General features: G+C 39.0%; 3 protein-coding genes and 1 pseudogene across 4 annotated transcripts; 2 read left to right on the top strand and 2 right to left on the bottom strand.

The window, feature by feature from the left end:
* Positions 1 to 15,390: 15,390 nt before the first annotated feature.
* On the bottom strand, positions 15,391 to 17,206 carry LOC308233602 (putative tripartite motif-containing protein 64B; annotated as a pseudogene). The gene is made up of 3 exons: positions 17,193 to 17,206; positions 17,005 to 17,102; positions 15,391 to 15,889 (listed from the first exon to the last, which is right to left on the bottom strand). The product of its transcript is annotated as a putative tripartite motif-containing protein 64B (transcript).
* A 7,325-nt stretch (positions 17,207 to 24,531) lies between these two features.
* LOC308233865 (upstream-binding factor 1-like protein 1) lies at positions 24,532 to 25,746 on the top strand (the record flags this gene model as incomplete). The annotated part of the gene is made up of 1 exon (XM_080640837.1): positions 24,532 to 25,746. The coding sequence occupies one exon, from the start codon at positions 24,532 to 24,534 to the stop codon at positions 25,744 to 25,746; it is 1,215 nt and encodes a 404-aa protein (XP_080496963.1).
* Positions 25,747 to 57,369: 31,623 nt separating this feature from the next.
* NAALAD2 (N-acetylated alpha-linked acidic dipeptidase 2) lies at positions 57,370 to 108,078 on the top strand. The gene is made up of 19 exons (XM_080642695.1): positions 57,370 to 57,767; positions 58,496 to 58,607; positions 69,066 to 69,252; positions 71,965 to 72,066; positions 72,736 to 72,861; positions 77,040 to 77,226; positions 84,495 to 84,588; positions 85,557 to 85,655; positions 91,289 to 91,374; positions 91,646 to 91,765; positions 91,866 to 91,948; positions 94,093 to 94,156; positions 94,764 to 94,831; positions 96,390 to 96,481; positions 97,597 to 97,687; positions 99,109 to 99,373; positions 101,554 to 101,635; positions 101,810 to 101,902; positions 107,753 to 108,078. Exons 1-19 carry the CDS (start codon positions 57,686 to 57,688, stop codon positions 107,940 to 107,942), a joined length of 2,223 nt encoding a protein of 740 aa, XP_080498821.1. The 5' UTR covers positions 57,370 to 57,685; the 3' UTR covers positions 107,943 to 108,078.
* Positions 108,079 to 112,137: 4,059 nt separating this feature from the next.
* Positions 112,138 to 137,470, bottom strand: CHORDC1 (cysteine and histidine rich domain containing 1). Its single transcript, XM_080642692.1, has 11 exons — positions 137,243 to 137,470; positions 132,826 to 132,875; positions 130,288 to 130,344; positions 127,806 to 127,963; positions 125,569 to 125,669; positions 124,866 to 124,924; positions 120,963 to 121,033; positions 119,763 to 119,868; positions 116,686 to 116,805; positions 116,169 to 116,231; positions 112,138 to 115,726 (listed from the first exon to the last, which is right to left on the bottom strand). Exons 1-11 carry the CDS (start codon positions 137,304 to 137,306, stop codon positions 115,580 to 115,582), a joined length of 996 nt encoding a protein of 331 aa, XP_080498818.1. The 5' UTR covers positions 137,307 to 137,470; the 3' UTR covers positions 112,138 to 115,579.
* Positions 137,471 to 144,179: the final 6,709 nt, after the last annotated feature.

Raw genomic sequence — 144,179 nt, 5'->3', positions numbered from 1 at the left:
CTATATGGTTTGGTTGCTTAGGCTTTTATATATATAGATTCAAAATTAATTTATTGGGGGTAATTTCAGGGTTTCCCTAGATTGGGGACACTGTTCTTTCTTCCTGAAATTTTTCATCTGTTTTCAAATACTACTTTTCCAACAACATTCACATTAATGTTTATACTGGCTCAGATCCTTCACCTGAATTTTCAATGGCTGCCAAATGTTTCCTATGCCCCATATTTACCCTCACCCTCTCCCTCCACATATGGCACTCTGTGAAATGGCCCAGTCTGTTGTGGTTCTTGGTGTAGAATTGATAAATATTGTTAATCCTGGGAACAAACCAGCATGCTTTGTGTGGCAGCTGTCATTTTGTTAGAAGCCCTGACTAAGAGCCCAACTATCTATCTATGGAGGGAAAATGCCCTTTTCCTGTTGATCACCCTTCCCATATTGAATCCCAAAGAACATTATAGTGTCAAAGGAAGTTACTATTTTAAAATCACTCATCCAACCACCCCATGTTCATGCTGCAGGTTGGAGAAATTCAAATACCAACCTCCCAAGAAGAGATTGTGACAGTTTCCACATTCAGGTTTCTGTCATTTTCACAGTATTTCTCCCATAAAGAGCACATTGTCTTGAGGAGTTTCTCCTGCAAAAGAACCACAAGAGTCAATTAGAGCCGATAAAGAGGAGAATGTAACATTTAGCCCTCATAGAGGGAGGGCCCCCAGAATGAGTGATAAATCAGAGCCATGGAAAACAGGAAATCATCGAGTTGCCTTGTTTACATCACATATTTGTCAAATCGGGGAGGCTTCACCCTAAGGAATTCCAGGGCAGAGATTCTGAAAGGAACACCGGGATGGAGTAATCCCACCCCCAAGGAAACAGACCCACAGGAATTTCATATACACTTTATAGAAGTGGGTCCAAAAGGGCATCACTTACCCTGTGTTGCTCAGCCGCCTCTTCTACTGAACCATGTCTGTGAGCCTCATGCTCCTGGGAGGTAGAGCAGTGCAAACAGAGCAGGCTCCTCTGGTCCTCACAGAAGATCTGCTTTGCCTCCATGTGTATCCTACACCTATTGTCCTTAGAGCGCAGGAAATGCCACAGACTGCCTTGTCTGACAGTGAGAACCATTTGCTTGAGACAGACATTTGTGTGAAAGTCTCTCTGCTGGATTGCTTTCTGGCATTCAGAGCAGTGAGCAAGAACTGACCTGTTTGGCAAGCTGAGGTAGAAACAGGGCCTGCAAAAGCTGTGCCCACAGTCTATGGTGATGGGGTCTACAAAGCAGTTCCTGCAGATGGAGCAGGTGAGTTCATTCTGGAAGACTTGCAAGATGCCATCCATTTTTCTGGGAAGAATTAGCAACAGGTAATTTCTGGGCCTGGGTTGGTGAGAGGCTTCTGAACAGTTATATGAGGGTAGTGATGTCCATATTTTTTTCGCTTTGCAATACTCACTAAAGCAAGACAAACTATTTATGCCATGACACAGATGAAAATCTGGAGCCCAGAAAGAGTCCCTGGGCTTCACAGCAGACATAATTCTGACTAGATGGCTCACATAATCCTACACATTCAGTGCCTAGTCCTTATCCAAATACATATGTGTGCAAGTATCCATTTCCAGGAAGTGGGATATAGCATTTTATTACTGGTCTTAATTGTTCTAAATCAATCAGAATTGTCCCCATTCTTCTTTTCAATAACTTGTTAGTGAGTATGGAAGTGTGAGATTTACCCCATAAATCTATTTAGCTAGTAAATCTGAGAGGAAGATGGCCAGAATGATTCTACAAAATGACTTCAGAGAGACGGTCAAGGAAATCTAGCTCTCTCCTTTAAAACAAACAAATAAGGAAACAAACATATACAAATTGAACCAATGGAGATACATTAGAAAAGAAATTATGAAAGAAATTGGCCTTTTTTGAATTTTTGAGGATTAAATTAACTTCTGTTTATACAAACTCTGAACTGACATATTTTTTAAATATACACATATTATCACTACAACAGTAAAGTGAATGTTCTATAAGTATTTTTCTCTATAATGCTCCTTAATCCATATTTCTGGTATAAAAATATAGGCTAAAAGTATAAGATTTTTCTTGTTTTTTTTTTTGTTTTTTTTTTTTTAATATATTTTATTGAATTTTTACAGAGAGGAAGGGAGAGGGATAGAGAGCTAGAAACATCGATGAGAGAGAAACATCGATCAGCTGCCTCCTGCACACCTCCCACTGGGGATGTGCCCGCAACCAAGGCACATGCCCCTGACCGGAATCGAACCCGGGACCCCTCAGTCCACAGGCCGATGCTCTATCCACTGAGCCAAACCGGTTTCGGCTTCTTGTGTTTTTTTTAATATGAAAAGTAGATTAATTTTAAACTAAAATATATTTAGTCATTTGAATCTACTAACTTTACTTTCCCAGTACTAGGAGTTGACTTTTCATTAACTTTTTTTTTTTTTCTCTTGGAAGCATCTTTTATTTTGTTTTGTTTCCTTAATCCTCACCCCAGGATATTTTTCCATTGATTTTCAGAGACAGAGGAAGGGAGGGGGTAAGACACACAGAGAGGAAAATGGATGTGAGAGAGACCCATTGATTGGTTGCCTCATGCACATGCCCAGAACAGGCCCAAGGATCTGAGCCTGCATCTGAGGTACATGCCTTTGACCAGAATCAAACCCATGACGCTTCACTTCAGGGGCAAACACTCTATCCACAAAGCCAAACTGGCTAGTGTGCTTTTCATTTCTGAATAAGGTAAAAAGTAAAAAGATCAGAATTGACAATTAAGTTCAGAGTCAAGTCAGAGTATACAGGAACTTTTTCATACTTTAAGGAGATGTAAGCCTAAAGTGAAATGACACCAGCATCATATGGAAAATTATATCTTGAAATACATTTAATTGGTCAAACAATTGGGGTCTGATGTCTAAAATAAGTATTTCAGTGAGCTTTCTCATTTTCCTTAGGTCTGTATCCCTAGTCATTTTCTTAATAACTTAAAATCAGGTATAAAAGTTAAAAGTTATAAAGGACAGCACTTACAGTATTCAACAATAAATATTTCAAATACTCTCATTACCTATATGTATATGTGTAAATGTATATTAATATGAAGTCCATATATTCACTACTCAGCAATACCTATAGCAGGAAACACTGGATCTTTTAGATACTTTGCTATAAAATTACATGATATTTGACAACTACCTTCTGAGGCATAAAAATACATCAAACAACCACAAAATATACAAAATAGTAGCAGATTATACCTTGATGATTCATAAAAGTGCTTAGTAAGAATATGAGTTATAAATAATATAACTTAATAGGCTAAAGATAAAATATGTTCGGCACCTAAATAGAAGGTATTTCCTTGACTTAACTTGCACTCACCCCTGGGTTCTGTGAATGGTTTCCATAAGGATTTCTCTGAAACTAATTCTGTGAAACACACCTCAAGCTGAGGAGCTCACTGGCTGCAGTGTTCTGCACAGGGCAGCCACCTTTAAGTCTAGTTTGTCTTCTCTAAAGAATTATGAACTTGTGTCATGTAGGTCCTTTTACTAGAATCTTTGAAGATCACATCTTTTTATTATTATTATTATTATTATTATTATTATTATTATTATTATTTTGTTAATCCTCACCAGAGGATATTTTTTCCATTCACTTTTAGAGATAGTAGAAGGGAGGGGGAGAAACACAGAGAGAGATACACTGATGTGAGAAGAGACACATTAATTGATTGCCTCCTGCATGCACCCAAACTAGGAACAGACTGCTACTGAGGTAAGCCCCTTGACCTTAATAGAACACGAGACCCTTCAGTCCAAGGGTCATTGCTCTAACCACTGAGAAAACCTGCTAGGTCCACACCCACCTCTTTAGATTGTAACTCTCAGGTATTTAGCAAGATGACAATAGGAGTTCATGATCTATTAACAACTCAATTTTGACCCATTGATTAAGTTACTATCCAGGTTTGTTTCTAAAACAACTCTCTGAAGGATGCATCTAAAACATAAATGCTATCATAGTAGACAGATGCTCAACAATTACCTAAGTTTCCTTTAATAATATTTGAGTTTTTGTGTGAGTGGCAGGCATTTCTTAAAGGGATCCTCTAATCCACAGATGGGGAGATTGCTGCCCAAGGTCCATATAAGGCCCCAAAAGCATTCTGTCTGATCCTGCCAAGCCAGTAGGGGTGAGTAATTTAAATGTTTAACCAAGTACAGCAGGATAATTTTTAAGTTGATAATTTTGTATGGCCCTCAAATGATGTTATAAATATGCAAATGGCCCTTGGCAGAAAAAGGTCCTCTCCCCTCTGCAATCTAATCTATGGACATCACAGGATATTCCCTGGAATAGACCAATAGGGAACACTTTCTAAAAATCCCAATACTTTCCCTTTCCAACACCTAAGAGAAATCACTAATTATCGAATACTTGGGAACTATTATCAAATTTACAAAAATTTTGTCAATCTCATGCATAAAACATAATTCTTTTGATTTGATTTTCTTTCTCCCTATTGTTAATTAGAGTCAGCACCTTTTTCTATTTATTTGCTCATTTTCCTCTCTATAAATAAGCTCTTTAAAAAATTGTTCATTTTTCTGTTTGGTAATTGATTACTTTTATTATCTATAAGTGTAGATTCTTCATTGCATTCTAAAAACAAGTTACTTCCTTTTTAAAGTAAAAGATATTACACACATAGTAAATCCCATTCATGTTCTACTAAGTGGCACAACACTTTACTAGCAAGTACTGAAGCATTATTCCCTGTGGAAATGCAGAGTTAGTCTCCTTCCAGCCTCTGGTCATAGCATGCTCATCCATCTGTTGGTACATAACCTCAGTTTATCTGTGTTTCTATTTAAAGACATCTTAGTTAATATACATTGAGTAGCCAGATTATTATGACCACCTGACATTTGTAGGCAAATTAGCGGTACACTGCATCGTATGGGATATGGAAGCCAAAGGCCTGTTCGAACACCTTTGCTGTCTGCAGTTACCAAGATAAAACGTCTCCAATTCGCACAGGAACACAAGGATTGGACAGTCGAGCATTGGAAAAAAGTCATGTGGTCCGATGAATCACGTTTCCAGTTGCATCATGCAGATGGCAGAGTGAGGATTTGATAGAAAGAGCATGAAAGCATGAACCCCACATGCATGAGTACAGCCCTTCAAGCTGGTGGGGGCAGTGTTATGGTTTGGGGCATGTTTCCTGGCATGATTTGGGCCCTTTAATTTGTGTGGAACAATGTCTGAATAGCACAACATACCTAAGTATCATTGCTGATCAAGTTCATCCTATAATGTTGATGGTGTATCCCAATGGAGATGGCTTCTTCCAACAAGACAATGTGCCATGCCTTTATGCTCATATTGTGCAGGAGTGGTTTCAAGAACATGAGGGAGACTTTACCTTGCTTAGGTGGCCCCCACAATCACCAGATCTCAATTCAATTGAGCATTTATGGGACGAAGTTAAAAGAGCCATCAGGTAGCTGGTTCCACAACCATCAAATCTCACAGAACTGGACAGTGCTATTCATCAGGCATGGTGTCAGATTCCTCGCATCACCTTTCAACATCTCGTGGAGTCAATGCCAAGAAGAATTGCCACAGTATTGAAGGCAAAAGGTGGCCCAATGAAGTACTGATGGGGTGGTCATAATAATCTGGCCACTCAGTGTATGTTATATACATACATATATATATATATATATATATATATATATATATATATATATATATATATATATAAATATAAATATTTAATTCATGGCCAACAGTGCAAGAGCTCATTCTTTAAGGAAGCTTATCTAACAAACAGATACATTATCTCCATAAAGTATAGCCGAGTGCTTTGGCACTAAGGCTGGTGGCCATTTTAAACAGCAATGGCCCAAACAAACAGCACCAAAATGCCAAAAACCTGGCATAATATACCATGGAAAAGACACTTACTTGCTATTTGAGCTTCCCCTTATTCAAACTCTGCTTGGAACATTCAACTGGCAGGACTCAAATTTCTCCTTCTCAGTGCAAGTCCAAGAATGGCTAGGAAAACATAATGAGTATTAGTTTTAGGATTACAAATAAGTTTTAGTGAATAAGCAAATTTGCAACTACAGAACCTGCAAATTAAGAGGAAGAACTGACTGTATTTTTCTTGATATGCGATATCTATGTGTTTTTATATGAAAATGAAATAAAGGAAGGAAATTTGGGAGAGGGTATCTAATATTTTCTTTTTTTAATATGTTTTTTATTGATTTTCAGAAAGAGAGGAAGAGAGAAACATTTCTTGGCTGGCTCCTGCACACCCCCTGCCTGGTATTGACCCAGAATCCTGGGCACATCTGTGAATCAAATCAGAAACCTTTTGGTGCATGGAATGATGCCCAACCAACTGAGCCACACTGGGCAGGGCCTAATATTTCCCAGATAAGAATTATTTGCCGGTGGACCACAAGATTTATGGTCAAGACTGTCATAGCAGTGAAGAAGGATCTATTAGTGCTGTCAATGAAGGCTCAACCACAGAAGCAGAACCAGTAATATGGACGCACATATGAAGAGATCCATATACAGATTTATTAGAAAGAACTGGCTTACACGATCATAGGGTCTAGGTAATCAAGTGTGAGATCTGTGGTAGAGTAAGTCGGGAAGAGAAATCCCCAGCAAGGCTGGAACCCAATGGTCGTGGGACAAAGCATTTGTCACTGTCAGTGAGGCGCTTCTGCAGCAATACAAACCCATTTGATGTTTGGAGTGTTGTTCAAGGATTGTCTATGCCTTTCCTTAAAGTACTTCTGATGAAGTCAGGACTTGAGAATTTCTTTAGCTCACAATCAAAATAAGGGACTTCAGTTACACCTGCTATCTCGTCACAGCATCAAGTAGTTTAGCCTTTGATTGAATAACTAGGCAAGAGGTATGTGTGTTAAAAAAAAATTGCTCCCTCTTTTCCATTCCTGTAGTTCTGCCTAACTGTGTCAGCACATAAAAAAACTATCATAAATTGATATGACTGTAAATTTGAGAAATATAAGAATAGGTCTCCTTGTTCCGTTGTAGGTTTACCATGTCGGACCATCCAGAGTAAATGCCCTGGGTGTATCTTCTCTAACTCAATGCATTGATAATGTTAATATTTCTGATTTCATTAGCAATAAATTGAAATTTTAGCCTCCAAGGTCACTCACTGTGATCTTGATTAATATCAAGTGAAGTTTTTTTTCTTTCATATTATTCAGTACTGTGGTTTTTCTATGCATGTGGAAGAAAGCATTTGTTTTAGAATGTTAATAAAAACCCATTAGTTAAAAACTTACAAAATAACATAGACTATATGAGTGATTATAGTATATTGTCTGTTGAATAACAGACTACTAATATGTTAACCAATATTTCAGAAATTTACTTCCTATTCATTTATTTATTGAGCTACTGAAAATCCTACAAAATACATCCTTTGTGCATATTCTTGTTTGTGGGAAATTCTATTGGAAAGATTGCTAAAGGTGATATAGCTGGGTTAAAGGGTATGTGGGAAGACCACTGGAGTGTTCTAAATTTTCAATTTAAGTCAGAAAACTCGTGTTTCTTAAGAAATATTTACTTCACTTCAAAGTGCAATATTGAAACATATAACTATTTTTTCAAATCATTGAATGCTTATCTTACTAAATATTATAGAATAGCATCTCCCTTGCGTACATAGACATTCATCATGTGTTGAGTATAATGTGTAATGTATACTAGATATAGAATTAAATACTCCTAAAAAATTTCTAGAATCTACAACCATGTACAAAACCACAAGATATCTGGCCACTACTTTCTGAGTTCTAGGAACTACTAAGGATTAATAAAACAAGGGAACTAAAATTAGTCATTATATTAATTCCAAAACACAGACCAAACAAAACAGTAATGGGATCATTTTCACTAAGTTGAAAAACAATGTGATTTTATAGAAACAACTTCAGTTTGCTGATAAATTAAACTCACCAATGCTTGCTGGAGAAGTATTAATACAAAGAGGTCAGCTCAGGGATCAAGCCTTCCAAGCATGGTGGCAGTAGCTCTCAGAAGTCTCCCTGACCAGGTAAGCTCCAAGCATACTCCCTGTGTTCTGGAAACAGTGAGTTTGGCTCCTTATATGGAGTCCCTGAAGACCACACCCATTTTTTCCAGGTGATTGAATTTGAGAGGTCTTCATAAAACTAGTCTCTTCTAAGTGGAAGGAAGATTAGCAACATCTTTTCTGATCTCCCTAAATATACCTCTACTAACATAATCTCATCAAGTCACCCATTTCCCAACAAACCAACCCTCACACACTGTCTTTATATGTACATTTATGGACATCAAGAGCTTTTATTTTTAATTTACAAACAGATAGAATGGATTATTTTACTAATTAGTGACTTTAGTAAATGTCCAAAAGCTTGGAAATATTTTACTGTATTTATTTGGAAATATGTTAACTATGTTCTGTTATGTAGAAAATGCTTTATTTGTAGCTATAATTTTACTATTATTATTTTGTTTTAAATCTATTATTTTATTATTTTTTCAATAGATTTTTATTGAGAGTGGAGCATAGGGTGGAGTGGAAGAGAGACCTAGGGAGAGAGAGAGCGAGAGAGGGAAAGAGAGAGAGAGACATCGACCTGAGGGAGACACATAGATTGGTAACCTCCCTTACATACTTGACCAGGGCCAGGGATAAATCCTGCAACCCAGATGTATGACCTTCCTTGGGAATGGAACCATGGGCTGACTCTAAATTCTAAGCCAAACCAGCCAAGGGTGTTTATATATTTTAATGTAAGATTTTAATGTAAGAACACCTTGGCCACTGCTCTTTTATTTTAATTTTTACCCAAGAATATGTTTATTGATTCTAGAGAGAGAAGAATGGAGAGAAAAGAGATAGAGAAAGAAAATTTCAATGTGAGAAACATTGATGGGTTGCCCCCCCCCATGCAGAATATAACTTCCTGTTTCTTTTCATCAGAAGTTAGTATTTTCCCTTCTGTGGCTGAGGGATGTGTGTATTGTCATGCTTAATACAGACCTTTATGAAAGAATGGTCATTTATAGTTTAATATTTCATAATCAATAAGAACTTAAATGGCAAAGACTAGATTTTCCCAGAATTGGGTAATAGAGACAAGTACCTCTGAGAAATGGGGCTGGTAGCAGGCAAAGAAGAAAAGTAAGAGAAATTCCCTAAGAATGGCCCAATTTTATACCATCATTGACAACAAAAAGATTTTGAGGGAGAATGTTCAGCTGAATGATGATGCCACCAGCAGAATTAATTGCCTCTTTCTCCTGACAGGAGTGAGCAGGTGCAGCTGCACATGCCTCAGCCTCTGCAGCCACAACTCCCTGCACATGCCATCACTGGACTGATGGGCAGGCTCAACTGCTTCTGAGGTGAGTGTCACCCCAATGGGGGGCCATCTGGCGAGGTCCTTCAGTTAGGATATGTTGTGGGTGACCTTTTCCTCTTTCTTAAGCTTTATCTTGCAGAGGAGAAAAGCCTGTAAATGGCATGTATGGTCCTACTTAGTCATGGGGTCACTATAATGTAGGAAAATGATAAATGTAATTCAGGCTGTATCATAAACTTATATATTTGATAAGTGACTTATATAATAAGAATATATATATATATATATATATATATATCCCCAAAAGGGGCTTACTGACTTCTAGAGATATCATTACATAAAATTTCAGTTGTTCACTGAGCCACAGAAAACTGGATATCAGTTCAAGATATTGCAATTTCTATTAACTATAGTGAATTGATTTTTATAATATTTTGCTTTAAAAATTTTTAGTAATTGGATTTATAATGTGTGTTTCAATGGATATAGTCAGAAATAATCATAAATGTGAAAAAAGCTAAATGCAGAAACAAAGAATTTATGAATAATAACAATAAAGTAATTTGGTGGTGGATGAGGCCATACATAAGGCTCCATGGTAAACCTAAACCTGGAGGGTTAACCTATCCAGTTGCTTCTCCTCAAGGAACCTCCATTGCCTAATCCTGTTGGCCCTCAGCACTCAAAAGTGGTTCTGTTTCTCTACCCAGATGGTCCAGATTCAAGAAGGGGTGGAGACGAAGAAAGAAAGAGGCTGCCCTTCCCATCTGTGCTGAGTTTCCCTTCTGAGAAGGGATCTTTTCAGAGATGAACATCCACACTGACTTCGCCTAGCAGGTGCATCAGAATCACCTGCAGGTCTTGTTAGAACACAGGTGGCTGAGCCTCAACCACAGAGATTCTTGACTCAGTGCATCTGGGGCTGGAGAGCGGGCATAGCTAGCAAATTATAAGCTGCTGCTAGTGCTGGTTCTGGGACCATAGTTTGAAAATCTCAGATTTAACTCAATGTTCATTAAAGATGATACTTTAGGTTGTACAGGAATGGACAATTAAAAAAATACAACATTCGATAGCACAAGGATGGAAATCCAGGCCGTGGACTTGCTGCTGTAGCTTCTTGCAGTCTGTAGTGGGGAGAAGGGAGTATAGCTTTGCAGCCCTTAGGCCCATCCAGCTATGTCCGGGGGAGGACAGCAGGATGGCTGCTATGCAGCGCCCTTGGTTTTCAGAGCTCAGGACATCAAGCAACAGGGTACAGGCTTGATTTCTGGGGGTCCAGGCAGCCCCACGTTTGGATCCTTCCCTTCCCTGTGCCATCCCCACAGCCAGTAGATGATAAGAAAATGTATCCTCACAGCAAGGATTCTCAAAGTGTGGTTCTGAGAACCCTAGGGGGTCTGTGAAGTCAAAATTATTTTTACATTATTTGCCCATTGGATTTCTAGGTGGTTTTATAAATGTTATTTCAAATTGTTTTTAAAATATATATTTTTAAATTGTCAGTTTATTTTCTAACGTGGCATAGCATGACATAACCCCATAAACAAAAATGTTTTGAAGTCCCATAATCATTTTTCCAGTTTAACTGAGATAAAATGTACACATTATAAAATTCACCCCCTTAATATGTACAGTACTGACTTAAAGTTGTGACAATTAAAATGTTTCCAGACCTCAATAAATACCATTGGGAAGGGGGAAATAATCAGCCAGTTGAAACTACTGCACTACTTACATGAAAAAAAATTAAAATGAGAGATGGATAAGATCCTTAAAATAATTTAGATATTTAACTGGTTTTTAAAGTCTTATAATCTAGAATATATAAGGTAATAAATAAGATAGTAGAAAACTTGCTTATGCAGTTACTTAAAAAAATTAAAAATGAAAATGCCTTATGACCCAGAGATTACACTTCTGGGAATATATCTGAAGAGGCCTAAAACACTAATTGGAAAGAATATATGCACCCCTATGTTCATTGAAATGTTATTTACAATAGCCAAGATTTGGAAGAAGCCCAGCCCAAGTGCCCATCAGTAGATGAGTGGATAAAAAAAGGGTGGCACAGCCCTGGTGGGTGTGACTCAGTTAGTTAAGCATTGTCCTGGGCACCAAGGGGTTACAGGTTCAATTCCCAGTCAGGGCACATGCCTAAGTTTCTAGCTGGATCCCCAGTAATGGGAATGTAGGATTTATAGGTCACTCTCACACTGATGTTTCTCTCTCCCTCTCCTTTCCTCTCTCTTTAAAAATCAATTTAAAAATCTAAAATATTTTTTTAAAAAAGCTGTGTTACATTTACACAATGGAATACCACTAAGCTTGTAAAACAAGTAAATCCTACCTTTTGAGACAGCATGGATGGACCTGAAGATTATTCTGCAGGAAATAAAGCCACTAAGAGAAAAACAAGTACCATGTAATTTCGCTTATATATGGACTCTAATGAACAAAATAAACTAACAAAGTGGAGACAGACGCATGGATGCAAAGAACAGATTGACAGCTGTCAGAGGGAAGGGGGGTGAGTGAGAAGGGTGAAGGGATTAAGCAAAGAAGAAAAGAAAGACTCATGAGCGAAGACAAAAGTATGGTGATTGCCAGAGTAAAGTGGTGGGGGAGGTAGAAGAAGGTAAAGGGGGGATACATAGTGATGGAAGGAGATTTGATTTGGGGGGGTGAACACATTACAATATACTAGTACATACAATGTATTATAGAATTGTGTACCTAAAACCTACATAATTTTATTAATCAACATCACCCCAATGAATTCAGTTAAAAAAATATGTAATTCTAACATTGAATAAGTAATAATATATACAAAAAACACAAGCAAATCAGTCCTGCCACTCATTTCCTAGAGAAAAATACACATTTTGATATATACAGAATTACCGAAAGGTGTTTGAAGAGGATGTTAGAGCCCAGCCAGTGTGGTTCAGTGGTTGAGCCTTGACCTATAAACCAGGAAGTCAGGATTCCAATCCCAGTCTGGGCACAAGCCTAGGTTGCAGGCGGGATCCCCAGTAGGGGGCGTCCAGGAGGAAGCCGATCAATGATTCTCTCTCATCATTGATGATTCTCTCTCTCTCTCCCTCCCTCTCCCTTACTCTCTGAATTCAATAAAAATAATTTTTTAAAAAAGAGGATGTTAGGGGAAAATAATAGCTTCTACAGTTTGTTCTCACCTGGTGTTTGAAGAATGATGTTATTACAGACTTATTGAGAAAGGGTGGTCAGATTCTTCAGGTCCTTCCTTTGCTGAAGCGATGTTTCCTTCTCCGCTGTAGCTCTCTAGGAACTGTGTTAATATTCCAACCACATGACTACAAAATTTTCATGATCACCCTTTTTTGATTCTTGAAGGCTGCTTCCTTTTCCTAAATGTGATTTCTCTTCTTCAGAGGATTAGGCTAAGGCACTCAGTGTTAGTGGTGTGTGTTTCCCAGACTTCTTTGGAGATGAGGTGAGGTGAAACAGAATTCCAAGTGGTAGGGGATAAAGAGAGTGGCCCTAGCTTGTTTGGCTCAGTGAATAGAGCATCAGCTTAGGACTAAAGGATCCCAGCCAAGGTTGGGGTGTGTGCAGGAGCCAACCAATCAATGTGTCTCTACCACATGGATGTCTCTCTCTCTCTGTCTCTCCCTCTCCCTTCTACTCTCTCTAAAAATCAATAGAAAACTATCCTCAGGTGAGGATTAACAAGGGGGAAAAAGAAACACAGAGTGAATAATTTTTTTCTGAATACTGGATTGAACGAAACAATTGTTACTGATTTCCTTTCCTCATCATAATCATGTCTTTCCTCTCCAGCTTTCTCTAGACTTTCTGCTTATCTTGTCTAAAGATATTTCCTGATTCTCTTGACTATAAAAATTATGAATTTAAGATACCGCTTTAGAACAAGGGAATGCTCAAGCATTGCTGGTCAGATTTCACAGCCCCCCAAAATTTGCAAGGTTTAGAAATCTCAAAGACCAATCTGTATCAGGTGACAGGAGTGATGGGACAAATAAGTCTTAAAGTATTGCCTTCAAAATGACAAAAGCTGCCCTTGCCTGTGTGTCTCAGTGATTAGAACATGGGCCCTCAAAGGATCTCAGGTTCAATTCCTGGTCAAGGGCACATACCTGGGTTGCAGGGTCAATCCCAGTCCATTCAGTATGGGAAGGCGCAGGAGACAACCGATCCATGACTGTCTGTCTCTCTCTCATTCCTTCCCTTCCTTCTTCTCTCCCTCTCCTCCACCTTCCACTCTCTCTAAAAGTCAATGGAAAAAATATCCTCAAGTGAGGATTAACAACAAAAAAAGACAAATCTATCAAAGAAAGCATTCCTCCATGACATTAGATTTAAAGAAACCTCAAGGAACATATTTCCAAGTTTTTAAAGACATTTGCTAAAATCAATATTGGATAAAATAATCCTTTCTTTAGTTTTGTAAGTTAAAAATAAAAGTCGTGCCCAGCTGGTGTTGCTCAGTGGTTGAACATCATCCCATTCACAAAGAGGTCACTGGTTCCATTACTGGTCAGGGCAGACTCCCTACCCAGCTGGAGGCGTTCAGGAGGCAGACATATGATGTTTCTCTCTCATCAATGTTTCTATCTCTCCCTCTCCCTTCCTCTCTCTGAAATCAATAAAAATATATTTAAATCAAAACCAGTCTATATATATAAAAGCTTAACATGCAAAGTGTCCTCTCTGGAGTTCCACTGACCAGGAGTTCGATCACTTGCTATGATGTGTGCTGACCACCAGGAGGCAGCATGGAATAAAGGGATGCCCCTGGCCAGCAGCTGGCAGCCAGGGAATGGAGGCCCCAGCCAGCAGCTGGAAGCTGACAGCCTCTAGGAGCCCTATCTGTGCACAAATTTCAATTACTGGGCCTCTAGTAATAAAATAAAAGTCCTGATGTATAAAAATTTAGATAGAAAGTCAGCATGTGAGGGCTGGTTTGTCATAAAATCAGTAATTTATTGATGGGATTATGCTTATAGAGGTATATTTCGGGAGATTAGCTAAGGTGTGAAATTAATCCTATCTAAACACCTCTGAAATGTAATCCTTAGGAGAAATGGGTGTGGTCTTTAGAGACTCAATATAAGGACATCAGGGAGCACAACTCCATCTTCTCCAGGAGAGAGTGTCCTGGGAAGTCACCCAGCTGAGGACACTTCTGGAAGAGGCTATGACCACACTTAGAGGCTTGATTCCTGAGCTGACCTCTTCTTATTTTTCCTGCTACTGGAGATGCTAAGAATATGCTCCTTGGGAGAATGCTCAATTGCCCCATTGGGGTTTCTGCAACTTTCTGTCTTCTCAGCTTGATAAGAGTTTAATGTCAGGCAAAGCATGAAAAAAGTATAATTATCCAAGATTATTTTCTAAAAACCTAGTAAAGTTTGGCAGGCCCTATGACACTCCTCAAGGAGCTCACATTTTCAGTTGTTTGGTGAGAGGAGAGATCAGGTTCACTTTCCAGGAGGAGGTAAGGGAGAGTGCTACTGAATGGAGAATGGAAAGGATTCAGTGTGGTCATTGCTAAGAAGAAGTATGCTTAAATAAGGAGCAGGTTTTGGAAGAGAAATGAATTATACATATTTTAACAATTTTAGATTGGTATTCAGCAGGAAGTTGTGATGTTATGTATAACATTCACCTTAATACAACTGTTAATAAACAAAAACAAAAGCCATTGATTATTTCTAGGAAGTACGTGAACCATTATAAACATTTATTAAAAGAGAATTTATAGACACATGTATATATTTAATGTGACTATGCCATTTATAAAGATACAAAAATCATCTTCCCTTACATTACAATGTCCTCAAAGACAGTCAGGTATCATCCTGCTGTCATTCAGGATATTTCATAAATTCCAAAGACCTGGAAGCTCATCAAGTAATTGGTCCAAACAACTTTTCATGAAGCTTCAAAGCAAAGGAAGGGCTTCAGAGGAGAAGAGAAGCAGGGAGGAACTAAACTGCATATGAGGGAACCATTGGCAGCATCATGGAAGCTCACAGTTCTTTTGTCATAATCCAGAAACACTCCAATGATACCCGGCCCAGAGGCCTTTTCACATAAAGAATTAAGGATTAGCAGTTAGTGGGGAGATAATACTGGTCATTCATCTTCAATGAAAATAGGAGAAATGCCTCTTCAAAATCCATAATGATATCAGAGTCACTTATGAGGGAATCTTTACAGACTCCCAGAACACAAATCCAGGAGTGTGGCACATCCACCTCCCAGTAATGTCTACCAGAGGTGAAGGTCTGAGTTCCCCAAGTTGCAAAACTCCACACTCTCTGGGGCTCCCTGGACATGCTGTGATGGCCAGCTTTAAACAGCACACTCCTCACATCCTCAGAAAGGCTCATGCAGGGAATGATTGCTTTCTGACTCAGAACATTATCCACTTCAGAGAGAGGCAAAAATCAGGTCAATGAGTGGAATTTGCATGGTCTAAGGGGCAGAGTCTCTTCATTTGCCCCGCCTCCAAGGAAATACAAAATAAAGACAGCAAAGAGAGTGCAGACTGGCCCCCCTAAGAAAAGAAAAAGTCATCACTACCTCTATAGCAAACAGAAGTCCTTCAAATTATACAGAAAAAGAAAACAGAACCTCTATGTATATCATGAACAGTGTGACTGTGTGAAGGGAAGATTTAGTGTCAACCTCAGGTAGTTTGTTTCAGGTCACACCTAAAACTTTCCTTGCCTTTAGAAATCTCTTCTTGTGTTGATTGTCCTTGGTACTATTTAACAAATAGACAGCACTTTGCTATTATGTGGGTAGTTATTGCAATATAAGCTGCACCTGTTACATTTTTAGGAATCAAAATATTTGATGGGAATATACATTATGCATAAACTAGAAGTTTCTGAAGTTAATGCTTTGGCTTTACATTATCTAATCAGACCCTGCACTCAATCTAAAATCATCCGTATCAACACTCGGGACCTAGCCCCTCTGCCTAGGATGAGCCTAACATGTTTGGACCATGGTCACAGATCCTTCTCTTGTCAGCGATTTTAACATTGATCTAACAGCATTAAAATTATTCTGTTGATGACATTTTCAGTTCTTTGTTGCACTTCCTGATTTTATAAATAATGAATATTGTTAATGCAATGCACAATAAATGCACTTGCAATATGCAACAGATTTAAAGCCATCCATGTCAGAGTTAAACATTCAAGAGTGGGGTAACTGAATAAACATATAATATTGATGGCTACTCTGAGAACTAAATATTCTATCTCCCCGTGACCACATGGTCAACCTCATTGCTCTTCTCTTCCTCTATGTATACCAAATGTGATTAAAAATAGGTATCTTGCTTGGTATTTTCAATAATAAGTTGCAAAGTTCAGTCTTGATCATTGTGATATGAGTACACAGGGGGAGAAGATACTAAATTTGGGAAGTCATGGACTGCATTCATGCCAGAAAAAAATAAAATTAAAATAGAAGAAGAACCTAAAAACCACCAAAGAAATTGAGACCTGATGCCAAAGGGCTGGCTCTCACCTCTGAACCTGTTAAGCAGGTCTAGGAGTCCAGTGAAGCACCATGAGGTGAGCTCTGGATTCACTGGCTGAGGCTTTTGCATCTGCACCAATTCAGTCCTGTGAGCAATGACATCAGTGGTATTTGAGGCCAGAGGTTAGTCACACAACCATTACAAAAATTGGAGTTTTTAATTCAAGATATTTCACCATAATACTCCCATTCTGACATAATGGAGCATACATTGTAGTCTACCTTCTTGAGGATATAAAAATTGGTGCCTCTGCACAGATGGGCCTTTTATATGATTGCACTCACCTAAGGCCACACCCACGTGCTGAGATTGGCTTCAAATTTTCAAAAGAAAGTGACCAGCCTGAGTAGATTACACAGATGGTACTAAGATGGCTAATTAGGTTTACAAAGGATAGAAAACAACACTCGGTGGCTGACACCCTAACACAGTGGTCAGCAAACTGAGGCTCGTGAGCCACATGTGGCTCTTTGGCCCCTTGAGTGTGGCTCTTCCACAAAATACCATGGCCTGGGCACGTCTATTTTGAAGAAGTGGCATTAGAAGAAGTTTAAGTTTAAAAAATTTAGCTCTCAAAAGAAATTTCAATCGTTGTACTGTTGATATTTCGCTCTGTTGACTAATTAGTTTGCCAACCACTGCCCTAACAGAATATAAATGTGTTTTGTAGTAAGATGCATGAAACCTTCCAATATGCAATACCTTTTCATTAATTACAGTTGCCACCTTATAGATGCTGTAGAAAATCATTCTTAACAGAGGTGCCATGCTACCTGTATTTTATTGAAACCTATCACAACTTAACAAATCATGTGATAGGTTTCATGTCTTCAGAAGGCAGGTGGGAAGATATTAAAGAACTTGTATGTATATATGCATAACCCATGAACACAGAATATAGGGTGCTAAAGGCCTGAGGAGGGTAGAGGGTTAGGCTAGGAAGAGTCAGTGGGAGGAAAATGGGGGATATCAATGTAAGCAAATAGAGAAAAAGTTTCATTTTTCAGCCAAAAACAAATAATTCTGTGAGAGTCTGACCCCTATAATTGAACAAAAAATAGTTCAATCTCTTTTCAGGCCTTAAAAAAAAAAAAAAGGTAGTAGCAATGTGGTACTAAAATAAAAATAAAAAATAAAATATCTTATTATAACAAATATAAATATATTACAAGTGCTCTAATCACAGCTAATTTAAATATAGATGTCATTTCAATTAAATAGGAAATCTACTTGTCTACTTAGAGAAGATCCCAGCACTCCCATAGGTAAATTGAAAGCATTTGTGGGCATGAAGATATTTACTCTAAATCCATATGCAACAGAGTCTACTAGGAGTGATCTTGCCTCTGTGAGTTCTGGCAGCTCCAAATGTGGTCAGTCTACCCTGGAGAAGTGGCTTCTGGAGAGATGTGGCTTTTATATGATCCCATCCAGGTAAGGCCATACCCACTTGCTGAGATTGGCTTATGTCTTCAGAAGGCAGGGGAGGGAGGGTGGGGGTGGGTGGGTGGTAAGAGATTAAAGAACTTGTTTGCATATTTTCATAATCCAAGGGCATGGACAATAGGATGTTGAGAGTCTGAGGAGGGGAGTGGGGACACACTAGAAGGGGTCAATGGGAGAAAAAGGAGACATGAAATACTTTCAACAATAAAGAATTATTTTTAAAAATAATGACAAATGCTGGAGAAGATGTGGTGAACAAGGAACCCTTTGCACTGCTGGTGGGAATGCAGACTGGTGCAGCCACTGTGGAAAATAGTATGGTGTTTCCTCAAAAAATTAAAAATGGAACTTCCATTTGACCCAGTAATCCCACTGCTAGGAATATATCCCAAGAAATCAGAAACACCAATCAGAAAGGATATATGCACCCCTATGTTCATAGCAGCACAATTTACAATAGCTAAGATTTGGAAACAACCTAAGTGCCCATCAGCAGACGAGTGGATTAATAAACTGTGGTACATCTACACAATGGAATATATACTGCTCTAAAAAAGAAAGAACTCTTACCATTCCCAACAGCATGGATGGACCTGGAAAGCATTATGCTAAGCAAAATAAGCCAGTCAGAGAAAGATAAATATCACATTAACTCACTCATTTGTGGAATATAATGAACAACATACACTGATGAACAAAAATAGATACAGAGTCACAGAAGCATCAAGCAGACTGTCAAACTTCAGTGGGAAGTCGGGGGGTGGGGGGGAAGAGATCAGCCAAAGGACTTGTATGCATGCATATAAGTGTAACCAATGGACACAGAATCTAGGGGCGGAGGACATGTTCGAAGTGGGGGAGCAAGGAGTAGGATGGGGGTTGGTGGGGATGGCTGTGGGGAGGTCAATGAAGAAAAAAGTAAACATTTGTAATACTACATGTAACACTTGAAACAATAAACAAAATAATAATAATAAAATAATAAATAAAATAAGGAAGTGACACAGCTAATTAGGTTACACACATAATAGTAGGATGGCTGAGTAGGTTAACAATGTATAGAAAGCAACATTTGGGGCCCTAGCTGGTTTGGCTCAGAGGATAGAGTGTTGAACAGAGGATTGAAGGATCCATCCCACGTTAGATTCAAGGGCATCTGCCAGGATTGTGAGCTTTATCTCCAGTAAGGGGCATTCTAGAGACAGCCAATTGATGATTCTCTCCCATCATTGGTGGAAGGAAGGAAGGAAGGAAGGAAGGAAGGAAGGAAGGAAGGAAGGAAGGGAGGGAGGGAGGGAGGGAGGGAGGGAGGGAGGGAGGGAGGGAGGGAGGGAGGGAGAGAGAGAGAGAGAGAGAGAGGGAGAGAGAGAGAGAAAGAAAGAAAACAACACTTGTGTGCAACACCCTAACTAAATGTAAATGTGTTTTGCAGTAAGATGCTTGAATCTTTCAAATATGTAATACAGTATTAATAACTATAATCACCATCTTATAGATGCTGTAGAACATTATTTTTTAAATATGTTTTCAGAGAGGAATGGAGAGGGAGAGAGAGATAGAAACATCAATGATGAGAGAGTAATTGATGGGTGGCGTCCTGCAAGACCCACACTGGGGATCCAGCCCACAACCCAGCATGTGCCTGACCAAGAATTGAATCCTGACATTCTGCTTCATAGGTCAATACTCAACCACTGAGTCATGCTGGCAGGGCAAAATCAATCTCACTTTTTAAAAATTACTGAAAACAAATGATAAATCCATCAAAGCCCACATATCCTAGTAAGATGTGAAGTACCTGCCCTCCTACTCAATGTGTAGGATTATAAATTAATGTAAGAGTCATTGACCAGCAATGATGGCAAAATTAATTCTGGGAAAATTATCTCAAACATTTCTCAACATGTTGCATGTCATCTATGGAAGCATATAGAGGAAGAAGTTTCATTTTTCAGCAAAAATCAAATAATTCTGTGAGATGCTGCACTGCTGTAGTGCTGTTACATGGTGCTGTCCCTTACAGGGACTTGTCCAACAATCACTTGCACTACTGTTTCCTGGATTTGTGATTATGTCACACAGAATTTTAAAATTCTATAACCTTGCAATCTCATTATTACCTCAAATAATAAATATAGTAACTAGCTTGGGTGGTGTGACTCAGTGGTGGAGCATCAACCCATGAAACAGGAGGTCAAGGTTTGATTCCAGGACAGGGCACATCCTGGCATTCAGGCTCCACCTCCAATAGAATGCTTATAAGAAGCAGCTGATCAATGATTCTCTCTCATTATTGATGTGTCTATCTCTCTCTCTCTCTTTCTTCCTCTCTTTTAAATCAATAAGAAAACATATTTACAAAAATCAATCAGTAAATCAATATAGTAAGTAAGCCATCATGGGATATCAAATAAGAAAGGAATCTCAGGTTCAGTCATCTGCTCTTTGTTTCCTTCTTCAGTAGTACACAGCAGATTCCTCTTCCTTATTTGATATGTTATGATTTTTTTAATTTTTTCTGTGCATATATTCATCTTTTTTACTAACCTATAATCCCCAGATTTTAGGATATTTGTCTTACTATTGAAGACTGGATTTCAGGAAGGAGAATCAAGAAGTTACTATGATACCTAGCAAAACTTATTTATGATGGTTTAGTTATTTATTGATTTATTATTTATTTTTATAAATTTATTTTTTATTGATTTCAGAGACAGGAAAAAGAGAGAGAAAGAGATAGAAACATCAACGAAGGGACAGAATCATGGATGGGCTGTGTCCTAAAAACCCCCTACAAGCCAGCATGTCAGGTCTGTGGCCTGACCAGGATTCCAACTGTGACCATGGGCAGCCTGCCCACAGAATTATTTGATTCTTGCTGAAAAATGAAACTTCTTCCTCTATATGCTTACGTAGAGGACTGGCAACATGTTGAGGAATGTCTGAGATAATTTTTCCAGAATGAATTTTGGGATCATTGCTGGTCAATGACCCTTACCTTCATTTACAATCCTATTCATTGAGTAAGAGGGCAGGTACTTCACCTCTTTCTAGGAAATGTGGGCTTTGGTGGATTTGTCATTTGTTTTTCAATAAATTTTAAAAGGTGAGTTTCATTTAGATTTTCACTTTTCAACTTTCCAGGAAAGTTAGATTATTTTCATTCCATATATTTATAAAAATCAGATCTAAATTCCCAAACATTTTATAGTTTAGGGAAACAACTTACCTGGCAGGGGTATCAGTGATTTGTTAAATTGTGATAGGTGCCAACAAAATACAGGTAACATGGCACCTCTGTTAAAAATAATTTTCTACAGCATATATAAAGATGGTGACTATATTTAATAATATTGTACTTGAAAGTTTCATGCCTCTTACTGTGAAATACATTTACATTCTGTTAGGATGAAAGCTCCCAAATGTTGTTTTCTGCGTGTTGTAAACCAATCAGCCATCCTACTACTATCTGTAATCTATTCAGGTTCAGGCTGGTTACTTCCTTTTGAAGACATAATCCAATCTCAGCAAGTGGGTGTGGCCTTACCTGGGTGGAATCATATAAAAGGCACATCTGTGCAGACGCCACTTCACTTCTTCTCCAGGGTAGACTGACTGAAGTTGGAGCTGCCAGTTGAGAACAGAGATTTCCTATGGGTCCTGATAGCGACAGAACTTCCACAGGTGGGGACATTCTTAGGACACACTGCTGAGTATGGAATTTAGAGTAAATATATTCATGCCTACTTTCTCTTATTACAAATATTTTCAATTTACCTGTTGGAGTGCTTGCATCTTCTCTAAGTAGACAAGCAGATTTCCTAGTTAATTAAATTGACATCAATATCTGTGATTGGAGCAATTGTAATATATGGGTATTTATTGTAATAAATTAACTGATAATATTTTATTTTAGAACCATATCACTACTAGGGTTTTTAGTTTTTAAAAGATATTTCTCTAGTTTTTGAGCAATTATGAAAATCATAAACCACCTAAAATATTCAACATAATATGTGTATGGTAGTGTCTTCATACATCTTAACCTAAAAAGTAAATGTGTTCAATTAGTTAGAAAATCCTTGTAAAGGTCCTATTTGCTATTTCCTTCTTTTTTTTTTTAAGGCTAATGTGACCGGTCTCTGATTTCTTTTTCTTAACAGGCACATTTTTATTTTTTATTTTTAAGTATATTTTTATTGATTTCAGAGAGGGGGAGAGAGAGATAGAAAAAAATCAATGATGAGAGAGAAACTTTGGTTGGTTGCCTCCTGCATGCCCCCCACTGGGGATCAAGCCCACAACCTAGGCATGTGCCCTAACCTCCTGGTTCATAGGTTGATGCTCAACCACTGAGCCATGCTGGCCGGCCCATTTCTTTTTCAAAAGGAAAGGGGGAAATAATTCCAGTGGGGACACAAACAAATAAACCAAAACAACCAGCAAGCAAAACCCAAACCAAATCTCTTAGGCCCTTTTGGTCCTGAATTTATTCGTGTTGGCTTCCTGAGCAGGACCGAAACAATTTAAACAGCCATCCTAGAGATGAGAGGATTTCAAGTTCTAGACCAGAGGGAAAGACTAAATTAGCACTGAAGGGAAGGACCTATATTCAAATACAGTACCATTCAAAATAGTCAGATGTAGGAGCAGGAATGGAAATATTTGCCATATGGATGTTTAAAATCAATGCCAAGGATGAATTACAAAGAGGGAGAGGGGTAAATAGATTATTCCTGGAAATTCCAAAGGAAATTAATCAATTTCTGAACTGACTGCCTTCCACACTAGAGAAACCTAATTAGGGTGGAGCTTCAGGGATCCCTGTATACTAGTAAATGTGTCTCAAAAGCCAGATTCATTGTGTTTGGAAGCATTTGAAGTTGGCTGAAAACTCAGAAGGTTAAGGCTGCCTTTGGATACAAGAGCCCAGAGAACACAGAACTCCTGACCCGACTGGGTTGGGGTTCCTATAAGCATTGATGTGATCAATTATACAATCATAAGATTTGTACACACTTGTAAGTAAATGAGTTCTTACTTCTTTGATTAGAATGAATAAATAAATAAGTATATATATAGTTAATTTAACTATCAGTAGGCCTAAGGCTGTATTAAGAAAATGTAATCACACAATGAAAATTATGTAATTACTTTTAGTTTAACCTTGAGCTAGAGAATTTTAATCTGTTATTGTTTGTTTAGACATTTACATAATTATTTTTTAAGTTATGTTCCTTGTGCATACAAATTGTGATATCTAGAGGAAAAGTTCAATATTTCAGGTACTTTTATCATTGGCATGAAACCTAAAGTTTAATTGTAAAACAGTAAAAGTGACAGATGCTTAAGGATGAAGAAAAGTTAACCAAATAAAATTGTAAATATTTCATAATTCTTATTCACTCCTTGACTTTTGAGGAGAGAACCAATATGATTCATTAGAAAGCATTCATTCCCCTGAACTCCAGATAATCTACAAATTCGCCATTTACTCCAAGTTCAAGATTCACTCATAGAAAAAGACCTCAGTGGAATGCGAGTCTCCTTAGCTTGTTTCATTTCATCACAGACACCTGAGCTGCACTTAGAAGGTGACCACACTCAAGGTAGTAGAGAAAAACAGTCCTTTGCTTTTTTGACATTTCTCTTTTCATTTTAAAATTTTTCTTCTTCCAAGGGCTTTTCTCTTACACTGAGCCTTGAGTAGCCAGTTGTTCTATTTAACAAAGAACCTGGTGAGATCTGGTAAAAGGCAGGCTAGAATGAAAAGTGATGTGACTATTTTGAAAAGTGCAAATGCAGCATATGGGAGGTAAACATAAATTTAGCTTCAGAGGTAGGCACTTTTTAATTATTTTGTTAAGGCAATTTAATTGTCTGAGGGACATATCATAAGTGAGTGGCGATTTTCTCATTCATTCTTCTATTTCTCCTCAGAAATATAAAACACCCACTGCAAAACTTCCAAAATAGCTCACCTGCTAACTCTTCAGCGTGAATAATTTTAAGTTTTTGCTGTGGTGTTTGCATAACCCACACCTTGTAAGTGGCCCAAAGTCCTCAAAATGCCATTGACTAACAGTCAAAACCAATGGCCTAAAGAAGATATTGTGATGTTACTGGACCTCATGAAGAATAATCTGCCATCCAATGACAACCACACATTCAAAACAACCCAGTCACATATGGACTGGGGAAAAGTAGCTTTTAAAGCTTATTCTGGAGAAATGTGCAAACTCAAGTGGTTAGAGATTTCTAGGAAGATAAGAAAGTATCGGACTTTGACAGAATTAGTCCTGGAAGCTAAGGAACATGTTAAAAATTCTTACAAAAGCAAAAAATTCAAGAAACATCCAGACATGCCCAAGCAGCCCCTCACTGCTTACCTTCGCTTTTTCAAGGAAAATCGGCTTGAGTATTCCCAAATGCACCCCAAACTCAAGAATCAGGAACTGACCAAGGTCATGTCTGAGAAATACAAGGAGCTCCCAGAGGAGATGAAATTGAAATATATTGAAGATTTCCAGAAGGAGAAACAGAAGTTTCAGGAGAAACTGGCTCAGTTCAGGAAAGACCACCCTGAGCCTGTGCAGAACTCCAAGACCTCTGTTGTCCACAAAAGGAGCCCAAGCAGAGCCCCCAAGAAGTTTCAGAGAAGTGGGAAAAAAGTGAAGTCTTCCCCAGAAAACTATGTTTCTGAGTTTAAATTCCATGGAGAGCCCAAGAAGCCCCCCATGAATGAATTCCAGAAGTTCCACCAGGATTTGTGGTCGAGTAGGGAGCTGCAAGGCCTGCCCCTGAGGGAGCGCATGGTGGAGATCAGCAGATGCTGGCAGCATGTCCCAAGGAGCCAGAGGGAGCATTATAAGCAGCAGGCTGAGGAGCTGCAGAAACAGTACAAGGTGGACCTGGAGCACTGGCTCAAGAGTCTGTCTCCTGAAGAGTATGCTGCCTACAGAGAGAGAGCCTCTGGGAAGCGTAAGATCATAAACATGCATGGAGGCCCAGACCCCAAGATCATCAGGACAGATGTGCAGTCTCCATCAGCAAAGACTCTGGAAGAAGGGCTTGCACAGGAGCAGTGGCTGCAGACTCCCAGGATGGCATCTTCAGAGACATATGGGAACAATTCTCATGCCTCACGGGGACCTGAAGGAAAGAAGGAGCATGAGGAAAAGGCAGAAAGCAGCAGCTCCTCGGACTCCAGCAGTAGTGATGAAGATGACAGCAGCTCCAGCTCATCTTCCTCAGGGGACTCCTCTGACTCAGATTCCAACTGACCTTTGTTCATTCCTAGATGATGGGACAGAGAACTTCCCAACAGAAGTCTTTGGCATCTGTGTAAATTGAAGGGCTCCTCTCCCTGTCCCTTTTAATTGCTTTGCTTCTCACTTCCTTTCCCCTCTCCTGCTCAATCCAGAGTAGCACAGGTTGGGAAGCAGGGAATTGGGGCAGTACTCTCAATATCAGGTCCACACACCTGGGAAGAGAGGTTCCTGCTGGGAGAAGAAATATAAATGTGAACCTGTATTGGGTTCCCCTATACCGTCAGTACCACTCCCCCTAGGATCTCCATGCAAGGAAGAATCTTGACACAGACAGTGAGGTGACTGGGCAGTTCTGAGGGGCACACTGCACTAGACTGTGTATTCTGAAGAAAGACGTTTTGCTGTATTCATTTTATGTCTGCCAGGGGTTGTCTGGGGCCACCATGAGCCTGTGACTCCTACATTCTCTGAGAGAACTGTACCTCTGGACTCTTACACTCATCTGGTGTGAGAAAGGAGTTGGCCATTCTTAATGTCAGAGTGGGCAGCATCACGTAGCAGGCAATATTTATACATGGATATTTAATGCTGACATTTCTATGAGACTTTCTTACTAATTTTAAATAAAATTATATTTCCTAAGGTTAGCTTTTTCATTTGAATGAGGGCCTGCATGCAATAAATGTTTTATAATTTGGGACATTGCTTCTCCAAGTAGTGTCTGTATTTGTTCTTGGCAAAACCTAAATTCCTTCCTGTTGCTCCAGGTTCAAGTGAATCTCCTATTTAGCTTTCAGGGTTGATGGATGTGTGAGTGGATGTATGAATGAAGGGATAGATAGATAGATGATAGATAGATGATAGATAGATAGATAGATAGATAGATAGATAGATAGATAGATAGACAAATATACGTGGGTAGCCCTGGCTGCTGTCCTCAGTGGTTAGAGCATTGGCCTGCACTCCAAAGGGTCTGGAGTTCAATTCCTGATCAAGAGCACCTACCTGGGTTGTAGGTTTGATCCCTGCTCCAGGATGATTGGGAGGTTTGTTTGGGAGGCAATCAACTGATTTGTCTCTCACATGGTTTCTCTCTCTCTAAAAATCAATGGAAAAAAATATCCTCTGGTGAGAATTAAAAGCAAAAAATAACATATATAGATAGATACATAGAAAGATATAAATGTGTAAATATACACTATTCTATTCTACTGGTCTGCCTGTGAATTGTTGTCGCAGTACCACTTCCTTTGATTATTTGGTTTACTGATATGTTTGAAAATCTATTTAATGTGAGATTAAATTAGGTTCTTTCCCCCTGTATTAGTATATTCCTGACTATTTCCATTTTGTGTTCTCATGAATATAAGCATGATAAAAGTAATTGTGTCATTTTCATATGAAAACCATTAAGGTTTGAGCATTTAGATAATCACATATCTTAGTGAATCATTATTAAGTGTTTTTCTAGATAAAGAATACATTTTAGAAAATAATGGCAGCTTTAACGTATTTATACCTCTAATTCTTTCTCTTTCTAAAAGTGTTGGTTGGAATATTCAGAACAATGTTAAGTAATAGCAGTCATATGTGCCGGTCTTGCTTCTGACTTTCAAACTCATGTTTAAAGGATTTGCAATTTTTGAAATTATGCTGATTAATATTACATTTAAAGTAAACTATATAACCTGTTCAGAAAATGCCTATGTATGTATATTATAGTTTTCACTGAATAATGTGTATTACTATTTAACACATCACTTCTATCATGGATCAATAATATTTTCCTTATGTATATTTGTATCAGGAATAGGGTTATTGTATGACCTAATGTTAAACACTCATCATATTCCAGAAATAAACCTGCTTTTTTATTCCATATTGAAAAAGTGACTAGAGGTTAGGCAGATTTTCCAGCCATTCCTATGCTGGGAATGTGACATTTACACAAAGCTTCTGGGTATATTCACTACATTCACTAACTCTTTTTCATAAACTAGGTTTGAAGTGTTTTCCCCACAGTAATGAAACCTGCCTGGGGGCAGCAGGCCGAGGGAAACAGGACACATTATTACAATAAAGCTGGTTAATAAAGATGAAGGATTCCCCCTCTCTCTTTCCTAGAAATTGAAAAAAAACAGCAACATGTATTTATGGGAGAGGATCCAGGGAGGGAAATCTCTCAGAACAGTTCCAGATACCTAGCCTAGGCTCCTTAGCACCTAGTCCCTTTCACTTTGCATAAAATTGGAGAGAAAGTGAATGGTAAGAATCAGGGAATAATCTGAGTGCCATGATGTGCATGGTGTCTGACAGTCCAGAGGAAGGTGGCTATTCCTGTGCCTGTGATGCTTGAACTGAGTCTCAAGGAGCTAGCAAGTTCAGGAGGGAAAATGAGGTTGCAGAGTGATTTGGCTCATGCACTTACCCACTTACTGATTGGCTCTCATTCATCAGACATTCCTTTTCTTCAAGGACCATGAACTCCTGGTTTCCTGACGGGCATCTCATTCTGTTCTACTGCTTTCCCTGTTGGGATCTGCATATTCTCATTTTAGTCTACATACTTTTCTGGCATGACCTCATTTTACATCTATATCTCCACAGAAATTCAGTTCACAACGTAAAGATCTCATGGGCATCTCCAGTACAATTTTCCTCTGAAACAGCATTCTCTAAGTGTCAGAACCAGAAATCATCCCAAATCCAAACCTGCTCCTTCCTTGAGCATCCTCTCCTCATTGATCCCACCCTTCACCACTTCCTCCAAAGCTTTTCATTGTACGTTCAGTGATGTTCCCTCCTCATCTCCACAAGCACAGTGAAGGCGACCCACCCTCTCCACACACGAGCAGAAATGGAAATGTGAGTCTCAGGAGGGGTTTCATAGGGGCTGCCAAGCTCTAAGAGAATTTTCCTAAATTATCCTGGCTAGTTAAATTTTCTTCAGGCTTTGCTTGTTGCTAAACACAGAATGAGTTATAAAGAGTGAAGGAAAAGGTGTAATTCTACAGTTGATGATTATGAATTTGTAGACAATTGAAAGAAAGAAAATATATTTAATTAACCTTATTTTGGGGGTCAGTTGTGGGTTAATAGCAAATTGAATGGCAAGTACAGAGTTTTCCCATATACCTCCTCTCCCTACACATGCATAACCTCCCCTATTGTCAACATCCCCCACCAACATAATATGTATGTCTGTTTCAGCCAATGAACACACCTTGACATAACATTATCACCCAAAGTCCATAGTTTTCACTATTGGTGTAGAAAAATATTTTTTTTTGCCCTGGCCAGTTTGGCTCTGTGGATAGAGTATCAATCTGCAGCCTCAAGGGTTTGGGTTTGATTCCAGTCAAGGGCATATGCCCTAGTTGCGGGCTTGGTCCCCAGTGGGGGGCATGCAGGAGGTAGCTGATCAATGATTCTCTCTCATCATTGATGTTTCTATCTCTCTCTTCCTTTCCCTTCCTCTCTGAAATCAATAAAAATATATTTTAATAAATATTTTTTCAATGTAACTTACATTTTTATTCCAACTCACCATGTTGATCCCTTCATTTTTTTTTCTTTTTGTTCAGTTTGTTGGGGTGATACTAGTTAATAAAATTATACAGGTTTCAGGTGCACAATTCGACAACACATCATCTGTATACAGCATTGTATGTTCACTATCCTGTAGGAAATTTTTTTGTAGGAAAATATTTTTAATTTAGCACGTCAAGACTTTGAATGTTGTGTCTTATCTATATACATAGAGCAGACCTAAAAACATTTTTGTTTCCTCTTATTAAAACAAATATTAAAGCCTATTTAGAGATTTTTATTGAAACAACAAAAGTAATGCATGTGACATCTACCATTCAAAGAAAGACTAATACTCTTATTGTCTGTAGATTTCTTTCTTTTCAGTTTCAGTGGGATGCTAAGTATAAACACATGCATTTATTCTCAAAGTTCCTGGAGACCTTTCAATTTCCTATGAATGACATGGTATGCTTATTTGGAAAATTCTTTAGCAGAATGTGTCACTTGTCTTCCCTCTTGACATTAAATTTGCAAAATTAGGTTTAAGACATGTTTCTTTCTACTTCAAATCAGCAGATTGCAGAAGTCATTTTTTGCCACTAGGTGGTGGTACAGTTTGTAACCTAGGCTAGATAGATCCATAGAGTCAATTAGGGCTCTGCTTGTGAATTGAAAGCATGCATTTTCTAATTCATTCAGCACCTCCTGTTTTTGGAAGCCATGTCTCATGGGATTCAGAGATGAACTTTATCGTTCTGACTTCATTACACTCACAGTCTAGCAGCAAAGACTGACCAATGTAATCAGTAAGATGAAGCATTATTTGGTCACAAAAAGCACAAACACTGGAACTGAACAAATACACATTAAAATTCTGAAGTTGCTATTATAATAAGAATACACTGGTTAAAATAATTACCTCTTTATCATCTGTTTCCCCATCTATACATTCATAAGCTGGTAACAAAATTACAGTTAGGTATGATAACAGTAGAGATTAAGCTTAATGTTTATAGAATCCTTGGCTCACAGTAGATTTATAGAAAATGTTAGGTTGATTCTACTGGGGCTGCTATAGCAAAATATCATAGACTGGGTATCCTATAAACAACAGAAATTTAGCTTTCACTCTTCTATGGGCTGGAAGTCTCAGATCAGGGTGCCTACATGGCTGGCTGATGGCTCTGTTTCCAGGTGGCAGACTTCTTGTATCCTCACTTGGCAAGGGATCTCTCTGAAGCTTGTATAAGGCACTAATCCCATTTCTGAAGGCTCCACTCCCATGACTTATGCACTTTTCAAAGACCCCACCTCCAATGCCATCACATCGGGAATTATGGTTCAATACATGAAGTTTGGGGCCACACAACCGTTAAGATCATAGTACTTAGCTTCTTTTATTCCTTGATTTCATCCATCTTCCAAATTTCTCATTTACCGAGTTCCAACAAGAAACCATTAAGTAATACATATCATATAACAAGATAATTTATGTAAAAACACATTTAATGAAATTATAATATACAGGCTATGATAACCTACAGTCTTGCTGGAATTTGGTTTCAACTCTGTCCAAATCATCATTCCAGAAATTTAGAAAAGTAGTTCCATTGCTATATAGACAGATTTCTATAAAATAATAGTATGAGATCCATGGTGCAATGGAAAATGATAGCAGTACAGCACACTTTTTGAAATATAAAAATTTTACTGAAAGAAAATAATTCCTGAGTTTGTTCTTAAACAAATAGGGATTTTTTTTTTTTTGCCAGGGGGGAGAAGGGGAGGTAGTGGAAGTAGCGTTCAGATAGAGGTAACATCATGGCCAAAAATTCAGAGTGAAGGTGGGTATGATGTCTTGGAGAACCTTCCACAATTCCTTCATCCTGGTTCTCGCTCACACACAACTCCTACAAACTACTAAAAACCCTGGTATTCATGCTGGAGGCATTCTTCATTTATTCATATATTTCTAAAAATTATACTTAGGGCTCTGGCCTCTGTGTGTTGGCTCATGCACCACAGCTCCTGCATTATTCAAAATGCAAGAGACACAGAATGACTCTCAGAATCTAACAGCTCACACGCGTTATTAGACCCCACCCCCTTTGCAGGCCTGCCCATCACTGAACTCTCTCCCCCATGCAGCCAGTGCCAGTGGCCAATTCCCTGGCATAAACACCACCGGAAGTGAGTGTTTATGGGGAATGAACGCAGGCCTTGAGCGCAAATAGCCCACAGCATGAACAACAGTGAAGAGGGGTGACATCTGAGGGGTAAGCGTCCCTGCATCCCTCACTTCCTTGTGTACATAACCCACGCTTGAGGCAGAGGCAGCTATGCCAAGCCTCATGCAGGCCAGGACCACAGTTGGGGCCCCTCCCTCCTCCAGCGCATGCATGCCCACCAGAGCCAACCTTACAACAGACACAACCCATGCTGGGGGTCCTTGCAGGATGGAGCCCCTCCCCCACCTTCTGCACCAGAACACATTAGTGTGCATCATGGCGCAAGGTACCCCCTCTTTCCCACCCCCACCCCCATCTTCTGCACCAGAACAGGACAAGGCTGAGGAACAGGAGAGGAAAGAACTGGAGGAGGTAGAGGACTTCCTGCAAAGCTTCTCCAGCAAGGCCTTATCAGGAACCTCCATGGCTGTCCGTGGTTCAGACCAGGGCGAGTGCAATAAGCCCTTAGGATCTTAAAATTGCAACCATGCAATCCATGCTATGGATACAGCCCTCCCTCAGGAAGGAATTTGGAGAGGTCTACCTGAGCACATGTCCTCAAAATGGGGCAAGTGCCTTCGTGTCCTCCGCAGGGCATTTCCGTGATTTCTAAAAGCAGTCGTCCTTTCTCCTAGCAAGTCTGAATGTTTCATTAAACAATTCTGGCCATGAAATGTAGACCTGGTAAACACAAGATACTTTCCCCTGACTCCATCCCGCAAGTTTTTCCAAACACATTTACTGTATTAGAATACTTTTTTCTTTAGTCCATGGAGGTTTTTCAATAAATGTTGATTTGCAGATATTTCTATTGTAAGGTTGCTGTTATAACATGGATCAAGACTTGAGTGGACTAATTTCTGTTCATGTAGCAGGTAGTATGGGAAGAATTTCACCCTCTCCTCCCTTCTTTTTTTCTATCATGTGCAGAATTAGTATTAAATTGGAGTCTTTTTCAGTGAATGTTCACAGTCCTTTACCGTACCGACCGTAGGCAGTCTGCTGCTACAGCAGGGAGTGAAGCTTGTCTCCCCAGAGATTTGGTTGCAATCCTCGAAGTCGTCACCCCTCATCTCCCTTGACCACTTTCCTAAAAATCCTCTCCTCTCACAGCACAAAACACAATTGCTCTTTCATATCATTTTGACGGTGATTACCAGACGGTGCTTACCAGACATTTATGCACAATATGAAAATAAGTATCGAACAAGTTTGTTAAGGGGTGCTAGCTACTATGATTCACGCGCAGATGGAACCAAGGGCAATGATGAGCTGATCTTTCAAAGAGTGAGGGTGTACGTCACAGACAGGAAATTTGGAAGCCTCTGAGCAGGGCTTCCAGGCTCAGACTGGCAAGCTGGGCTTTAGGTGGATGCAGGTTTCTGAGAAAGAGGGTTGGGCATGGTGGCTAGAGACTTGGCTTTGTCTCAGAGTGCATGTGCGTCTCGTCTCATGGGTAGTGGAATTTTAACAACTTGGGGCAAACCAGGACCTTGCGATGTTAAGCCCTGTTAACACGTGGAATCATGAGGTTTTCTGCCTTCCTGGCCCTTACGTCTATCTTTTCCCCATGGAGCCTAGACATTCAGTGCTGTATAACGATGGCTCTCACAAATTCCATATCTACCAAAGAACGTGCATATGTCACTTGTGTGTGCAATTGTGTTTAGTGGTGGAGCCAAGATGCACACCGGAGTCTTTTTACTTAAAGTTCTCCTTCTTATAGGGGGAGTAGCTAATAGGAGCCTAATAAGTTACTTGTCCTGTAGATAAAACAGAGGATGCCAGTGAAATGTCAATTTTAGAAAACAGCAAACAAATTTACAGTAAAGGTATGTTCCAAGTACAGTGTGGACCCAATTACCCTAAAAACCAATTCGTTGTGTATCTGAAATCCAAATTTCATTGGGTGTCTATTATTTACTAAATCGGGCCACCTATTCTTTCATTAAAATCATTCAAAAGGTACTTTGAATTTTAAGGAACTGTAGAACTTCATGTTGTAAGAATCTAGCCTCCAGAAATAAAGAGGAGTCACGTTACCAGTACAGAGACAATCATTATGGTATACCCTAAGTAAAATTACATGTAAAGTAAGTATATTGAGACATATATTATTTTTAACCAGAGAAAGAAGCCGAGATCATTTTTTTAAAAAAATAGTTTGCATTTGCTTTCAGTTGCATAATACATCTCTGAAAAGATTTAAAGGAAACAGATAACAGTGGCATTCCGTGGGTAAGAAGACTGTGCTGCCAGGGCAAAGAGGCAGGAGCAAGATGCGTCACCATATTTTCCATTTTGTGCAATTACACTTTAAACTATGCAAGGCATTGCTTGTTTAATATATTATATTAAAATCATTCAAAGGTCAAAAAGTAAACATTGAACAATGGAATACTCTGAGAAACAAAGAGTAGTGATTTCTGGTCTTGGCCGTGTAGACTACGGGGCCTTCCCCTGATGGATTGGAACAAAGGGGATCATTTGTAAGGCTGGGCCGGCTGCATTCTGCAGAGCTCCCAGCACTGGGCTACACTTGGTACCACAGGACTGCTCCCCAAAGAATGATGTGCACACAGCACCCCAACAGGCTGTATCTGCTGAGTCAACCTGAGTTTCAAACACTGGGTTCCGTGTGGCCCCAAGTTCTTTAGGTTTGAATTTTGTTCAGAAAGTGTAGTCTGTGTTGAAGTAAGCCAAGAACCAGCTAGGAAACAGGTTGAGGGACCCAAACTAGGCTGATGGATCAAGAACTGAGATAAAGGGAACATTAAGTAAAGCTTTTGTGCCGTGAATCTGAAAAACCAATGTATAAATGGCCAAAAGAGGCACACATCAATTGTGTCATCACTTAAAATTTGAAAGGAGATGCTGGTTCTTGCCTACCTGCCAGAGCCCTCCATGGAATGTCTTCTCCTCCCCCCACTAACCCCACCCAGGCCACCTACCCTTCGCCCCTCCCCCGATGCAGAATGTCTGGAATTCTACGTTCTGACATTTAAATTCAACCTGTTCCTTCACTGGATCCTGAGTGTCTGTTGGAGCAGATCACCTCTTGAACCTGGACTTGAATTCTCTCATTCTCTCTCAGCCGTGGTCAGTGCCTCAGCCTTCAGGAATGGCTTCAGAAGGAGGTAAGCCTATAGGTTGGAGTGGGAGTTGGGGGTTGATTAGTGACCATGATGTCCCTCAACACTTGGGATTAAAACGTGATACTTCCACTGGAGAAACATAGTTCGGACTGAAGTAGGTAAAGGAGAGAGCACTGGCCTCCCCAAGGACCTTTCACCAGGGGAGACTGGGAGTCTGTGGAAACCTGTGACTGGACAGGAGGGCTCCTCAGAGGTGGGTCGGATGACTCAGGGAAATGCCTGGGTGTGGAGGCAGCAGGCACATGGAAACTTTCTAGAGGGAGACATGCTACTTCCACATGTATACAGGGCTATGTTGTGGTGGTGGCACAGGGAGGGTCACAGGAAAGCCTAGTCCTGTGTCCTGTTCTTCAGGCACCTGGAGCTCGCCCACAATATCTTTCTAAGGGATTTCAGTTTAGGATACCGAAGCTACTGGGGCCGTGGGGAGAGGTAGTCCCAGCCAGACAGTTGTCCAGTGCTGTCTGTGGCCAAGTTCACAATGAAATGTCCTCCCCGAGGCTGGGCTGGAAGGTACTCCCGCTGCTGCAGTCCAGGCTCCTCCACTGCTCCCAGCCCAGAGCTCACTTCTGAGCCCAGGGAGCTGCTTGTTGTCCTGGACTCCACAGAGGCAGGGCAGCCGGGTAACTTCCACCAACATAGGGCTCAGTTCCCTGAGTTGTCCTCAATTGCTCCCCCTCTGTGGCAAGTCAGTTCTTCAGACCTACTTCTTCTTGTTGTGTATCTTATGGCACATCTTCTGTCCTGTCTTTATTTTTATTTTTTAAAATATATTTTTATTGATTTCAGAGAAGAAGAAAGGGTGAGGGAGAGATAGAAATATCAACGATGAAAGAGAATCATTGATCGGCTGCCTCCTGCATGCCCCACATTGGGGATTGAGCCCACAACCCGGGCATGTGCCCTGACCGGGAGTCCAACCATGACCTCTTGGTTCCTAGGTTGATCCTCAACCACTGAGCACCACAGGCCAGGCTCCCCTGCCTTTTATCTTTGAGATGAGGGGTTTGCTCATAGTCCACATCCCTGCTTCATAGACCGAGAACAAACGTGGAGCGTGGTTGTTTTTCTCTCAGAACATCTGTCAAGGCAGATTACTTTTAAAAGGGGGCAAGGGGCGTAGCACAGAAGCAGGAAGATGATCTGTATCATTAGTAAATGTTTTAGGACACCAGTCCTGAGTAATTAGGGGCATATGATATGTACCTAAAAAGCGATTGAATAGGGTAGTTGGGGGGCCCTTGGAGAATCAGAGGCTCTGCACATCCTCACATTTGACTCTTTTGGATGCTTCCCTCAGACCTCTCCCCTCCCATGGTAACGTGGCTTCAGAGGTTCTGACCCAGTCACACCAATGTTACTGTCCCCCCAATACTGCCCTTACTATCACATGCTCAGGGGATGGAAGCTGGAGTCCCTCACGCTCTCTCCTCTTTCCTCTGCCACAGTGTGCATTGTCAGGAAGGCTGAATCCAGGGCCCTGAGTGTCCGCAGCGCCCAGCAGCCCCAGGAGACCAAGGCACCCAAGGATATCCCCCCTGAGGCTGTGAAAGAGAACATGGATGTCAAGGATGGGCTGGTGGGGCTGGCCCAACCAGCCATAGGGGAGCCAAGTGGAGAAAGGGAAGAGGACGGAATGGAGTCGCAGCAGGAACAGAATGGGATCTACCTGGACCCAGATATGCTGAGATACATTGACAAGCTGTTCTTCCAGGAAGACTTGGTCAACAAGGTGGGTTGGCTCTGAGCTCCGAGGTCTACAAGATTCCAGAGTGTGGCACTCCAGCACCCAGACCTGGGTTCTGCCCAGTCAGATTGGATTAAGCTCTGTTCTTTGTTCCTGAGCTGGGTGCATGCATGGGTGATGGGTGTGTCTCTGTGTGCATGTGTGTATGTTGTGTGTGTGGTGTCTGCTTTCAGTGTATATATGTGGGTGTGCCCTTGTGTTTGTATGTGTATATGTTCCTCTGTGTGTGTGCGTTTGGAGCTGATGACCATGAATAGTAAAACACCTTGTGCAAGAGGAGAGGGTGGGTCTTTGTTTTTCTACTTTTCCTCCAGGTCCTGCTTATACCTTCTTCCTCCTGTTCCAGGTGGAGGAGATCATTCAATCCCGATTCGTGGCACAATTACTTTCCTCAGAGACACAGTTGGATCTCTTGGCTCTAGCTAAGGAGTTGTTGGAGCTGGAGGAAGGACTCGCTCTTGTCTGGGTGAGCCAGGGGAGGAAGGGAACTTTAAAAGATGGGAGGGGGGCTTCAGGTGAGCCATGGGAGGGAGGGACAGATGCCCGTGAGTTAGAGGAGGAAGGGTCCCTATGTGAGTCATGGAGGGAGGGACTCCAGGTAAACCAGGGCAAAGAGCAGCTCAGAAAAGGGGTGCACCTGACTCTGTCCACCCCAGTGCTATCTGTAGACATGGCATACCCAGGAGCCAGCTCTGTGGTGGGTGAAGTGCAGGAGGACAAAGAGGAGAGAATTGTAGAGAGAAAAGGACAATGGGAAGGAGGGGACTGGGGGGCCAGAAAGGGAGAGAAGGACACAAAGCTGGGAATATGGCAGAGGGATACAGAGGAGAGCCACATGTCTGTTTGGGATTTGAATCATGGTGTCCCCCCTTTCACTCCTTCCCCAATACCATTGTCCCATCACCCACGCTCCCCCTCATCTCACACATGTGTGCAGAGCATGTCACTGTCCCTCTTTTCCTCCCAGCTGTTAGAGAAGCTTCACCTGGCCGAGGAGGAGGAGGAGGAGGATGAGCAGGCACCCCAGAATGATGGTGCACTCGAATCTGACTCCAGTCCTTCTAAGTCTGTGGCCAGCCAAGGTGCCCAGAGAGATGACCACGGCCCCCAGCTGGGGGTCAATGCCAAAGCCTGCCCACCGGATGACTTCAAGGATGGTCAAAGGCCTGGTCATGCAGATGCCCAGCTGGCCAGGCCCCAAGCCTTTGCTGTCCCTTCAGGATGTCAGGAGTGCCCACCCCTCGGGGCTCTAGGCCCCCCCTCTGCTCCCCAGGGTCTCAGGCACACTGATTCTGGCCTGGGACCCAAGGATGCTGCCATTCCCAGGCAGACCTCTCCTGTCAGGGGGGCCCGCGGGCCAGTGGACAGGTCCAGTGAGAAGGAGGGGGACCTCCCCGACCTGGCCTTTGCCTTGGCCTCTCCTAAGAGCGTGCCGCCCAGCGCTCTCTCTCTGAGTCCTGTCCCAGCCTCGGGCCTTGCCTGCCCTGGAGGTCGAGGGACCCGGAAAGCTGCCCGGTCCCAGCCTCCAAAGAGAAAGTGTGAGCAGTCTGTCGCAGGGAGGGGGAGGAAGAGAAAGAGGTACTGCAGCCAGCGTGGAGCAGTGGGGGGTCCCTCCTGCCCCCAGTCAGGCGGCCCACACTAAATGTGACCGGGCTGTGCCCCAGAGGAGCCCAGGGCTCCTTCTCATCCCAAAGCTGATTCTGGCTGTTCTAGGGATATGGGAGGGTGGGAGGCAGGGAGGGAGGGCAGGGCTGTTAGGGTGGTGGTGGGCTTGGGGGGAGTGGGGGTAGGAACAGCATCTTTGGGACATTGTATTTCAGTTATGAATAAAGGTAGTTGTGTTTGAAAATGCTCGGGGGCCATTGTCTTTGTCTCTGTACTTGAGTCTGTACTGCTCCTTGGAGAGGAGACCCAAGAGGAAGGGAATGTGGGAGGTCAGGGCGCTATGGATTCACAGGTGAGCCTCAGTCCCTGCTTCTAGATTGAGAGGGATCTCCTTCTGCCTGCTCCTGGCAGCACACAGCTCTCTGATCCCCAGAGACCCCTCCCATCATCACTTCTACTCCCAAGGCCAGACTGAACGAGGGGCCTCCCGGAAGCAGTCAGACAATGAGGCCCAGCGATTCTCAGCTCCTCCAAGGTTTCCTGTGTGGGTGGCCTGACCCTAGACCAAAAGGCTTGGCCCCAGGTGACAGGCTGTCTGCCTCTGTGCCTCCTTACAGGGAAGCATCCTTTAGTCTCAATGGGATGATCGAATGTGGAGGGAGGTGGAGGGGTGAGACTGGAACAAGGGGGTGACAAGAGAGTAATGGTGACAAGCCTATTAAAGGTGTGGACTCGGGAAATGACAGGGGGGCGGGGGGTGGGGGCGGGTGAGGGAGGATGCCACATCCCTGTCTGGATTTCTGTGTGAGAGACTCTTGTCCAACTGAGGGAGGAGAACCCATCTGGTGTGGCTGGGGACTTGGCTCAGGGACAATGGGTCTTCAAGGCCACCCCACAATACTGTTCCTTCTTTTACAACCATGGCTGGACTCGTGTGTGAATAGATGCCAACACAGATTTCTATTCCCATGGGGAAAAAATGTCCTAACAAACTGAGACGCAGTTTCACAAGCACAGTAGGACCAGCAGGGGTGGTAGGGGAAGAGTTGCACATGGCTCCAGGTCTGGTGGGAGCTGCAGATCCAGGCTGAGGGAGAGGGGCTCAGTCGCCCTGCTGTGGGCACAAGTACAGACCCCACAGTCAAAGCAGAGGATCTGAACCCCAGATGTAAGAGCGAGGTGAGCAAACAATAAAGAGCAGGAGCTAAGCTGAGGAGACACCCTGTCTCCAGAACTGCCTTGTCCCAGACCTGGCCCTCACTCCCTTCCTTCCCAGACAATGCCTCTTCCCCGTATTTAAGTTCTGATTCCTTTCCTGGGCTCAGGTTGTGTCAGGACCACTGAGCCTCCTGGAGCATGGCCTCTACTCCACCCAGCATGCAAAGCTGTGCCCAGGACAGTGGTCCAGAAGCAGCAGTGATGGGATGAGGCTAACTCTGTTCAGTTCCAAAGGTGGCCTGGCTCTCATCCAGAAGCCATGTGCCAAACCCCTAGGAACATGCTGCCCTTGCCCCTCGGGGTGCTCCCAGACTCCCATCTCTGCCAACAGGAAGAAACCAAGTCTGGACCAAGCTGTGAGAGGGATACATTTGGAGTCCACTCCTTGTCTCCTCTAGCATCAGCACAAGCCTCTCTGCTCCCCAGCCCTGCTAAGCATAGTTCCCACGTGGGATCGCTGGGTGTGCTGAGGTGGTGAACTGGGTCCTTGCTCCTTCAGATCCTTTCCCGCAGTCAGGTACCAAGCCCTCCAGTCCAAAGATTCCTTTCCACAATTGCTCTAGGATTTACCTGGATTAATGTCTGTCTGCCCAAAGACTAGAGGATTCATCACAGCAAGGATTTTGTTTTTTAATTTTTTTAAGATTATATATTTAGGATCTATAATAGTGACAAGCATATAGGGACTACCTGTTAAAAATGTGTTGAATGAAGGAATGAATATATAATATGCAGTGTCACATTATCCCAGACTGGCAAGAAAATGAAAATATCTGATATCAAGTACTGGCAAAGTTGTGCAGTAAATATAGTTCTTAAACGGCACTGGTGAAAAGTATAATATGGAATGCTCATCTGGGGAAACATTATATGGTAAAAATGAGCCCTATGTTCAGGCCCTATGAACTGGTGGTACATATCTGCAAGTTGTGTATCTTTGTGTTAGGCAGAATGATTCCCCCCTACCCCCCGACAAAAGATGTCCCCACCCTGATTCCCAAAACCTGTGAACATGTTACCTTAAGTGGGGAAAGGGACTCTGCAGATGGGATTATGATGCCAGACCTTGAGATGGAGAAATTATCCTGAATTATCTTGGTGGGCCCAATTCAACCCAGGTGCAGAGGATCGGAGAGAAGGCAGCATGAGGAAGAGTTGGTCTGCCATATCTGGCTTCCCAGTTGGAGGTGGGAGTCACAAGCCAGGGGAAGTGACTGGACTCTAAGCTGGGAACAACCCTCAGCTTACAATCAGGAGACTTCAGTCTTAAAACCGCAAGGAATTGAATACTGCCAGTGCCCCAAATGAGCAGGAGGCAGATTCACCCAGAGCCTCAGAAAGAAACACAACCTACCAATACCTTGATTTTAGTCCAGTAAGAGCCATACCAGACTTCTGGCCCCCAAACCTCAAAGATAATAAATCTGTGTTCTTTTAAGCCACTAAGTTTGTGGTAAATTGTGATGGCAGAAATATAAAATGAATACAACCATAGAGGAAGACTTGCATAAAAATACAGCAGAATTTTTGTATTAGCAATGTCGAGTGTAGATCAATCTGAAACAATGAGATGGTAATCAAAGTCACTGATGTATAATGTATACTGCTTATGAGATGCAACACCATAGAAAATATGAATAAAGTACACACAACAAAAGAATTTCAGGAAAATAATTTTATTTTAAAAAGGAAATCACACCTTGGCCAGTGTGGCTGACGTGAATGTTGACCCATACATCAGAAGGCTTCAGGTCCTATTCCTGGCGGGGCACATGCCCAGGTTGCAGGCTCGATCCCCAGTAAGGGGTGTGCAGGAGGCAACCAATGGATGTTTCTTTCTCTCTCCCTCCCTCTCTCTCTAAAAATCAGTCAAACGTATTAAAAAAATAAAAAGGAAATTACAAAAGACATGATGAATTCTATTTTGTATAACTTTTAAAAACCTGCCAAATGAGCAAAATTACTGTATTAATATATTAAAAAATAAAAACTAAAAATAGCAAAATGATAACACACGGAACTCAATGCTCACGGTTGGGAAGGTAAAAGAAGGAGATGTAAGCAGCAAAGTCCACACAGGTGGCTTCAAAATCAATCATGAAAATCAAGCTCTTAAATTAGGTGGGTGGAGACTCAGGTGTTTATTATATGGTTCTATATACATTATAAACATTTCATTATATTCTTCTGTTTCTATTTAATACTTAAAGTAGTATAATAAATAATATTAAAAGCAATATACACACATTTCAACTATTTTTGTATCAAATTTTATAAAAATTGCATAATTATAATCTTGGTATATAATCAGTCTTACAATGCTTAAAACATGAATACTCAGAACAGTTCCCCTAGTGGTCGGCAAACTGTGGCTCACGAGCCACATGAGGCTTGCAAGCCGAGGTTTGCTGCTCTGTTGACTAATGAGTTTGCCAACCACTGGATAGGGGCTTAATCACAAGGAACAACAACAGCCTGTAATTATTGGAATCGAGAGTCTGTTGTTCCTTGTGATTAAGCCCTAGTAGGTGTATATTACATTGTGTTTCTGGAGTAACCTAATACTCTCACCTGGTTTCCATCGCCTGATTCTACCTTACATTCACCCAACCCCATTAACAACTTGGGGAGGTGTCCCTAAACACTTCTAGGACTGTGGTTGGCAAACTGCGGCTCCCGAGCCACATGCGGCTCTTTGGCCTCTTGAGTGTGGCTCTTCCACAAAATACCACGGCCTGGGTGAGTCTATTTTGAGGAAGTGGTGTTAGAAGAAGTTTAAGTTTAAAAAATTTGGCTCTCAAAAGAAATTTCAATCGTTGTACTGTTGATATTTGGCTCTGTTGACTAATGATTTGCCGACCACTCTACTAGGAGAACCTGTGGCCCTGAAAACAATCTGAGATGAAGCAAGAGCCTCATATACCTGTGGGGGGGAAAATATTGCAAATGTATTTAGTAGAGTTGTGCAGTATTGATTTTATTTCAGTAAAAGAGCCAAGAAGTAAATTAAACCTACAAAAATAATAATAAATTAAACCTAAAAAAATAATTGTAGGCTTCCTCACATTAAACCTACCCCTGTCCCAGCCCAGGGGAATAGAAAGGTAATAGGCAGGTGTCCCAGCCTGTTCAGGATGCCACAGTCACTGCAGAGAAACCAAATCTCCAGATCTCTACCAAAGGGTCATTCCATATGGATCAAGGTGTATGTCTCGCTCACATTCTGGAGAGATTATTAGTCTGAAATCAGACAAAAGTATCCAAAATACAATTGCAGTATCACAGCCTCCCTAACAAGCAAAATATGACCATCCAGGATATGACAGCTAAAGCTAAGTCTGATGCTTTCCATTGTGGCCACTGTAACATCACAGCTGCTAGCAGCTCTGTGAGAATCAGCCATGACTTTCCCAGGATCACACAGGATTTCAGCAGCAGAACAAGGACATTGTCACTGGAAATAACTTGCCTCATGGTAATGTCATCACTATTACCCAATGTTGGCTCTTTCCTCTCAGATGCTCCTATTTTCTCCTTTCACTCACTATTACCATTTCTGTGTCTGATTATGTAAAAATGTCTTCTTTGCATGTTTGAATACACTCACACTAGTGCTGTAAACACCTCCAGCTGTGTAAGTGTGAACATATGAGAAAATGTGTCATGTGTTTACCCACTGCTCTATGACTCCATGACCATAAAGAGGAGACATCCTTTTGGTATATATATTCCCCCCCCCTTTATTTTTCACTTTTCTCAAATAGTAGATCTCTTACATTCAGCATAGAATTGAGTTTTGTGTTTTAATTTGACAATATCTTTTTGCTTTTTATAAGAGAATTAAGTGCATTGACCTTGATTAATGTGAATTCTGTTGATTTTTATTTGGGGGTCTGGTATTTTACACTGTGTGTTACATGCATATATGTGTCTTGCACTATCTTATTTGCATTTGTTGCTCTTGTTTTACTGTTGAAATATTTAGGCAGGTTGGCTCTTTGTTCTGATGGCTGTCTGATATGCTTCCCTATACTTGTCACTTTCTTTAGACAGCAGTTACTGTCTCCAGACAATGTTCCTTGGACTCACTTTCTTCTCCTCCCATGTTCTCCTTCATCCTCCAATTTGATATAATACCAACATTAAGTGTCTCTCTTGGCAGCGGTAAATATGCCTATGCTTCCACAAACAACTCTATGACTCCCAGGCATTAGAGATGGACCAGTCAGAAAGCTTATTCTACAGAATGCCTTTTCTTCCTCCTTTTCTCCCACTTTCATCCTTCTTTCATTTCATTATCAGACCATCTGACATTGCACTCCATTCCTTCACCTGGATCCTGCACTTGTCTTCGGTAATTTGAAGTTAAATATATTCCAGGCTCACCATCTCCACACTGAAGGGAGGAAGTTGTTTTGCTTTGTTTTTTAATACAGGAGAAAACAATAAAATAATGTATATGTCCATGGACTAGGGGGCACGAGAGAGAGCAAATGAGGGAATGAGTTTGAATGTGTTCGTTCTGGACTGAGAGCGATAGCACCAAGTATTGGCTCTAACACAGCAGGAAGGATGGTGGAGTATCAACAGGTGAAGTTAATAGCTTTTTATAGGAGGAGGGACGTGCTGCCCCCAATAAAAAGCTGAGCAGACTAGAGCACTGGTGATATTTCAAATCCATGTGTTGACCAGCGGTAGGAGTTTGAGGGAGCTCTTTCAGCACTATTTTCCCGAGAAAATATTAGGTACTTTCTGCTGAGCAACTGTCTGTCCTGGGACAGGTTTGAGAAGGAGAATGATTGGATTAGTAACAAGAGTTAGAAGATTTAACTTATTGAGCCAAGACTTCTATTATTTATTTCACATTCACAGCTTCTGGTCTTTCTGGAACTTGACGGTAAGGAAATTACCTGTGCTTGAGTTTGCTGAGATCTGCCTCCCCCAACCCCCACCCTCCCGCATGTTTAATCTGGACATCTCTTTTCTTGGTCCTTGTCCAACTTTATAACTGACTTTCTGAAGTTACTCCTCAGGAAAGGGCTTTGTTCTGGAAGTGGTTAAATCGGTGAGTTCATGGGGTTGCAGACCACCACGCCATCTGCTTTTGCCATCCTCTTTCTCCCCTAAGGAGCTGGGAGCCTAAAAGCCCTCTGGCCTCAGCTGCTCTCTCCAGGCCTGCCAAGCAGGACTCCCTGAATTGGGGGGAAGGGTGTCTGTTAGCAGTTAGATTTCTAAGTTTCACAGCTCTCAGAGCCTTTGGGAACCCCGTGTCCTTCCCTTATATCCTCCGGGACAGATGGTGATTCCTGTGAGTCTTTGTGGTTTAGCTCTACTTGCTCAGTGTGGGGCTCACGGGGGTGGGGGGGGGTGCTCACAGGGGTGTGGGGTTCACGGGCTACCACATCACTCTGTGTTCTCATAGGTGCTGCCTTGTTATCCTACTTGCTCTGTCGGGTTTTGTGGCAGATTTGGAGACATTAAAACTTTGCTGCTGCTACTAACACATTGCATAGAATCCCTATTAACATGTTAAAGTATGTATGGTTTGAACCTGTCATTTTAATCGAAGTTATTTGACAGAAATATGGAAGGCAGCCTCCTTATATTTCTACCTTTGTAAAAAAAAAATACCAGATTTTTAATTGAGATGATAGGAGAACAACATAAATGACCCCCCAAAAAAACCCATCACCCATTCATTATGAACTGAAATACTATGCAGGTGTTAAGAATGAGGGAATTAATAAAAATTAACATGGGAGTAACTACACTAAATTAAGTAACTTATACTTTTTAAATAACGTCATTTCAACTTAGTTTTTTGATAATGTGTGTGTGTGTGCATGCGTGTGCTTTTATTATGTGTGTGAACTCATGGAACCACCAACACAATCAGGATGCAGAATATTACCATATAAGGATCCTTTGTCTTATCCTTCATAGCTACAGCCAACTCTCTCATTCTTTCTGTGTCTAGCCCCTGGCAACTACTGCTCTGATAAGTATCTATATGATTTTGGCATTTCAGGAATTTTTTAATAAATAGGATTGTGTGGTATGAAACCTTTGGAGATTGACTTTTAAAACCCAGCATAGTTCCCTTAGGAATTCATCCAAGTTTTGCCTGTATTTATACTTTGTTCCTTTTTATTGTTGAGTAGAGTTTCATGGTTTGGTTTGTTTGATCTTTCACCCACTGAAGGACATTTGAATGGTTTCCAAGTTAGGAATATTATGAATACAAACTATACACACTCATATATATGTGTTTGTGTGAACATGAACCCATTTTATATCTCTAGGATAAATGCCCAAGAGTTCAATTGCTGAGTTGTGTGTTTAGCAAATATTTAGTTTTTTTTTTTTAAATATATTTTATTGATTTTTTACAGAGAAGAAGAGAGGGATAGGGAGTTTGAAACATCTATGAGAGAGAAACATCAATCAGCTGCCTCCTGCACACCCCCTCCTGAGGATGTGCCCGCAACCAAGGTACATGCCCTTGACAGGAATCGAACCTGGGACCCTTCAGTCCACAGGCCTATGCTCCATCCACTGAGCCAGACCGGTTAGGGCCAAATATTTAGTTTTGTAAGGAACTTCCACATTCTCTTCCTTGCCAGCATTTGGTATTGTCACTAGTTTTTGTTTTAGCTATTCTGATAGATGTATAGTTATATCTCGTTGTGGTTTTAATGTGCATTTCCCTAATGGCTAATGATATTGAATATATTTTCCTGTGCTTATTATTATGAATATCTGTGTAGCATTCTCAGTAAAATGCCTGTTCAAGGCTTTGGCCTATTTTCTAATTAGATAGCTTGTTACTTTTCACTGTTAATTCTCTCCGTATTTTACATGTAAGTTCTTTGTAAGGTATTTGGTATGCAAATTCTCTCTCCCCTTCTCCCCCCCCCCACTTCTGAAAGTTCTCTTTTCATCTTTTATGGGTCTTTCTCGGGGCAAATTCTTTTACTTTGATGAAATCTAATTTTGTAAATGTTTTTATCTTTGTGAATTGTCAAGCACAAAAATTACTGCCTCGCCCCAGGTCCAAGGATATTTCTCCTATGTTTTTTTTATAAAAGTTTTATAGTTTTACATTCTCTGATCCATTTTAATTTTTGTTTTAGCTGTGAATTTAGTCAAAACTCATTTTTCTGCCTATGGATCTAATTGTTCCAGCTGGCTATCCTGTCTCCTTCAATTGCTTATGCATCCTTTTAAAAATAAGGTATATTTGTGTGTATTCTTTACTTTTTAACAACAACAACAACAAAACCAAACCCTTAATATTCACCAATTATGGAATGTTAATATTTTTTTAGAGGGGATAGTTCTGAAATTAGAATAAAATACCTTTCACATGTCAAATCGGTTAATATGCATGGCACTATTTCCTTTAAACATATTAAAATGAAAACAATTCAAACCACTAAAATTATCCGCCCATAAGTAATAAGAATATATTAAGTTAAATTGCTTAATTCTACGCATGTGAATGTGTTCAGAAAAGTCTATTTTAACCATAAATAAGCAAAATCTTAGTTTTTTGTTTGTTTGTGAGGCTGGAATTGATGCACTACTCCCATCTTGTGCAAATACTGTCCATTTCAGGTTATTATGAAAAGAAATGAGGGTGTGTCATTCTTGCAAAAGCCATTTTCTGCTTTCTCAACTCCTCAAATGCGATGCAAATTTAGAGAGCCCCTTTTTCCCTTTCTTAAAACACAGTTGTAGATATTTGCATCAGTGAACTATTGTGTTTGTGGTAATATATCTAAATATATTTTTGATAATATATTTGAATAGTTTAATTTGTTAAATAATTTGTGTCAGATAATTTTGATTAAAACTAAAACTACAAACCAAGCAGAGAAGCAGGGTGTGTTGTTGTTTTTTCTTTGAAAAATTAAAGTGGATTCTAACAGTTATGTGAAAGCTTTTGGCAGCTATGAAGCTGAGGATGTCCCAGCCTCCTGGATGACTTCGGGTCTCACTGTCCTCCTAGCCCTTGTACCCTTCCCATAAGCCCTTTGTAGAGACTCACAAAATTCCTCCCACCTTCTAACTTAGTGGTCGGCAAACTCATTAGTCAACAGAGCCAAATATCAACAGTACAACGATTGAAATTTCTTTTGAGAGCCAAATTTTTTTTTAATATATTTTTTTATTGATTTTTTACAGAGAGGAAGGGAGAGGGATAGAGAGTTAGAAACATCGATGAGAGAGAAACATCGATCAGCTGCCTTCTGCACACTCCCTACTGGGGATGTGCCCGCAACCAAGGTACATGCCCTTGACCAGAATCGAACCTGGGACCTTTCAGTCCTCAGGCCGACGCTCTATCCACTGAGCCAAATCGGTTAGGGCGAGAGAGCCAAATTTTTTAAACTTAAACTTCTAACGCCACTTCTTCAAAATACAGGCCGTGGTATTTTGTGGAAGAGCCACACTCAAGGGGCCAAAGTGCCGCATGTGCCTCTCGAGCCGCAGTTTGCCGACCATGGTTCTAACCTTTTCTGACTGGGCTAATGATCAAATTAAAATGCGGTATATTAACATAAGAAAGTGACCAAAGGTAATCGATATGGATATTTGAGAGTGCCACGAGAATAGGCCAAGGACACATTGGGCAGTTGAGGCTTGTATTCCACCTGGAACCAAGGAGAAGGGGGTTTGTGGTTTGGGACTTAAAAGGGCAGAAAGGCAAGTCATATGGAGGAAGAAAAGCAAGTGTTTGGTAAATGTCTTCTGGGCTATTGTAACACTAGGGCACAGAGAGGAATTGAATCAAAAGGGCCTTGCTAGGTTCTTCCCTGGCTATCACACACTAGCTCATTTCAAATGGTAGTTATTTGTGATGACATCTCCCTCCTGGAGCAGTAAAGGGGAAGGTCAAAGGGTTTTCCTGAGTCTTTCTTTTTTTTTAAATATATTTTTTATTTATTTCAGAGAGGAAGAGAGAAGGAGAGAAAGACAGAAACATCAACGATGGGAGAGAATCATGATCTTGAGCTGCTGCCTCCCGCATGCCCCACACTGGGGACTGAGCTTGCAACCCAGGCATGTGCCCTTGACCAGAATCGAACCGGGGACCCTTCAGTTCGCAGGCTGATGCTCTCTCCACTGAGCCAAACTGTCTAGGGCCTGAGTCTTTCTTTTCTTAAAAATAACCAGCTTAAAAGAATCAATATCCCAAAGAGGCATATTTGGGGGTAGCAAACTCTGCTCTTCCTCCCCGCCCCTCGATAAAATGGTTTGATCTCAGGAAAAAAAGAAAAAGTTATATAAAAATCTAAGTGTTGCCCAGCTGGCATGGCTCAGTGGTTGAGCATCTACGTATGAACCTGGAGGTCACAGTTGGATTGCTGGTTGGGGCACATGCCCAGCAGGAGGCAGCTGATGGATGTTTCTCTCTCATCATTGATGTTTCTATATCTCTGTTCCTCTCCCTTCATCTCTGAAATCAATAAAAATATATATTTAAAAAAAAAAACACATCTAAAAGTGTTAAAAAGATTCCAGTTAATCTTGAACACATTTTGACTCAAGATATTGATGTATTTTAAGAACGTGAGTCCCATTGGAGTTTGTGTGTTTTCTAGACTGGAATCTCTGCAAATGAAAGTACATTTAGGTCACCTTGCCAAACTGAAGAACCTTACTGAGGGAGTTCTGAGGGTGCTCCCAGGTAATGCTGATGCCTGACCTTTGACCAAACTTTGAGTAACAAGATTATAGGCTAGTGGTTTGCAGCTGTAGCTAAATATTCACCTATGGATCTCTTAATTATGCCAGTCCCTGGAATCAAAACAATCAATTTAGAATCTTTGGGATTAGGCTCCAATCACTGGCATGTTTAAAGTGCAGTCATTATGTTCTAAAACAGAGAGATCCAATGTGTAGGGAGAAGCTGGCATCTCTTAAATTAAAAACTACAAGCATTAGTTCTATCTCTATCCTACTCTTGAAAACCTCAAATGAATTTCAAATTTGGGACAGAGGTAGAAACCAAACCAAAATAATCCTGAAAACACCCAACACCAGAGGACATTGGTAGACATTTGCATATAACATGACCCATATTCCATGAGGTCAGTTTCCTCAGAATATTAAAAGTCTAACAGTGCTCACTTTGGCAGCACATATACTAAAATTGGAATGATACAGAGAAGATTAGCATGGCCCCTAAGCAAGGATGACATGCAAATTCGTGAAGTGTTCCATATTTAAAAGAAAAAAAAAGTAAAGTCTAGCAAATAAGTCGAAAGCTATCCTGTTACTGGTTCAAAGTCCTTGTGCCTGATACTTTGAAAGGCCAAAACTCAAAATGTCAGAGTTTGGAGCAAAGGAAGGTTTACTGATTGAGAAGGTGGGAGATTTAATGGTGCCTCAAATTCATTTTAACAAAGTACAGAGTGCAATCTTCTTTAACATCAAGGGAAGGGGGAAATGGGAGTGGCAAGAAGTGATTGATGGAACCAAGGGGGCACTGATTTTGAGATTTATCTATGTTGTTATGTACATGAATTTTTATTGCAGAAATAATATCCTTTGAATGGATATACCATAGTTTGGTTAATCATTTACCTGTTCATGGAAATCTCAGTGGTTTTTCACTTTGGGGATATAACAAATAAAGCTGCTATGAACAGTCATGTACAAATCTTTTAATGGACACGTGCTTTGATTTCTCTTGAGTAATACTTTGGAGTGAAATGGCTGAACCATAAGCTATCTCTGCTTGTTGACAGCACCCAGTTTGAGCAAATCCCCATTTCCTTAAACCCTCACTCAAATTCCCCAACCAAAGCGAAAATCCTATGTTTTTTTTTCTAATGTACTATTATTGACACATCTCATGGTTCCCCATTGTAAGTGTGTTTCCTCATTGAAGAAAGTCAGAAACTCACCCCAACTGTAGGTGTGTTCCTGGTGAGCTTGGACTGAACTGCCTTTCCGGATTGTTTTTTTTTTTTTTTCTAATTCATCTAAATTGCCTAATTTATTGGCAGAAAGTTGTTTACAATATATTCTTACTCTTTATTTACTGTCTGTAGAATCTATACTAATGTCACCTTTTTAATTTCTATATTGGTCATTTGTATCTTCTCCCCTTTTATTCCTGATTAGTCTGACTAGTGTATTAATCTTATCAAAGATTTTGGTTTTGTTGATTTTCTCAATTGTTTTTGTTTTCTATATCACTGATTTCTGCTCAGATTGTTAATTCTGAGCTTTGGCTTACTTTGGGTTTAGTTTCTTTCTTTCTTTCTTCCTTGCTTTCTTTCTCTCCTTCTTTTTTTTTTTTTTTTTGTTCCCTGGGTTCTCAGGGTGAAATCTGAAGTCACTGACTTGAGACATTCCTTATTTTCTAATATCGAGATTTTAGTGCTATAAATTTCCCCCTTAAGTGTTGCTTTACTGTCATACCATAGATTTTGATATGTTTCATTTTAATTGAGTTTAAAACACCTTGTTATATCTTTTTACATTTTTTCTTTGAATCATAGGTTATTTAGAAATATATTATTTAGTTTCCAAATAATTTGGAATTTCTTCATTATTGCTTTCTAATTTAATTTCATTATTTTCAGAAAATATGTTTTGTGTGGATTTTCATCATGTCAAAGTTGTTTTCAATTAGTTTTATGGCCTAAAATATGGACTATCTTGCTAAATGTGCATAATTGAAAAGAATGCTTAAACTGCTGTTATGGGGTGGTATGTTGTTAATTAGCTCAAGTTGGTTGATAGAGTTGCTCCATCTTCTATATCTTTATTAACTTAATTATTGACAGAGATGTATCAAAATATTTGATTATAATTATGGATTTTTTATTTTTTCTTGCAGTTCTATTATTGTTTGTCTCATCTATTTTAAAGGTCTTCTCTCAGTGAATCAATGTTTACAGTCATTGTGTTCTTTTGATGAGTTGACCATTTTATTCTAAAATTACCTATTTACTATAATAAAAGAATTGGAAAAAACTTTTACTGATATGGCAGAAAACACAGTAAAATAAAAAATTTAATATTTTTTGCCATAACCCAAAATATATATACTAAAAAGTAAAATGATGTACTTATCTCTGCCAATTTTTTGTTATTAAATATAGTTTCTCTGATACATCAAAAGGCAGTCTCATTATTTTTTGGCTTAGTGTTATCAAGTTACATGCTTTTTTTTTATCCTTTTATTCTTTAGCCAACTTGTCTTTATATTTAAAGTGCATTTCTCCTTATAGGTATATATAGGCTAAACTTTAATTATTTTTTGTATGTCTTACTTTACATATATTGTAAATTCCACACTACACTGGTATTATCTTTCTTTAAACAGTAAAATACTTTTTAAAGAGATTTGAATATAAAAATGATTAATTGCTGCCAGTGTGGTTCAGCAGTTAGAGCATTGGCCCATGCCCCAGAGAGTGCATGCTTCCTGCATGCCCCACACTGGGGATCAAGCCTGCAACCCAGGCATGTGCCCTGACCAGGAATCAAACCATGATCTCCTGGTTCATGGGTAGATGCTCAATCACTGAGCCATGCTGGCCGGGCTATCCTATTCTTCAGTATATAAGTTACACTTAGATTTTGGTTCCAGCTTAAAGGATTTTTATAAAATATCTTAATGACATTCTTATTTATGGAAAGAGACTTCAGAGGGAATAAACAAAATGTCTATGTTGGTTAGAGATTTAGTTTCGTTGTGGAAGGATGACCTGTGTTTCAGGAATTAGGACAGAATGTTGTTTAAAATTTTGGTCTTTGTGAAAGTCGGAGAGTATTCAGAGAACCAGTTATTTCACATTCTTTGGATCACGCCATGGTTCTCTTACTCTGTCTCTTCTTCCCGTGATCCCGTCCTACGTGCAAACCAGAGTCTACAATAACTTCACCGCTTCAAGCAAGAGCAGGAAGGTTTTGGATGACCTGAAAACCTCTTTCACTTGCTCACTAACAGCCTTGCTTTCTGGCTCTATGAAAAATAAGGCATTCTGCATGAAAGCTGGTAGGAATAGGAGCTTGGCAAGTACCTGGCAGACTTTCTCAGGATGGTCTGAGGTTTACAGAGAAGAGAATGAGCACTGAATTCCAAATAATGGCAGTGCAGTTTAGGGAACCACTGCGCCGATCTTTATTGTGGAGATGGCCTGCAGAATAGGAAATATGTTGCTGTTGTCATGCGTTATATTGTCTTTGGTCATTCTAGCTGACCAAGAAGAGCTAGCAGTTAAAGTATCTCAGCTCACTAGAGTAAAAACATGAAATACTTTCAGTTTTTCTAATAACTGCCTCTAATTATACAATTTGAATACTTTGTTAGGGACCCTGGGACAATTCTGTGGAAGGAGGCCAGGAACGTCGTTGGCCACTTGCCACTTACCGATGCTGCCTCCATCTGCAGACACATGGATGTAGTACACTGTCACAGGGAAGCACAGTAAGTATAGCACGGGCCTCCCTTTGGGATTGTCTGGTTCTTTGTGATGCTGGTGACCACTGCTGATGTGGCGGTGTCCTGGTCTCTATGCATTGGGTTGTCATGTATTTCCTTCCCTCAAAGGAAGGCAAGATTCAAAACCTAGATCAAGTAGGTTTGGTTGCCAGCTTCCAGAAGTCTTCAGTCTCATTGTTATTAAGTTTAATGAGAAAGCTTTGAAGGATTTTAATAATACCCTGATCTGGAAGAAAACTCTACTACATCGGAGATGGTCTATATATGAGCAAGAGTGGGGCCAGAGACCACTGAGGGGGGGAGGCTGTTACAGAAGTCTAGATTAAAGATGATTGTGGCTGAGATTAGAGGGATCCTGGTGAAACAGCTATGTGAATGAAAACAAAGAGTGAAGGACCAGAGGTGCCCCCACATCTACAAAGCAGACATTACAGTAACGTCAGGAGGTGGGAGAGCTGCTTGGTGCTCAACTGGGGGCAAAGATGAGAATAGAAAGCAAATGATATCATCAAAGGTAAAGAACTTCAAAAGAAAATACATACTAAAAGGCTATTGGCAGAGAAAGGTTCCATCTTTCCTCCTGGACCCCACAAGTCCCTGTGAAACTCATCTCCACTTCCCCCATGAAGTGGAAGTTTATCTGGTTTGAGGGAAACTGGTCTCAGCAAGTGAAAGTAGGTGCCAGATAAGATGGAACAGAAAGGGGGCTATTAGAAGCAAGATCAAGAATCTAGAGTTTTATTCAAATTCTAGTGATACTGAAAGGCCACAGGGACTGAGGATGCAAATGAGGCCAGAGATAAAAAAGCTGGAAGAAAAAGCATGAGGGGCCCCTGATCCTAGCTCTGCTGATAAAAGCCATCATGGAAAACAGACTGAGGGCATATGCTGATAAGGAATGAAAAACATTGAGCAAGAAAATTTAGTTTAAAGTCCAACCCGTAGAACTTACATTGCCAAGTTTCTGCCTGGAATGTGAGCATCATGGTACTCACGTCCAGGGTCAACAGGAGGGCACGGGTGGCAGTCTTCTCTCTGTTTTACAGTTTAACTTGGGGGGGGGGGGGGGTCTTCACTAATTTACACATTTACTGTTGAGTAGAGTAATTGTGACATCAGAAGGAAAACATCCAATCATGGTTTTGTGCTTTTCTTTTGAAATTTCTTCTCACTTTTATTAGTCTTTTACTCTTTTGTCACCATCTAGACTTGTGTCTTACTTCTCACTGGCGTTATAGGTTATGGTATATTGTACAACATACTAACATGCTAACATCTTTAAGTTTCAAATGGATTTGGGGCAGTTTTGTGACCTAGGGCAGTGGTCGGCAAACTCATTAGTCAACAGAGCAGCAAATTGCGGCTCGCGAGCCGCATGTGGCTCGCGAGTCGCAGTTTTCCAACCACTGACCTAGGGTTTAGAAATATTCAACTGGAACATATCTCTTCTCATGAATCTCAGCCATGTTAACACCAATATTTCACTTTTTCAGAAAGGGGACACTGCTGTCTGCATGACCAGATCATCATCAGGTCACCTTGTGACATCATTCATGTCTGTATCATGTCTGTATCCCTGCAGTGAGCATCTCTGTGATCCCTCTCTTATGAAAGAAATGGCAATATCTTCAAACAAAATATGAACCTTGACACAGTTAAACATCATTCCTTCTTTATGAAATCTTAACTACTGGTATGTTTGTTAAGGGATGCACCTATATTGCTTTATTAGGCCATGAGTCATACTTTGTTTTCAAATCTCCTGTGACCCAGTTGATGGAATTTTAACTTGAAAGTTACAAGAGGACCTCTTTCAGGATGTGAAAATGGGGAAAGATTATGTAGAGCGATTTATGTTTGTGAACGGAGAAACTAGTTCTGTCATGTGAGAGGCCCCTGAATAATGAGCAGGTCAAGTGTGTTAAGCAGTTTTATTGAGAGTTGCATTTTCCAATACCAAAAGGTTCTTATACACTTTTTGGCTTGAAAGGAAAGATTGAAAGGGGTTGGCGTAAATCAACAATGGTGTTTTGTTAAATGTGCTAATAGGAAGCAAATATTGTCCAAAGACAAATAATTAGAAACTGTGATAGCAACCTTCTGTTATAAGGTTAGTTAAGATAAAATAATGTATCTGTATCTGTATCTCTATTAACACAAGGCCAAAGATGTGCTGAACCAGCTAAGTGGACATTTTACGATGGATTGGCAAGACAAAGACTGTAAATGCCACCTACTGAGGCAGCGACAGCCTTCACATTTAAGGTAATATTGCTCCATCCTAGAACACTTACCTTTATTTTTTTTAATATATATTTTATTGATTTTTTACAGAGAGGGAGGGAGAGGGATAGAGAGTTAGAAACATGGATGAGAGAGAAACATCGATCAGCTGCCACCTGCACACTCACTACTGGGGATGTGCCTGCAACCAAGGTACATGCCCCTAACCAGAATCGAACCTGGGACCCTTGAGTCTGCAGGCCGACATTCTATCCACTGAGCCAAACCAGTTAGGGCTAGAACACTTACCTTTAATTACATATTCAATATTTGCCTTCTCATTGTACCATCAGCTTCCTAAAGGCAAAGATCAGATTCTCAGAATTTTTCACTTCTAGCCAGCTGTAGCCTCTTAAATATTGACTTAAGAATAACCTAACTTCAATTTGGGAAAATTAATCAGCTTAGAAAACTGCTAATTAATACACTAATTTCTTCTATTAACCCAACTTTAACTATAAAATTGAGATAGGAGTAGGAAAAAACAAATTTCACCGTTAACAGTCATTTAAATCACTACTTTCTAACTCGTCTTTCTGCAACAAGCCTTCAACTAAAGATGGTTTTGATCTGCTTTTTGGGAGGAATGTAGCCAATAACAGTGATCCCATGGGAGCAGATGGAAAAGGCCAAGAGCCTAGAAATTAAGAAATTATATAATCAATCCTCCAAAGTTATATGTGTAACACATTTTTGTGAATACTAACACAAATGACATTTGATATTGTTTGTGGCATTGAAGAGACCCTTGTCGCCCAACTGAAGTATTTTGAAATCAATTAATTCACTAACAATATTTTGTTCAATGCTAACTATCAGGCATTTCACAGAAGTGCCAAGAGAAAAACCATCAGATATATTCATCAACAATTACAGTGCAAGAAAAAAGTAATTAGATTCTTCTGGAAACTCCTTAGAAGCAAAGTAAAATGCCTTAACTTTGCTAATGTAAACTAACAGGCCGAAGTGATAGGCAACAAGCATTTCTCTGAGATCCAAAAGAACAGCTATTCAGGAAGCACTGATTCGGGCAGAAACCCAGATAGCATTCTGATTAGGGGGTGAAGGCAAGGGGTTTTTATGAGAAAGGGAAGAAGAATAATCACGTTAATAGAAGGCATTTCTATTGGTGCTAATAAGGCAAGGAAGGAATTTCTATAGGGGCAGATAAGCTAAGTTATTGCTTAGCTGTACATAGTGCTGCTGATTCTACAGAATGTCTTTAACTTTCAGTCCTGTCGTCAGAATGTCTGCTTTGCAAACAGTGGTTTGGAATACCATGTTGCTTTGTCCCAGTTATTCTGTCCACTTAAAACATTTCAAAATTGGAGGAGTGAGATGGATAAGGCAGTTCCTCTAGGTTGGTGACTCCAGTTCCATTTCAAGGTGGCTCCATTTACACATATTTTTTAAAGTATGTTTTTATTGATTTCTTTTAGAGAGGAAGGGAAAAAGGATAGAAACGTAGAAACATCGGTGAGAAACATGAGCGATCTGCGATCTGCGATCTGCTGCCTCCTGCATGTCCCCTACTAGGGATCGAGCCTATAACCCAGGCATGTGCCTGACCAGGGATCCAACCAATGACCTCTTGGTTCATGGGTCAACACTCAGACACCAAGAGACACCAGGCAGGCTGTTGACATATTTTTCATAGCTGAGATCATCAGGGCTTGGAAAATGCAGTGGAGATTGGGAGTGAAACCACAGATATACTATCTCTCATAATCCACTCAGAGGCATTTTTCCTCTGGTTGCAAAACTGCTTTCGGTTGGATATGAGGAATCCAGTTGGGACTTGCTAAAAATTGCCTCTAGGGTGAAATGGATGGGTTCGGGAGTGCTCTTTACAGGGACATTCATTGTGCAAACTTTCTAAAACACTTTTGTTGTTGTTCAGAAAACTTACTATACTATAAAGACAAAACACTTTTAAAGAGAAGCATCTGTAAATGTGTAGGTGGGGGAGGACAGGGAGGGTGGCATTTGTTGAGACCCTCCTGTCAGTTATGGAGCAAAGCACTTGCAATGTTTAATCTAATTAACTTGAACCTACAGCACTCCAGTGAGGTAGGGAAACACTCCAGTTAAAGAAGGAACTGAGAATCTGGAGACTTGTCCAGCTAAGGTGGAAACAAAAGAACTCAAACCTATCAGTTGTGATGTTGATACCTGAAGGAACACGTGTGTGACCGTGGAGAGGCCAGCACCCAAAATGCTTCCCAAGTGTGACCCGTTAGAAATTAGGACGGAGAATCTGGGGCAGCAGGGTAATCTACAGGGAAAGAAAAGCAAGTGGGACTTCAGTGCATTTCCAGCTGAAACTTGGCAATTCCTAGAATGGGGGTGGCACAGAGGCAGGTCACCAGAGTTCTTTAGGTACCCAGAGCTCCCAAGGCAGACTTTGCTGCCTGGAATCAACAGACTTGAAGCTGCCTGCCAACTGGAACAATGTGTTTCCCTCCCCTGCAGAGCTTTCTCTCTCCCTTGGAGGCCCCCTGGGGAACGAAGGAGCCAGGAATTGTTTGGAGCAGGTTTTCGCTCCTCTGTGGAGGGACCTGGGGGGCGGAGGCAGGGCCTGGGCCAAGGTCCACGGTGGCTACGCCCCGCGGGGGCCTGGATACTCAGCGCGTCCCCAAGAACGCTCTCCTGGTTCCTGTGCACCCTCGAGGCTCCCTACAGCAGCGTGCGCTCCAAGCTCAGCCGCGAAGAGGCCATGGCGAAGTCCAGGGGCCGGCTGTACCTCTGCATGTGCTTGGCTGCAGCGCTGGCCTCTTTCCTGGCAGGATTCATGGTGGGTAAGTGTGCAAACCCCTGCCCCCAGCTCAGAGCAGCTGCTGCTCTGCAGGAAAAACGGGGTTGGGCTGTGCTGGCCTCATCTGACCTGCTGAGCTCAGCCTCAGCCCGGGATGGTGAACTCCTGGAGTTTCAGCCGAACTGGAAGCCTAACGGAATGCATTGGGCCTTCCTAATAAAGTGTGACCGTAATCCAGATCTATTAAATGCTCCCTGGGTTCAGGGTACTGCTAAGAGCTGTTCAGAGAATTTAGAGCGGTCAGTCTCCGCAGGGATGAACATGGAGGTTTCCGTTACAAGCATTATCAATGAGTCAAAGCTAGTAATTAATATGTGCAGCGTTGCAAAAAGCGCCCTGCCCCCATCATTGACTAAATAAAAATTTGTGAAATGCTCCCTGTGTGTCCAGCATGGTGCTAAGAATTAGATCTCCTCTCTCCACGCCCCCCCCTCCACTCCCCGCCCGCCAGAACAAGACGAAGGCCCAGGCCTTGATGTCTAACGTGGGAAAATGAAAAGAACTTGCTGATATAAAAACTCTTTTTAACCAACTCAAAATTGCATTGCACAGCAGAATTGGAAGGTTCCCTGACTTTAATATGAATATTTCTTACTTAGGGAAGGGTTATTTTTGGCTTCTAGTTTTTATAAAAGTGTAAAGCAAGTGTGTGTGTGTGTGTGTGTGTGTGTGTGTGGTACATATATGTGCCTATGTGTCTTCTCCTCTCAGGCTGGTTTATTAAGCCTCTCAAAGAAACAACCACTACGCTGCGCTATCATCAAAGTGTGCGGTGGAACCTGATATCCGAGATGAAAGCTGAGAACATTAAATCATTTCTTCGGTAAGTTTGTTTTGCATATTAGATCTTAATAATAAAGTGTTTAAGATATTGCAGAGTGAGAAGTGTACTGAAACTGGTTGTATTCCTATGGTAATCTTTGTGTAAAGTTAACATGATATCGCATTCATAAAATGCCCCTAAACCACTATTAGGATACAGTCTATTTGACTGTTGCAGGAGTTTTTCTTGCCTAACTTCATCTTCAGACAAAGTTAGCCAATTGCTTTATTAAGAGATGTTTCAACTTCATGTAACTTTGGGCTGCAACTGAATGTTATTCTTTGTTCCTCAGTTCTGGGTTTAATCAGCAATGTTATTTAAACATTATATTTTGTCAGGAAGACTTAGCTGATTGTAAACTCTGATTTAGAGGGAAGGAGGTTAAAGTTTCAGATTCTGTCTGCCACAGATTAAACCTCTCTCCCATGTTGCAAGTATAAGTAATACAAATCGGACAAAGTGAAAACAAAAGGATCAGTGCAAATCCACAGGTCTCTAGGCACAAAGAAGAGTGACATTTGAGGGAGCGATTTTGAACTCCTTGAAGGTAATCAGCATGACATTTATTTTTATATTCAGACTCTTTTAAAGGATATTGTCATAAGAAATACCCCAGCTTTATTAAAGTACTAGAGGCCCGGTGCATGAAAATTCATACACTTGAGGGAGGAGGGGGTCCCTCAGCCCGGCCTTCCCCTCACACAGTCCGGGAGCCCTTGGGGCGGGAGGCGATCAGGGGAAGGCAATGCCCCCATCACAGCTCTGCTGCTGCCACTGCTGGCAGCACAAGCCTCGGCCAGCCCTGGTTACCTGAGCCTCAGGCAGCCACCATCCAAGGCTTGCCTGCACCTCATGCTGTGCACCTGCCACCCCGGCGGGGCTGAGGGGACTGGGCACCGCCATCTTTGAGGGCATGGCAGTCAATTAGCATATTCCCTCCTTATTGGCTGTGGGTGCCCTCATCTTTGTGAGGGTGTAAGGGTCAATTAGCATATTCCCTCTTTATTAGATAGGATAATTTACATAAAATAAACTGCTTCCATATAAAGCCTGCAATTTGAGAGTATAGACAGATGTATAATAGACTCAACAAACCACCACCTCAATATCAATACAGAAAGTGTACATCGTGCCCTTTGCAGTTGACTCCTCCCTTTACCCCTGGCCCTAGACGATCACTGACCAATTTTATGTCACTATGGATTCCTTTGCATTTTCTAGAATTTTATATAGATGGAATCATACAATAAGTGCTCTTTTGTGTTTATCTTCATTTACTCAGCCTGATGATTTTGGAGTTTATCAAAGTTGTTGAATGTATCAGTAGTTTATTGCTTTTTATTGCTGAGTAGTATTACATTGAATGAATATACTACAATGTGTAGATGATAGACATTTGGGTTATTTCTAGTTTTTATTATTGTGAATAAAGCTGCGATGAGCAAATGTTTGCAAGATTTTGTGTGCTCATATGTTTCATTACTTTCGGATTGCTGTTTTTGGATGATAGGCATATGTTTAACAGAAGAAAATGCCAAACAGACTTCCAAAGGGGTTGTACCACTTTCCATTGCTCTGGATCATGTGTGAATGTACCAGTGCTCCCCATCCTAGCCAGCAGTTAGTATTGTTAGTTGTTTCAATCTTCACCATTCTAATGGGTGTGTAGGGGCATCTCATTGTGCTTTTTTTTAAAAAAAAAAAAAAAACAAAATTAAAAGGCTTTATTGTGAAAAATGAAAATATATCGTCTTCGAAGTCTTCCATTCATAATACTTTACATTTTCTTTTTTGCTTGTTGATTCGTCTCATTCAGAGTTTCACTTTTTCACTAAAATTTCTTCTTTCTTCATTAAGAGAGGTGTCAGTTTCCAACTAAAGAATCTATAATTAATGCTCTCAAAGACTGTGAAGAATTAGCAGCTGCCTCTTTTGTATTTTGAACAGCCTGGTAAACTTTTGGTTTTGATGGATGGGAGGACTCACTGGGCTCATCAAAGGACTTGCAAACTGACCTGCAATCATTTTCTAGTAGAGTATGCAGTCTGACCATATATGGAGCTTTGCAATCTGCTGTATATGTAGTTGTTATCATCCACAATTTTAAGACCACCATGTCTACTTGTCACTGTATATATAGATCATTATGAGGCTGAGATTTATATAATGCAAAAATGGGAGTAAAACAGGGTCATGTGGTAGTCAAGGTCATACCTGGACTTGGTCATTTCCCAGGAGACCTGCAGACAGAGCTGGGGGTCCTATCTTTTCTTCGTCACTCCGTCATCATCACCTGGGACTCACCTGTTTCAGCTCCGTTTGCACTCAGGGCCTGGAGATGCCTTTATGGGTTCAAGGCTGTTCCACCATAAATACCTTAGCTGGCTGACAGTTTGCTTTACATTTGGCAGACTTCATGCATTTAACCTAGTTGCCACTTTGGTTTCAGTTCTCCATGGACAAAGCTCTCACAATTGTTCCCATTTTTACATTATAGAAATCTCACTGTGCTTTTAATTTGCACTTTCTGATGTTAAGCATCATCTCCAGTGCTGATTAGACACTTGTATATCTTCTTTTATAAAGTCTCTCCTTAAATGTTTCCCTATTTTTTAATTGTTTTATTTTCTTATTACTGGGTTGCAGGATGTCTTTCTTCTGGATGTAATTCCTTTGTCAGACATGTATTGTGAATATTCTGTTCTGCGGTTAGCCTTCTTTGTTTACTTAGTAGATTAGTGGAGTTTTTGAAGGGCAGAGATTTTTAAGTCCACTTGGCCAATTTTTATGTTTGTTTCATATGCTGTGTGCTGTTGAACTTTGCCTATGATAATTTGGGAAGAATTTCTTCTAACTTTATTTTTTAGAAGTTTTATCATTTTAGCTTGCACAGTTAGGTCAATTATCCACTTCAACTTAAATTTTGTGTATGGTATGAGATAATCGAGTTTTAAAATATAAATATTAATCTATTCCAACAACATTTTTTGAAAAAAGAAAGCAATTTTCTTTCCCCATTAAATTGCCTTGGCATCTTTGTCTAAAGTCACTTGACCATAAAATGTATGTCCTATTTTTGGATTTTATATTTTCTTCTAATGACCTCTTAATTTATATATCTCAATACCGCGCTGTCTTCTTTAATGTAGTTTAATAATAAGTCTGAAAATCAGGTAGAGTTAATCCTATAAAATTTTCTCTTTGAAAATTGCTTTGACTATTTTAAATCATTTGTATTTCCAAATAAATTGTATTTATTTGACAATTTTCAATATTTCAAGAAAAACAATATTAAATATAATGTTAGATGCAATAAACATTAATAGTTCAAGGAAAACAATTTTAAATATTAATCTTTATTACATGTAACATTGCCATGGCGACCCAGCACTGACTCCCACTGCTGCCAGCGCCCCAACCCAGTACTGACTGCTGAGGGGGCTATGGATCAGGCCTGAAGAGAGGCCCGGGGAGAGAGAAGCAGGGTGTGATCCGTAGCCTCCGTGGTAGCTGTTGATCAGCATTTGCCTCTCTCTTTCGATCCAGGCATGGCCAGCAGCCCTGCCTCTCTTTCTCTCAGGCCTCAGCTTGGGCTGCTGATCAGCCCCGCCTCTCTGATCAGACCCATTGATAGGCCCGGAGATGCTGACTGGCATAGAAACAGACCAATCAGAACCAAATCTGGGTGAAGTGCGAGGAGCCAATGGCTGCCTAGGAGGCAGAGCTTTTGACGCTGACTGGCATAGAAACCGACCAATCAGAGTCTAATCTGGGTGAACTGCGAAGGCAGAGCCTAAGGTGGGTGTTGAGGAAGGGTTTTAAAGGCAACAGCTGTTTGGTGTAAGGTGTAAGAAAGCAGTTCAATTTTTTAATGACCACTTTGGCAGTATAGTGCATATGGCTGGCTATCAGTCCAGATATAGGGATTATGTATTTTTGTCTGCCAAGAGCATCTCCTGCTGCTGAAAAGGTGCCCCCCCCCCTGCCCATTTAAGCAATCCTATCCTATATAATCTATCTATACTACTAAAAGGGTAATATGCTAATTAGACCGGGTTGACCAGCCATCTTCCGGATGTCCGACTTCCTTCCGGACAAAGCCATGGTGGTGGGGGCTGAGGTAGAAGCCATTAGGGGCGATTAGGCCGGCAGGGGAGGGCAGTTGGGAGTGAGATCAGGCTGGCAGGGGAGGGCAGTTGGGGGTAACCAGGTCGACAGGGAGGGCATTTGGGGGTGAGAAGATCAGGCCAGCAAGGTAGGGCAGTTAGGGGTGATCAGGCAGGCAGAGGCAGTTGGGAGCATGATCAGGCCAGCAGGGGAGAGCAGTTGGGGGTGATATCAGGCTGGCAGGAGAAGGCAGTTAGGGGCGATCAGGCAGGCAGTCAGGGGGTTAGGGGCAATAAGACAGGAAGGCAGAGGGAGGGGCAATCAGGCAGGCAGGCAGGAGTGGTCGGACATCCCCCAAGGGATCCCCAATTGAAGAGGGTGCAGGCTGGGCTGAAGGAACCCCCCCTCAGTGCACAAATTTCGTTCACTGGGCCACTAGTATATATATATATTTTTTTTCCCAGTCTGTTATTTGTCCTTTCATGATTAATGGGGCATTTGCAGATCAGAAACTTTTAATTTTAATGAGGTTTAGTTTATCCAGTTTATCAGTTTTTCCTTTTATGGATCATGCTTTTAGGATGATGTGAGTAGCCCTAGATCCCCTTCCCCCTCTCCCCGCCCCTCCACTCCCACATTGTAATTCATCTAGAGTTAATTTCTACATAAGGTACAATGTTTGATGAGGTTTATTCTTCTGCCTATGGATGTCCAATGTTTCCAGCACCATTTGTTGAAATGCTATCCTTTTTCCATTTAATCACTTTTGCATCTTTGTCAAAAATTAGTTGAATACATTTATGGGAGTCTATTTCTGGGTTTCTATTTTGTTCTATTGATCTATGTGTCTACTTTCTCCAATATACTGTCTTTACTTACTTAATTAATTGTATTTGGTTTACATTGGTTAAGAACATTATATAAGTGGTAAGTGTACAATTCTATAATATACCATTTGTGTATTGCATTATATACTCATCACCCAGAGTCTAGTTTCCTTCAGTCACCATATATCTAACCACTCTTACCCTCTTCATCCTCCCCCAACTCCCCTTCCTCTCTGGTAACCACCGTACTGTTGAGTGTCTATGAGTTTTTGTTTGTCCATTTGCTGCTTTAAGTTTTATATCCCATATGTGAGTGAAACATATGGTTCTTGTCCTTTTCCATCTAACTTATTTTACTTAGCATGACACTCTCAAGCTCCAGGCATGCTGCTGACATCATTCTGTCCACACTGTCTTGATTATTGAAGCTGTATCATAAGCCTTAATGTATAGAATGATTTCTCCCACTTTATTCTTTTAAACAATTATTACAGCTATTCAATCTCTTTTGCATTTTTATATAAAATACGAAAGAAACTTTTATTCAGAAGAGTCCTTGCTGAGATTTTGATAGGAATTGCATTAATCTTATAGAGCAATATGGGGTACTTGTCAGTTTTACTATGTTCAGTCTTCTAATCCATGAATATAGTACATCTCTCCAATTATTTAGGCTTATTTTTCTTTTATCAATATTTTATAATTTTCAGGATGTAGATCCTGCATGTGTATTATTAGATTTATATCTATGTGGGGTTTTTTTCCCCCTTTGGAGCAAATGTGAGTGATATGGTGTTTAATTTCAGTTTCCACATGTTTTGTTTTGTTTTGATGTAGAAATACTGTTGATTTTTATGTGTTGTTGTATCCTGTGGCTTGTCTAAACTCACATGTTCTATGACTTTTCTGTAGATTAATTAGGATTTTCTATGTAGACAATCATGCCATTCTTATATGGGGACAATTTTATTTCTCTCTTTCCAAACTGTATGCCTTTTTCTCCTCCTCCGCCTTCTCTTCCTCCTTCTTTGTCTGTGTGTGTGTGTGTGTGTGTGTGTGTGTGTGCGCGCGCGCGCGTACTGACTGAAATTCCAGTACTGTGTTGAATAAAAGTGATGAGACCAACATTCTTCCCCTGTTTCTAAGTCTTGGGGGAAAGCATTCAGAGTTTTACTATTAAATTCAGAGTTTTATCATGTTATCTGTAGATTTTTTTGTGGATGCTCTTTATTGAGTTAAGGAAACTCACCTCTATCCCAACATTGCTAAGAATTTTTTTTTAATTTTATTTATTGATTTTTTTTTTTTAGAGGGGGAGAGAGAGGGGGCAGACAGGAGGGAGAAAGAAGGAGAAAGAGCAAGAGAAAGACATTGATTTGTTGTTTCACTTATTTATGCATTCATTGGTTGATTCTTTTTTGTGCCCTGACCAGGTTTCAAACCCTCAACATTGGCATATTGGGATGATTCTCTAACCAATTGAGCTATCCAGCCATGGCAGAAGTTTTCTTGTTTCTTTTCTAAAATCATGAATGAGTATTAAATATTATCACATGGTTTATCTGCATCAATTTATCTGATCTTATGATATTTCTTTTTTAGCTGGTTAGAAGTTCTTTTATTTCTTTAATGATTTGGGAGAGAGGTTCAAATTCTATCAGGAATGACTTTCCAGTCTCCTCTGGGAATGTGAAATTATCTCTTCTTTCTAATTCTGTAAATTGTTGCTTTATATATTATGAGACTCATTTATGAAGCATATACACATTAATTTGTTATGTCCTCAAGAAAGAACTACCCTTTTTCTTTATGAAATGTCCTTCTTTATCTTTGGTAATAATCTCTATCTTTAAATCTATTTTATTTGGTATAAATATTGCCACATCAGTCTTCTTATAGTATATTTACATGGTATGTCTTCTTTCATTCACTTACTTTTAACCTATCATTTTCTTTACAATTAAAATGTACCATCTAGGAAACTCCATACTATTTCTACAGTGGCTACACCAATCTGCATTCCCACCAACAGTGCATGAGAGTTCTATTTTTTCCACATCCTCACCAACGTGTGTTTGTACATTTATTGAGAGCCATTCTGATAGGCTTGAGGTGATATCTCATTGTGGTTTTAAATTGAATGACCTTGAACATCTGTGATGACCTTGAACATCTTTTCTTCTGTCTGTTGGCCATCTGTATGACCTTTTTGGAGAGTTGTCTATTCAGGTCCTTTGCCCATTTTTAAATTGGATTATTTGTCTTCCTGGTGTTGAGTTATATAAGTTCTTTATAAATTTTAGATAGTAACCCCTTATTTGATGTATCATTGGTAAATATGTTCTCCCATTCAGTGGGTTGTCATTTTCATTTTGTTGATGGTGCAAAAGCTTTTTAGTTTTATGTGGTCCCATTTGCTTATTTTCTTTTCCTTTGTTTCCCTTGCCAGAGAAGATATATCAGAAAAAATATTGCTATAAGAAATGTCTGAGACTTGACTACCTATGTTTTCTTCTAGGATTTTTATGTTTTCATGACTATGTTTAAGTCTAATCCATTTTGAGATTTTTCTTGTGTAAGGTGTGAGTTGGTGGTCTAGTTTGTGTCCATCAGTAAATGAATGGATAAAAAGCTGTGGTACATTTACTCTCAGAAATTTGAACTCATGGCTTCAGTGTTTTCTAGCCTTCAAGATAGCTGTTGAGATTTTGAGGCCATTCGATCCCAGTTTCTTTGTGTCTGATATTTCTTAAAGGAAGGTTTTAGTATCTTCTCTTTCTTTTTTAGAGAGTGAGTGGTAGGGGGGGTTGGAGGGGGAGGAGGGAGAAAGAGAGAGAGTGTGAGTGAAACATCATTGATGTGATAGAGACACATCAATTGGTTGCCTCCCGCACGTGCCCCCAACCAAAGCTGGGGATTGAAACTGCACCCCAGGTATGTGCCCTTGACCAGGAATCAAACCCACAACCCTTCAATCTAAGGGCCAACAATCTAACCACTGAGCAACACTGGCCAGGGCTTCCTAATTTTCAAAATGGGAATAATGGAAGAGAGATTGTGAAAATTCCATGAGATAATTCATGTGAAAGTACCTGGCATATCGTTCCTGGCATATAGTAAGTTTTCAATAAATGTTAATTTTTCTTTTTTTGGTTGTCCTCTGGCTGACTGAAAAACCAATTTACGAAAGTATTATTGTTCTACTGATGGGGAAAGGGGTTTGGGAAATAGTTTTAAAATATTACTTACCTCAAGCAAAATAGATCTCATTAAGAACTACATTTGTCAGGTCACATGAATGTTCCCAATCATTTAAACTCAGAACCAAGAGAACATTGCCCAAACTCAATTCAACAAACCTCTATTGTATAATTCTTAGGTCACAGGCAGGAATTAAGCAGGACGGACTTTCTCTTTAGTGAGATAAACAATTTCATACAAAATGATAAAGCAACAGTATATATATATATATATATATATATTGAGTGGCCAGATTATTATGACCACCCCATCAGTACTTCGTTGAGCCACCTTTTGCCTTCAGTACTGCGGTGATTCTTCTTGGCATTGACTCCATGAGATGTTGAAAGGTGATGCGAGGAATCTGATACCATGCCTGATGAATAGCACTGTCCAGTTCTGTGAGATTTGATGGTTGTGGAACCAGCTGCCTGGTGGCTCTTTTAACTTCGTCCCACAAATGTTCAATTGGATTGAGATCTGGTGATGGTGGGGGCCACCTAAGCAAGGTAAAGTCTCCCTCACATTCTTGAAACCACTCCTGCACAATACGAGCACCCAGGCATGGCGCACTGTCTTGTTGGAAGAAGCCATCTCCATTGGGATACACCATCAACATGATAGGATGAACTTGATCAGCAATGATACTTAGGTATGTTGTGCTATTCAGACATTGTTCCACACAAATTAAAGGGCCCAAATCATGCCAGGAAACATGCCCCAAACCATAACACTGCCCCCACCAGCTTGAAGGGTTGTACTCATGCATGTGGGGTGCATGCTTTCATGCTGTTTCCGCCAAATTCTCATTCTGCCATCTGCATGATGCATCTGGAAACGTGATTCATCAGACCACATGACTTATTTCCAATGCTCGACGGTCCAATCCTTGTGTTTCTGTGTGAATTGGAGACGTTTTATCTTGGTAACTGCAGTCAGCAAAGGCGTTCGAACAGGCCTTCGGCTTCCACATCCCATACAATGCAGTGTACGGCTAATTTGCCTACAAACGTCAGGTGGTCATAATAATCTGGCCACTCAGTGAATATATATGTTAAATCTATATATTATGTTAAATAGACTTGCCCAACTGGTCTCTGGCAAACATGGTATTTTTTCAAAATGTCCTCGCTTACTGATGAGCAGCAAGAAGGCACGCTGCTGGTATAGAGGCGTGATGTTTGTCAGTTCTCACACCTGAGCCTCTACTGATTGTATGTGTTTACCATGAAATGTGTTCTTTTCCAGGGGAGTATGATGTGAAACCTGTAGCTACACACAAACATTTAAAAACTGAGGTGGAGCAGCCAGGCTGGTGTGGCTCCACCAGGAGATCATGGTTCGATTCCCGGTCAGGGCGCATGTCCTGGTTTCTGCTTGATCCCCAGTAGGAGGCATGCAGGAGGCAGCTGATCAGTGATTCTCTCTCATCATTAATGTTTTTCTCTCTCTCTCTCTCCCTCTCTCCCTCTCTCTCCCTCCCTCCCTTCCTCTCTCTGAAATCAATAAAAACACATTTTAAAAAGAAACAAACTGGAGTGGGGCAGAAAAATAAATTTTCTTCCTACCTTTCCTCCAAGGTCTTCTGGCTGGACTGATAAACTAACATAAGATGGATTAACAGGAGAAAATAACCAAATTTATTGCATATGTACACATGGGGGTCCCATAAGAATATGGGGCCGGAGGACAGATCCCGCAGTTCAGGCTTGTATTCCACCTGGAGCTAAAGGGAAGGGCATTTGTGGTTTGGGACTTCAAAGGGCAGAAAGGCAAATCACATGGGACTTCAAAGGGCAGGACAGTAAGTCGCCTGTATTTATCGGTAAATACCTATTTTCTGGGCTATTTTAAACAATGGGACACAGAGACGACTTTGATCAAATGGGCCTTGCTAGATTCCTTCTTGTTTATCAGATTTGGCTCATAGCAAACTATAGTTACCTGTGATGATATCTCCCTTCCTGATGCAAGTTCTCTATTTGAATTCCTTTTAGGCATTAGAGGGAAAGGCCAAAGATTTTTTCTGAGATGTTTATTTCTTGAAAATAACCAGCTTAAAATAATCAGTACCCAAAAAGGCTCATTTTAAGGTGGCCATCTCTGCTCCCCCTCACTGGCACATCGAGAAATGGGTAATGCTAGCTGGGTTTTTTATTTATCTCTGATATAGAAATGACAACTTAATGCCCAAAGTATGAGTAATGCATCTAGAATAGTTCTTAGGCACATCATCTGAAAAGAGTAGTCGTTAACTCCCCCTTGTGTTCTCTTTTCGCTTTAGTTCTTTTACAAAGCTCCCTCATCTGGCGGGAACAGAACAAAATTTGCTGCTTGCCAAGAAAATCCAAACCCAGTGGAAGAAATTTGGACTGGACTCTGCCAAGTTGGTTCATTATGATGTTCTCCTGTCTTACCCTAATGAGACAAATGCTAATTATATATCAATTGTGGATGAACATGACACTGAGGTGATGTAGAATTATTGGTACTTCTCATACTTTACAACTCCACCTTTTTAACATGAATTGGAATGTAGGGTCAAGTAAAGATAAATTTGTTAATAGTGCACTGGAACTCATGTTTTCTAAAAAAGTTAAGTTGCAAACTAATTATTCGGTGTTTACTATGTGCCAGGCACAGTGGTAGGTCCTGTGACCAGAATGAAGACTAGGGCACGGTTCCTTTGCTTAAATAAGGTGAGACAGACATTAAAACACATCATTTCAAATCAACATGGTAAGTGCTCTGAAGAGTATGATTGGGTTCTTTATATACAATGAGAAGGGTCACGTGGCCCAGTGTTGATGTAAGAACATCCAAACCTGTAGAGAATTATTATAAGAGTTTATTTGAGTCAAACTGGTGTTATATGCCAGGTTGCAACTTTTTATGCATTTGAAATTAAGGAGGGAACATAAGGAAGATCACATGGAGGTGTGAGAAAACAAAGTGGGGATTGAATTACAGGATAATTAACACGATTATGAGCTCTCTTGAGGGTGGTTATTTCAAAGGTGTGTTGACCTAAATGCACAGAAACAATGGACAGGGCTTGCTTAAGGCAAAGATCACCTTTTACTAAAAAGTTATATGTCCATTTTTATAAAAGATAATTATGGAGAAATATGTAAATGAGCACTGTACTTAAATGGAATAATAAACTTTTTAAAAGAAATCAACAAATGTTCTATGTTTAGGGTGTGACCTGCCCAGTTAGGAATTTATGATCAGATCATCTTGTAAGGTTACTTTCCATAGAACCCCTTTTTTTGTCCATACCTCCCTGTAAGTCAGAGAAGGCTTCCCAAAAGAGTTGATGTGTAAGTCATGAAGATTCTAAAGGTTTAATTAATCATATGAAAAAGCAAGATAAGAGAATTCTAGGCGGAAGAGAAAATATTGGCAAAACTGGAGATGCACTAATTTCATATTATTGGGAAATTAAAAGATTGTATTTCAAGAGTGTAAAATATAAAGAGAGCCATGAAAAAAATAAAGTGAGCCATGATCAGAGATAAATCAGTATGCAGTTAACTCTTGAACAACATGGGGTGAGGAGCGCCAACCTACAATCCATGTATAACTTTTGACTCCCCAAAACTTTACAAATAGCCTACTGTTGACAGGAAGCCTTACTGGTAACATAAGCAGTCAATTAATGCACATTTTGTATGTCACGTGTATTATATATTATACTAGAGGCCCAATGCACAAAAATTCTTGCACTCATGGGGGTCCCTCAACCCAGCCTGTGCCCTCTCGCAGTCGGGGACCCCTTGGGGGATGTCCACCTACCGAACTTAGGCCTGCTCCCCGGGGGCATTGGGCCTTAGCTGGCAGTCAGACATCCCTCTGGCAGCCCCGGAGCCCTCCTCCTTAGTGCTGCAGAGGAGGCAGGAGAGGCTCCCGCTGTTGCCGCTGTGCTGGCCAGCCATGAGCCAGCTTCTGGCCGAGCGGCACTTCCCCTATGAAAGCTCACTGACCATCAGGAGGCAGCTCCTGCATTGAGCGTCTGCCCCCTGGTGGTCAGTGAGCATCATCCCTACTGATTGTTCTGCTGTTAGGGTCAGTTTGCATATTACCCTTTTATTATATAGGATTCTTAAAGTAAGCTAGAAAAAAGTTATTAAGAAAATCATAAGAGAAATTACATTTACTGTATTGCACATATTTATTGAAAATTTTCTGCTTATAAGTGGTCCCTTGCAGTTCAAACTTGTGTTGTTCAAGGGTCAACTGTATATGTTTTGGAGGAGGTTATGGAAGCGCTTATACACTGTCCTAAGGAACTAGATATTCAACCTCAGTCAATGAAACCATTGACAAGTCCTAGCAAAAATGGAAGGGTGTGGTTAGAGAGGCATTTAGATAGTTTGGGCAGTCTGCAGGTTAGACCTAGACTAGAAAAGGAGTTAAGGTTGGAGTCTAAGACAACAATGCAGGTAAAAGATGATGAAGCCCTGAATTAGGATGATAGCAGGAATGAGGAAGAGGGATAGACTTGAGAAATAGTTAGGAAGCAAGTATTGGCAAGACTTGATTAGTGGTTGGAGGAAGGAGGAGAGGACAGAGTTCGGTTTGATTCCTAGGCGTCTGGTGTGGGTGGCTAGCTAGTGATGCTCATAATAGCAGTAGGGAATACAGAAGTAGACCTGTGATGAGAGAAGATAAATGCAAAGTTAAGGCAGTTGCGTTTGGACAGCCACGCTGAAATGTCCATCAGGCCCTTAAATACATGTCTGGAAGGTCAGGCATCATAAGCATATCAGGTATGGGTGAAATTTTAAGTCAATGAAACCTCCCAGGAAGGGAGTGTGGCATGAAGCTAGCCCTGTACTGCAGATAAAACACAGGGAAACGTTATTTAAATGCAGATGAGAGACAAATGGAAAGGAATAGGAGAATCATGAGAGTGCCACCTTCGAAGCCTGTTTTTATACATCACGTGGGAACTTTTAGTTACCTGAAATCGCATGCATGTATAGATGTTTCCATGATTTTGAAGACAATGAAGATGATAAGGCTCTTTCTCCTTGTTGCCAGTGGAATTTATCTTTTTGATTACAGAACCTAGTTTCAGGATGCTTAATCTTAAGTGTATACTTGGGGCAAGATGAATTATTCCTTAATAGCAATCTAGCAACTTTCTTCCTAATGTCATGTGTTTCATTGCTTGCTAGATTTTTAAAACATCACACCTTGAGCCGCCACCAGATGGATATGAGAATGTTACAGATATTGTACCGCCATATAATGCTTTCTCAGCCCAAGGCACGCCAGAGGTAAAATAAAAAACATCTTCTTATTCAACTCTTTAAAACTTTCTTTGTTATATAAAACCTATATGGAGGACTAAACTGAAGAGATTAGGAGGACCATGCATGCTGATCTTTGAGGTTCAGTGCTATTCACACACTTTCTTAAAAAAGAACAACAGAAAAAGGAAGAAAATAAATACACAAAATGAGACCCTAATAACCAAATGACACTTTTTGAAATAAAGAAATGCTAAGCATGCTTTTAATTCAGTAAGAGCAATAAATGTTTTTACAAGTTTTTTTTTTTGTTCATAGTCTGACTTTGTTAGAATTATAGATGTGATTTTATATATCAGACTATAGACATTTTAAGATGAACTCCATAGTTGGAAATTAAACATAGCTGGGATTTTAAAACGACTTTTATTTAACCTACTTCCCACGACTCAATGTACACTGGTAGTTTCTTCAAAGTAGGACATGTGGTTTAAAATGTTTTACATATTGTCATTTTTAAAACTTTTGAGCATATTGAAATATTTTCTACTTCTGTAGAATTAGCACGGACCTATCTATTGAGCCCAAGCAGGAAAGACAGCATTTGATGATGCAGTGTTGTGGAGCAAACTTCTTCTTCTGTTTTCTCTTTAACTATAGCAGTGTGATGTATTGTTTTCTTTGTTTTCCCTGCAGGGAGGTCTTGTGTATGTAAACTATGCTCGTACTGAAGATTTTTTCAAACTAGAAAGAGAAATGGGCATCAACTGCACGGGAAAGATCGTTATTGCCAGATATGGGAAGATCTTCAGGGGAAACAAAGTACTGTGTCATTTGTTTTCCTAGAGTCCTAGAGTGAAGAAAATAAGATATATTCTGTGAATATAAATGAACATCTTATATTGTTTCCAAAATTGCTTCATATATATATATAAAGCAGGCCCAGTGCACGAAATTCGTGCATTGGGAAGGGGGGTTCCCTCAGCCTGGCCTGTGCCCTCTTGCAGTCCCGGATCCCTCGAGGGATGTCCGCCTGCCGGCTAAGGCCCAATCCCTCTCGCAGTCCAGGCCTCTTGCATTCTGGCACCCTTTGCTCCTTACCTCCCGCCACCGCCGCTGTGCTCTCCAGCTGTGAGCCTGGCTTCTGGCTGAGCAGCACTCCCCCTGTGGGAGTGCACTGACCCCCAGGGGCACCTACTGTCTTGGGCATCTGCCCCCTCATGGTCAGTGCGCACCATAGCGACCAGTCGTTCTGCTGTTTGATCGATTTGCATATTAGTCTTTCATTATATACTAGAGGCCCGGTGGGGGAGGGGGTATCCCTCAGCCCAGCCCACACCCTCTCTAATCTGGGACCCCTCGAGGGATGTCCGACTGCCTGTTTAGGCCCGATCCCAGTAGGATTGGACCTAAACGGCCAGTCGGACATCCCTCTCACAATCCAGGACTGCTGGCTCCCAACTGCTCGCCTGCCTGCCTTCCTGATTGCCCCTAACAGCTTCTGCCTGCCAGCCTGATCACGCCCTAACCACTCCCCTGCCAACCTGATGCCTAACTGCTCCCCTGCCAGCCTGATTGCCCCTAACTGCCCTCCCCTGTAGGCCTGGTCACCCCTAACTGCCCTCCCCTGAAAGCCTGGTCCCCCCCAACTGCTCTCCCCTGTAGGCCTGGTCCCCCTCAACTGCTCTCCCCTGTAGGCCTGGTCACCCCTAACTGCCCTTCCCTGCAGGCCTGGTCCCTCCCAACTGCCCTCCCCTGCTGGCCATCTTGTGGCAGCCATCTTGTGTCCACATGGGGGCAGCCATCTTGTGTGTTGAAGTGTGATGGTCAATTTGCATATTACTCTTTTATTAAATAGGATATAGATATAGATATAGATAGCTATTTCCATGGTTGCACAGAAAATCCTATTTTTATGTTATCTCATATATCTAGAAAGGGAAATTATTTTCAATAATTTTATTACCAAAGCAATATTTGCTTTTTCCCCTCTTTTTAAAAAATGTGTTTATTGCTTTTAGAGAGGAAGAGAGAGAAATATCGATGCATCAATATTGATTGGCTGCCTCCCGCATGCACCCTCCTGGGACTTGAGCCTGCAACTTGGGCATGTGCCCAGACTGGAAATTGAACTGGAGACCTCTTGGTGCATGGGTCGATACACAACCACTGAGCCACACTGGCCAGGCAATATTTGCTTTTTTACTTAATTGAAGGACATTTATATGAATTTTTTAAAAAAGCTTGCCCTGGCCTGTTTGGCTCAGTGTTTAGAGCATCAGCTTGTAGACTGAAGGGTTGCAGGTTTGATTCCCAGTCAAGGGCAGGTACCTCCCTTGAGGGTTTGCTTTGCAACCCTGGTCGAAGCACATGAAGGAGGCAACCAATCTATGTGTCTCTGTCACATCAGTGTTTCTCTCTCTCTCCCCCCTCCCTCCTTTCCACTATGAAAATCAATGGAAAAAATATTCTTGGGTGAGGATTAAGAAAAACAACAACAAAAAAGCCCCAAAAGCTCTCCTACCCACCTTCATTCCCCAGTCATAATCTTAACAGCTCTTTCCAGACCTAAATCTGTGAAATATGAGTATAAATACATGTCTCTATAATGATTTTTACATGTATAATTTTTTAATGAAGAGGGCACCAGACACTATATGTTGTATAACTTTATTTTGTCCCTCAGCAATAACTTGTGGGTATTCCTCCACAGTTAAGTATATGGGACTCTACATCTATATATCCTGGGTCCTGATTTAGTCTGGACTTCCTATTCCCTAGGTCTTTTACTGTAAGAAAATTGCTTAACCTTTGTGTTCCAGTGTTTCCTCATGTATAAAATGGAAATGCTAACAATAGTACCAAACTCCTAGAATCCTCATTAGGATTAAATGACTTGGTGTATGAAAGCACTTCAGATAGTGATTCATACTTAGTAATTTCTATGTAACTGTTTATCAAGCAAATTTCTCATTATTTTAGATGACTACATAATATTTCATAGAATTGATATCAACTTATTTAACTATTTCTCTGTTGACAGATGCTTGTTGTCTTAAATTTGTTAGAATTACAAATAATTCCATTGTGAACATCTTTGTGTATTTGAACATTTGTGTGAAGATATTCTTGTAGTATTGATTCCTAGAATTTGAATGGCTGATTCATATTGTATATTGTTTAAAAAGTTTTATACACACTATCAGATTATCCTTAAAAAAAAGTTGTAACAGGTTATTCTCTCACTAACATTATATGTGAATGTTTTCTGAATGTTTTAGTTGATCAAAACTGATGGTTATCTATCTTTTGCTACAATACTTTTGGCAATGAGTAATTTAGTATCTTATAGGGTATACTAGTGGCCCAGTGCACAAATTCATGCACCTTAAAAGGAACTGTGGACCACAAGGCTGCAGTGGGCACAGGGGCGGGTCTTGGCCCGTCCTCCGTGGGGCCAGTGCCGTCAGTGGGTGCGAGCGGCAGCTGCTGCCCTGATCGCCCCCAGGAGCAGAGGGAGGTGGAGAAGACCTGAGGGGTGATCGGGGCTAGCAGCCACTGCTCACACTTGCTGACAGTGCTGAGCAATCAAGAGCAGCGCTGGGTGCCAGCAGTGGGTGCAAGCGGCAACTCTGGCACCAGCTGCGGGTGCAAGTGAGGCCAGGGCCGGCAGTGGGTATAAGCAGTGGCATTGGTGCCAACAGCAGGTGCAAGAGGCGGCTGCTGGCTCTGATTGCCCCTCAGGAGCAGGGGGGGGTGGAGAAGCCCTGAGGGGCAATCGGGGCTGGCAGCTGCCACTTGAACGCACCAACAGCACCAAGCAATAGGGGCCTGTGCTGGACGCCAGCAGCTAGTGCGAGCAGGGCTGGCCCCGGCAGCAGGTGCAAGAGAACAAAGAATTTTTAGTAACCACCAGAGGCTCACCCTGATAACAGTGACTGGCATCCTGCCTTGGTCTGGTGCCCCCACTCACCTGCTCCACCATCCCGCCATGGCCAATGCCTGCAATATTCCGCACTCTGCCACCTGCTGCCAATGCCTGCCATGTGTTCCGCACACGCCCCCTGGTCATCAGCGCATGTCATAGCAACCGGTTGTTCAGTTTTTCGGTTGTTCTGCTATTCAGTCTATTTGCATATTAGGGTTTTATATATATAGTTTCTCTTATTTGTAGTCAGTTTGGATTATTAGGAAAACATTTACAGAAACACTGTGGCCAATTTTTAAACAACATGACTCTTCTGCATATAATTTTAAATTAGTTTAGTTCCACACATATTGTGGAGTGGTTACTCTATGATGTGCCAGATTTTGGAGGGTGAATAGTTCTTAAAAACACCCTCTGTGCCAGTATTCTCTTACATAGAGAATGGGAATGCTAATAATAACACTAATCTCTTAGAATGCCAACCCAGGGGAGAAAAGATATTTAAAAGATTTTAAAATACTTTTATCCATCCTAAAATAAAAATCTGTTCAAAATATAGAAGTACGAAGAGGGGAGTCATTAATTTTAACTTTTCCTTTTTTTATTTATTTTTAGAGAGGAAGAGGGAGAGATTGAAAAATTGAGATGGGGGGGGAGGGAGAGAAGGAGAGAGGGAGAGAGAAAATATTGAGATTAGTTGTCCCACTTATTTATACATTTATTGGTTCATTCTTGTATGTGCCCTGACTGGGGATCAAAACGGAGTCCTTGGCATATTGGACAATGCTCTAACCAGCTGAGCTACCCAGACAGGGCAGGAAACATTAATTTTTCAGTTTTAGGAATAGTAGAATGTTTCCCAGAAGTGATAACTTATTTGGAGTTGTGTAGAATAAAGGAGAGTTGTTAGGTCTACCGGGACATTATATTTAAGGCAAAGAGAGCTAAACGAGTAACAGCATGATGAAAAGCAGTGTCTGAATTTGCTTACATTATTAAGGTAATTTTCGCTTAGATGAACAAGTCCATCATTTGCCATTTGTACGTCATGGACTGCACATTGCCCCTGCAGGTTCACAACGCCATGGTGGCAGGAGCCATAGGCATCATCTTGTACTCAGACCCAGCTGACTACTCTGCCCCTGAGGTACAGCCGTATCCCAAAGGATGGAACCTTCCTGGAACTGCAGCCCAGAGAGGGAACGTGTTAAATTTGAATGGTGCTGGCGACCCGCTCACTCCAGGCTACCCAGCTAAAGGTAAGGAATGAGCCTGTCATGGTCTGCCTGTTTCTGCAAAAATAGTACTTGCCCTTAGAAGGCATAGAAGCAAGCATCTACAGGACAGCATTAAAGCTGTGTGTAATCATAACTTGGATTTCTCTTGCTAGGAATTCAGACATTTCCCTTGTATTATTTTAGTTGTAAATGTTCATGAGATGTGGACATGGAGAAAGGAAGGTCAGTTCAATTCTCTCTCTACCTTTAGTAGAGAGGAGGGTCAGAAACACAGATCCTCAAATCCAAACTAGGATGTAGGGTTTCTGAATTGCCTAGTGATTTTATGCTTCTCTAGATCATACATTTCTATTTTTAAAAAAACCAAGGAGACATTTTGTTATTTAATATGTAAAGTATGAAAAGTTTTGACATCTACTAGTATATACCCATCTCCACAATCAAATTAGTGAATCTATTTATAACCCAAAAGTTTCCTCACAGCTCTTTTTTTATAAATATATTTTTATTGATTTCAGAGAGGAAGGGAGAGGGAGAGAGAGATAGAATCATTGATTACTGCCTCCTGTACGCTCCACAGTGGGGGATCGAGCCCAAAACCCAGGCATGTGCCCTGACCTCCTGGTTCATAGGTCAACGCTTAGCCACTGAGAAACACTGGCTGGGCTCCTCTCATCTCTTTGTAATGGCTCCCTCTGAACCTTCTTGCCCCCTCCCTGCTAACCCCTACATAAACACTGATCTGATTCCTGTCAGCATACTTATTTTGAGGTCCTTGTTACTGATATGTGTCAATAACTCATTCCATTTTTGCTGAGTAGTATTCCATTAAATAGATATTCTAGCTTGTTTATTCATTTACTTGTTTATTAAAATTTGGATTGTTTGCCGTTTTGGGCTATCCGATGTAATAAAAGCCTAATATGCAAATTGTCCCCTCAACTGGGAGTTTGACCAGGAGTTCGACCACTTGCTATGACATGCGCTGACCACCAGGGGGCGGTGTGGAACATGGCGGGTGTCTGCAACACGCTGCGACCTCTCACCGGCTACCTGGGGGCGGGGGTGACGGGGACAGAGGTGCGGTGAGAATGTGGGGTATCTGATAAGCTCGCTCCCACTTCCCTTGCTAACCTCCCCGGGACCAGGGCTGTGTGCCAGGGAAGCCCTCATGCTCAGGTGCCAGGCGCCCATGCGGAGCCCACTCCGCACCCGCGTGGCCTCTTCCAGGTGAGCTGGGCTGCAGCCGCTGGGACCACAGGAGCTGGTTGGGCTTCCCCGTGGGTTTGCACAGGAGCTGGTCTGTGAGGCCAGCTGGGAGAGAGCGCGCTGCCCACCCAGCTTCCTTGCAGGCCACCACTGAGGCCCACGCTGACCCATCTGGCCGCACTCACAGCCTGTCCACATGGGGACTCAGGTGCTGTGACTTAGAGGGAGTAGGGAGTGTGGGGGCCCAGGTGCTGCCTAGGGCCCAGAGGTCAGCTGGGACCTGCCCTTCCATGCCAGATGCTCGTGCTTTGATAGCCGGCCAGGCCTAGGGACAGCACCCGTGCATGAATTTCGTGCACTGGGCCTCTGGTAATACATAAAGCTACTCTAAAGAGTTGTATACAAGCCTCTTTGTATGCATACTTTCATTTCTCTTGAGAAAATACATAGGAATGGAAGGGCTGGGTAATGTGATGGAGGTATATTTAGCATTTAAAGAAAACTTTAAATTGTTTTCCAAAGTGGTTGCACCATTTTATATTCCAGCAGCCGTGTATGAGAGCTCCAGTTGCCACATCCTTATCAACACGCAGTATGATAAATCTTTTTAACATTATATTCTAATAGAAATGTGAATTCTCCAAGTTGCGTTTCTTTTTCAAAGTTTTTGTGACTATTCCAGGTCAGTTCCCTTTGAATTTTAGAACCAGTTTACCAATTTCCACAAAAAAGCCTCCTGGGAGGTTAAAAGACATTCAATTAAATCTATAGATCAGTTTGAGGAGAATTGATATTTTTCAAAAATTTGAATCTTCAGATCCCTGAACATGGTACAATTCTCCATTTATTTATGTATTCTTTAATTTCTCTCAGTGTGTTTAAAGTTTCACTTTACAGATCATATATATATATATTAATTTGCACAGTTATGCATAAGCATTTTATAGTTTTGTTACCTTAAATTACATTTTAAATTTCAGTTTCCAACTGTATTGCTGGTACATAGAAATACTCTTGTATTTTTAGAAGAAATACACTGATAATGTATCCTGCAAACATGTTAAACTCACTAATAGAGTTTTTGTAGGTTCCATCAGAGTTTTTACATAGATAATCATGTCACTTGCAAATAAAAACAATTTGTTTCCAACCTGGATGCCTTTTATTTCATGTTATTGCCTTACTAGAGGGTCCCTTAGCCTGGCCTGCGAGATCAGGCCAAAACTGGCTCTCCGACATCCCCCGAGGGGTCCTGGACTTCAAGAGGGCACAGCCCAGACCGAAGGACCCCACTGGTGCACCATCAGGGCTGGGGAGGGAGGTTGGCCTGCCGGGGAGGGACTGCAGGAGGGCTCCAGGGTGTGTCTGGCCCGTCTCGCTCAGTCCCGATCAGCCGGACCCCAGCCACAGCTAACCTATAGGTCAGAGCGTCTGCCCCAAATTCATGCACGGGTGGGGTCGCTTCCCCTGGCTGGCCGGATGGTCAGTGCACTCCCACAGCCAACCTCCTGAGGTTCCTCCCACTGATTGGCCCCAATTGGGGCTGGCAGCTCCTGCATTGAGCATCTGCCCTCTGGTAGTCAGTGCACGTAATAGCAATGGTTGAGCAGTCGTTCTGTCGTTCGTTCACTTAGGCTTCTATATATATAGATTGCACTGGCTAGTACCTCCAGTACTTAGTTGAAAAAATTTATTACAACAGTTATCCTTGCTTGTTCCTGCCTTAAGGAGAAGTCTTTGTTAAGTATGATACCATCTGTATGTTTGTTTGCTTTTTTTATATATATATTTTGACTTTTTTACAGAGAGGAAGGGAGAGGGATAGAGAGTTAGACACATTGATCAGCTGCCTCCTGCACACCCCCTACTGGGGATGTGCCCCTAACCAAGGTACATGCCCTTGACTAGAATCGAACCTGGGACCCTTCAGTCTGCAGGCCGTCGCTCTATCCACTGAGTCAAACCGGTCAGGGCTGTTTGTTTGCTTTTAATATATTTTTTTCATTGATTGCAGAGAGGGAGATAGAAACATCAATGATGAGAGAGAATCATTGATTGGCTGCCTCCTGCATGCCCCCTACTGGGAGGGGGGGATCAAGCCCCCAACCCAGGCATGTGCCCTTGGCTGGAATCGAACCTGGGACCCTTCAGTACTCAGGCCGACCCTCTATCCACTGAGCCAAACCAGGTAGGGCTGTATGTTTTTTACAGATTGTTTTGTCAAATTAAGGAAGTTTACTTCTATGGTAATGTGAGAAGAGTTTTTATCTTAATACATGTATTTAAAATATTTGCTGGATTTTGTCAAATGCTTTTACTCCATCTATTGAAATGAAATGATAATAACTTATTTACCTTTAATTTAAATTGATTGGTTTTTTAATGTTAAACCAACTTTTCCATCCTTGTTGGTCATATTGCATTATCCTTTTATATATTGGTATATTGCTGGATTTGTGCTAAAATTTTGTTATAATATTAGTCTGTAGTCCTAAGGGATATCAGATTATAGCTTTATTTTCTTGTAATATCTCAGTCCTTATTTTGTTGTCACTAATGTCCTCATGGAATGAGTTGGCAGCTCTCATCTTCTTTATTTTTTAATGCCAGAGTTTATAAGAATGGATTTGATTTTGTCTATGAATGTTTGGTAGAATTCCTCAGTAGATCCACCAGGCCTGAAGTTTTGTTAGTAGGAATGCTTTTAACTACAAATTCAATTTCTTTAATAGATATATGGCTATTTGGGTTATCTATTTATTCTTTTTTTTAAAATATATATATATATAATTGATATTTTACAAAGAGGAAGGGAGAGGGATAGAGAGCTAGAAACATCAATGAGAGAGAAACATCGATCAGCTGCCTCCTGCACACCTCCTACTGGGGATGTGCCCGCAACCAAGGTACATGCCCTTGACCGGAATCGAACCCGGGACCCTTCAGTCCGCAGGCCAATGCTCTATCCACTGAGCCAAACCGGTTTCGGCATGTTATCTATTTATTCTTTTTTTTTTTTTTAATAAATCTTTATTCAGATTATTACAATTGTTTCTCCTTTTTCCCCCCATAGCTCCCCTCCACCCGGGTCCCACCCCACCTTCTGCCCTTACCTCACCCCCACTGTCCTCATCCATAGGTGTATGATTTTTGTCCAGTCTCTTCCTGAACCCCCCATCCCCTTTTCCCCCTGAGAATTATCAGTCCACTCCCTTTCTATGCCCCTGATTCTATTATATTCACCAGATTATTCTGTTCCTCGGGCTTTTAATTCACTTGATTTTTAGGTTCACTTGTTGATAGATATGTATTTGTTGTTCATAATTTTTATCTTTACTTTTTTCTTCTTCCTCTTCTTTAAGAATACCTTTCAGCATTTCATATAATACTGGTTTGGTGGTGATGAACTCCTTTAGCTTTTTCTTATCTGTGCAGCTCTTTATCTGCCCTTCAATTCTGAATGATAGCTTTGCTGGGTAGAGTAATCTTGGTTGTAGGTTCTTGCTATTCATCACATTGAAAATTTCTTGCCACTCCCGTCTGGCCTGAATAGTTTCTGTTGAGAAATCAGCTGACAGTCGTATGGGTGCTCCCTTGTAGGTAATTAACTGTTTTTCTCTTGCTGCTTTTAATATTCTCTCTTTGTCTTTTGCTCTTGGCATTTTAATTATGATGTGTCTTGGTGTGGTCCTCTTTGGATTCCTTTTGTTTGGGGTTCTGTGCGCTTCCTGGACTTGTAAGTCTATTTCTTTCACCAGGTGGGGGAAGTTTTCAGTCATTATTTCTTCAAATAGGTTTTCAGTATCTTGCTCTCTCTCTTCTTCTGGCACCCCCATAATTCTGATGTTGGTACGCTTGAAGTTGTCCCAGAGTCTTCTTACACTATCTTCAACTTTTTGGATTTTTTTTCTTTTTGCTTTTTCGGTTGAGTGTTTTTTGCTTCTTTGTATTTCAATTCTTTGACTTGATTCTTGTGTTCCTCTAGTCTGTTTTTGGGTCTCTGTATATTTTTTATTTCAGTCAGTGTATGTTTAATTTCTAGTTGGTCCTTTTTCATATCTTCGAGGGTCTTGTTATATTTATCGGCCTTTTCTAGGATATTCTTGAAAAGCCTTATAACCGTGGTTTTCAATTCTATATCCAGTCGTTTGTTTTCCTCCATTTCTTTCATTTGTGATCTGTTTCTTTGACACCACATTTTCACTGCTTCCCTGAGTTGGTCGGGTAAATTTGTGTGCTAGGTTTCCTATATGGCCCAGTGGGTCGGCCTCCCCAGTTAACCTGAGGTGGACACTCTTGGTGCACCCCTTTGTGGACTGTGTGTACAGCCTTGTTGTAATGAAGTCTTGATTGTTGTTGGTATCACTGGGAGGAATTGACCTCCAGGCCAGCTGGCTGTAAGGATCAGCTGTGTCTATGCTGGGAGAAGTTCGGTGCTTGAGACAGCCTTATAGGATTAGACTTGCCAAATTGCAATAGCCTCTGTGCTCAGCTTGGATGGGGTGGAGTCTCAGGGTGGAGCAGACAGTCTTGGCTTCCCATCAGCCTTGCCCTTGCGCGCACTCATAGACCTCTGCCTTCCCCAGCTCCCGAGTCTCCGCCCGAGAGTCCAGACTCCCCCCACAAGAGCGTGGGTCCCCAGGGGCTCGCCTGGAACTGGGGTTCAGTGCAGTCAGAACTGGGGCCCAGTGCAGTCAGGAGCCTCTGACTCCCTTCCACTAGGGAAAGCCTGTGGCAACCTCCGCAGCCTTTGTGCGCACTGGCACGCGTGCTCCTGCAGACCTCTGCCTTCCCCGGCTCCCGAGTCTCCACCCGAGAGTCCAGACTCCTCCCCGTAAGAGCGTGGGTCCCCAGAGGCTCGCCCGGAACTGAGGTTCAGTGCGGTCGGGGGCTTCCTTCCCGCTTCCGCCAGAGAAAGTCAGCCAGGCTCTCAGCCGCCCTTCCTCTCTGTGCGCACAAAGACCCTTTGCTGTACCTCCAATTCTCTGTGAGCTTTTCTCTTTCCTTCTAGTTGTAGAATTTTCACTCAGCCAGCTTTCCTGTGGTTCTGGATGGTGTCTGTTCTGTCTTTTAGTTGTAGTTTTGAAATTGTTGTGCGAGGCAGCAGTTTAGGTGCTTACCTATGCCGCCATCTTGGTTTCTCCCCCCATCTATTTATTCTTGAGTGAGCTTTGATAGTTTGTGTCTTCAAGGATATTTGTCCATTTCATCTGAGTTACTGAATTTATGGGCATAGAGTTGTTCATAATAATCTCTCTCTCTCTCTCTCTTCTTTTTTTTTTTTTTTTTGCAGGTACTAGAGTGATATTCTCTTTGTTCCTGATATGAGCAATTTATGTACTTTTCTTTTTTTCCTGATCTGTCTTGCTAAAGATTTATTCGTTTTATTGATCTTCTCAAAGGACCATCATTGAATTTTGTTGATAATCTCTATCATTTTTCTGTTTCTTACTTCTTATATTTGTGCCCTGATCTTTCTGTCCTATTGCTGACTTTTGATTTATCTTTGTTTTCTTGTTTCTTAAGGTAGAATCTGATGTCATTTGTTTGAAACCTTTTTTCTAAATAGGTGTTTTGGTGTTATACAATTCTATTTTGTTTGACAAAGTCCCAAAGAGGTTTTAAGCCTGATAATACGTTTCAACCTTTCTTTAATGAGAATATTATGTTTAATAAGATGTTGACCACTTTTTCCCAAGATCTCTTGAATTCCCTTTAAATTTTTTATAGTTATTTCTAGTTTCAGAATATGGGAACCATTTTCTAGATATCTGGTTAACTGAAGCTTCTCCAAGGATTCAGGATATCCTTGAGAAAATATGCTTGTAAAATTCAGGAGAATTGTGTGAAATGTCAAAACAAGTTTGGGAAGCTACAATACCTATAATTGATTTTTTAAATTAGAATGTAAATGGTTTAAATAGATCATATTAGTTAAAACAAGCATTGATTTGGGCAGAACGTTTAATTTGAATATAATGTCAAATGTATAGCAAATCTGCAATAGTAACAAAAAGTATTTTTATACCCCTGGCTCAGATTTTTCAATTGTTTTCATTTTATGCAATTTATTTTTGCAGAATACACCTTTAGACTTGATGTTGAAGAAGGAGTGGGAATACCCCAAATCCCTGTACATCCCATTGGATTTAATGATGCAGAAATATTATTACGGTACAGTTTTCTTGTTGGTTATGAGGTTAAGATATTTTACACCAATGTGTTCATTTGATCTTCTAAAATCAATGTAACCTAATTATGTTAAAAGTATCAGACCAAAATAGCTCCCGAAGTAAGAATAACAGAGCACTTTTCTCCCACCCTCATAAATGCAGTCAGTTTAGTGCCTAAGAAAACATTTTTGCTACAAATGAGTCTCAAAAGCAAAACTATGCCCAAAGATAAAAATACTGATTTGAGATTTTTGAAGTAGTTGGATTCTCTTAAATATTCATTTGATATCTGTACTTGACCTGCATTTTAAAAATGATAATGCCCACCACTTGGATATGTGAACTTGGACCATTTACTCAATCTTTCTCTGATTCAGTTCCTTTATCCGTAAAATGAGGATGGAAATAGTTTCTCCCTGATAGGATTATTATAAGTAGAAATGGTCATGCATGTAAAGTATCTAAAATATGGTACACATTCTATTAATGTTTGCTGCTATTATATGTATTCTGTAATTGATGTTCCTTTTCAAATCTCCTTATATTTTTAAAAGTCTGTATAAATAACATTTAGTAATTGCTTTATGAATACCTACTACATAATGAGTGGCTTCTCTATAAATTAATTTCTTCTCCTTAGCACAGTCATGTATTTTATATTTTAGGATTTCTTGGACCTTAGGCATCCCTACATGAATAAAGTCACAAGTAAGGAGGCCACAGCTGTCATTTTCCTCTATATATTTTTCTTTAGCTCTTATCACTAATACATGAAATGTTTTGCTTATGTATTTCAGTTATGACTCTCCTTAAAATGTAAGCTCCACAAGGGAAGGGAGTTTGGACAGGACCTGGCACTTAGTAAATGCTCAATAATAAGTGAATGAATGAATATCTCATTATCACACTTCATGATTTTTTTCTAATAGTGATGCTCAGCCTTTTTCTGTCTTCATTTCCTCCTGGCAGCCACATGGGAGGAGCCGCTTCACCAGATGACAGCTGGAAAGGCAGTCTTAATGTGGATTACAATGTTGGGCCGGGCTTCACAGGGCGCAATTCTTTCAGGTAATTCCACTGTAATTTAATAGCCAGGAAGAGCCTTCGGTGTTTAATGGGAAAATGGCAAGATAACTGTTCTACCAGGTATATTTTGCTTATCATCTTTTTCTCATTTTTTATAATGAATAAATGATCATTTTATATCACTTAAGAAATACATACAGAATCATGTATCAAATTTCTTCATTTAGTGGAAGAAATTTATTTCATTTATTTCATAGTCTCAAAAATTGAGACTTTTGAGTGTATAGGTTCAATATTTTAAAACTTCCCTTTTTACTTTGTTTTAAAACGGTTTCCGTATCACTTTCAAAATGTTATACTAGTATGTGTGAAACACTAGGCTGACTTAGGGGAAGAAGTAAAAGAGAAAGGAGGCAACATTGCTGATCGCTTACTGGGTGGGTTAAGTGAATCAAATGGGCAAGCACTAACTATTGTGGGGCTCAATACACTTATTTTCATTATTATTAACACATTACAGCAGTGTTGTACAGGAGGAGTGATAATAGAGGACGAGTTCACTGAGCTTAATTTTACAGAAAGAGTTTATTTTCCACTGGATCGAGGCAGGCAGGAAATGCCAGCGAGAGAGATCAGCTTGAACAGAGTAGTGGAACAGCATGGCATGGTCAGACGTGAAGGAGTCTAATTTGCCTGAAATGCAGAGAGAAAAAGCAATGTCACAGTGATAAATCAGGGAAGATAAAGCTGTTTTTATTAAACCAAGATCATTAGTCAGTCTTGTTTGCTAAGAATTCACATTAACAGTGTGAATTCTTAGTGTTTTTTAGTTTTTGTAATTTCTTATTTATTGACTAGGGGCCCAGTGCACGAATTCATGAACCTTGAAAGGAACTGTGGGCCGTGAGGCTGCGGTGGGCACAGGGGTGGGTCTCGGTCCCTCTTGCAGTGGCCCCTGGTCCTGTCTGCCGGCAGTCCAACTCCCACCACTGCTGCCATTCCCACGCACTGATGGCACCGGCCCTACCGGCACCCGCTGACGGCACAGAGTGATTGGGGCTGGCACCAGCGGCAGGTACAAGTGGGACTGTTGCTGGCAGCGGGTGCAAGAGGCGGCAGCCAGCCCCGATCACCTCTTAGGAGCAGGGGGAGGTAGAGAAGCCATGAGGGGCAATCGAGGCCAGCAACCACCGCTCACACCCACTGATGGTGCCAAGCGAATGGGGCTGGCGTTGGGCACTGGCAGCAGTGCCAGCAGTGGGTGTGAGTGGGGCCAGTGCCAGCAGCAGGTGCAAGTGCTGGGCAGGACCACAGTGCATGGGAGCAAAGAATTTTCATTAACCTACCAGAGGCTTATCCCAATGACAGCAACCGGTGCTCCGCCTTGGTCTGGTGCCCCCACTCATCTGTTCTACCATCCCGCCACAGCTGATGCCTGCCATGTTCTGCTCTCTGCCACCTGCTGCCAACGCCTGCCATGTTCTGCACGTTCCCCCTTGTGGTCAGTGCATGTCATAGCAACCAGTTGTTCAGTTGTTCCGCTGTTCGGTCTATTTGCATATTAGGGCTTTATCTATCTAATAAAAGTATAATATGCAAATGAACCATCACTCCATCACAAAGATGGCAGTGCCCATAGCCACAAGATGGCAGCACCCAGTCCTCTCAGCCCCACCGGAGTCCCCCAGTCCCAGGGGGTGGGGGGGACAGCCGCTGAGAGCAGGCAGTGTGAGCGGCCTGGTGGAATGCTTGCTTCATTGCTGCGGCGACGAGACAAGCGTTCCACGCCCAGCTGTGGATGCGCCTCTGGACCGGGGAGAGCCTCTGGGCAGCGGGTGCAGAGTGGCCAGGCCCCACAGAGAGCTACTGGCACATGGATTCGTACACAGGGCTACTAGTATATATAGATTATTGATCTTAAAGAAAGGAAGGGAAAAGAAACATCAATTTGTTGTTCCGCTTAATTGGTTGCTTCTTCTATGTGTACTGACCCCACAACCTTGGTATATTGGGATGATGCTCTAACCAAGTAAGCTAGCAGGCCAGGGCTAATTATTTTTAGTTCAGAACTTTCAAAGTATTAGAAGTTCAATTTCCTTATTTTATAGACAGTTTCGAATTTTTTACATAAATGCTTATTTATCTCTATAACTCAATCCAGAGTTCCTTTGATATATTTTATTATCTAACTAGAGGCCTGGTGCATGAAAATTTATGCACTTGGGGGGGGGGTCCCTCAACTCAGCCTGTGCCCTCTCGTAGTCCAGCACCCCTCTGGGGATGTCCACCTGCTGGCCTAGGCCCGCTTCCTGGAGGATCAGGCCTAAGCTGGCAGTCAGACATCCCTCTGGAAGCCTGGGTGCCCTCGGGAGATGTCCACCTGCCAGCTTAGGTCCATGGAGAGCAGGCCTAAGCCGCAGTTGGACATCCTTAGTGCTGCAGAGGAGGCAGGAGAGGCTCCCGCCACCACCGCTGTGCTTGTAGCTGTCAGCCCGGCTTGTGGCTGAGCAGAACTCACCCTGTGGGAGCGCACTGACCACCAGGGGGCAGCTCCTGCATTGAGTGCTCCCTGGTGGTCAGTGTGCATCATAGTGACCGGTCATTCCTGGTCGTTCTGCCACTAGGGTCAATTTACATATTACCCTTTTATTATATCGGATGTATTAATGTCCTCTAGAGGTAAGAAAAATACACAATGAAAGGTAAAGGCCTTTTTAATTTACAAACAGAAACAGCCACAGAGAGAGCAGCAAAGGTGAAGCTTTAGTTCTATTTTTAGTCACAGCTCAAGAGAAAACTCAAAAACATAAAAATTCTCTGGTCAACATATCAAAAAGCTGACCTCCTTCAACATGGGCACAGAAGCCTTAATTGATTTGAGCTCAAAATGGACAAAAACACAAAATTACTAAAAAACACATTTTCTGTCAGATCTTACCCTAAAGAGATCTTGATTATCTAATAATCCATTTACAGAAATTACCAAATGACAGGACATGAAATCAAATTCCTAACCACAGCTGCCACTGGGGAATAACTTATCTGCCATAAGCAAACTAGAAACATAAAACACAATCAGTAGAAAAAAAATTATAGGTATGGTCAGGCAGCAAAGTTAGAACTCTATTGCTGCTTGGACTTACTTCTGAGAGCCAACGAAAGACATGTGTGGGTTGAAGCTGCCCATACCTGGTCTTTGAGGTGAATTCATTGTGCATCTCATTGGAATCCAAAATGATAAAAGATGATTTCTTTTTCAAAAAGTAAAACCACAGTTCTTACACAAATATGAAATGAAAATGTGTCCAAAATTGAATTTAATTAATAAGGGAACTTGAAAGGAGTTAAAACTGATTCAAAGGTGAATTCAAAGTTTATACCAAAACATCAGCTCATCAGGATGCTTAAATGAGTGTACTTAATAGCAAACAGATTTCGTTCACATTAGGGAAAGGAAGTCAGTTAACGCTCACTAGGGAGGTTGTGCATTTCAGTGGATGTGGATTATCTGCATTACAATCATGTTTCTGTAAGTTAATTTCTGTCTCTACAGAGCTGTAAAATTATCTAAGGACAATAATAGTTAGAGGTAACTCTGATGGATGAGCTAAGGCCTTAATTTTTCCTTACAGGAGTATATTTATTAATTTCATAAATATTTTTAAAAATATTTTTTTATTGATTTCAAAGAGGAAGGAAGATATAGAAATATCAATGATGAGAGAGAATCACTGATTGGCTGCCTCCTGCATGGCCCCCACTGGGGACCAAGCAACAACCCAGGCATATTCCCTGACCAGGAATCAAACCATGATCTCCTGGTTTATAGGTCGATGCTCAACAGGGAACCATGACGACTGGGCAATTTCACAAATATTTATTGTGCATTTTCTAGACCCAGGACCATTCTGGGTACTGGGAATTCAGCAGTAAACAAAACAGGCAAAAATCCCTGCTCTGTGGGGCCTACTAGAGTTCAATTTATTTGGAACATGATGAGTTTGAAGTGGTAACAGGAAAAACGTGGATATTTAGGCATTTGGAGTCAGTGGTACTAAACATGAAAAATATATAAAGATTAAAGATGTGGATGAGCTCTTGAGAATATGAGCAGGTAGCCTCTGTTCATTTTCATTAAAATAAATATTTTCTAAAGAAAAAAATTAACAGATTTTATTCTCATTCTTCACTGTTGAATTTCTTAAAATTTCTTCATTTAATGACATAATATCAATGAATTTGGGTTTCTAATAGATATTCGGCTCCTATGTTTAGAAACACATGTGAAAACATGTTTCTGTGTGGGGTTCTTTTACTATTTTTTAAAAATCTATATTTTATTGTTTTCAGAGAAGAAGGGAGAGGGGGAGAGAGAGAGAAACATCAATGATGAGAATCATTGATCGGCTGCCTCCTGCACACCCCCTACTGGGGGTCAAGCCCACAACCAAGACATGTGCCCTTCATCACAATTGAACCCGAGACCCTTCAGTCCACAGGCCGACACTCTATCCACCAAGCCAAACCAGCTAGGGCTTTGCTATCAATTTTTATCAGCAGCAAAAATAAATCCTTTACTTGATGTCTTAAAATAAACAAAAACAAAAACATATAAAACACCAACCATTGGTAAGTTTTCCCCCAAAAGCATTTTTAGTTGAATATTGCACATAAATTAAATATGCCTTCAGAAGTGCAATATACTTTTGAAGGGAAAAAAACAACAGAATCTGCACTTCACAATTTATAGGTTTTGACAGCTTGTTAGTTCTTCCATTCAAAAATGAACCACAAATTACAAACTGCTGGGATCTCCACTCCCCACTTCCCTCCTGCCCCCCCTCCCACCGGCAACCCCTCCATAGGTAAATAGGTAAATTTTGTTCCCTTGTGACAAAAAGACTCAACATTTTCCCATGTCATTTTGGATTCATGAAATGTGAATGTATTTTTCCCCATCTTTGATTGATTGTATTTTCCCTTGAATTCTAATTAGGTTGATTATAATTCATGAATGAATATTTAAAAGATTTCCCCAAATCAGAATCAACAGGGATGGCCTGGGAGTTTCATTGTATGGTTGTCTTGTACATATTAACAGGCGCTTCCCCAATTTCCATTTAATCATAGTTTATCATGTTTCTTACTGGCAGCACTGAGCCAGCTCTTTAACTGATACACTACTTCAATAATCTTGAAGAAAACTATTAAACAGCAGAAATTAATGTAAATACAAAGCCACATGTAAAAAAGACTTATTTGCCCTTAAATACATAATGGCTGTATTCCCTATTTTTGTAATTTAAGTAGTCTATACTTAACATTATAGAATGAATACCCAAGACATGTTGAATAATAGACTTCTTTGAATTTAAATTAAATATCAATATAGTTATAGCGAGAAAGAATATAAAATATTGAGTTTTTAAAATCTTACTGTAAGGTGCATGCTTAAGTACTTAGGAGTAAAATGTCACGATGTCTGCAACTTACTTGCAAATGGTTCAACAATATTAACAAATATTTAATTTAGGTGGTGGCTAAATGGGAATTCACTGAACTATTATAATTATAGAGCTTTTTGTACTTCTGATATATTTCATAATTAAACATTGAAAGAAAGCTTTTAGACATAATGCTCTATGTGAAGTAATTTATTCCTTTTGAAATTCTAGGAAGGTTAAAATGCATGTTCATAATACCAATAAAATTACAAGGATTTACAACGTAATTGGAACTATCAGAGGATCTGTGGAACCTGGTGAGTCTGAGAATTTTTAAAAACACTTTGTTTTTACAAACATTAAAAGAGTGAGAGAAGACCATTGTACTCAACTGTTGGTTTTTTTGGCTGATATTAAACATTTGAAAAAAATATTTGTACTAATCAAAAATAAGACTCTCCCTTGTAGTGTTAATGTTTTCTATGGAGGAAACTCAAGCAAGAGGAAATTTAATTTAAAAAGCACATAAATTACAACTATTTATAATGCATTCAAAATTGTAGTTCTTTTGAACACATTCTTTTCCAGACAGGTATGTTATTCTGGGAGGTCATCGGGATTCCTGGGTGTTTGGAGGTATTGATCCAACCACTGGTACAGCTGCTTTACAAGAAATTGCTCAGAGTTTTGGAAAACTGATGAGTAGAGGTAAGTAATGTTTCTTTGGTGGGTGAGGACAAAAAGTGACGCACTGATTCTCCTTTATTTTAGGCAGGTGTACCTAACTGTGTGTTAACAATGATTACAGGATGGAGACCTCGGAGAACTATCATTTTCGCCAGCTGGGATGCAGAAGAATTTGGACTTCTGGGATCCACAGAGTGGGCTGAGGTAAATAAGTTATTTTCTTGATCAACTGGGAACAAAGATCTGTGCCTCAGGATGTCCACAAATAGATTCCACTGCCTAATATGGTTTTAATTTGGAGAAAGTCGAAAGTCTCAAGAGAACTTAAGAACTTAGTTTGTTTTTACTTTCACATCAGTTTGGCAAAACAGAATAACCTCCTAAAATCTCTTAAGTTCAGAAAATAGTCAAGAGTATCGAGCTTTTACTGACAAGTGAATTGACTTATCTAAAAACTCATACAGATCCCTAGAGTGACTTTTCAAGTTTTTGATGTTTCCTTGGAATTCTCCTAAGAAAACAATAGGTTCTATTAAGATGTCTTGACTTTGATTATAATTTCACACATATAGACTTCATATAAAACTGCAACCGTATGTATATTTTACCATTCACAAAAGTGCCAGGTTGTTGAGTATATGATAATTTTGTACATAGAATTACTTTAGTTAACTGCCTTACTTTAGAATTTCCGAGATTTTTCTTCAGATCTGATTTTCATTTGTGACTGGCTCTTAATGCTTTATCCTTTAGTGTCTCTCCTAGGCCACCTTCTTTCATCTTTTCCCCTTAGCCTCTCTGTCGAGTAACTAAGTTCTTAAATGTATAAGGTAAGCTCATAATTCTTATAAAGGCATGTGCACTATATAAGCACTTATTCTCCCTCCACCTTCCTCCGTGTATCTTTTGTAAATCCAGATATTTTTGTAAGTCCAGACTTTATAGGGTTGTTTGAAACATGTCAAACATTTCTTGGCATTGGCTCTAGTTCTTAAAATGTTTTCCTCCTGACTCATTTTCTCTTAACTTTACTTTAAAATAATATGAATCAAATCAGTATGGGGGTAAAATCACACACACAGTTACCAGTCTATCACTTATCCTTTTGATCCCACTTATATCACAAAGTTTTATTATTACATTGCTTTTACGAACATGCTTTTTGGAAGTTGACTATTTAGATGAAGCAAACTTTATTAAGGTCATTTACATTTAGAAATATGTAATTTCATATGAATACGTGTATACATAAATACATGTCTCTATAATTTTAGCAGCTTAAAATAAAGATCAAAGAAATCTAAGATATAAAATAATATGCTTTGCATTAATTTAAATTCTTGTTGGTTGAAAGACAATTTCAATAGTTTCTAGTTTTCTACCATATTTTTCATATTCACCAGCATACTTTAAGTAACTAAGGAATCTTCCTTATTTCTAATTTAAATCTGTTATAATGGAAACTCTGACCCTGTATCTCCCTATAGCAGAGGTAACTATCGTGTGGCCCATGTGGGCAGTGCAGAGAAGTGGCAGTCCTCATCTGTGCCATAACCTCTCACAGCTTTAAATGCTTTTTATTATAAGTTCTTATAAGGTAGTGAGAGAGAAGTAAAGGGCGCTCTCTGCATATTCCCATCTGTGTGTGACATTCATCTTCTCTACTTAATCTTTCTTGGGGAGGCGGGTGGAGAGGGAGAAAGTCAGAATCAGTCTTGAGTTTGTCCTAAGGTCCTTCCTTTTTTCCCTCTAGTTTTGTTTTGTCTTCCTCTCATTTTTTTGTTTTGTTCATCATATCTTCTAATTAAAAAAAGAATAAATGAAATTTTCTATTTTTCAATTTTTTTTGTGCTTCCTTATTTTTCACTTAAAATGATACATTTATTTGGGTATCCGTTATCAGTGGATCTCAAAACTTCAGTGCATGTAAGGATTGCCAGGGCACTTTTTGGAAAATACAGATTTCCAGGCCTTGTTTTCAGTAATTCTTATTTAGTAGGTCTGGGGTGGGGCACAGAATCTGGGAGCCTCGCCCCTTCATATTCTGTCTGGTTTAGGGAATCAAAGAACCACACCTTGAAAGTATTTTTTCTCTGGGGCTGCCTCTATTGCTGTAAACAATAAATAGCTACAGCAGCATAATCTTTTTCTTTCTTGTTTTAATTTCATTAATGTTGTTGTCAACCAACCAGTTATCTGCATTTTTCAGAAATTATGGTCGAAGGCATAGGTATTTGATTCATAAAGTATTTGCAGACCACTTTTATACTAAATTAATTGGTTTATTTTGTTTCTATTCCCACAATTGTAAAACTATGAATTAAGTAACAACTTTGCTTCAACTGTAGGAGAATGCAAAAACACTCCAGGAGAGAGGCATCGCTTATGTCAACTCAGATTCATCAATCGAAGGTACATTTAATGTATAACTAAGCTATTGAGCCTAATTTCTTTAGGATATTTACCATTTGGAGTCCTATTTAAAACTCCGTATTAACTACGGCCTTCCTATAGAGGTATTAAAAGAATTTGACTAAAATACTTCAGAAGTGGTTTATAGAATATTTCACACAGAAATACTTTCTAGCCCTAACTGGTTTGACTCATTTGGCCCACAGACTGAAGGGTCTTGGGTTCAACCTCGGTCAAGGGCATGTACATTGGTTGCAAGCTCTATCCCTAGCTCTGGTCAGGGCGCATGTGGGAGGCAACCCAATCAATATGTCTCTCTCACATCAATGTTCCTCTGTCTCTATCCCTCCCTTTCACTGTGTAATGTCTTCCTATATACTAATTGAATGAATTTCGCAGCCTTACCATTTTCTTCACTGAACACCCTCTGAGACACTTGAGTTAATGACCCTTACAATATGGTAGCTGCTCCACCCTATTTTCAATTCCCAGAGAGTGATCCCATTGAAATTTGTTATATATTTATAATTAGAAAATAAAGTTAAAATTAAATATAGATTGGAATTTCATTTGAAAGTATTAAAATACTCTGTGTTTTATTTTTCAGGCAATTATACTCTCAGAGTTGACTGTACACCCCTTCTTTACCAATTGGTGTATAAACTGACAAAAGAGGTATATAATTAGATCTGTCTTATGTTTTCTGATGAATGGACTAGCAAATAACAATTTTTTTCTTAATTAGCTGTACTTATTTTTTAAACTGGTGACAGACATAGCTGATTTGTATAAATAACAAGTCAGAACAAAAATCTCTAATACACTATGTGACATTACAATTAAGATAGTATTGCTAGTGTCTCTGTTCTAATAAGTTTGCTTTGTGTCCACTGAGCTGGAATGGAAAAGCCTTGGTTCAGAGATTGCCTTGGCTACTCATTCATTCAACAAATATTTATTGAGTGGTTACTAGTTATCAGGTCCCATAAAATAAATTATAGCAACAACGATGATAAAATGACAAGGTCACTGAATCCAAATACTTTGTAATCTAGAAAGGATACAGACCCATAAATGAGGAATTCCAGTTTCCTGGAATATTGGATACTCTATACAATAAAGAACAGTTATGGAAGAGAACCTAAAGTCCCCAGGTAGATGGGGAAGTTGGGAAGCATCAGGGGATGTTTACAGAATAATTAATGCTTAGGCTGTAGAAGAGAAGGATGTGAAGGTGAGGGAGAAGGCGTTGTAAGCAGAGGACATAGATCTCTCAAAAGATGTGGAGGATAAAAGAACACACTTCCTGGCCCAGAGGTAGCTCAATATGACCTAAGCACAAAGTACATTGTGGGAAGATGGTGAGAAATGGAGCATGATGACAAATCTACCAAAACTCAGTAGAAAAAGGACTCACTCTCCTTTAAGCAGATGATTACAAGCTTATCAACCTCTAATGTGTGTTGTAAGGTGAGGCGGTAGCGAGGGCTGAGCAGAGCTATAAACAGACAAACTTCAACCAATATGTGTGATAATATGGATCTAAAATAGAGATGGTCAGATTCCACAAGTTCACATTGTTCCAACACATGCCCCTGCTTTTTCTGAGTGGAGAAAAAAAAAGCAAAGTATAAGTGTGTTTGTAAGTATTCTTTTATTGAGGGTAATAAAAATGTTTATGTATACCACAGAGGCTCTTAATATTCCCAAATAGAAATCTGAGGTTTGTAAACCTATCAAATCCCAGCTTTATTCAAATATAATCAGACTTTCTAAAATAACATTCCTCTTCACCCACCACCAGGGTTGGTGATAAAACTAAGGTTTATAGTGACAGTTTCAAGCTCAGCTTCATAACTTAATCTGTTGCCCAAGGACTCTGCAATTCTTCCCAGACAAAAACAATTTACTCTAAAGTAAATATTGTATCTAAATCCCTCCCCCAATACTTCCTACTAAAAGGAATCAAAATTGCCGAATGACATTTATTAAAAATATAAATCTCTATGTAAAAATGTACTAAAATAAGCAGGAAACTTTATCCTAGTTATTAGGCAAAATTACAATAGGCAGGAATCATAAACAAGAATTTGGGCTGGATATTTTTCTTACTTCCAAAAGCATATTTTTCTACATCAACATGCATATAGTTAGAAGTTGATGTTAACATGTGGTTTTATGTTGGCATAAATTTAGTTGCTTCTGCTTCTAATTCCCAGTATTTTCTTTCCAGATCTCCAGCCCCGATGATGGTTTTCAGGGTAAATCTCTTTATGAAAGCTGGTTGGAAAAGGACCCTTCATCTGAAAATACGAACCTTCCTAGGTAAATTACTTGTTTGTATATTTTCTACCAGAGGACAGATTATGAATTCCCCTTTGCCCCTTGTTTCCCCCAGGCATGCAATGCTCAGGTGCCTCATCAACAATTTGAGTCAAGACAATCCTACAGGATCCCTCTGTGCAGCCTTTTGCTGTGTTGATCAGCCAGAACAGCCAAGTCTCTTAACCCACAGTAGAGCAGAGGTCTAGTTTCACAAGATTTTAGTCAAAATTATTTTGCTACATTAGGCATTATTTTGCATTCTTATACAAAATTTCATTGAGATATATAATAAATACATTAACAATATAACTTCAAATGATAAAGAAGTTAAAAAACAAATGGATTGTTTCTAAATTTATTAATGGGCATTATCAATAACTACAAATTGTTAATCATACCTGTTAACCAACTTAGACTTTAAGTATTAATGTATTTCTTAGTTCATCTGTCATACAGCAGTTTTCCTGAATTCATTTTACATTTATTTTCTACTTCAATGCTATTTCTAAAAGCAGTAGATGATATAGCGGTTTATGGCTTCATTCCATATTCCAAATACATCTGTGAAAGTTTAAATGTGTTTCCATTATAAATGTTTCACATACTTAAATAGGAAAAAAACATTTAAAAGAAGTATATAGTTAGGTTCCTCATGCATATGTAATTTTATATTCTGTTCTATTATGATGATTTTTTCCATGTGATTACATTATATGTAATACATATATATGTGTATAGTGGTTTCTTAATTATATGCAAAGAAATATACTGTAATTAGACTTCCTCATTGTCATTTTCTGATCAGTCCACAATTCTCTGAAGGCAGAAACCGTATCTTGTTTTCCCCTCTAAACAAATACCTAAGTGCAGAAAATATGGAAGACAGCAGTCACTAGACTGGGGTCTTTGGTGGCACTGCCAAGCTCTGGTTGTGGTTCAATGCAGTTTAATCACACCAATATCCAGCAGATGGCACCAAAGTGTCTTAGGGTGGCATACCTTTTCCTAAATCCTATAAATTCCTTCTAATCTTGGGATGGGATTCACTGCCCCATCTATTTAACTTCATTTTTATTTATGCATTCTCTGTATGTATATTTATATTCTACATCTAGAATTAACAAGCTGGGATCTGGAAGCGATTTTGAAGCTTATTTTCAGAGACTTGGCATTGCTTCAGGCAGAGCCCGTTACACTAAGAATAGGGTAAGCTATTTTATTATTTTGGATACATAGTACCTCATACACATCCTTTTTATTAAGGATTCTGTCATTTTGCTGTTTGGTACAGGCACCGGGTGGACATGTGGCTTGTAAAGAATTTCAGAGATAGAGACAGACTGCATGTCCCTTTGCAAATGGATTAGATAGTAATTTGGGTGATTTTGTGATTTTCATTGCCAGAGTTATTCAGTGCAGTAGTAGTTGACCAATAATGTCAGGGACTTACCTAGTGATCAATATTTAGTAGTAGTTCACATCCTTTTCCTGACAGAGGCATTGTTGGAAAATCTCATGCTCCTAGTCTGGTAGGCTTTGATGTGCTTTTCCTGGAGAAAATGTGCCGGTGGAGAACATTTCTGTTACAATGAATGCGGCTAAGATTCTTTATTTTTACAGACCTCTCCACATTCCCATACTGCCTGTCATCTGCGTCCAAGCTCTTGAATAGGCAACAAAACAAGTTTCTTTTCATTTTTAACTTGATCTGGGTTTGCATGATTGCCATTCAAACACATTGATGATATGCAAGTACTTAGATATGCCAATATATAACATGTTTGCTTGCCTATGTTATAAATTATCATCACACTGAATCCTAGAGTGAAGAAAGGAAAGTATAGCTTTGCAAATTGGCAGGAGCTGAGTAGAGTAGATTTGTCAGATTTTAATAATTTTCAAATCATATCTGCAATATAACAGCTTGCTTGTATAGAATACAACTAAGAATGAAGTAGAATAACTCAAAATAAAGCCATACATTTGTATATTAATACTCATCACACTCATAAATGATGTTTTACCTCTTTCATAGCCCTTTCATTTTTATACTCTGTTATCATTCTGAACAATGTTACCTAGTTACTAAGCCAATGCATATTAAAAACAGAATACTAGACAGAAGGATATTGCTTTTAGTGATACTAAAAGCAGTGAAAATGCCAGCCTGATAGCAATGAAGATACATAAAAACTAAAGTTAAGAAAGATCTAAAAAATTAAAAAAATATATTTACACAGAATACCACCATGAGATGTTTTTATAATGGTAATACTTAAACAGGTTAAATGGCATTTGGTTATGCACTATTCGGGGAGACAGGGAAGGAGCTTAAATACGTCATCCTTCAGCTACATAGATACTTAACTGCCCAGAACCTTTCATTCCCAATTGTCAAGTGTACTCCTTTGCAACTTGAGTATGAACTCCTTAATCTTATCAGAAATACAATAAGGAGAATTTTCAAGTCGTAGTATTTTGAATGAAGATTACATGAATTATATAATGGTAACTTTTTTGTTTTTACTTCTTTGCAATAAAACTCGAGTGTCATATAGTTGTATTTTTTCTTCAATCAATTTGAATATGTAATGTTTGTACTTGGTCTCCCCCCACCCTTTCTTCAGAAAACAGATAAATACAGCAGCTACCCGGTATACCATACAATTTATGAGACGTTTGAATTGGTAGAAAATTTTTATGACCCTACATTTAAAAAACAGCTCTCTGTGGCTCAATTACGAGGGGCACTGGTTTATGAGCTTGCAGACTCTCAAATCATTCCTTTCAATATTCAAGACTATGCAAAAGCTTTGAAAAACTATGCAACAAGTATCTACAATTTATCCAAGAAACACGACCAACAATTGAAAGACCACAGAGTATCATTTGGTAAGAAATGACTGAGCAGGTATTCCATAATCTTTAAGTTAGAGGTTTAAGATATTTCATATCATCAATGTGTGCTATTTCATCCTAGAATTTATCCCTGCCTCACTTATTAGTGTGGCTTCTAGAAAAAAATTGAACATCTAGTAAAGACTGATTTAATTTGGTATCTGTAGGGTGAATCCATTTTGCTAAAGTTAGTGCTACAAATGTTAGGGTTTCCCTGTATTTCTGATTTTAAAATATTTTTACTGTTATAAGACTACTCTTTAGATGCAGTACACCATCACACAAATATTGGAAAGTAGAGAAAACCAATTCCAGTACATATGTAACTATTACTGCATATGTCTTTTAATGTTTGTCTTCATGGAGGATTTTTTTTTACAATTTTAAGCATTCTTTCCTTGTCCATCTGGCCATTTTGTGGTCGCTGGTCTACAAAACATGGATGAAATAGTGTAGTGTAGTAGCATTGGGTGTGGTTCATATCCTGGCTCTACTATTTATTCACTGTGTGACCTTGGGAAAGTTACGTGAGCCCTCCCTCTGTGTTGTCAATTTTCTTATGAGTGAAGTGGTAAAAAAATATACCATGTTTCCAACATTGCTGTGGAGATTCAGTTGTTTGACACAGAAACAATGGTGACTGACACTTAGTGCTCATAAATTGTTACCTATTATTACTGGTTTATTATTTTGAGTATATATTAGCATATAACGTAATTATCAAATTTGTACTGAATGCCTATTGTGTACCAAGTACTGTTATTTCCTGGACTATATATGGATGTTTAAGACAGTCATTGTCCTCAGAGCTTAAAGTCTCATGTGGGGAAGAAGTCAAAATGCAAGGGACAAGTTATTATACACAGAGAGTACTACTATAGGAGCATAAAGGTCAGTAATGACTTTTGAATATTACATAAGAATTAGTATTCTTCAGAAAGTTATGATGAGCAGCAAGTACTAAGATCTAGAAATAAACGAAGCAAAGACAATTTAGAAAACTGTGTTTAGTCATAAGAGACAAAATGTAGACATAGCAGGGTCTACAGCAAGATGGATATCCACAGGTCCATGGCTATCCAGCATCCAGTTCTCTACCTAAATGCCCTGATTTCCTCTTGGCAAATTACCTTTTATCAATTTGTATAAGTCAAATTGATAAGAGAAACCACACAGCTATAGTGGAAGGACTCTATAGACAAGGTTAATTGATTCACCTGTTTACCTTCTTAAGGACCTAGTCCGATCTATTAATATCTTCCTCCCCATGTATTACCAAATTTTCCATCTCATATTAGTGATTCTTTATCTTAAAAACACTTCCTTTCCTGATGTGCCCTACTTACTTCACAATCAACATTTTTTATTTAGTGCCAGGAAAAAAAAAAAAGTCCCTCAAATGTTTTAATGAAAGAATGATGGATGACCTACACTCCCCACCTCCAGTTCTTTACCTCCCGTTAACCAAACCACTGCACTGTCTTCAAGTTCCTACTATTGTAGTGAAATCGCTCTTGCCAAAGTTTCATTCACCTATGTTACTAAATCCCAGGAACACATTTCAGTTCTCATCTATCTTGATTTCTATGCTTCTTTTGAAATTTAAAATTACTTCTTTGACCCTCTTTGTCCTTAGTGCCCATAATATCTATCATTAGATTTATACATGGTTTAAAACAGCAATAAAAATTAAAGTTTATAGAATATCTAGGGCTAAATAAACCTGATTTTTTATATTGAATATACTTAAACTGAATGTACTATAGGTCTTCTAATAATATTGTTTCATTAGAACACAGATAAATGCCTGTGGACCTTAAGTCTAATTTTTATCAATTAGCCTATGGTAAAACTGGTTTCATTATATGTTGCCGTGTTTAAAGTTACAGAACCTATCAATGATGTTGAGGGCTTACTGTTCTTAGTAGCAGTGTGAATTATATATGGCCTGGATTCTTGAAAGTTATTTTCTTAAGAACCAATTTAGCCATTTTCTGACACTTTGTCACAATACTTTAAACAATTTCCATGGTTCTGCCAGAAGGCTCAGTATAAAAATGGCTTCAATATTATTCGGTCATCTCAACCTGGAATGGGAGGGCAGGAAAGCAAACCTCTGAAAGAGGAAGCCCTTGTACTTACTCATTTCCCTCTTGCTTTTCTACTTTGGAAAGATGCCTTATTTTCTGCTGTACAAAACTTCTCAGAGGCTGCTTCAGATTTCCACAGAAGACTTACAGAAGTGGATCTTAATAAGTAAGTTTCCAATGTAAAGTTTCCTTGCTGTTTTAAAAAGCAACCTAGTCACACACTTAAGCATTCAATGCTAAATCACTGCTACTCAAATTATGGGCAGCCTTATCCTTATTTAATATTTTTAAATATGGCTCCATGGTAAGAGTTGTAATGATCTGTTTATTATTCTCAAAGTCCCATGGCAGTGAGAATCGTGAATGACCAGTTGATGCTCCTGGAAAGAGCATTCATCGATCCCCTTGGTTTACCTGGGAGGAAGTTCTACAGGTAAGGAAGCAACAGGTGTTCCACTAAAGAATACTGCTTTCAACTATTTTCATCATGTGAGTGGAAGGTAAATACATGTATCGAGAGGAACATGAAAAGGTTTATGCAAAACAGTGTAACTTGTAATATCAGAAAAATTAATTTCATGTTTATTGCTCTGCTGTAGATGTAAATTATGATAGTTAAAAAAGAACTCTTCATAACAAAGTCATAGAATCTCATAACTCTTGGGGTTCAACATTCTGCATAAATCTTTTCTATAGGATCTCAGATATAGGCAAACCTCATTTTATTGAGCTTCACACATGTTGCCCTTTTGCTGGTAGAGGGTTTTGCCTTCAATTTGTAAAGAAGACTGCAAAGCTCTCTTTACTGTGGTGGTCTGGAATTGAACTTGCAAAATCTCCAAGGTGTGCCTGTATCTATTTTTTTAAAAAAATATATTTTATTGATTTTTTTACAGAGAGGAAAGGAGAGGGATAGAGAGTTAGAAACATCGATGAGAGAGAAACATCGATCAGCTGCCTCCTGCACACCCCCTGCTGGGGATGTGCCCGCAACCAAGGTACATGCCCTTGACCGGAATCGAACCTGGGACCCTTCAGTCCGCAGGCTGATGTTCTATCCACTGAGCCAAACCGGTTAGGGCAGTGTGTGCCTGTATCTAGACATCCAGCCGCTTTTTGAATCTTCCGGTGATGGGGTGCTTACTACCTCTTAAGGAAGTTTTTCCTGTAAATTTCCCCCCTTTGATTCTGTTCTCCAAAATCGAATAGAATAAATCTAGATCTATTTTTATTTAACATTTTAGGTTTTTGAAGATGGCTCTCATGTTTCCCCTGAAGGAATTGCCTCTTTTTTCTATCTAGAATTTTTGCTTATAAATAACTAAGAACAGGCAAAGGATTAAAATAATATATTGGCTATTTTATTGGTATCAAACATTTATGTTCATATTATTTATGATTTTATAAAAATAGTAGCCATTTACTGCCTCTCTGAGATAAATCCTCTATATACCTTAAATCTACAAGTTTACGGGGGGTGAAAGCAACTATAATCTCCATTTACCTCTGGGGCACCTGAAGCTTAAAGAAATAATTTGCCCAAGTTATACTTAGTATGTAGCAGAGCTAGACTTGAAAATGCTGTGTTTATTATTAGTTAGATGTTAATACTAATCCTAATATTTGTAAGAAAGGCAACATAGAGAACATGTACTAGTATGTTATTCAATGATAAACAGCCTTATAGTTTTCACCATCTTAATTGAGATGAAAACACCCTGGAAGCCACTTACATATGTGTAAGTGAACTAGAATATGGATTTTCTGATTCTAAATGATAGGTGCCATTTTTCCCTCTCCCTTTGCTTTGCTAAAGCTGGCGCTGCCATCTTTTCTCGTCTTACTGGCAGGTGCCATGTTTATGCTCTCCTGCTCTGGAGCTCCAAAGCACTAGTATCTCATGTCCTGGTTTTCATCACTGCTGCCCAGGGAACAGCCTGGAAGGTTTGGTTCTAGAGGTCACCAAGTTACTACACACCCGTCTTCCTGAGAAAGCAAATGGAGGTGCTCCCAGGGAATGGAAGCTGGTGGAAGCAATATTTGTGCTCTCCTCCTCTTCACTCCAGCATAGTGATTTCTCCCAGCAAGGAGGGTATACCCTTTGTCTGGCGCCACAATTTGTGTAGCTACTGCCCAGGGACAACTCTACCTTGCCTGGCTCTGGTGGCTAGTGGGGCTCATGCTGGCAGGTCCCACAGGACTGTAACCAATGGAGAAGGAGTTCTTAAACAGCTCCCACCCTCACTGCATAAGGCCCAGGAGTGCAGTCTTTCCGTGAAAGAGGCCTATAAACTTATCAATTACAGCCTGAGGGGTAGGTTTCTAATTAAACACACATCTAAGGGGTAACTGTAAACCATACCAGACATGCTCAATGGCTGGTGCTGTCTCTATGCTTTCCTTCCGTGCTCCAGAATCTCTTATGTGTCTCGTGCCCCATTTTTACACATGAAAAAAGTAGTAAAATATGACATCAAAAACATAATGGTGCAGTTGGTTTGAGTGTCATCCCATACACCAAAAGGTTGTGCATTTGATCCCTGGTCAGGCATGTATGGGAGGCAACTAACTGATCGATGTGTTTCTCTCTAAAAATCAAACATATCCTTGAATGAGGATAAAACAAAAACCATAAAATCTGTGTTTGGTGGGAGAGTAAGTACATTTTTGTAAGTATAAATTATCGTATGTTAGCCTCATGGCAGCCACAAAGCAAAACCTACAGTATATACACAGAAATCTAAGCATACCAATAAACAGTCATCAATCCACAAGAGAAGCAACAGAGAACTGTTAACAGCCAGCAAAACAATAGCAATGAGTGCATAACAATATTTACTTTAAATGTAAACTTTCCAATCAAAAGACCAAGTGGTGAAGAGTTTAAAAAGACTCACTTGAGAAGGACACACACAGACAGAAACTTATGGAAAAAGATACCCCATACATGTGGAAAACAAAAGAAAACAGAGTAGCTCTACTTATATCACCCAAGACAGACTTCAAGGGCATTATATAATAAGAGTCAATACATCAATAATAAATAACATCTCTCTCTCTCTCTCTCTCTCTCTCTCTCTCTCTATATATATATATATATATATATATATATATGTGTGTGTGTGTGTATATATATACATCTCTCTCTCTCTCTATATATATATATATATGTGTGTGTGTGTGTGTATATATATATATATACACACACTCAAAATAGGAGCAACTATATATATATATATTTAAAAACCATACTTACATGGATGGATAGGTTAACAGACAAAAATCAGCCTTAAGTGATTTATATAAAACATTCCATCCAAAAGCAACAGAAAACACATTTTTCTTAAGGATAGATGATATATATTAGGCCACAAAACAAGTTTAACACATTTAAAATCATATCAAGCAAATTTCCCAACCACAATGGTATGAAACTAGAAATCAATTACAAGAGAAAACTGGAAAGTTCACAAATAGGTGATTAAAAAACATGCTACTGAACAATTAATAGGCCAATCTAGAAATCAAAGAATACATACCAATCTTCTCAAATTCATTTTATGAATCCAGCACTACCCTGACACCAAAACATGACAAGGACATCAGAAGAAAAAAATTGGAGGCTAATATCCTTATGAACGTAGGTACAAAAATTCTCATGAAAATATTAGCAAATGAAATTCAAAAACACGTTTAAAGGATTATACACTATGATCAAATGGTATTTATTCCAGGGATGCCAGGATGGTTTACTATATGCAAATCAATGTGATATACCACATTAAAAGGATAAGTCATATCTCAATAGATGCAGAAAAAACATTTCACAAAATTCAACATTCATTTATGATAAAAAACTCTCAACATTATATATTTGATATTGAATATACTTAAATGGAATGTACACCTCCCAACTGCTCTCCCCTGCAGGTCTGGGTCTCCCCCGCACCCAACTGCCCTTCTCTGCAGGCCTGGTCGCCCCTAACTTCCCTCCTAATAAATGAGGCAGGGATAAATTCTAGGATGAAATAGCATACATAGCTACCATACACTGAGTGGTGAAAAGCTGAAAGCTTTTCAGGAATAAGACAAAGATGGCCATTCACGCCACTTTTATTCAACATACTATAGAAAACCCTGAAGACTACCAAAACCTGTTAAGACTAATAAATTTATTAACATTTCAGGGTAAAAAAAATCAATACTAGTATTCAAACAATGAACTATTATAAATGAAGAAAATCCAATTTATAGCTGCAATAAGCAGAATAAAACACTAGGAATAAATTTAAGAATGGAGGTAAAAGACCTGTACAATGAAAACTATAAAATATTGAAATTAAAGATGACTCAAAGAAATAGTTCATGCTCATGGATGGGGAGATTTGGCATCATTAAAATGTCCATATTTCCTAAAGCAATCTACAAAATGAATGCAATATTTATCAAAACCCCAATGACATTTTTTCACAGAAACAGAACAAAAAGTGCTCAACTTGTATGGAACAAAAGACCTGTGTAGCTAAAGCAATCCTAAGAAAAAAGAACAAAGACAGATGTGTCACACACCCTAATATCAAACCATACTACACAGATATAGCAATCAAAACAGAATGGCTTTGGCAAAAAAACACACAAATCAATGGAACAGAAATACATCAGACACAGATAATACCATATGATCTCTCTTACAGATACTGAATTAAAACAAAACCCCCCACACACAAACAAGCTCATAGATACAGAGAACAGACTGGTGGTTGTCAGAGGGTGGGGGATGTGCCATAAGGGTGAAGGTGGTCAAAAGTTACAAACTCCCAGTTACAAAATAAGTCATGGGAATGTAATGTACAGCATGATGACTGTAGTTAATAATACTGTATTGCATATTTGAAAGTTGCTAAGAGTAAATCTTTATACCTATGGGGCAAGTTTAGAGAACTTAGATAATTTGCCAAAGACCACAGAGGTATTAGATGCCAGGTCAATGACTCAAACAAGGTTTGATTCCTCTGTCAATGATATTTTTATTACACTTCACAATTCTCCAGAAGAGGGCAAGTGTACTGAGGAATATCTATGACCTGTATCTTTAATACCTCAACACGTATATATGTCACCATGTCAGTGCTTACAGTGTAGCACTTATACTCATTTTAGCAAGAGCGAGCCATTTGAAACCATAGCAAGATTTAAAAGCCAAGAGTGATAAAACCTGATGTACTTTTGGAAATCTAAGTAACCTTATAAATTTATCTTTGATCATTAACACTGACTTAATACAGCTCCATATTTTTTCATATAGTATTGTCTCATATAGTTTATTTATTTTTAAATATATTTTATTGATTTTTTACAGAGAGGAAGGGAGAGGGAGTTAGAAACATTGATGAGAGAGAAACATCGATCAGCTGCCTCCTGCACATCTCTTACTGGGGATGTGCCCACAACCAAGGTACATGCCCTTGACCGGAATCGAACCTGGGACCCTTCAGTCTGCAGGCTGACGCTCTATCCACTGAACCAAACCAGTTAGGGTTGTCTCATATAATTTAAACTGTAGGATTTTAATGTTGGGCAGAATTTCTGATAAAACTGTTTCATTAAATATGTAGCTTGAGTTACTGAGGAGATGAAGTTGGAAATCTACTGCAAAACTTTACTTCATATGAGAACTGTATCTTTGTGGGCAACCCATATATAACTGTTTTATCTTGGTAGAATGGACTTCATTATCCTTAACATCTATGATATTTTGGGAATAACAAGCTTCTTCAGTATGGCTTTTTAATGGCTGAAGAGCACAGGGAACAACTGTCATTCTTGTTGAAACTCTAAAATGGGCAACACAAAGATAAATTACCGTTTTCAATCTCCTCTCTCTCTCACCTAAATATACCCATAAAATAAATGTGTGTGTGTGTATATATATACATATATTTATATGTATATACCCATAAAACACACATTCTATCACTGTGGCAGTCTAGGCAATTAGACAACTAATGCATGTAACTTAAAGAACCTAGTTCCATTCCAACCATATGGGTTGGCAACATATGATTTACGAGACAGATCTTAGCTCCTTTGCTTAAAATTATACTGTTACATAAGTATCTCAAAAATCAATTATATGTCTTCATTTTGGAGTAATAGTGATTGCCAAGAGAGAAAGAATACTTAATGTGTAATCTAACAAACGGGAACAAATTTAAAAAGGCATGTAAGATATATTTGTATAGTTTTCAGCTCAACCTGTCTTATTTATTTTTTTTCCTAATAGGCACATCATCTTTGCTCCAAGTAGGCACAATAAATATGCTGGAGAATCATTTCCTGGGATCTATGATGCTATGTTTGATATTGAAAATAAAGCAGACCCACGTTCAGCCTGGACAGAAGTAAAGAAACACATTTCTATTGCAGCCTTTACAATTCAAGCAGCAGCAGAAACACTGAAAGAAGTGGTATAGTAAGGTCAGCCAAGTGGCCATCCATTAAAAGTATTACTGGAAGTCTGAAGATAAAATCTGTTTCTTTTATCATCTTTCTTTTCATATTTGATTTTAGACTTCCACCTTGTTTATCTGCAAAGTGTGTTCTGGTTCTTTAAAAATGCGTAACTTCATCATGTGTGTTATTAACAAAACAAAACAAAACAAAACAAAAACTCCGCTCATGTGGCAGAAAGAGACAAAATAACTGAAAATTCCCTAAAATAAAATATGACAAGGAACTTGAAATCTCAGACATTCTGGTAGAAATTTAAAATGGTATAACCACTTTGGAAAAACAGTTTTGTCAGTTTCTTATAAAGTTAAGCATATACTTACTTTATGACTCCAAAATTCTACTTCTAGGTATTTACTAAAGAGAAAAAGTGAATATACTTTAAATAGCTTCACCTCTACTGAATAATAAGTGTGATAGGTTAAAAAAAAAATAGTTGCCACAAATCTTCATATTTTGACTCCTATAAATAAAACTATATCAGCACCAGTGACCCAGAATTATGGGTAAATTGACTAAAGTTTGAACAAGCTTGTTCAATTAGCCAAAAAGAGTTGAAAATAAAAATTTAAAAAGCCTTTATAGGCAGGCACGCTAACTACAATAAGAAGTGACCATTCAAAGTTTGACTGCAAGAGAAACATCCCCTGGTACCTTTGCTTGCTAACCAACAAAACAATAAAACGTGGGAGTACTTAGTTTAGGGGCAAACATTTCCTAAATATCTCAATATTACTAGAGGGTATGTCACTGATTTCCCACAATAACAAACAATGGGATTCAGCAAAAGCAGTTCTGAAAACAAAGTTAAAAATGATAAATGCATTTATTAAGAAATCAAAGATCTCAACAATCTAATTTTATATCTCAAGGAACGAGAAAAAATAACATTAATTTCAAAGTTAGCCGAAGGAAGGAAATAATAAAGATCAGAGTGGAAATGAATGAAATAGGAATCAGAAAATATATATATATACAAAGGATCAATGAAACAAAGCTGATTCATTGAAAAAAGTTGATGAGTCTCTAGCAAGACTGAAAATTAGAAATGAAAAAAGACACTACAATTGAGTCTACAGAAATATATAGGACCATAAGACTTATGAAAAATTATATGCTAATTAGATAACCTAGAAAAGATGGATAAAATTCTAGAAACACAACCTAGCAATACTGAATCCCCAAAAATAGAAAAACTGAACAGCCTACAAATGGGCAGAGATTGAATCAGCAATCAAAAAAGCCTCCCACCACAGAAAACTCCAGGAGAGATGGCTTCACTGGTTAAGTCTACCAAACATGCAAAGAATTAATACTAATCCTTCTCAAACTCTTCAAAAAATTTGAGGAAATACTTCCAAACTTATTAAGGCCAGCACTGAGAATATCATAAGAAAACTATAGATAAATATCCCTGATGGATAACGATATAAGAATTCTCAACAAAATATCAGCAAACCAAATTCATGAATAAAAAGGATTATACACTATGACCAAATGGGATCTACCCCTGCAATGCAAAATGGTTCTACATATGCAAATCAATAAATGTAACACGTTATATTAGTAAAATGAAGGATAAACATCATATATCCGAATAGATGCAAGAAAAGAGCATTTGACAAAATGTAACATTTTTTAAATGATTAAAACCCTCAGGAAATTGCATATGGAAGAAACACCTCAACATAATAAAGGCCAAAAATGACAAACCCAGAGCTAACATAACACTTAATGGAGAAAAAAGGCTTTTTCTCTAAGATCAGGAACAGGACAAGGATGCCCACTCCCACTACCTTGATTCAATATAGCATTGGAAGTGCTAGCTACAGCAGTTAGGCAATACAATGAAATAAAAGGCATCTAATAGAAAAGGAAGAAGTAAACCTGTCTTTATTTGTATATGATAAGGTTTTAAACACAGATTATTTCAAACAACCAAAAGACTGTTGAAAATAATTTTAGTAAAAATTATTACTAAATACAAAATCAACATAGAGAAATTAGTTTCATTTCGATACACTAAAGATGAAACATCTGAAAAAGAAATAAAACGATCCTATTCACAACATCAAAAAACAATAAAATACTTAGGTCTAAACTCAACCAAGAAAGTGAAAAATCTTTATAACGAAAACTACGTAACTTTGCTGAAAGAAATCAAAGACACAAAAAAATGCAAAGATATCCCATGCTTACGGAGTGGAAGAAGGATGCTATAATGTCATACAACCCAAAGGCATCTACATATTCGATGGAATCCCCATCAAAATACCAATGGCATTCCTCACCAAATAGGAAAAAAAAAATTGTTAAATTTGTATGGAACTACAAAAGACCCCAAATAGCCAAACCAATCCTGAGAAATTACGAAGCTGGAGTTACCACACTTTGTGTGTGACAAAGCTACAGCAATAAAAACAGTATGGTACTAGCAAGACAAATGTAATAAGTTCAGAATTAATCCCTGCTTATATGGTCAACTAATATTTGACAAAGGACCCAAGAGTGTCCCATGGGGAAAGAGTACTCTGGGAAAATTGTACTGGGAAAACTGAATAAACTCATGCAGAGCAATGAAATCGGATCCTTATCTTACACCACACACAAAAATTCAAAATTAAAGACTTAAACATAAGACCTGATACTATAAAACTCCTAGAAGAAAATGTAGAGAAGCAGTTTCTTAGCATGGGTATTGGCAAGAATTTATTAGATATGACAACTAAAGCACAAATAACATAAGGAAAAACCAACAAATGGGACTACATTAAAATTTAAAACTTTTGCACAATAAAAGAAACATTTAAAAGAAACTACAAAATGGGAGAAAAAATATTTGTATATACCATATATCTGATGAGATTAATAACAAAATATATAAGCTGATAAAGTAAAAAAAAAAAAAGCCTAATTAGACTCACTGCTAGTGTTTTTCAAACTCTATTGTATGTCACAATGAAACACAAAATACACTGCAAATTTTTGGGGCATCACCCTGGTTCTGATTCAGATCTGATATTAAAGAAAAAATTAGCATTTGTCACAGATTCTGAAATGCTGATACCACTGGTCTAGAACTGATATTTTGATAACCACTGACTTGGCCTAAAAGACAAAAGGAAAAAATTCAAATGATCCTTCGCTATCTGTCCCTAGGTTTACAATCTTGTATGTTTCTTATGTTGCAGACACTCTAATTCATATTAATGGCCAAAACAAAGATAAGTTGATGTTCATTACATCTTATCAGGTAGATATGAATTCCCATCTACATACAAAATACATATCACTATCAAAATGGCAATGGAAAAATTTTTTTTCCAACTGATGATTATGACTGGAGACCCTACGAGTTGCCAAATCACAAATGATGAGTTTATTGTTATAACCAAAACCATCCATGCAAAAGGACATATTTTATAAATTTATTTTCTAACAAAATATATGAAACTAAAATATGTGGTCCTGGTGACCAAACACAGTGCTACTAGTTTTCCTTGCCATGTGCCCATGCTTTATGGAACCTATTAATTCAAATGACAGACATAAGCAGCAAAGAACAGTGAAGAGCACAGAACACAAAGCCAGGATGCCTGAGTATGAATTCTCCACTCCACAACTCACTCATTTTGACTTAGGTCAAGCTATTCAACCTGTGCCATAAATCAGTTTTCTCTCCTGTTATATAGTAATAGAATTTACCTGATAGGGTTGTCATGAGGATCAAGTTCATATTCACTGAAGTCCTGACAGTGACTGGCCCATCACAAATCCTGCGTGTCTTGATATTTACAAAAGCCAACCAACATGCCAAATATTAAAAAAATGAGGATGAAATGATTGGCCCAAACACAAAGTTATATGCAGTTTATGAGAAGATACAGACACTGACAAATTAATCATAGAAATAAAATAGGAAGTTTGGAACTGCAAACTGAAATAAACATTGTGAAGGAAAGGATAAGCATTTTAAAAAAGCATTAATAGACCCATTTTTTGAGGAGAGATGTTTCCCTGTTCCCAGGCTTAACACCAGTACTTTTACTCAAAGTATCAGCCTTAAAAAAAGATAATCCATCTGGACAATAGCATAATCAAAAATGAATGGCAAGTTAAATTATTTTGACACAACCTTTAAATAACATAAAAATGTTTAAGGCTGGAAGTTTTATTTCATTTTAATAGACATTAAATAACCTTGTAAATTGGAAAACTAAAAAGTCATTAATTAGCATTTAATAAAAATATGCTGTTCAGAAAAACTGTTCTTGAATGAATTACAACTAAGAACTACATAAAAACTTAACATCAAACAATAACTGCACAGAAGAAAACGTTGCAAGACCAGTATTTTAAGGATAATGCCACACATATACAACCCTGTGCGCTTACCCTTACTTAACAAGGCACGCCATGCAGCAATTCCAGATGAGTTTAAGTTGTAAGATACTTGGACAGTAAGAAAGCAATCAGGTAAAAAACCAACTTCCCAATTACCCAACAAACCAACAATGAAAATATATGGGGAAAAAGACACATACAACACACAACAACAACAACAAAACACAAACAACCCCAAAAAACAACAAAACCTAAAAACAAGACGGACTTAGTTTTTCCATTTTAGAACTGAGGACAAGAAATTATATAAGCAACAGAATCAAATCAAATACCAAATATGAGTTCTAGATCAAAGTAATTTGTAATGAAACAAAAACACTCGTTAATGTTCTGATAACTTGAAAGAACCTGGCTATTAAAAAAAAGTTATAAGAGTACATACCCAAATGCCCTAAAACTGACATCAGGCCTTGTACATGAGTTTTTAAAAAGTTTATTGAGGTTGTATGCATGACAAGCATTTTCAAACTGTAGAATGACTGATTTTTTTTAAAAAAGCAAGGGGTGGCAGAGCAATAATCCAAAGTCACTTAATGTATTTGCAAGAATTCTTTAAGGTTCTCTCTACCATAGATGGCTGAAGAATTGTCTAAAGAAAACCAAACAAAAGTTATACATGATAAAAATAAAAATTGATGGTTTAAAATATAAATTATAATAAAAAGGATCATTATAGTCCTTTGCCAGTATATGGTTAGAACAAGAAGTTAAACCTTTGACCTATAAACATTTGTCTATGGTAGATTGATTTCAATTTATATTTTTAATGGTTTATAAATTCCTGGCTTAAATTATTACCAAAAATTATATGTCTCAAGAACTACCATTTAATTGTGTTCCTCTAAAAACGGATGGTCAAAATTAATGTTCTACTTTAGTTAATAGTATTGTATCAAGACTAATTCTGAATTTTTTATATGTTTTATGATTATGTAAGATTTTAACACAAGGGTAAGATTAACATAACATATAAAGAACTCTGTACTTCTTTTTTTTACAACTCCTCTATAAATCTAAACTTACCTAAAAATAAGAGGTTGAAAAGAAATAAAAGCTCAACTTCTTAGGACCTTACTAGCAAATGTGCTAGGCAAGAAAAATAATGTTTCCCATGATTAGTTTAGCTGTCAAATTAGTTACCAAGTATATAATAAACCTAGCTTTGACTGCTTTGCTATAGTAATTACTCGCAATGCTGAGAAAGACAAAGTATATTTTTAGAGAAACAACTTAATAAAAGTTAAGAATTTTAATTTTTTGAAAGACTGATAAAAAAACACATTTTACCTAATTATAAATGTGTTGCTATATGTATGTATGAGTTTAAGAGAAGTATCATTTAGATTTTTATCTGGCCAGCAAATTCAGAAGTTCGTGGAAATGAAGAACAGAAGGGTCACTAATGTAACCAGACTAAAGAGTATGCTGTATCCAAAAACAATACAAAAGTCAGTACTTTGTAACTAACTCTTAGGTGTATAATCCACTTGCTTTAAATAATAGTTCAATCACACAGAACATAGTAAGGGGGTGTTTAGGGGAAAACAGCCTCAAAGAAGGACACATAAAAAAGGGTATATTAATTCATTACCTCAAATCAAAATAGCAGCAACCTTTCCCCTAAACAATGAAGATTGCATGTGTCCTATTGAACCCAGGTCCTAAGTTATGAAAGCTAACGTTACAAAATTTAAATACAATTCACTTATATACTCTATTTGGATACCAATTTTACTGCCAAAAATTTCTTGCCACAGTATTTTAATATCATGAAAGCCTAGTTGCCATATTTTACATCTTTATTTGTAACAGAGCTAAGCCATTTAACAATTACATAACTACATCTAATAGTTATTTATAGAGTGAGATATACTCTTTAACTAAAATTGTATTTCAGCAAATTTTCCATGATAAAAATCCTATTCATCGTGGGGGCGGGGGTAGAGGGGGGGCAGGGGCAGGGGAAGAACCACTCAAAGGGCTTAGGAAATAATCATTTTAATCTATGCAAGCATAATTCATGCCCAAAAATTCTGCCAGAGTTTTGGCCTTCATAATATTTTTCATTCTCTTTGTGAGCTCTGCACTACCTCAAAAAGTAATCTAACTTTTAATGGGTTCAATAAGCATAAACAATCTAATTCTGTGATACTTACTTAATAAAGTACAATATATAATCAATATTGTATCACCTAGAATTGTCAAACTGTTCATGAAAGCCTAAAAAAACCCCAATAAAACAATTACACTATTTTTTTTTAATATGTAGTAACTGTCATAAAGCAAAGTTCAAATATTTAGTTTTCTGAAACTCTAGTGTATTTCCATAATGTATTTCTATAATTTTATAGTTTACCATCAGGAAAGCCAGATATATATATTTAGTTTCTCTTTATATGTAATTAAAAATATTAAGAGGGTGTGGCCTATGATTCAGATACAATTTAGCCATCACACTATACCAAGACTTTATAATCAGGAGATATTTAACATTATTGCTTAGTCTTATAAAATGATGAATTTTAAATAAATTCATACCTCTATATTTTTTATTTATGTTTCCTGTATTCTTAAGTGATACTGCCTTGCAAGTAATATAGGTACTGATGTAAATTTTTTGCAATAAGCTGCAAATAAATTGTAATTTATTAATCAATGCATATATTCCTCTTTAACTAATTACTACACTACCTCACAATTAATCCTCCTACAGAAATTAACCGTCCGAGTGGAAAAAAACATTGCGGAGCTTTAACTTTTAAAGAAAGATTTTCAAGTATTATAGGAACACAAACTCATGAAAAAACTAATTAAAAATTTGATATTCCATCTTGCTTTACTAATTATGGAATAATAGAAATGTTACTTTATATTTATCTGTTTAACACAATATTATACTAAGAACTACTCTACTTATGAGCTATTTGCTAGCTTCTTCAAGTATGGGACACAACTATAGTTCTATTAGTGAGGAGAAATGAATAATCAATCTTAGTTAAACAAAAAAAAAAGAAAGAAAGGAAGAAAATAAAGGCAGCACAAAAAGATAGACTTTGGCTTTTAAGAACCTACACTGTTGACCCTGAAATACCAGATTCAACTATAACAACAAAACAAAAGATTACAGCAGCAAGCCACTACTTCACCACATATTAAGAATTCTGAAATAGGCAATAACTTTTTATTCCCTCTCAATTTATTCTGTTTTATCTTCTTTTTGCTTTTCCTTGTTTTTGGATGCAGGCAGTTCAAGGCTTGCCCATTGCATTGGTTCAGCTTTTCTCATGGTGATCTCAATCTTTGTTGCAGTCATAGTTACATAACTTCGCTTTACATCAATCACCTGCAAAATATCAAAGAGAATTAAAGTAAACCTGGGTAGTGTAGTCTTACAGGAAAATAATGGTCTTACCTATTTTTTTTTAATATATTTTATTGATATTTCACAGAGAGGAAGGGAGAGGGATAGAGAGCTAGAAACATCGATGAGAGAGAAACATCGATCAGCTGCCTCCTGCACACCTCCCACTGAGGATGTGCCCGCAACCAAGGTACATGCCCTTGACCGGAATCGAACCCGGGACCTTTCAGTCCGTAGGCCGACGCTCTATCCACTGAGCCAAACCGGTTTCGGCTTTACCTATTTTAATAATAAAAAATTCCAAGACTCTAATGCTATTTAAATACTTAGATTTCACCTTTTTTGGTTAGAATAATTACTAAAGTACTGCCTTTTATTATACAAATGGTATTTTAAATTATTATGCTGGATTCATAATACTTACACCCCATAATTTCACATTTTGATGAAATTCCTTCTCTCCTTCGAATACAATGTGCACATTTAACTGAAAAAGATGTTTATAGAAAGCTGAATAACTGATCAAATCCAAACTCAAGGTTTATGATATAAAACAATGATTATGAAAATAAGAATATATTGATAAAAATCATTTAAGCCATTTTAACAAACTGCCAATATTGTACTTTTTATTTGAAAAAACCATTAACAGAAAAGAAAAATTATTATATCTGAAATTTCCCATTGAGAGAACTAAGTACCATATTATTTGATACATTTTCTAAGCTACTACGGTGTCTCCAGAATGCTCCACAACTGTATTATGTAGAAATTTTCATTTAAAATAGTTCCTTTAAAAGTAATTTCACACTATTTTTTTCAAATGGGAAAGATGAAAAGATCTTACCCTAAAGCCAGTTCAAATAAGAGCAATTATTACATCAACATAAAGAATAAATGTATAAAGATAATTTTTACTCAGAGATCTTTAGTGTACTTACCAATGTGCTATTTGCTACTACTTGACTAAGTTCTGGAAGTGAATTTTTAGCATATACTGAAATTGTGACTTGACCCCCAGTTTGATGCCAGTCATGTCTACATGGAACAACTTTTTTCCCCTGTAATATAAGATAACCTTTATGAATTTACAAAGCTCCATGTAACTTCTTAAAAAGAGGAATTTTTTAAAGACCTATCTACATGAGAAAAAATTATCATGTAATTACCTTTAATGCTAGAGTAAACTTCTAAAGTTGCTATCAAAAAGTTTGAATAGTAAAATATATCATGATACAAAGAACCTTTACAGTTTTATGATTTGAGAACACATGTATTCCTTCTATTTTTTTCTTTTAGAGCCATAAGTATTAACATATATTAAAAAATGCAATTTAAGAACTCCTACAAAATTTTATCCAATTTTAAAATTAAGTACAGCCATAAAAACATTTTTGAAGACTGAAGTGAGAAAGACATTTGCTTAATGGTATAACCAGACAATATATTAATCTCATGCATAGGAATCTTTGATTTATTTCCTACTAATTGGAATTTGGAAAAAAATAATTGACTACTTACAACTATTTTTTTTTTAAATATTTTTATTGATTTCAGAAAGGAAGGGAGAGGGAGAGAAATAGAAACATCCATGATGAGAGAATCATTGATTGGCTGCCTCCTGCAGGCCCCCTGCTGGGGATCGAGCCTGCAACTCGGTCATGTGCCCCTGACTGGAATCGAACCTAAGACCTTTAGGCTGCAGGTCGATCGATACTCTATCTCCACTGAGCCAAACTGGCTAGGGCACAACTATTTGTTATTGTTATTGCATAATTATTTTCTTCTCATAATAACATGTAGAAAAAGATGAGAATTTGTGGAAGTAGTATTTTGATTAATTATAATTGTGGAAATTATTATCTGCCAGTGGTACATTATCAGCAACTATTTTAAAAAGACAAATTGTGATTTGTTTTATAAATGAGGGTTAGTCAAATAATGCAGGAAACTGTGAGGTACTATAGTTGTAAAAAACTATTTACAATTGTATTTTGGTACAATTATACTAACTGCATTTAAATTACTTTTTTCACTTTTTTTTTGCCATTAGATCACTGGCTTAGACACTTAATACTTGATATACGTATGCATTAAAAATAACAAAAACCCTGGATATATCTCAAAATAACTGAAAACAGGGACTCAAATAGATACTTGCATGCCAATGTTCATTGTAGTATCATTCACAATAGCAAAAAAGTGAACACAACCCAAGTGTCTATCAAGAGATGAATGAAGAGCCTGGCCAGTGGGTCAGTCATTGAGCATTGATCCATGAACCAGGTTGTCACAGTTCCATTCCCAATTAGGGCACATGCCCAGGTTGCAGGCTCGATCCACAGTAGGGGGCACACAGAGGGGCAACCAATTGATGCTTCTCTCTCATCACTGATGTTTCTATCTTTCTCTCCCTCCCTTCCTCTCTGAAATAAATTAAAACAGATATATTTTAAAAAAAGGGAGAGATGAATGGATAAAGTGTGAGATACACACATAAACACAAAAAGAAGGAAGTATTAAAACATGCTGCAGTGTGGATAAGTCTTGGAAATATTATGCCAACTGTAATAGGCCAGACACAAAAGGACAAATATTGCACGATTCCACTTATATATCTAGAATATACAAATTTGTAGAAATAAAAAATAGGTTGAGGTTACCAAGGAAATGGGGAGGCAGCGGAATGGGGAGATATTGATTCAATGGTATAGCATTTCTGTTTGAATCAAAAACTTTTGGAAAAAGATAGCAGTGATGATTGCATAACATTGTGAATGTACTTCAGGCTACTGAATTTTACACTTAAAATGGCAAATTTTTAAACAATGTGAACTTTTCTTTCACACAATTTTGTAATTCTGCTTACTCTTTTCTATAAACAGGAAAAATAAAGCTATTTTAATTTACAAAAAAATCTCAAGGGTTCTATTCTGAAAACTTTTGCATATAATAAAAACAACCATTTATTTAAATGAAATCTTCAAATTTTTGGACCTAGGAGAAAATACAAGGAGACTTCACTCTTTTGCTAATAAAACACACCTAGAAGTTTTGTGATAGATGAATTATAATTTGAGGGATATACAGTGTGGGACAAAAGATTATAGTTGTTCATATGAAAATAATACAATAATTAATAATACAAGAATAAATCCTGTGTTTCAGGTAATCACAACTATAAACCTACTTTTGTCCCACCCTGTATTTATAATCTCCAACCATGTGTTATTAAAAGGCAGAAAATATAGAATACTCACATGCAGAAGAAATAAATCCCTACAGCAATTTGAAAATTTACAATTACTTTTAAAGTTAAAAGACATATACTGAAAAGGTTTGCCTTGGATTTATTAGTGCCAGTGCAGCACATAAATCTAACTACTACATAATACATTAATAATACCTCTCAAACACTTATTTAGCAATAAACTGCTTGCTTTTTTACAGCTTACTGGGATTTGGAGGAATTATTTGCAGAGCCCCAAGTCTTTTTAAAAAGCTACCTAGGGAAGTAAGAACTGATGCTTTCTTTTTTCTGTTGATCAATTTCCCTGCAAGCAAAGGCATTCAAAACAATTCCAACAAGTCTGCAATACTCCTCTTTGGCCACCAGATGCAGTGTTTGTGCATCTGTAAATGGCTGAATGAACTTCTAAGAGGCCAAAAGACAATCAAAGGTCTCAATGATCAATAACATCAAATGAGCAGAAAAGTGATTTTTGTTAAAAAAAAGTGGGAATAAACCACGGAATTACAGAAAAATATCTAAAAATGTCTCCAGGCTTAAGTATTTCATAAAAATGTATATACTGGCATCAATATATACAATGACTATTCTGATCAAAGGGCATGCTCTGGGAGTTTGACTCAGGTTAATTTTAGTTTTTAGGCCCATCAAAACTCTGTGTGAGATAGAGACAAACTTATTTTTAATCTAAAGACAGGATAATCTCAAATTTTAAAAAATAATAGAGATGAATATACCTTAATATGTGATCTTGAAAAGGTTACTTACAGCATCTTTTGCCGTCCACAGGTGTTTCCCTCTTGTACAGCCCTCTTGGGCTAAGAAAGTATTAAAATCAGAAGTTTTTCTTCTACAACAGCTCCAGTATTTCATCCTTTAAATTATCATAGAAAAATTTCAGAAATAAAATCTCACAACCAATTAAGTCCAGAAGTATCGTAGTGATAAGTGTGATGTAAAAAAATCAGTAAGTGTGCAACTTTAGTATCTTAAATTTAAGTAACCAGTTAATATTATCAAGACCAATAATTTTAAAACCACAATGTCATCTATTATAACAATTTTGGATCTCCTAAGTAATGGTGCTTAAAAACACCACAGAATTACAAATCAGCTTTTCACTGACAGCTCCAGTGTCCTCATGAAGCTACCAAAGAGTGCTATGACCACAGTTTTATATCCTCACATTTTAATAACCTAGGAAAATGAAAACATGCAAACAAACTAAAAACTAATGTCTGCACATCTGTGAAGGTCAATCCCAAAGTATTGGGGTTGTGAATAATGAAACCCACTATTACATACTTGATAAAAATCTAACACTAGAAGACAAAAATTACAGTAAAACTTTGGGCTTGATTTCTGAAGAATAGTGGAAACAGAATGGAAGATTTCAACAGTTTTTCTATAAACTACAGGATAATGAGAGGCTCTCAACCGAGGGCTGTAGACAAGTATGGGTTTTTGGACACCACAATGTTGGTGTTGTTAGTGCCCAAGGTCAAAAATTACAAATGTCCGGCAATGTGCAAAATGGTCCTTCAAACAACAAAAAAACTATTTAGCTCAAATAGGTATCACATCCTATATAATAAAGAGCTAATATCCTAATTAGACTGGACGGTGGAATGACCTTCTGGAACGACCTTCTAGAATGACCAGTGGACGGGGCTGCGGGGCCACAAGGCAGCTGGGGCTGCGAGGGCCAAGCCCTTTGCACGAATTTCGTGCATCGGGCTTCTATTAAAATATAAAATAAGGAGAAACATGAGGTTTGAGTCACAATGGCTACTTAACTGTAATACTTCTTCCGTTTCTCACGAGTAAAAAGACAAAACCCACATTTCTAGATTATTGTAAAGATTACACAATACAAATAAAAATATCTAATTTACTGCAGGGCAAATAATGTTTAAAGGCATATTAACTTTTCTAACCTCTCCCATAAAGTTTTAATAAGTAAGTTACCCTTCATGGAAAATAGGTACACCAGAATGATATACACAGACTTCTTCTAGACTCTGTAGACCCTGATATGTCTAAAAGAAATGAAAAAAAAGAAACAATATTAGCTTCATACCTCAGTTACATTTCACACATATTTGTAGTAGTGGTGACCTCTATGAACTATGAAAATGCTCAAGAAATAACATAACCTAGAATAGTCACAAATTCACCCAGGCCATTTCAATAAGAAATGAAAAATTATTCCTATTTGAATATGCTTAAGTTTCAGTCCCCTATGAAAAAGGCAAATAGAAAAGTAGGCAATAGGATGTATTAATATACTTTCAGACTTTTTGGTATGAAGTCACATCCAAGCATAGTGAGGTATTTAAATTTACAGAACATTAAAACCAAGAGATTAGGAATCTCATCAGAAATGCAGTTACAGTATGATTTATGTGCATAGTAAAATCTGTGTGGGTATTAGGAATTAATATGGAAAACCTAGTAAGCAATTCTGCAAGTTCTGGAGTGATGATTTCTTATCCCTATGAAGGGTAAAAGGAGCTGCAGACCTATATATATATATCCAGGATTTGTCCGGAAGATCCGGGCCCCATTGCTGCTGTAGGTGAAGGCTCTACAGATGAATTCACAAAAAGTTATGTTAATAATACATAGATGCAGCCAGTAATATATTTTCTATTTTGGTATTTACTGTAACTATCTACAGTACAGAAAATAAAATTCTGTACATTTACTCTTTTGTAAATCCAAAATCCTGGGTATGTGTATCTCCTAAAGATATACCATAAGAACATGAAACTCAATATGTTAGATTCTGAACTTAACACTGTTGCCCCCCAAACCTATTTGTCTTCCGACCTTATTTGATGACACCGTATCAACTCAATCTCCCAAAGCAAAATTCTGTAAGTCCTCTTCAATTTTTCCTCTCCCTCCAATCATATGCAGTCTATCAAAAACTGTCAATTTGACTTAAAAACATCAATTTGAAATTGCTAACCTTTCTCATGATTTTAGGCAATCTATATATATAAAATAGCAAAATATGCTAATAAACCGGGACGCCGTAACAGGTCGACCGGACAGGAGGTTGCACAGACAGCATCAGGGGCAGGGCGGCAGGGGCCTCCGTGTGCCTGTGCTGGGGAAGGGCCTGATCAGCAGTGGCCGGGCTGCTTCAAGGGCCGGAGAGGGAGGCAGGGCCGGACCAGTGACTCGAGTGTGGGCAGTGCCGCATGATTTCGAATCGTGCGCTGGGCTCCTAGTGAGACTATAATAACAGATTCTCATTCAGGGCCTTGAAGTAAGCAGATTTCTTAAACAGGACACAGAAAACACTGGTCACAAAGGAAAATATTAATGAACTGGATTTTTTTTAAATTAAAGAGCCTCTATTTATCAAAAGCTGTTAAGATAGTGAAAACGTATACTGTCTCTAACAAAAAAACTTTTATCTAAAAAAATATAAAGATTTTCAAAAATCAGTAAGAAAAAGCAAATTTAATAGGAAAATAGGTAAAAGATTTGGACATTCACAAAAGAGGATATCCAAATAGCCAATAAAAACATAGAAAGGTACTCAATCTCATAACCTAGAAAGTTAAATTAAAACCACAATGAGAATACTACATACCCACCAGAAAGGCTAAAATATAAAAGATCGATATTACAAAGTGTTACCAAGGTGTAGAACAAATGAAACCAGCCTAACAAACTGCTGTAGGAGTGTAAATACAACCACTTTGAAAAACTACGCCAAAATATCTGCTAAAGCTGAACATATGCACACTATAATCCAGCAATTCCATTTTTAGTCATATCTCTAACAGAAATGTGTACATCTGTTCCAAAAGTCATGCACAAAAATGTTCATAGTATCATTAATCCAAAAATTTAAAGGACAGTAAAAAGGATAAAATGACTGGCACATTCAAACAACGGCATATTTCAAAGCAATGAAAATGAACAAACCATAGCTAATGCAACAAAGATCACCCTAATATTTTATTAGGCAAAGAAGACAGAGACAAGGATACCTGTTCCTCATGATTCTATTTACATTAAGTTCAAAAACAGGCAAAACTCATCTATGTTGATAGAAAACTGTGGTTACCTTTGGGAGAGTGAATAAAGAGAGGAGGCATAAGAAGGGTTCTGCTTTGGAAAATCCCTCAAGCTATCAACTTGTATTTGCACGTCTTTAAATGTATATTCCAATGAAAAACAGTAATAATTTTCTGTAATAGCCTTCATAACCTAAAGTCTCACTTTTGAGCATTATAAAAGCCTTTCAGGATCTGGCCCCTATTTATCTCTTTTAATCTCAACTTTGCACGAGCAAATTCTGTTCCATTATTAACTATTTTTTGTTTTTCTGCATGCTACTTTTACCACATCTCTGCTTGGGATATACTAGTATGTCCTTTTCCTTTTTGTCCATTTACAGAAATATCATTGTTTTTCAAAATTCATCCAGGATACCTTCTTTCTGTGTCTCTTTCTCCACTACCCTACCACTTGCACCGACTCTCCTACCCCAAGAATTATCGTTTACTGCTTCTACCTTTGTGAAGACGTTTATATTTCCATCCCTAAAATAGCATGGTGATCTCAAACTTGACATGAGAATAAACTACAAACCTGCTCCCTCCAACTCATCTTCTTTCTTCAACAATGCTCCACCAATCACCTACATGCTAGAGATACAAGCCCCCTTCCTTCACTTCCAGTTCATTAGCAAGTCCTGCTAATACTTCAAGATATCATTCATTCTACATGCATTTGCCATGTGCCAGGCACTGCTCTAAGCACTCAAAATACAGCAAAGAGGCAAAACAAATAAAATCATTTCCTTCTAAACTTTATATAAGGGAAGGAGGGGAATGGAAAACTAGATGGAACATTAGCAAAATAAATATGCAAAATAAGTAGTATGCCATAAGGTGTGAAGTGCTATGGAGAAAAAGAGGAGTGGAAGTGTTGGAGGGTATGCAATTTTACATAGAGCTGGGGGCGGGGGGGGGGGGGGGGGGGGGGAGGAAAGCCTCACTGAGATGTTTGATTACATCCCCCATGTAAGCTCTTCTAAAAAACATACTTTCTAGTCTCACTGCCTGGTCTTTCACAATAATATCCTAACTACTTTTCCTTCTTCAAATTCACTCTTGCCCCATTATAACTGCCACTTAGCAGCCAAAGACAAAATTTTTTAAACCCCTCCTTAAAACAGATAATAGCTTCCCATTTTACTTAGAATAAAGCCCAAACACCTCATTGTGGCTTTTAAGGACCTCCATAATGTTGCACACCTCTCTTTTCCACTACTTACTTACACACCTTTATCCAAGCCCCACTGACCTTTCTCATAATTCTTTGAATAGACAAGCTCTAAAGCCTCTATACATACTACTCCCGAGTCTACTCCAAGATTTACTTAACTCATCCATACATAATTCAAATTTTTGATTTAGTGTCACCACTTCATAAAAAAATTTATCTTAACATTCTGATTTAAATACCTTCACGCTATTTCCTTGTCTTCATAACTATCTGAATTCATTTTAATTACCTATCTGTTGTTCTTTCCTCTAAACTAGACTATCAGCTTCACAACAACAGAGATTTCTGCTTTAATCTACTATGTTCCTACCTTAAACAATGTCTGGCACATAGTAAGCTCTCAGTGAGTGCTGACTAAATTAGGATTATTTAATCCCATGACTCTCTCAGATATGCTCCTCAGACAGTCCCTTATCAATGTTCACAAGCCATAGCTCATAGCACAGTGCCCAACATGTAGTAGGCACACAAATGTGTGTTGAATTGATTTATAAAATTACACTTTTCCAAAATTAATATTTTACTTCCATGATTCAACACAAATTTTACAATATATACCTTTGTACACCCTCCATTTTTACATGAGGTCCCAATCTTAATTTCATCACTGTCTTCTTCTGAAACAAAAAAATCAAATGAGAAACATTAAAACAGAACACTTTACTATAGTGCCATTCTTAAAAAGTAATCTTTTCCATAAAACAAATATTTTAAAAAATAATCTAAATACAAAAAAATTAACATATTAAAATTAAGCATTTTAAGTAACTAAGTTTTCTATGTGACCTTTCAGGAAATAAGCTAATAAGCCAACTATTGTGATTAGGTTTTACCGATATCTCTAAAAGGCTATGTGACACATTTCTATTCTTAATACAATATTACATCCAATATCTTAACCTTGTTTGAAGAGAAATCATGAAAGGGTTCTTTCCTCCCACGGGTATCAAGTATAGGTCAGGGAATATATTTTATCAAGTGCACAGGAAACATTTACAATTATCAAAGAAATTTATCTTACTGTTTAAAAAATAGTAATGAATTGAAGAAGAAAAATAATTTAATTAACAGGCTCTCATTTTAAATAAACCACATACCCATTCTGAGGTATTACTGGCATTTAAAAAACAAGAAAGTTCTTTACTACAATGTGCTACATATGTATTTTTTATATTTATATTCAGTAAGTTATACAGCTCCTTTCGCTTTTAGATAATTAATTGTACGAAAAATAATTGCAACATACAAAACAAAATCTTACCTTTGTTTTTTTCATTCCCAGATGACAGTTTAAGTTTATCAAGTGCTTGTTTTAGGGAGGCAGATACTTTTAATTCCAAATTTGTCATTGGTTCATCTGGGCTGGAGAATTTTGAAATTTTATTACCATCATTGATGTACTAAAATATTTATTTGTACTAAAAATAAATATATTTAAGAGCCTATTTATTGAAAGAAGCCAAATCATGTGTGAACCAAGATTTTCCCATTATAAATGTTTTAAACTGATTTTTAGAGAGAATAAGGGAGAGAGAGAAACATCAATGGGTTGCCTCCTCACAGGGCCCTACCAGGGATTGAACCTGCCTCCTTTTGGTGTATGGGATGACGCTCTTACCAACTGAGCCACACCAGCCAGGGGAAGTTTTTCCAAATAACTGCTATAATGTATTAACGTGTCTAAGTTTTAACAGAAAAGGTTCTGATATTAAAATATTAAGTTTCAAATAATCATGCTATTGCCAACAGAATAAATTATCAATCAATAGGCTAATGGGAAGGAAATAAAGAGTGGCAATCCAAGTTTGTCAAGATGAGTATACCCAAGGAAGGGACCATGATGTACTTTTATGTTTCATGACTAAGCAAAATGCTGAGTATATAATAAACAAGCAATAAATATGTACTAAGTGAATCATATTCCTAACTGGTGAAGATAATTCACTTTATGTGGACACTGGTATATCTGTAAATTCAGATGTATCACCAGGCAATTTTAGTAGAGTTAATAAAACAGTAACAGCTTCCGCTAGCATTTCATATAATTAAGTGACATATGTACGATCTGTTTAAGGCCCATTCAATAGATATTAAGACTATTAATAAACTCAGGAATGAAAATATAAAGCCTATTCATTCTACATCCTTAATGAAATGAAACCTCTGATGCAGGAGGCCATTAACAAAGTACATAAAAACCTATATCCTCAAAATCTCTACAATACCACCAAATATAGGATAAAATATTTATCTCACTTCTTCTAAAGTAAAATTAGTAGTAGTCCATTATTTAAAAAAAAATAGTAACTCATATTGACAATTATAGTATTATAAGTACACTATAATACTTAAGGAGTCATGCCACAATTCTTGTCTTTTTCTGATAATTAAAAAAAAACTTTTTAGACTGCCAAGCAAGGCATTTGATAAAGTCTCTCATGATTTTTAATAAGGTGAAGTTGGAATAAAAATCATTCTAAGTAGTTTGCTTAAATAAACAAATAATCAAAAAGTCTCTTGGGGTTCTTATCTTGGTCTGATATAATTCAATACGCTATACATTTAAGTAAGATCAATAAAGGAAAAGGTGGGAAACCCTACGTCCATAGTGTAAATAAAATATCAACAGGAGCCATATTTGAGGCCAAAGTCCAATTCATTTTTTTATTCTTGTACTTTGGTTCTAAAACAATTCAGCACTCAAGTGCAACATGAATAAGACCTGGTGTAACAGTGGCACCCAATATGCATGTGTAGGAATATAAAATTGAGTCTAGGCAAGTATGAAGACTCTATATAATTCTATTGAGCAAAAGTGCTTTAACTGATATCCTATTTAAATCAAGTACATTAAAAACTTTAGCAGATATGCTATCTAAATCAAAGTCAGTAATAATGAGATTAATAGTTTCAGGCATCTGTAAGTACTAGTAAAAGTTGGCACTAGGCTTCTTCTAAGTGACAAAATAGAGACAAAAGAGACTTTGGCTCAATACAAGGGAAAATCACATGCTGATCTAGTAACAATATAATGGACCCCTCTGAAATAAAAGGACATTCTTCTTTACTAGATTTGAAAGGGAACTAAAAATTTTCCTGTCAAGAATGTCCTAAAAGATATTCAAGAAACAGTAGAGAAAATGAGAAGGAAGACCTCTAAGTTCTTTTCAACTCAAATTGATGAAAAGGACAATTCCTTTACAGAATCTCACTATGCCACAGTGAGAAAGACACAAGCCAAGGCACAAGGCGGATGTGTGGCTCCCCCACCCCAATAACTATGATGATACAGTGACCAAGTCTGCAATTAAGTTTACTGTGTACATGGCCTCAAGTTGAGGAGGAATAAAAATAAAAGATATATCTAAAGGAAAACCAAATGGTAAAAAAGATGGTGACCTAAACAACTGTTACAAATGCAATTATGCAAAACCATAATACTAGGAACAAATGCTATTATTCAAGTGTGACAAAAATATGCAACTGTAAGACATGTACCTTGGCCTCTTTATTGCTTCTACTGGTTTAGGGGCTTGAATGATGTGCTCCTGAAATTTGGGTTTCAATTCAGATAGTTCTTTCTTCTCAGTAGTCTTGACTTCAGGTTTGACTGGCTCAGGTGGCTTTTCACTATTATGCCTACCTTTTGTACAGCCCTGTTAGTGAAAGGTATTCATTAAGAGTTACCCTCTCATCTATTTCACATGCCTTAATAGAAATACTATTTTTAATTCTTTATTAATAAGTCCTCTTCTTCACTTTTATCATACTGACTTATTTTAAGAAAGTAAAAATAAGACTCCAAATTTACTATTATTTGTAAACTAGAGGCCTGATGCACAGATTCATGCATATTGAAAGGAAATTAGATGGTGGCTGGCAGGGCAGGACTGAGTGAGACTGGCCGGACACGCCCTGGAGCCAACCTCCTGCAATCTCTCCCCAGATGGCTGCACCTGGGGTGGCGCCGGGGCTCGAAGGGCATCTGTGGAGTGAGCGGAGTTGCTTCAGCAGGTGGGGACCCTCAGCCTGGTCTGCGGGATTGGGATGAAACCAGCTGTCGACATCCCCCGAGGGGTCCTGGAGTGGGAGAGGGCAATCTGCAAAGTTGCTGTCACTGGGCAGTTCCTGCATTTAGCATCTGCCTCCTGGTGGTCAGTGCATGTCATAGTTACTGGCCATTTGGCCTGTTGCTTAGCCTTTTATATATATACTAGTGACCCAGTGCATGAAATTCGTGCACATTAAAAGGGGATTAATCAGAGGAAATAATTTAATATTGCTATTTGCCCTTTCTCTATAATAGAAGTGTCAGCTGGCCCCCCACCCCCCATTGGGCTAGATCCAGACCCGGCCAGTCCTACCCTTGTCAAGCCCTGCCAGGCAGGGGGTGTAGCCTCAGGTCCCCTGGCCCGGCACCAGGACAGGGGGCATGACCTGAGGTCCCCCAGCCCAGACTGGGGCGGGGGGCGTGCCTTGAGGTCCTCCATCAAGCCCTGCCAGGTGGAAGACATGACCTGAGATCCCCTGTCAAGCCCTGCTGGGTGGGGGGCATGGCCTGAGGTCCCCCTTCAAGCTCCGCCAGGCAGGGGGTGCAGCCTCAGGTCCCCCGGCCCAGCACTGGGAGGGGGGCGCAGCCTCAGGTCCCCCGTCAAGCCCCACTGGGCAGGGGCACAGCCTGAGTTCCCCCGACCCAGCACTGGGGGTGCACCTTGAGGTCCCCCGTCAAGCCCCGCTGGGTGGGGGGCACGACCTGAGGTCCCCTGTCAAGCCCAGCCAGGCAGGGGGCGCAGCCTCAGGTCCCCTGGCCCGGTGCTGGGGTAGGTGGCATGGCCTGAGGTCCCCCGGCCTGGTGCCGGGTGAGGGGCATGGACTGAAGTCCCCTATCAAGCCCCACCTGGTGGGGGGCATGGCCTGAGGTTGCCCAGCCTGGCGCTGGGGTAGGGGGTGCGGCCTGAGGTTCCCCCAGCCTGATGCCAGGGCTGGGGGCACAGCCTGAGGTCCCCTGTCAAGCCCCACGGGGGCAAGGCAGGGCGAGGGCATAGCCTCAGGTCCCTGCTGATTGCTCGTTCAGGCTCCTTATGGGAACTTAGCCTCAGCTGTGGGTGCAGCCATCTTTGTGATGGAGTGATGGTCAATTAGCATATTCCCTCTTTATTAGATAGGATAGATATTATATCTGAATAATGCATTTTTAAAAGAGCTTCTGAATAACATTTCATAAATATCTACTTAACTCTCTATTAAACATACAACACAAAATTCTTGTTGATAGAAAACAAATTCTGGAGATCTCACAAAGAGAATTCTATAAATTATTTATAAAAAAGGGCCTCAATCTAATCCCCAGGTTCTGCTACTAACTAGCTACATGACCTTGAACAAGTTAATTCATCTTCTCAAATCTCAGTTTCCTCACCAGTAAAGGAGATAATGGTAAGATATTTTTTGAGAGGACTGAATAAAATAATAGAATATGTGGCACATCTGACAGGTGGCAAACATACAATAAATGCTAGCTACCTTTTTGATATCCCACTGAGTCATACATACATTTTAACATCTCTGAAATCATAAAATTAATGACAAGTCAATTAATTAACAGCTTTAGTTTCCTTTCTTACAAGTATATAAAATAATGGTACATTTCCATGGTATCTCTGACTTGATAAAAATGTATTGTTCCTAACTGAAAATGTATTAAATTGTTGCCTACCACCTTCCATCTTCTTGATGTTCCTTTAGGACTACTTACATCAAGCACAAACCAACATTGAGAACTTGAAATTTTAATCTCTAAAACAGGTAAATAAATTCCTATTTTTTAAAGACTAGAGCAAGGAGGTGAGCTCCATTTAAAAAAAAAAAAAAGTATGATTTGCAAGTTAACAGGGCCTCATCTGAATCAGATTCCTTAAATCTGTAGCTTCCCAGAATATGTACTCTTCAGGAGATAATCTAGAAAAAAAGTAATACTTACCACAATGCTTAAAAAATCAGAAAAATCCGTTGTTCTTCTCTTACAGCAAGACCAACCCTATGAAACATGAGAGAGAAAAAAACAAAACAGAAAACTGTATTTGCATGAGAACCACAACCCAGTAAAATACTCTACTTGTACTTATCTTCTTGAATCCTGAAGTGACTTACATATATATTTGTGTATTTCATAAATTTTTTAAAAATAAAGTGAAGTGCTTTAAAGATCTGCTAAATCAGAGAAATAATTATAATAATTTAGTTTCTAAATATTGTAGCTGTTCTTCAAAATACGAGTTCTACCTATTTTCAGAATAACACAGATTAATTAATGTAGTAACCTAAGCACTGTTAGATCTTTGAAGGTTAAATGATCTTTTCAGTCAGAAGCATAAAAATATAGAAATTGTTATCTACTGTGTAACTTCTGAACAAAATATCAACTGGCTCATCAAAAAATGACTTGAACTTTAATTCCAATGTAGTACTGAGAATGAGGAAATAAAAAGGCAGCAAGACTTTGGAGGCCTGAAATATAGACGAAGGGCCAGCTTTGCACATACCCATCTGGGTCTCATGCCACCCCCCGACCCCTACCAAATATACCGCTTGAAGAATTTGGTAGTGAGTTTTTTCACAATATGCACTTAGAGGTGATTTGTTTTTGTTTTTTTAAAGAAAAATTTTATACACATTTCCTTTATTTTGAAATGTAATTCTCTTTTTTATTCTAAATTGATACAGATGAAAAGTTACTACAACTTTATATAAAGGGTTTAAATAGCATTAATAATATAGTCATCAGAGAAGTTATTCCAAGAAAAGGCTTTATTGTCTTAACTATATATGAAGAATTTTATCAAGTATGGTGGGGATACTGGGCTACACAGATGATACAGACTAGTTGTTCCCAAATGCCAATCTGGGATCCATGGTAGTCCTCATAATGAGAAAAAATAAAGGATAAATTTAAGTATGTGAGTATAAGGTTCCTGTTGTTTCTTAAGAAGGATTGTCCTTTTCTCTAAATGTACCTCTTCTCATTTGAATATTAAAATGTTCTTTCTTTTGTTACTGCAATGTTTAACTTCTTACTTCATCAAGTATAAAACTGGCAACAGAAGACACTATATGACTTACAAAGTTTGTCTAAAATCGACTGAGCTGTGAAACCCAGTAGTCTTAGCAAGTCTAAGTCTTCAAGAAATGTTTATAGAGACAGTAATAAACAGTAGGGTTGGAGAAGAGAGAAATAAAAATACTTCAAAGTAAAATCATTAGCATTCATTAATCAGAATGATTAACTGTTGTTTAGTAAAAAAGAGTGATGGACTGAATGACTGGAAAGTTAGTGATATCTAGCAGGAGCAAGATTGAGAGGCAGGCTATTTTTGGAATAAGAGTCCACTGTTCTGCAGTTGCCAATTAGACACAGAAATGGAAATATGTTGGAGAAGCCATAGAGGTAACATTTAAGGGAGAGGAATGAATTAACGAAATGAGAGAAAGTAGGAAGTCGAAGACTGAGAAGCAAAGTATGACTATGGTTAATAAATTGGAAGAAAACATCAAGGAAAAGAAAAAAGAAAAACATGCAATAAGAAAACTAAACTTAGAATAAATGGTAGGCCAGGAAAGCTAAAACACCCCTCACTCCTGGAAAAAAAAAAATTCCCACAGAATCACAGTTTCCATCCTTATAAGTTTGTTAAAAAGGCTAAAAAAGCCATAAGGAGGAGTCAGGTCTCAACTTGCCCTATTGAATATTTGTTCTGTTTTCCTCACTTAAAACTAACTAGAATAACATAAACTTGCTATTTGCTTGTACATCTTTGTTTATAGTTGGCTATGGAACAGCTAAATGTCAAAAAAGATCCAACTACTCTCTGAATGGTATATTAGAAATTCAAAGGGGATCAACAGTATTAAAACATTCAATGAGATTGTTAATGTTCCTAAGAAGAAGTAGCCACACCTAAAACCATGTAGCCATGCTGCAACATCTTTTTAAGATATATAATGGGAAATGTACCATATTATCATACATTTTAAAAGGCCAATAAACTCACCATGAAAAACCTGGACAAACAACATTCTATTATTTCACTACTTCTCCAGATCAAAGAACAGGTGGGAAACAGGTGGCATCTCTTTCCTGTTTACTTTCACTCTGAAGTTACATGCTGTCCCGAGATTGGCACCATTAAGTGTTTATTAACAATCTTTCCTAAAATTAGGAGCTGCTCTTATTAGACAGCAGCTGTCTGACAGATTGAGATTAAGATTCAAAACTAATTTCATTTCCCTTCAAAATTAGGAAAGTGAAGAAGTGAGGGTTATAGAAAATGAGTTGGGATAGCAATAACAATTTTATAACTGGAAAAGATCTGCCCCTGCATTTAGTGGAGTACTTGCTTAAATCATCCCAAAATGGTCATAAGAAAACAGAACCACAAAAGATGAGAAAATAAAGATTTAGTATTACAGCTCTAAATTTACTCTATAAATACAAAGAGGCTGAAATATATCAAGTTCCTACCTTTAATGCATCATGAAAGACTGGTACACCTGGGTGGTATGTGCAAGCATCTGGCCAAAAACAGAGAAAAAAAAAATACTACTTTATAATAAATAACATTATTTCCTTCAGGTGTTAACATCTGGTTGTTGTAGTTGTTAATCCTCACCCGAGGACATTTACCCATTGATTTTTAGAGTGGAAGGGAAGGAGGGATAAAGGGGGAAGAAAGAGGGGAGGAAGGGAGGAAAGGAGGGAGGGATAGAGGGACACACACACACACACACATACACACACACACAGAAAGGAGGGAGGGATAGAGGGACTCTCTCTCTCTCTCTCTCTCTCTCTCTCTCTCTCTCTCTCTCTCTCTCTCTCTCTCTCTCTGATTGGTTGCCTCAGGGGCAGAGATTAAGCCTGCAAGGAAGTACATGCCCTTAAGGAGAATCAAACCCTGGACTAGACCCTTCAGTCTGCAGGCCAATGCTCTATCTCCTGAGCCAAACCTGTTAGTGCTCAGGTGTTAACACTTTATCTTCTTTCCAAATGCAGGTAATACTTTTCCTTAAAACTTCACTAATGCTCAAATATGATGCATGGCACACAGTGCTTAATATAACACTGTATTAAAATAGTAATAAAGTTCTAATTCAGGAGTATGATAGCTATAGTTAAAAATAATGCCGAATTGTTCAAGTATAACAAATTACATTCTGTATTTCTCTAATCTTTGTAGTAAAATTTTAGTACCAAAACTTTAAGCTCCAGGATTTTGACTGTTACCTTTAAATTCTGTTTTTAGAAAAATACTGTCAAACTTTAAGATTACCTAAGAGATAATCTTAGGACAGGAATGAATTAACAAAAAGATATTTTAGGAGAATAGGTTCAAAAGTTTAAAAACTGTTGTACTATCTAATTGCTAATTTAACTTTCATAAACACGTGTCAATTCTTAGAGATGAATCTCATTAAAAAGAAGGTGAAGTTCCACAGTCTATTTTCACTGATTGTTATTCTATATTTCCTTATACCTTTCTTTATCACACCACCAATTTTTACCTAACTCTCTCATGAAAATGGGCTCTAGTACAGTTTGCAGTATGGGCAATTACGTTGGAAAAAGTCACATAATAGACAGACACACTTATCAAGCCTAGGAAAAAAAACAGTTCAGTTCCATACCTGTGTAATCTATAATAATAAAAGTGTAATATGATAATTAGACCAGACAGCTGAACAACCTTCTGGACGAAACCAGGACTGTGAGGGCCGAGGCAAGACACCACAGCTGCAAGCGCCAAGCCCCTTGCACGAATTTCGTGCATTGGGCCTCTAGTTTTCTTATAAGATGTTTTGCTCAACCTTCATGTCCGTTTGGATTTCAATTGTTACAACCTCTGACTCCTGCCTGGTGTTGATTAAATACTGGTACTTATGGAAATCTCCCTATCCCTGCCTTAACAGCCAAAAATGGTTTCCTAACTTAGTAACCAGGTGTTATCTAGATACTAAGCTAGCAAACAGAACAAGAAAGTGTCAAGTATTTTCATGGCACAGTAAATAAACCCATGGATTAGAAAAAAGCTATTAATTAAGGGTAGTAAAAGAATTAAGGACTAAAAAAGGAGGTTCAAAGTAGAAATGAATGTGCAGAGGGATATGAAATTGAGAGGGGAATCAAAGTAGTGAATAGAGACTTTTAAAATGCCAAATTTACAAAGAGTCAGGGGTATAAATGCATAACAGTAAGAAGCATTATCATAATAATGGTCAGTTTTTGGCAGAATAGCAGCAGCAATGAGTCAGGTCTTAACCATACAACTAGTATGAACAACATCGGAAAATCACTGCTTTCAAAAGCAAGCAACAAATAGATGGACAATGTCCTCTCTAGCCTTTCTGTAGCACTTTAACCAGTTTTTCTCCAAGTAATATTTTATGGGTAAGAAGTTACAACATGGTAGTGGTTAACTCAACCCTAATGCGTTGGAAGGGCCAGACCAAATGATTTTGCGAGCCTTACACCACCTGCTGAATGTTCCCCACCTCTGCTCTAAATAATCCCCATTTTCCTAAAGCAAAGGACTTTAGGCAACTTGATGGGCGCTCCCAGCTGATTCTGGTACTGCTGAGGAGACTGTATACTCCTCTGGCGTTCCTGTCCCCCACCCCCAATCTCTTTTTGTACCATTTGACACACACAGAGCTGACTTCCAAAAAATGGTGTATCTCCTCTTAATTTTAACACCCTATAAATAAACATACTGTCCGGTACAACCAAGCATCAGCCTTTCACCATTACTCAGTATTAAGTTAAAGTAGAATACATGCAGACACTAAAGCAGATTACTTTTTTTTTCTCACTGGAGGATATTTTTCCATTGATTTTTAGAGTGGGAGAGAGAGGGAAAGAGAAATATCGATGAGAGAGACACATGGATTGGTTGCCTCCTCCATGAGCCCCACCAAGTCCAGGGCCAGAAAGGAGCCTGCAACCGAGGTTCGTGCCCTTGACCGGAATCGAACCCGGGACCCTTCTGTCTGCAGGCCAACGCTCTACCAGGGGTCCTCAAACTAGGGCCCGTGGGCCACATGCGGCCCGCTGAGGACATTTATCTGGCCCGCCGGGTGCCGCTGCCTGTCCTGCTTAGCAGCTGACTCGTCCGGGGCCCGCAGTGCGCATAGGAATTTGTTCATAGTTTCTTTTTTAAACTATAGTCCGGCCCTCCAACGGTCTGAGGGACAGTGAACTGGCCCCCTGTTTAAAAAGTTTGAGAACCCCTGCGAGTCTAGCCACTGAGCTAACAGCCTAGGGCAAGGCAGTTTACTTTTCACATAGGCTACCAATAGCAGCGGGCTTTAAAACCCCTCACTTCTCAATTATGTCATCACTGAAATCTCACAATTCCCCCCTTGAATAACTTAACATTAATATTATTAAAATGTCAAAGACAATCGCTTGAGTACTGTACAAAGATTGGATTTATCTTTTCCTTAGAGTTTTGTCAATGCTCTTATTTTAAATGATGCCACCAATTCACCTGTGCACCAAGACAAATATGTCAGAGATCTCAGAGCCTGGAGATTTAATCTCCTTCACAACATGGAACCATGTTGCTACCATGTTGAACTCAGCCTCTGTGAATAATACCTACTTCACAGGGTTGTTGTGAAAATTAAAATGAGATAATGTTATAATGTCTAGCACATAGAAAACATACACTAAGTGCTAGAGCTGAATTTGAATAAGTGTCACCTCCCTCAATATTCAAATAATCAAGTCACTTCTTTATCCCATTCGCCAATCAAAATTCAAGTTCATTGATCACTTTCTATTTTTCCTCTAGTCTAGTGACTAACTTTTACTGTACATCCTTAATGCTACACCTTGATGTTGTGGAGTTAATTCTATCACTTTTATCCATACATGGCATGTTATTTAATTTATTTTGGTTAATCTTCACCGGAGGTTATTTTTCCCATTGATATTTAGAGAGAGTAGGAGGGAGGGAGGGGAGACACACATCCACTGGTTTCCTCCCGCACGCACCCCTCCCCCCACCCCCCGACAGGGGCCGGGATGGAACCTGCCACACAGGTACGTGCCCCTTGACCGGGAATCGAACCCGCGACCCTTTGGTGCACGGGGCGAGGCTCTAACCACTGACCCACACCGACCAGGGAGGGAGGGCATGTTATTAAAATAGAAAGGCCAGAGCAAAAATACCCAACACAACCACGGCTGTACCACCCACCGGGGCGGGTGTATCAACACTTGAGATACAGAATAATGTTCCTAACCAAGTACACTTACAAAAGTAAGTTTATAACAGGGGGTCTACCATACACGCCACAAGCCGGCTTTCAGACAAACTTCTACACGAATACAACCAGGCCGAACCGAAATGCTGGGATAACCCGCCCACTTGCCCAGTCCTCCAGTCTCTGTGCGGCTGTCGGTATTGCAAACACACACACACACACACACACACACACACACACCACCCACACACACACACACACACACACACACACACACCACACACACACACACACACACACACACACACACACACCACACACACACACAATCACTGCAAATCAACCGCTCAGGGAGACCAGGAGCACATGGCTGACTCTTGCTTCCTCCGAGACGTGGCTGGAGGGAAAGGTGTTCTCAATTCCAGTCGAATTGGAGAGTGAGCGGCCGGGAAACATGTGCAGCCGCGGGGAAAGCCGCCCCGGGGTGCGGGCGGCGGACACAGGCTCCCGCCGAGGGGTCCGCGCACGTGGGAGGCGCTGCCAGGGGGCTCGGGAGGGACCCGATCGGGGGCAGCGGGGCGAAGGCTCGTGGGAGGACCCAGGACACCGTGGGCCCGCGGGCGTCCCCCGGGATGCAGGGGAGCGGGGAGCGCAGGCTGGCGCGTTTCTCTTACCGTCGGAATTGCTCTCGGCATCGAAGCGCTGGCCGCAGCCCCGGTTGTAGCACAGCAGGGCCATCTCCGTCCCCAGCGATCCGAGTCAGGCGCAACACCGGGGCCGCAGGGCGGTGCGCGCACAGCTCCCGCTGCAAGCTCAGGTCTGCCGGCTGGGCGGCAGCCGGCTTCCGGAAACGGCCGCTTTCAGGTCAGGAACCTTCGCGAATTTTCCGGTCGCGCAGGCGCAGAGATGGGGAGGTGGAGGAAGAGGTAAGGGCGGGGCTTCGGCCGGGGGCGGGACTGCAACTGGTCAGGGTCAGGGTCAGACTCTGGCGGGGCGGCGGGGGCTGCAGGTTGGAGGTGGGCCCAGATGTTACCGGAAAAACCTGGATCGCGGAAAGCTTGGGCGTCCGAGGGAGTGACCAGCTTTTCGCAGCTCCTTGTTGGCTCCGGGTGACTCGCGCAGATACTGCCCTCTTACTCTCAAGACTGCAATTACACCCCGTTGTCCATGGTTCCCACCCAGATGCTTGAGAGCATCTGCAGAATCGTGCGGGTTTCCTGAATCCTCTGACTGGCGCGGTTGCTGCACGATGGAGAGAGGAGTGGTGGACGACGCTGCCTGTGGGTGCGTGTCCATCGTCTTCATTCCGAAGCTCTGAAGAAATGTGGGCAGTGGGAGCGATTTTACTGAGTCCTTGGGGTCAAGTCGCTGTGAAAATACAAAGCGCTCAGAGATCAGAGTATCGAAGGAAAGAATGGATCTAATGCAGTGCAGGAAATGGTCGCTATTGCTCTAAGACGCGGGTAACTGTTGCTCTTTCATGTTAGTTTCCATTTAATTAGTTTGTCAATACATAATTCTTCAACCTTGGGACCTCTAGTAAGATTTCATCAAGTGCGTTGTACATCGCATAGTAATACATTAGCAGGCACACGCAAAGGACTCCAGCTCCGACTTGTATACCTGCCAAACGCTTTTAGATAACAATATTAAAATAGTAATATCAGTAGTTTTTTCAGTAGATGTACAAAACTATACCATGTTTTTAGTGATCCCAAGTCTGTTAATGAGAGATCAGCTCATAATTCCGCCTCCCCTCCCCCGACCCGCAATAAAAAAAGACTTCTCATTTTTCCATGTTCTCCTCCCCTCTTTATATTTAGAAATATTACATGTAATGTAGAAGGATCCTGGGTTCGATTCCGGTCAAGGGCACATGCACAGGTTGTGGGCTCCATTCCCAGTGTGGGGCGTGCAGGGGGCAGATCGATCAATGATTCTCTCTCATCATTGGTATTTCTATCTCTCCCTCTCTGAAATCAATAAATTTTTTTTAAAAGAAGCTCCTTTAAAAAAAGTAATATAGTAATTCCAATCTGGATATATACAATGTTGTATTCTTCATTTAACCTAATATGAGTATTTTTCTATTTTGTTTCATTATGAATGATGAAGTAATATTCCGTTGAATAACTATTCTTCCTTTAATTTCACCAACTTTCTTTATTGAACATAAGCTTTGATAATCAACTTACTGTATGTTGTTTTTCTTATTTTAGATTACTCCTCAAAATAAGTACTGTAGTAAAGGGCATAAGCCTTTTAAAATAAGTTAGACATTTTAAAGGTATATATTGCCAATTATTTCCAAAAGATGATACCAATTTGCAATTTTGCAAATGCAATTTGCAATTCGCAATTTCATGGGTGCAATGAATAAACCATAGGAATTGGTCTTACACAATTAGAAATGGAGAAACTTAGAAAATTTTGATTGTGGCCAAATCCATTGAGTATCCTAGCATTCCTGTAACATTATTAGGATTATTAGCAAATAGTTTCAATATTTGTCAGTTTTTTCAACTATAATTTGTAAAAATCAGAAAATTATAAATGCTTATAATAGATCATTTGAAAATGCAGAGATATGTTAAGAACAAAATCTGGAATGATTCCACCACCCAGCAATAAGTACTAGATCACTAAAATAACTCTTTGATAAATTCATTTTCAGTGTTGCTGTTGGTTTTTTTGTGTTTGTTTTTTTTTTTTTTTTTCTTTTTCAACCCTAGGCACTTGTTGGATTACCCCGTACCAGGAATACAGGAACTGTGGTGGTAACATACATAATTTACATAGCCTTTGATTCCAGCTCCTGATCCTTTCCCCCACGCAACACACACACAGTATATGTACTGTTACATAGTATCTTGACATTATTCCCATGTTTTGAAAGTAGTGCTACAGAGTAGTTAAGAGTGGAGTTTTGGAGTCAGACCAGCATTCAAATCCTAGCTCTATAACATAGAGTTAAAATACTTAAATCTGATCATTTCAGAACATCTCTCTAGGCTTCAATGTTATCTTCTGTAAAAATAACAATTTTGTGTAGACTATGGGTTTGTTGCTAGTATTAAAAGCATGTAAATAAATAACTTGTAAAACAGTACATTAGCTTGCTCATGGTAGGAGCTCAATAAATGAAAACGATTTTTTCTTTGAAAATTTCTATGGAAATAGTCTGACTTAATGGTATTCAGTCCTATTGCTGCAAATACCAGTATTTTCTTAAACAATAGGTGATTCTCTGTTGCCATTGAAGTATTTCCCAATATTTTCTTTTATAAATAATAGTATCACAAAGACATCAAGAAGTATGTACAAAAATGTTCAGAGTAGCATTATTTAATGAAAGACAGAAACTGGAAGTAACCAACTATTAATGAACTATGAAAAGGTATGCACAAATTAGATACTACACAAAAATGGGAATGAATGAACTACAAATTCAATAAAATGGATGAATTTTGCAAACATAATGTTGAGTGAAAAGAGCCAAAGGGAGAAAGAAAACCATGCTTTGTAACCATTTACATAAATTTCAAAAGCAGGCATAAACAAGCCATTGTGTTTAAGAATGCATACTAACACGATAAAGCCATAAGTTATTGTCATAAATGCCGGATGATGGTTACTTTTAGGAAGGTTAGAGGAAAGGCGGATGTCTCTGAGGTACTGGCATATTTCATTTCTTTATGTGGTGCATGTTCACTTTATAACGATTCATAAAGTAATGCATTTATTTTATGTACTTTTCTGTCTTATTTTTCCCATTGTACAGGAATCTGAGTTCTAGATGCTTATTTAAAATTTCCAGTGGTAACATAACTTTTAAATGTTATAGCATAATTTTTTCATATAAAAGACTAGCTTGAATAATCAAATTAGATACAGATTGGTTGACTACAAAAATAACTTTGAACTCTAACTTATTTATAGTGAAAGGTCTTTGGAAACTGGATGGAAGTAGGTAAACAATCAGGGAACTAAGAAAAAACCAAAAACAACCAGTAAACATGCCATCATCTACCTTTATCTCAAACCAGAGGAATAGAATAGCCAGCCATGAGCAGTTAACTTGTCAACTTTCATCTTACTTCGTGATGAATTGTAAGTCTTGAGTCCCATGTAAGATTAATTATACCTGGCTACCTGTCTACAGCAGGAAGTCCAATCTCAGAGTTTAAAAAGTAATCTTACCCTAGCCGGTTTAGCTCAGTGGTTAGAGTGTCACCAGAGAACTGAAGGATCTTGGGTTTGATTCCCAGTAAAGGGCACATACCTGGGTTTCAGGTTGCTCTAGACGGGGCTCTTGCATGAATCAATCTCTCTCTCTCTCTCTCTCTCTTTTTCTCTTTCTCTCTTTCTCCACTATTCTCCTCTCTCCCCCCGCTCCTCTTCCCTTCCACTGTCTCCAAAAATTCAATGCGAAAAATATCCTAGCTTGAGGAGTAACCAATAAAAAAAAAGTAATCTTATGTATTTTGATTACACATGCCATATTGAACCTCCATTTTTTCCCTCAGATCCCACTAAAATTGTGGTGAAAGGAATATATATATATATGTGTGTATATATATATATATATATATATATATATATACACACACACACAGAGACACACTATAAGAAGGTTTGAATAGGGTACTACAATAGACAAATTATATCAGCAAGTTTTCTTTTGTTTAACTTTGTCTTCATTGTGGTATTTAGGGATGTTTGTATTTTTGTTCCAGTGGTTTCCCGTAACTAACACCTTTATAAAATTACCTCTTTCTTTTTCTTACTTAGGCTTTCCTACTCAGTTTATCAGATTTAACTGACTTGGACTTTTAGTTTCCTATAAACCAGGGATTTTCAACCTTTTTCATCTTGTGGCACATAAACTAATTACTAAAATTCTGTGACACACCAAAAAAATATATATTTTTGTCAATCTGACAAAAATAGGTAATTTGATTCATTCACACTGGACAGCTATTGTTGTATTGGCTATTATCTTTTTTTGTTTGTTTGACAATCTAAGGGAAAAGAGGTCAGTTTCCTGTCTAAAAAGTCAGGTATTGCACTTTTAAAAAATTGTTATGGCACACCAGTGTGCCTCTTTCGGTACATAGTTTGAAAATTGCTACCATAAAGAATTTATGAGATTATTATCCTTTTCTTCTTTCCTTCCCTCTCTCACTTTATTTATGTTTTTTTCCACTTTGTTAAAGAATGTAACATTTACATGTTAGTCTTCCCCTCTGATGCTAAGCTTTATTATTTAAATACTAGAGGCCCAATGCATGAAATTCGTGCATGCGTAGGGTACCTAGGCTGGCCAGCGATCAGGGCTGATCTGTGAGGCAATGGCAGGGCAATCAGGGGGAGGGGGACCCACTGGTACCCACCTTGGCCAGCCTGGGGCCTGTGGGCTGAGGGTAGCTCCTGCGTTGAGCACCTGCCCCCTGGTGGTCAGTGTGCATCATAGCGACCAATCGTTCCACCGTCCGGTTGATTTGCATATTAGGCTTTTATTATATAGGATATTTATTATATACATTATATGTTAACATATAAATGCATATTCATCAAATATATGTATTTATTTACTCACAAGAAATATATTAAAAGTATATTCAGTGCTTACCATTGGTCTTGTGGCTGAAGTTTCCTCATTCTTGTGGTCAGATGAAGTTGGTCTTCCAATAGAATCATCAGGAATAGCTTATGAAAACAATATTCTCTGAGTTCTTACACGTTAAAAATAATTTTTTCTATAGACCTGAAACTTGAAGGAGGACTTGAGTAGATATAAAATCCTTTGTTCATACTTGTTTTCTAAGCATTTTAAAAAATATTGCTTCATTATCCTGATTTCTGCATTGTTCTTTGTAAATATTGGACATCTGACTTGTGGAATGCTATTGTAAATTCAGTTAAAAAGTTTTACATTGAAAATAAAATTACTTGTTTTTATTGTAACAATATGAACACTAAGTTTTGTTGGAGCACAACATTATGGCACAGTTTCTTAGCAAATCAAGAAACTTATAAAATAAAAATATGCTTGGGATTAGTGGTGGTGGTGCACGTATAATTTTATTTACTTAAGCTACGATGGCATACTAATTAAAATAGAACCCTAATTGTGAAAATTTGCAAATATTTCCTACATAGAATAACTGAACTGAATTTGTGTGGGGAGCCTATGTTGAATGAAAAGCAAAATTAGCTGGAAAAAAAAGAAAAGAAAACCTCATCCTGGAAGCACATGTTTACTTTTTGCTTCCCTGTGTCAATCAAACTTTTAGAAATGGCCTGAACTCATTTTGCTACTCTGTAAGTCAATATAAATGTCTTGCACATAGTACTGCATATTTTTAAGCTATTCTCCCAAAACTTGGTTACTTTGTTTTTTGAAATAAGCTGAACATCTTTAACCAAAATAGTTAATAAGTTTGGACTGCTTAAAACTCTCCAGCTTTTGAAGTCCTTAGTGAATTGTAATTTTAAAAACAGATTACAAACAAGAATACCTTGAGCCCTAACCGGTTTGGATCAGTGGATAGAGTGTCGGCCTGTGGACTAAAGGGTCCCGGGTTCGATTCTGGTCAGGGGCATGTACCTTGGTTGCGGGCACATCCCCAGTGGGAGGTGTGCAGGAGGCAGCTGATCGATGTTTCTCTCTCATCGATGTTTCTAACTCTCTATCCTTCTCCCTTCCTCTCTGTGAAAAATCAATAAAATACATTTTTTAAAAAAAGAAAAAAGAATACATAGAAACATATCCCTACAATGCCAGGGAGAAAACAAAACATAAATAAATAAGGAGGACTAGAGATGATAATTTTGTACATTAAAAAAGTATACATTTATGTTTATGCTCTTTAGCGCTCACACACACAGTGATCTGGAGAGTTCAACTTTGATAACGTTTCCAAATATCCATTATTGGCAGCAATCCCTACAGAACTAATTTATTAAATTCTCACATCAGAATTGTAAAGGACATTTTCTTACAATAAGTTCTCATTTGTTTTTACTTTAAAAAATTTCCATTTAAGATGGTATGTATATTTGTTTTCTTTAAAATATATTTTATTGATTTTTTACAGAGAGGAAGGGAGAGGGATAGAGAGTTAGAAACATCGATGAGAGAGAAATATCGATCAGCTGCCTCCTGTACACCTCCTACTGGGGATGTGCCCGCAACCAAGGTACATGCCCTTGACCGGAATCAAACCTGGGACCTTTCAGTCCACAGGGCAACGCTCTACCCACTGAGCCAGACCGGTTAGGGCCATATTTGTTTTAATAGCATCACAAAAGGGAGGTGAGAATACTACATATTTTGTTCCCCATCTCACATTCTCTCGACCCACCATTTTACTCCATCATTGTGGATGAACCGGAAAACATCTCATTCCATCTGCATCATCTACCTTTCCCTCTTCAGTCCCAGGCTTCTCTGTTGCGATTGTGTAAAGTGCATGATGGAATCCAGTCAGCCTTTCAGGTGCTTATCAAACCTGGAAGTAGGAGGTAGAAACACTTACTGGTGCAACTCTTGCCCAATGTCCAGGTGGGGACTGGTGGTACGTGCTCCTGATTCTTTCTCAGGTGGAC

This window comes from Plecotus auritus (genome assembly GCF_963455305.1).
Source record: "Plecotus auritus genome assembly, chromosome: 9".
In the NCBI taxonomy this organism is placed as follows: domain Eukaryota; kingdom Metazoa; phylum Chordata; class Mammalia; order Chiroptera; family Vespertilionidae; genus Plecotus; species Plecotus auritus.
The sequence above is the reverse complement of the archived record's forward strand: the minus strand, read 5'-3'. Positions and strand labels throughout refer to the sequence as shown.

Excerpts from the sequence above, each read along its gene's own strand:
- NAALAD2 (XM_080642695.1), top strand. The coding sequence starts at position 57,686 with ATGGCGAAGTCCAGGGGCCGGCTGTACCTCTGCATGTGCTTGGCTGCA. Across the intron at positions 99,374-101,553 it reads AGACCACAGAGTATCATTTG|ATGCCTTATTTTCTGCTGTA; the intron begins GTAAGAAATGAC and ends TACTTTGGAAAG. Across the intron at positions 101,636-101,809 it reads ACAGAAGTGGATCTTAATAA|TCCCATGGCAGTGAGAATCG; the intron begins GTAAGTTTCCAA and ends TTATTCTCAAAG.
- CHORDC1 (XM_080642692.1), bottom strand. The coding sequence starts at position 137,306 with ATGGCCCTGCTGTGCTACAACCGGGGCTGCGGCCAGCGCTTCGATGCC. Across the intron at positions 125,670-127,805 it reads GAAGCAATAAAGAGGCCAAG|CCCAGATGAACCAATGACAA; the intron begins GTACATGTCTTA and ends AAAATTCTCCAG. Across the intron at positions 115,727-116,168 it reads AAAATGTGAAATTATGGGGT|GTGATTGATGTAAAGCGAAG; the intron begins GTAAGTATTATG and ends GATATTTTGCAG.